The sequence below is a fragment of the Pecten maximus genome, chromosome 13 (genome assembly GCF_902652985.1).
Source record: "Pecten maximus chromosome 13, xPecMax1.1, whole genome shotgun sequence".
Lineage (NCBI taxonomy): Eukaryota > Metazoa > Mollusca > Bivalvia > Pectinida > Pectinidae > Pecten > Pecten maximus.
The window spans coordinates 24,103,932-24,235,826 of NC_047027.1; the positions used below are offsets into that span (position 1 = coordinate 24,103,932).

At 36.2% G+C, this 131,895-nt stretch overlaps 6 protein-coding genes across 10 annotated transcripts; 4 read left to right on the forward strand and 2 right to left on the reverse strand.

Moving 5' to 3' along the window:
• Positions 1-12,560: 12,560 nt before the first annotated feature.
• LOC117341177 (C1q-related factor-like) lies at positions 12,561-16,191 on the forward strand. Its single transcript, XM_033903020.1, has 2 exons — positions 12,561-12,834; positions 15,469-16,191. The coding sequence occupies exons 1-2, from the start codon at positions 12,588-12,590 to the stop codon at positions 15,867-15,869; spliced, it is 648 nt and encodes a 215-aa protein (XP_033758911.1). The 5' UTR covers positions 12,561-12,587; the 3' UTR covers positions 15,870-16,191.
• Positions 16,192-18,300: 2,109 nt separating this feature from the next.
• On the forward strand, positions 18,301-31,527 carry LOC117341178 (complement C1q tumor necrosis factor-related protein 4-like). Of its 2 annotated transcripts, none has more exons than XM_033903021.1 (2): positions 18,301-18,610; positions 30,798-31,527. In XM_033903021.1, the coding sequence occupies exons 1-2, from the start codon at positions 18,364-18,366 to the stop codon at positions 31,196-31,198; spliced, it is 648 nt and encodes a 215-aa protein (XP_033758912.1). In that variant the 5' UTR covers positions 18,301-18,363; the 3' UTR covers positions 31,199-31,527. The 2 variants fall into 2 exon arrangements, with proteins under 2 accessions (XP_033758912.1, XP_033758913.1); XM_033903022.1 differs by lacking the exon at positions 18,301-18,610 and adding an exon at positions 27,860-28,209.
• A 5,244-nt stretch (positions 31,528-36,771) lies between these two features.
• LOC117340560 lies at positions 36,772-38,085 on the forward strand. Its single transcript, XM_033902318.1, has 3 exons — positions 36,772-37,018; positions 37,446-37,718; positions 38,081-38,085. The coding sequence occupies exons 1-3, from the start codon at positions 36,772-36,774 to the stop codon at positions 38,083-38,085; spliced, it is 525 nt and encodes a 174-aa protein (XP_033758209.1).
• Positions 38,086-40,900: 2,815 nt separating this feature from the next.
• LOC117341180 (complement C1q-like protein 3) lies at positions 40,901-53,747 on the forward strand. 3 transcript variants are annotated; one of them, XM_033903025.1, is made up of 2 exons: positions 40,901-41,204; positions 45,863-46,360. In XM_033903025.1, exons 1-2 carry the CDS (start codon positions 40,958-40,960, stop codon positions 45,937-45,939), a joined length of 324 nt encoding a protein of 107 aa, XP_033758916.1. In that variant the 5' UTR covers positions 40,901-40,957; the 3' UTR covers positions 45,940-46,360. The 3 variants fall into 3 exon arrangements, with proteins under 3 accessions (XP_033758916.1, XP_033758915.1, XP_033758914.1); XM_033903024.1 differs by lacking the exon at positions 45,863-46,360 and adding an exon at positions 52,662-53,747 and having other exon boundaries at positions 40,923-41,204; XM_033903023.1 differs by lacking the exons at positions 40,901-41,204; positions 45,863-46,360 and adding exons at positions 49,515-49,798; positions 52,662-53,747.
• A 3,251-nt stretch (positions 53,748-56,998) lies between these two features.
• Positions 56,999-103,834, reverse strand: LOC117341553 (tetraspanin-16-like). Of its 2 annotated transcripts, none has more exons than XM_033903419.1 (7): positions 102,907-103,834; positions 72,506-72,584; positions 70,922-71,263; positions 69,724-69,831; positions 68,460-68,633; positions 67,302-67,385; positions 56,999-65,119 (listed from the first exon to the last, which is right to left on the reverse strand). In XM_033903419.1, the coding sequence occupies exons 2-7, from the start codon at positions 72,563-72,565 to the stop codon at positions 65,006-65,008; spliced, it is 882 nt and encodes a 293-aa protein (XP_033759310.1). In that variant the 5' UTR covers positions 72,566-72,584; positions 102,907-103,834; the 3' UTR covers positions 56,999-65,005. The 2 variants fall into 2 exon arrangements, with proteins under 2 accessions (XP_033759310.1, XP_033759309.1); XM_033903418.1 differs by lacking the exon at positions 102,907-103,834 and adding an exon at positions 85,970-86,412.
• Positions 103,835-105,368: 1,534 nt separating this feature from the next.
• Positions 105,369-117,893, reverse strand: LOC117340561. Its single transcript, XM_033902319.1, has 9 exons — positions 117,709-117,893; positions 114,263-114,346; positions 113,486-113,746; positions 113,062-113,136; positions 112,560-112,667; positions 110,589-110,780; positions 109,156-109,239; positions 108,218-109,015; positions 105,369-107,677 (listed from the first exon to the last, which is right to left on the reverse strand). Exons 2-9 carry the CDS (start codon positions 114,278-114,280, stop codon positions 107,354-107,356), a joined length of 1,860 nt encoding a protein of 619 aa, XP_033758210.1. The 5' UTR covers positions 114,281-114,346; positions 117,709-117,893; the 3' UTR covers positions 105,369-107,353.
• Between the last annotated feature and the right edge of the window lie 14,002 nt (positions 117,894-131,895).

Sequence of the window (131,895 nt, forward strand, 5' to 3'; positions counted from 1 at the left end):
CGTCATTTTGTCTTATCGCCCCGAAAGAACGAAAATTAACAAACCTAAATTTTCGCCTTTTCGACCAGACGAAATTTAACAAAACTTAAATTTCGCCATTTTGTCTTTTCGCCCCGAAAAGACAAAAATTAACAAACCTAAATTTTCATCTTTTCGACCAGACGAAATTTAACGAAACTTACATTTCGTCATTTTGTCTATTCACCCCGAAAAGACGAAATGCCGAAATGGTACAAATCAGCCACCGTGAGCATAAATGATATTTCAAACTTACATTTAGTAATCTATTTATTTTGTCTTTACAGTCGGAAGAGCTGTAATGTTCTACGCCCAGCTGTCCCATAGGTTTGCTTTGGTTTGTTCTTGTTTAACGTCCTATTAACAATCAGGGTCATTTAAGGACGTGCCAGGTTTTGGAGGTGGAGGAAAGCCGGAGTACCCGGAGAAAAACCACCGGCCTACGGTCAGTACCTGGCAACTGCCCCACGTAGGTTTCGAACTCGCAACCCAGAGGTGGGGGGCTAGTGATAAAGTGTCGGGACACCTTAACCACTCGGCCACCGCGGCCCCATATGTTATAGCGTAGCTGTAGAACAGGGTGTTGTGTTTGACACCGTTGTGACAAATGTTGGGAATTGCTACAGCGGCAACACGGGTGTCTTTACCTGCTGCAAGTCTGGCACGTATTTCATCACTTGGGCAATTGACGTCAAAGCAGGGACTTATGTTAATACAGAACTGATGATGAATACGTCATCCATGGCTATCAATCGTGGAGGTGATGCTAACAATCTTTCAACAAGCAAGTATGTCGGTTGTAGTTCATTTGCATATCGGTGATGAGGTGTGGATTAGAGTCATGTCTCGCTCTTCGGATAACTCGGATATCATCGGAAGCAAAACATCTTTAACCGGCTTTCTCAAACAATGACCAAATAAACATTCTGATGTCTCTGAGTATCAGCCAAACTTTTTTCTGATTCTATATATGATTCTAAACGATATGACAGTGTATTGTACATTTATTAAGCGTGATTTATATAAACGTCTGTCCCTGTTATACTGCTTTTATTAAACGAGAAAGAATGCAAGTGTTTTATGTATTTCATAATAACACTTATGAATAAACTGGATTAAAACATTAAAAGAGGAAGAAATATCATGTTTATCTTACCGTTCTACACCAATAGTATTCAGTGAATAAAAGCTGATGTTGGTTGCTTACTATAAACTTTTTTGCTTGTTCGGGTGTAAAAAACAATCAGGAAAAATATTAAATTTCGTATCATCGTATCTTTAATAAAACATTCATTAATTAAAGGTGCTCACAAAATCAATAAAAGTGACAGTTTATCTTCACCTGCAGGTAAATTGGCAAATCCCCGTGAATGTTGCCAATCAGCTTGTGGTTCAATTCTGGTTGTAAGAGATAATCCCCCTGTGGAATTATCCTTTCATATGAAGGCATGTCAAAAACCGGCACAGCGACGTGATGAAGTATGTAAGGGAAGTAACTCCGCTGTATGTGTAATCCTATTCACATCATAATATATAAAAACAAGAACGTTTATTTGATTTCTTCACTCACGAAATTGACCTTTTGTACAAAATTTCCAAATTACGATATTTCTGTGAAATATCAGAAGTCCCTAAAAACTCTTATTGTATATTAAATTTCTCATCAAATGTCTAGACGTAGAGAGAATAGGCATGACAAATGATAGTATTGCTACAACGCCTGCGGTGGTGCAAAGATCTCTCAATTTAATCTTCATTGCAATCGTATAAGATTTTTTCCGTTTTGTTTCCCTACTTGTTGACCATGTCGATCCAATACTCTGTAGACTTTGAATCTTGGAATACTTCAATTAAGGATTGATTGTCAATTTTGTTGCTTGCATGGACTGATGAAGGGAAGTGAACCTCGTGCAAATGAAATGAACTGCGAACCAGTTCATGTGCCATTTGCACGAGGTTCACTTCCCTTCCTTATATTTACGTTAACCAAATTAAAAACTTCGCCACCAGATTACAAAATTCGGTCACAACGGTGTGACGTAAGTGTGTGACTTTGTAACATACAGTAGTTATACTTATCGTACATGTGTGCACAGTAGTGGAACAGCAGACAGTCAGCTATTCTCGTCGCCAAGGCAACATAAAATATAGTCCCATACACGTTTTGATTATTACGATGTTGATACACATAAATACGATATTTTCAAGGTAAAATATTCATTTATAACAACTATTTATGATATTGTATTATAAAAACTTAGCAATACAGATATAAATACGAATTAAAAGTGCAGTGTTGACATTATAGTATGTGTGTGATTTGGTCACTCGAGACACAGGGACTCGGTTAAAAAAATGAGCACAGGGTTAACGTGACGACTGTTCAGTGAAATATCACAACATTGAAAAACAGTGTTTATATACTCTCTAAAGCCTTGAAAAAAATCGATTTTGTAAGGTTTTATAATTTGAATGAATGTTTGATTTTTAGTCTTTCGATTATTTATAGATAGCATATGTTACTCAAAATTTAACGCCGAACCCCTGTGACCGTATGTGATGCAGTCTAATAGCCGGGATATTCAGAGCTCGAGAAAAAGTGTAACTATGTGGATTTTAGTCGCAGGTTAACTGATGATGTACAAGGTGTTCTTGAAATATTGGATTTCATTGTCGCACTGGCGTTTTAGGATGTAAATTCTGATAATAGTAAGTAAAGAAACATTGATTTGAAGATTGGCGGTATTCGACGGCCGGAAACTTGTGTCCTCTATATATTTAGATGGAGTCAAATTAAGACAATAATGTGTCCATGTGCTCGATAAAGAATACTGCTGCTACCAGTCTGTTTTGGTAAATAGTGTTAAAATTGAGGTTTATTTTCTGTGACCACTAAAATGGTATCAAGCATAGCATTCGAGATACAGCTAACGTTAGACCTACGTCTACGGGAGTGTCGGTGTTCTGTCAGATCCTGTTTTCTAAACTGTCTGCATTATACTGGCATTTCTATTAGCACATAAAGCGGCTATTCCATTTGTGCTCATATACGTGTATAACGATGTTACACAATTCACAAAATGAAAGTGCATTCAACTCGATCGCTATTGTAAACTCAGTGAATATATTCACACGCCGGCAAGAAAGTGATATTACGCTTTAACATTATTTTTGATAATGGTTATTAACATGAAATTTCAACACTTTATTAAGGCACTTGACTGAAACGTCGACCTCTTTTGTTAAAAACTGCATGTCCTGAATCTCCAGAAATTGCCTCAAGCTTCGGGTTAAAGTTTGTTTATTATTTAGTTGTTCAGTGATACCTATGCCACTACCATTTTATGGTAAACCATACGTACGCTTTTATACATCTATTTTTGTATGCGTTTACTCATTGTCCATGTACATTCATACAGACACCGTTTCATTTCTCCTTTAACTTATCCAATAGGATAAATAGAAAACAAACACATCCGTTCCATAAAGCTATCAAAAGGCACCAAATTCCTACAAATTAAATATACTCTCATTTGATGAGTTATACGGTCGAACGATCGACAGCAAAAAATATACGTGTGCACCACGCTACATGTGTCGCCTGAAAGACGAACCCAGGTATACGTATTAACCACGTGTAGGCCCGTATTTGCACCACTCGCACGTGAAAATACGCCCACATCGCCACCTATTGGCGAAACATAACAAGGAGAAATTAATTTCATCCTAATTTCGTAAAACGAATGAAATTATATATATATACAAAATTGAGGTATTAAGTTGTTGTTCTACCGCGATAAGGGGGGTAACTCCTGTAGTAGGGCAATGAGCAATGCCACGAGAGGATGTCACCTCGACTCGCGTTGTGTTCTGATTGGAATATCAAATGGTTTCAACCGGTGACACCCAGTCATGTAATGCCGCTACCACACCCAGGTTCAATTTGAATTCAAAAGAACAATAGAATATAAACAACTAAAACTACACTCTGCTGTTTACATTATACTTAGAAATGATAATGCTATAGTATGGCATTAACTGGTGGGCCCTGGATAAACATTACTAACAAATATGGCTACAGATATACTAACATAAAGTCCACCCCCCTGTATAAAGTTGTCTACCTTGCATTGTCTCAGCAAGGGCAGACGTGTATGTATAAAAACCACCCAAACTCCCAAACTACAACAACAACCCTACATATAAATGAAACTATAGCATACTGAAACTGTCAACAGACTACAATCGTTTTTACAAGTGAAGCTACCACATTCCGCTGACGGAACGATAGGTAGTCCTAATAAGATATTGGAACATGCCGCAGCTGACAAACTAACACTGAGGTATAGATAAACAAAGCTGCCGCATTCCGCTGACGGAACGAAAGGTAGCTACGAGGGCATAATGATAAACCACCCCCAACCCAGAAGTAAGCTAACCAATAGAGAAAGAGCCCAACATTCCGCTGACGGAACGGTATACCTACTACATAGCTAACTATCGAATACTTAACTACATCCCGCTGACGGGACGGTAAATTAGGGAGGCTTTCCTCACCTGTATAACTACAGAAGCGGTCTAGAAGTATAGAGAGAACTGACCCCGGGTCGACAAAGCTTTATATACTGACGAGAATAGTCTCCAACCTAGTGATACCATAAACAAATCCTACAAGTCAAACGATTGGTCCCCGGGTAACCGGATGACCAATCAGAAACGGCCTTACAAATAAGACCTCTTCCGCCAGCATGGCGGCGAAGTAGGCATAACAAACAAGCGACAAGCGCACTGCAACAAAATACCGGGATTATATGGCATAATAACACCCGGCACAACAAAAATGGAACCAAAAGGTAACAAACTATTCCCCCTACATGTCTAATACGATGACACGACCAAACAAAGTGGTAAATTTCCTAATTTAATAACTTATTAAAAACCGATTCCGCCACACTCCTCCCCTCAAAGATCAAGGTAATCTTTATCAATGTAATACAATAAAAATGCCCTAAAGATTTCCTTGTCAATTACTATTGAAATTACTTTAAACTGAAACAATCCTATATGCGTTGAGATCTAAAGTACTAAACCAAGTATTGCCACTCAACCTCTCTAGTGTATCATCTATGCGGGGTAATGGGTATGCATCCTTCCGGGTTACTGTGTTAAGTTTTCTAAAATCAATACAAAATCGACAACTTCCGTCCTTCTTAGTAACCAGACAAACTGGGGATGACCAAGGGCTATCACTCTGTCTGCCCAAGAGTTCCACTATCATCTACAAAAATATCCTGGAATTCATGTAAAAGACAAGTCACTGACTCTATCTGTGGCTGGGTCAACTGGCTTGAACTCCTGTCGAGTAATGTCTGTAGATGTGTGGGGCACTCTATGTTCGGATCTGAAGTTCCTTGTGGGATGTTACTGGAATCATCGAACCCAACAACCTCATCTACTGCATTCACTGTCCCTAAGACTGAATCTGAGGCCAACCTTACACCCTTATCCCCGAGATTAACAACTGATACCACAACCTTGCCTTCTGTAGGTTGTACAAGACTCCGAGCTATAAATAGACCTTGGTTTCTCCAACTAAGGGTAGGTTCTATAACCCCTATGGTGTTTGTGAAACACCCAGATGTTTTACTTTCAACAAGTTGTTCGGACTGAGCGGGAACCACAACCTTACTAGATAATCTTATCCTAGCACAGTTGCTAGTCCATTGTTTAAACAGCTTAATCTTGCCTACTGAGGTCCTGAGGGTCTGTTTACCTATCAACAACTCACAACTGTATTTCTCCAGAAAATTCACACCTAAGATTCCGGGTAGGTTATCAAGGGAAGCAACTATAAACCCTTGCTCGAAGGTCAAATTCCCAACTTTGAATGACAAAATTATCTCCCCTTGAACCTCTAAACCTCTACCATCAGCTGCTGTTAGACTGGTGTCAGCCTTGTGTAGTGATGCGACCGACAATCCTAATCTATGGAACTCCTTAAGTGACAGTATGGACACTGGTGATCCTGAATCAACTAATAGGCTACAAAACTGCTCACTAAACCTCACCTCAGCGTACAAACACCCACTACTGGGACTCAAACTGGCCAAAGGAATTTTTGCCGATTCCTGAGTTATCTCCCCTTCCATAGGTTCCCTACTCTCATTCTGAACTGGCCTAATGTTAGTATCCTTAACGGCTGGAGTCTTGGCCACGATTCCAGCCTCAACTAGTTTAACGGACCATTATCTGACTGTTCTTTAGCCTTTCCGTCTTTAGCAGCTAATTTCGGGCAACTGGCTATCCAATGACCGGGTTTCTTACAATAGTGACACGCACCCTTATCACTAACCCTACCAGCTTTGTCATTTCTCTGCGCTAGCTTCTGATCTATCAACTTAGATATAGCCTCTAGAGTTAAGCCACTGGGTTGTTCTCCCTGACTAGAACTCTCAATAGCCACTACGCTATCAGAATTCTCGACGGGCTTGCGTACCCTATCCCTAACGACAGCTTCGAACTCAGCTGCATATGAGATGGCCTGGTCTAATGTCTGCGCATGACTAAAGCTAACCTTCTTCTTCATCTCAAAACTACTCAACCCGTTGATAAATTGATCAACCACCTGTAACTCTAGTGAATTATAGGGTACCTGGGGATACGCCTGTAATGCCAACCGTCTAAGTTGGAAACCAAAGTCGGATGCTGACTCATTCTTCCCCTGTTTCCTGTTGCTAAACTCACTCCTGTACGCTATTACCCTTTCCTTGGGGTTAAACCTCTGTTCAAGTACTGACTTTAGAGTATAATAATCAGCCAACTGTCCTACAGTAAGATTACTTAGGAGTTTCTGAGCTGTTCCACGTAAGTTCATACTTAATTGCTGAGCCCGTTCTAATTCAGACCAACCATTCCAAGAGGATACTTGCTCGAAGTGAACTATGTAATCCTGCCACTCACTAGTTCTACCATCAAATATATCGGGCTGTTTCTCCTTCCTGGGCACCCTAAAACTGTGTGAGGGAGTCATGCGTTTATCGAACCCTGTAATATGGCTTGGAGTCCGATTACCACTGTACACACGCCTGAGGGGTTCTTGAAATATATCACTCACCCTACTAGTGTCCAAGTCTACATTGCCCCTTTGGGATGGTAGGGAAGGTAACCTCCTACGTGGGGTCCTAATTGAGCTAACAAGAGGGCTACCTGGTCTGGGAGTCGAGCTACTGCACCTGACTGAATGAGTGGGGGTACCAGCTACCTGTTTGACATATGTCGGCTGACCTTGACCCACATAGGTCGAACTGTGTAAAGCCCCTTCCATATCTGACAAATCTATATCAGAGAATCTATCTAGGCTCCTACGGGCAGTAGCCATTGTCAAAAGCAAACAAAAATTTGAAAAAATCTATAAAAATGATAAAGTATAACTTTTATCTCAAAAATGTATATAAACAGTAATCATTTCAGAATACTATGCCATCCTGGTCACGGCACCAAAAGGTTTGTAGTAGGGCAGTGAGCAATGCCACGAGAGGATGTCACCTCGACTCGCGTTGTGTTCTGATTGGAATGTCAAATGGTTTCAACCGGTGACACCCAGTCATGTAATGCCCAGGTTCAATTTGCCAATGGCATAGACGTGAAATGATGACTACAAGAGTGTAGTAAATTTAACAGGTTTATTAATATAAAGATGATATATGAAATATGTACAATGAAGTAGCTAGCTGTAGGGCCCTAATCCATATCCAATAGGGCATGTGCCCATTATCACCAGAAATATATACAAACGTAAATGAACAACAGAATATAAACAACTAAAACTACACTCTGCTGTTTACATTATACTTAGAAATGATAATGCTATGGTATGGCATTAACTGGTGGGCCCTGGATAAACATTACTAACAAATATAGCTACAGATATACTAACATAAAGTCCACCCCCCTGTATAAAGTTGTCTACCTTGCATTGTCTCAGCAAGGGCAGACGTGTATGTATAAAAACCACCCAAACTCCCAAACTACAACAACAACCCTACATATAAATGAAACTATAGCATACTGAAACTGTCAACAGACTACAATCGTTTTTACAAGTGAAGCTACCACATTCCGCTGGCGGAACGATAGGTAGTCCTAACTAGATATTTGAACATGCCGCAGCTGACAAACTAACACTGAGGTATAGATAAACAAAGCTGCCGCATTCCGCTGACGGAACGAAAGGTAGCTACGAGAGCATAATGATAAACCACCCCCAACCCAGAAGTAAGCTAACCAATAGAGAAAGAGCCCAACATTCCGCTGACGGAACGGTATACCTACTACATAGCTAACTATCGAATACTTAACTACATCCCGCTGACGGGACGGTAAATTAGGGAGGCTTTCCTCACCTGTATAACTACAGAAGCGGTCTAGAAGTATAGAGAGAACTGACCCCGGGTCGACAAAGCTTTATATATTGACGAGAATAGTCTCCAACCTAGTGATACCATAAACAAATCCTACAAGTCAAACGATTGGTCCCCGGGTAACCGGATGACCAATTAGAAACGGCCTTACAAATAAGACCACTTCCGCCAGCATGGCGGCGAAGTAGGCATAACAAACAAGCGACAAGCGCACTGCAACAAAATACCGGGATTATATGGCATAATAACACCCGGCACAACAAAAATGGAACCAAAAGGTAACAAACTATTCCCCCTACATGTCTAATACGATGACACGACCAAACAAAGTGGTAAATTTCCTAATTTAATAACTTATTAAAAACCGATTCCGCCACACTCCAATGAGAACCCTTGCCTGAAACAGAAATCTCGATTGTAAACACGTGGGTCGACGGTGCATTTTTAAATGTCTCCTTATAATGAGATAGGTTTGAATTGTATTTTCCTGTACAACATTTTTATTTGGTTTTATTTGCAAAACGTGTTTGCGTTTTAATACATGTAATTTTACTTTACAAATAATGCCTGGAGATCTTCTCTTTGAAATATGATATAGTGAGTGTGTCCTATGCGACTTGACGTTCTGGTTGTAACTCGGGTATGACTAAGAATTGTATGGCAGATATCATCGATGAAATTTTCCAGAGACCCTGAATCAACTCTCCCGTTACTTTTTCAAGAGCCCCAAATTAAACCTGAATTTTTGTTGATAATTCGCCCTCGTTAAATTGATGATCAATTTGAATTATGGTCCCGTTATTACATGTATGTCGGTATTCTGTGTTGATATTGCATAAGATGTTTAAAATATGATATATTTTATCTTGTTCGGATATATCCTGCCTTCATTTCAAATTGATTGAAGTTCATACTTGGCAGGATTTGTTATCATGACATTTGTTTTAGAAGTGATGAAATTCTGTGTATTCATTTCCTTGTTTTAAACAGTGAAAATTACGGCACTATACCAACAAGATATACTGTAGCATATTTCACAAGTTGTTTATTGAAAATGGCCGCTGCAATAGTTTCGTATTTTCATTAAGCCATGTTTTGTTGTTATAATGACGCGTCCTAATCTGTTTTATCAGTGAATTAAGAGCGGAATTTTTTTTAATAATTCAAAATATTTTGATGTTTATATCAGATGCTGCTGAAGTAATTGCCTTGTTTTCTGTATAGCACACATCATAGTCGATTAAGTGTCTATGTAACCAATAAAATGTAGTTATTTATTGCATTTTTGCCAGTGAAATATATAAATTTATCATTCTAATAAAGCTTAAATTTTCACTTCAGCGATGAGCAGTGAAAAGATAAGATTTTGCAGTGAAAATATAAGTTTGTCGTTTTTGACCAATCAGAGTGAACCTTTTTAACCGTCATTTTCTTCCTGACAACCCTGTTTCATATGAGTCAGGTGTTCAAATTTTTGGACAGATCCTGAATTTACTGTATTTAATTCTTGACGAATTCTTTGATTCGAGCAATTAGTAATTTTATATCCCCCTCCTTCAGTGTCATTTTTCCAGATAGGTGGCGTTGTGGTCGAGTAGCGCACGTGCTTGTGTTCAGCGATAGTCGCTCCGACATTGCACATTGGTTTTTGTTTTTGATTCAATATATATAAATCTAAATGATATTCATTTAGGTGATTTATTGGAAATTTACGATTTATAGAATTTGTATAGAATGATATTAGATGGGATATTAGAAAATTTAGCTGTGCGAGTGAGTTGATGACATTGTACATATCTGTCGACGATTATGCGCTCCTTATCAATAAATACTATTATTGTTATTCAAGTGTTGAGTCTTTCCTGTCAGAGGGTTGGGTATTGGAGGGAATTCCTGTAAACCCAGAGGGGTATCGGTGGATACTAAGGTGAGTGGATATGGAAGTATTACTGTAAACCCAGAGGGGTATCGGTGGATACTAGGATGACGGGATATGGAAGTATTACTGTAAACCCAGAGGGGTATCGGTGGATACTAAGGTGAGAGGATATGGAAGTATTACTGTAAACCCAGGGGGTATCGATGGATATTAGGGTGAGGGGATATGGAAGTATTACTGTAAACCCAGAGGGGTATCGATGGATACTGGTTTAAGGAGGTAGGTAAATACCCCTGTAAATCTATATAGACCGAGGGGTATCGATATTTCGAGTTCTAGTAACATTTTATTATGTCCGCGCTACATTTCGATAATTTTTGGACGTGACAGGGTGTGCGCTCTGGTGAATTGATTATCCAGCCGCGAACAAGGAAGATTATGAAGATGTATTCGGTCAGGGCTACATTCTATTTATAGACACCTAGAATTGTATTCATATCGACATCATACTTTCGCTAGCATCTTTAACTGTAGCTGGAAGCATTTTATTTCAAATTTCCCGTCTCATCTCTATGCATCCTATCAGTTTACCCACGAACACAACCTCTCTTTTTAAAACCCATCAGTCTTTTAAGTACGTCTCTATGGCTCGGAATGTCTCATTGATTTTGAACGTATACATCGCATTAGGTAAGATTTTACAACTGTAAATAAGTCGTGTCATCACTATTATCAATCGATATATGCAAGAAGTATTTGCATAAGTTGCAGGCGGTACTTTGGTAGAACATTAGTCTGCGGGGTTTGACGACCAGAATTCGATACGCGTCGATGTTATATTTTATTCATTAGAAAAATCCTACACACCATCATAAGAACCTTTCGTTCAGTATCTTACTGAAATTTCAGTATAGGTTGTAATTTTGATCAATGTCTTTTTTATAAAACAGGTTGTATTTTGAAAGTAAAAGATTTCTAAAAGATTGCACTTTGGAGCTAAAAAGCTCTGATAAGTTGTTTTTTAATCATTTGTCCTATTTTGTCTACAATTGTCCTCATATCTGCCTCATTTTTGTCCTCGTTTGTGTTAAATTTGTCATCGCTTTTCATTTTGTCTTAATCTAATCAAATTTTGTCAACATGTCAAGCATAACTATAATATAGTTCAATAATGAATGATTCTGCGTAATGCTTAACGCTGATTTGTCCATTTTTTTCTTTTTTGTCATCAATTCTCCTCCTTTTATTTTCATTTGTCGTTTTAATGATTTCCCAGATAACTTGTAACGGATGTTGTATTATTGATGGAGATGTGTATGTCATATTTCGTTATGACTAGATTTAAATGTACTTTAGATACAAACAGAAAAAATGATTCCGCCGCCGGTGCGTATCGAACGCGCCACGACCGAAGCCAGCGACAATGCTTGTCGAACGAACGCGCCACGAACGAATCCAGCGCCAATTCGTAACGAACGCGTCACTTCGAAGTCTAGCTTCAATGCATATCGAACGCGCCACGAATGAATCCAGCGACAATGCCTATCGAATCCACAGTCCGATATGTATCGAACCTGCACTCTCCGAGTCCAGCACCTTATATACTCTACCTCTGATGCTTACTCTGCCGTTTGAAAAAATAACAAATCATTTAAATGCTAACATTTTCGTAAATCTTACCAAAATAAACGACGTTGAAAATCAACTCAAATATCTTCTCTCCCTTCAAAGTTAATAATAGAATCATTTTCGTCATTGAAAAAAACACACTTAAACATCTCTTCATTCGTCATCTTCGACTTCCTTCGGGCGGACAGCCATTAACACAGCATTGCCTACGACAAAGGTGTACTTTACTCACTACCGTAGTCACGTGGTCTCAGACAAAGAAATCTTTATCCAGCCGTTACACATGTATGTATATATACGTCTTGTGTATTTACAGAGATTATTTTCGAATAAATATGCTGAGATAACCTTTAACAATGGAGTTCTTGTCTTGTTGTGAGAAAACGAGAACTGTTACACTATCACACTTATACCACTCGCCATCGTTTACATTACACATTTACACTACAAACATAACGTATAAAATAAACCAAATGCTTGTCATCAACTGGGGGATAAACAGATCTTGATTATCCTAAGAAGAAGTCAACATGTCTATCGTGTAAATAAAATGCGTATTACTTTCCACGGTGTAGTTGCTATATGAGTATGTAGATAGTCGCCCTGACCATTTGTTGAAGAATCGTCCCCAGACAAACATCATGGCTGGCCTTGTCCCTATCCTTGTTGGTATGCTGATATTATGCTTCCATAATGCGAGAAGCGCATCAACCGTCAGCACGGACCAATCCTCGATGACAATAGAGCAGCGAGTTACAACGCTGGAAAGAACAATTCAGGGACTTCAAACCCAGAATCAGCAATTAGTGGATTGTGTGATGAACATATCGTCAGACAATTTCGAAACTGTCAAGTGCGCCAAGAGCATCGTCACAGCAGGCCTCTCTTGTGAGTGATATTTTATTTAACTTGTTTACTATACTTTAATTTCTAGGTTCAGTTACATACAAGATACTTGTTAGTATACATCGTTTTCGCTAGTGATAGACGGGTATGGGATCTCTCAACGTATCGAAAATGCCGCGCGCAAATCGTAAATCTGCTTCTGTACAACATAACAGTGAGATTTAATACAGCCTTCGATTGATTCTACGATATGAAAAAAAATACGGAATGTGTATAACGACGAATGTATAAATTTCGATCAACATTAAAATGATGTAACCTGAACTCCTGTCTGTATCAAGTGCAAAAATAAGCTCTGCCTATCTGCATATATCTTCACAGATAGATGCTGCATATTTAAATGAAACTACTTTTCGTAGGGTACACATATACTAAGTATCTGAAGCAAGTCTTCTGCATCGTCGGATATGTCTAATAGTGTGTGTAGCCACAAGAACGTGTTTCACCACGTTATCGATAACAAAGAAATGTGAAGACTGGGACAAATCAATTATAGTTAGTTCGTTAAAACTATTAAACATACACGTAGTTCATTTGAAATGTATAATAACCCTTGTAACAAGGATATCACTGGCCCCTATGTATGATAACAGCCAGCTGTGGGTCAGGGAACAATCGCAGAATAAAAGAATTCACTTTCATTGAAGGATTCATTGTATATTTTGTTGCTTGCATGTATTGATGAAGGGAAGTAAACCTCGTTCAAATGGAGTGATGAGGAAATAATTAATGTACCATTTGTATGAGGTTCACTTCCATTAATCAGTCCATGCAAGGAAATAATAAAAAAAAAAAATCAATGCTTATATTTTCGTTGACCAATTTATAACTCCCGCCATCAGATTGCAAAATTCGATCGCAACGGTATGACCATCGCCGGTATTTCACTGTTCTAACGCTTATTGATAGAGGCTATGGGACAATTGGTACACTTTTCGTCGTTTCTCGACGACGATGATGATGATGATGATGATGATGGTAGGGTGTCAGTTTGCTAGATTTAACATTTTGTTTATACCAGTCTCTTTTGTGTTGTCAAAAAGTGTTAAAATTATGTCACAGCTAAAATGATATCCAGTATATCAAATTGGAGATACACCATATGTTTACAAAAATAGATCGGCTGTGTAAACAGTGAATGTATTCACACGCAGGAGAAATGTGATTCGCTTCAGGCGACCTAAAATCAAGTGATCTTAGTTTACTTGTTGAGTTAGGTAGTGAAAACTATCACGGCCTTGCATTTTCCCTATATATTGCATGGTCATATTTCAAGGAGCCCCTTTAAAATATAAAAACGTGCAAGACATCATTTCGGAGCAGTTTCAACTTGGAGTAGATTAGTTATGAATAACGGAACACTCGGACGGGTGTCTGACTTCGGTGCATTTAGTAGAAATGCTGTTAATGTCAAAAAGATGATCAATCTAACGCGTTAACATTGAACGTGTTAAACACATTTAACGCGTTATATATAGGATAAATGCTTTCTTGGCATGTAAAGCGTAAAATGTTGACTCTTTTATAACGCGATACATGCAGTTCGATCAGGTTCATAACTATTTCAACGCGTTAAAAAACACTATCAGATTGACCAATCAGTTACAGCCCCTTATCAACATTCGGATGAAGGATATCTTTATTGAAGCTGAAGTGAAATTCTACCGCATTCAATGTTACTCTCCAAAACAAACCTATAGAAACCAACATTCACCCTTTTAAATATTTAGGTAACAGTGTGCAGTAAAAATGTCCAATTATGGAAAAATATGGCACATGTCTTTAGATATGTAAACACTGCCAGTTAACCCTATATATAACCTCTAATAAAGTATATATATTTGTAATCTGTACAACATTTGCAATTTTAATACAACTCTGAAGGATAAGTAAACTGATATTTTCTGTGATTTTTAGAGGTGTGAATACCATGGTAACAGCTTAAAAAATGCTCAAAACTTGCCAAATATTATGATATTTCACCCAAAATGACACAATTCTCTACACATTTTTTTTCTGAAACCTATCTAAAATTAAATATCCCTATCCCAAAGACAGAATTAATATTGTTTTGACATATGTTGTAAATTAAGTTTTTCCGCTATCTCACCTTTTCTGTGGGCTTCCATTTTTCGCTGTAGGCTAAACTAAATTTCCTATGCAAACACACTTTCGGAAAATCCGGAAATTTAAAATCCGGAACCAAATTATTAATTTTTGTTTTAACAAATGTGAAGCCTGTATGTACTACTTCATACTGAATATACCAATTATAGTGTACATTTATTTTTTTCATTTCTTATGCCTACCATAATACAGGAGTTATTTGCTTAACACAAAAATTGCCCTTGGCCAGGCTGTCCTACTATAAATACAATGGTTTCTTTCTAACAAAGGTATGAGTATGGTATTTAGTGCTATTTCTAGAAAGATTTGAATTGTTGCTTTTTTATTTATTTTTTTTATTTTTTTTTATTTTTTTTTTTCTTGGATGAAAAATATTTTTCTACTTTGGTCATATTTAAAAATGATTTAGTAGTTGGGTTGAACTGTGTTAAAAACTTCCTTTAGGCAAGTTGAGATTTCTTATGAATTCATGTCCATTTGTATTTACAGTCGGGAGAGCTGTGATGTTCTTCGCCCAGCTTTCCCATACGTTATCCAACGTAGCCGTAGAACAGGGGATTGTGTTTGACACCGTTGTGACAAATGTTGGGGATTGCTACAGTGGTCACACGGGTGCCTTTACTTGCTGCAAGTCTGGCACGTATTTATTCTCCTGGACAATTATCACATCAGGAGGACAGCGCGTCAACACGGAACTGATGATGAATAGTTCATCCATAGCTACAAACCGTGCAGGTGACCAAAACTATCATGCCACCGGAAGTATGTCGGCTGTGATTCATTTGCATATCGGTGATGAGGTATGGATCAGAGTCAAGTATCGTGTTCCAGCTAACACATATATCCTCGGGGAAAAAACGTCATCTTTCACCGGAGTTCTTATACATTGATCACGTTCCATGACGCCTGGTTAGTTCCGGATATCTTGACATACCTATTATAAAATGGACATTATGATATCTCTGAGAGTCTTACAAACTTTGTTCTGATTATATATCGGGTTATACAATATGAAAGTGCATTGTGTATAGCTTGATGCTTATAAATGAGCGTACATATTGCATTGTATTTATCATACGAGACAAAGATCGGAGGCTTTGTGCATTTGATATTTAAAACGTATGACTAAACCTGGATTAAAAATGACTTCAAAGAGATGAAAGATGCCACGCATTTATTACCGTATTCAGTGAATAAAGAAACACGCTGATCTTTGACTATAACTATTTTTGCTGTTCATTTCAATTCAGTGTAGAAGTGGGTTTTTTTTCCAAAATACTGTAATTTACTTTAAGTTGAACCCAAAATCAACGAAAATGTTAGCTTATTTGGGCATACAATTCAATTGGCAGCTTGTATCTTTATGTAATATGAAACTCTTAAAATGCATCCTCCTAAAAAAAGTCTTCCAATTGAACGACACTGCTATCCTCATCAGCTACCTACATGTATTAGTGTACGTTACACAAAGGAATACTGAGTAACCATCTTGAGCAGGAATTTCTTCCCCGGCGATTGCGCATCTTTATTGCGCATGTCATGCCATCACGGAGATGGTTACTTCCACTGGAGTGATACTAAATATTCTCTTCGCTTGTTTTTTCAACCAATGTGTAGATTTACTCTTGACGCATCGCATCGTGTGTATTACAGGTTTTCTGCATCTTAAATTAGCAATTATCTGTCCTTCGTGAGTGGAGCTTAGCCCTTGTCGAGAGTAGAGAACAAACGGAACCATTTTACAATCAACCCTCATGCCTTCCTTTGAGTACAACTTGTCAGAGTTATTCCATCTGTGAGCGCTGATCGATATTAGATGAAGTCATGAGGCATGTCCGGAAAACCGGAAAAAGAGACGGGTGTTCTCATTATATGTAATGCGACCAGCATTCTAACCAACATCAAAAAAATGTACGCCAATCACAAACAAAGGCGACACCAACAGATTAGCTCTTACAGGATAAACAGTCACACATATAAATTGTACAGACCGTCTGATATTGAGAGACCATTCAACCATGAAATCAGAAATCACATGAAGCGTAAAGGATATCTATGAATTAACTAAACGCATGACATGTAAGCTCAATTCCGGGATACAAGTAGGTCTGCTAGACTCATCAATGTCTTCAATACAGCAGTAGTAAAGATCTGTTAAGCTGTCTATATCATCCCCACCATGAATAGAGACACCAGTGAAGACATCAGGCACCAACTGGTAAATGAAAGTAAAATAATAGAGAGGCTGATGGTCGTTACAACCAACTCTTCACTGCGGAACGTTTACCATTGTAGATGCCACCCAGGTAACAGTCCCAATATGTGTATGCAATCTACTCTTATCTCCATACAACAATTACGCAAGTTGCTTTTGCAACGTGATTGTAGGATACTATCATCTGCCTGATTTTGAAAGTATTTTTTTGTCATTGAGATAACATGTAAAGTTTGTAGTACTAAGTTCTTCAAATCAATGTAGAAAGGAAAATATAACCAATGGTCGGATTTCGGAACCATTTATAGGTAACAATCTGATAAAAAACCAAACAAAACAAAAACAAAAGCGGAAGCATGCTCGTTTATGCGGAAATGCAAGTTTGTCTGTTTTTTAAATGTAATATAAATATGTACCCCTCATCGTACCCCATTATCAAAGAGGTATAGGGACAGGCCGGATTCAGATCAGTGTCGATGACAGCATTATAAAACGTAAGGGGAAATGATGCAATGAATGCATACGTTTACGATCAGTAATAAATCCATTCAGTAAGATTATTATTTTTTATTTTTTTTATTCTGCATTCGTTGTATTAATTCTCTGTTCCAGGGTATCACACAGCTTCAAAAATACCAAATGGCATCATTTTATTTTTGGTTTTTTTCTTGACTGGTCAAAATGAATTATTTCTCCACACCAAACCCCCTGTAATAAGGTAAAAATAGGTAGGAAGTTCCAATAACAACGGTTATTGCTGTTTTATATCATAGGTTAATTCCAATTTTCTTATAAGATTTGTTTCATATTGCTGCCTCGGTTGGCGCGTGTCCGTGTTTAAAAGCAAAAGAAATTTTATATATGTGTTTTTCATATTTACAAGGTTTCTATGTTTTCGACAAATAGAAACATGCTGTGAGAGCCTTATATCCTGACGTTCTTGTCATATTGTAAGAACATGAGAACCGATACATTATTATGCTGCTAAAATTTAGCCATATGTTTGTCATAAACGAGATAATGTTAATAGTGAAATATGATATTATTTTGTGGAGAATTTCACACACTGCCTGTACATAAAATGCGCATTACCCTCCATATTTTAGTTATGTGTGTAGTTATATACTCGCCAAATCCATTTGTTGAAGGATCTTCCTCAGACAAACATCATGGCTGGCTTTGTCCATATCATTGTTGGTATGTTGATATTATGCTTCCATAATGCGAGAAACGCATCAACCGTCAGCACGGACCAATCCTCGATGACAAAAGAGCAGCGAGTTACAACGCTGGAAAGAACAATTCATGGACTTCAAACCCAGAATCAGCAATTAGTGGATTGTGTGATGAACATATCGTCAGACTATTTCGAAACTGTCAAGTGCGCCAAGAGCATCGTCACAGCAGGCCTCTCTTGTGAGTGATATCTTATTTCAATTATATTTTACGCTTGCAAAGCATTGTCACTATTCAACAATACCAAATGTTTACCATCCTTGCGTGGAAATATTTACCCTTGAATATGTGCATGAAAATGTTGGAGTACAGGAACTACTTTACCAAACACATGTTGTTGTTTTTTGTTTTTTTTTATACAGAAAAAGAGTGAATATCTAAAATAGAAAATGAAAAATATAGCTAAATATTTTGTGTTATTAATGGTTGTTTCAGACGTAAAAACAGTTAACGCGACCATAGTATATATTCTTGGAGGAGTTGCTCAATCAAAGTAAAATCCAATCCCTAGATTTATTACGTTTTAATCTCTGTAGGTTTAACGACATATAAGATACGAGTGTTATTTTTTGTATTATTATCATTATCTTTAAGTGTTTATTTGATGTATCATCTCGCGGACAGCCAGTGCCGATTTGAGTCTCATACCGATAGCTTGTGGTGGCTTTTTCACTGAAAGTGATGTTTGTCCTGTTTCAATCCGCTGTATTGAAAACCATTCTTCTACCGGTATTAAGAAAAGATATATATCGCATTTAGCTTTGTCAAAACGACAAATATTCCTTGTATCCGAGAAAATGTGCTTCTACAGGAATATGGATGTGTAAAAAATAACAAATGATACAAATTGATGGAATACATTGAGTATATATTTTATAAGCTTAATTCAATGATTGAAATATTTTTATTCTAATCAACTGATTTACGACAATGTGTAGACATGCGGCAACTGTTGAAAGAAATTTGTTTTGTAATAAGACACCAATGTCAGTAACGAGAGAATGTTAATAGTGAAATATGATATTATTTTGTGGAGAATTTCACACACTGCCTGTACATAAAATGCGCATTAATCTCCATATTTTAGTTGTTATGTGTGTAGTTATATACTCGCCCAGTCCATTTGTTGAAGGAATTTCCTCAGACAAACATCATGGCTGGCCTTGTCCACATCATTGTTGGTATGTTGATATTATGCTTCCACAATGCGAGAAGCGCATCAACCGTCAGTACGGACAAGTCTACGATGACAATACAGCAGCGAGTTACAGCGCTGGAAAGAACAATTCATGGACTTCAAACCCAGAATCAGCAATTAGTGGATTGTGTTATGAACGTTTCGTCAGACTATTCTGAAACAGTAAAGTGCGCCAAGAACATCGTCACAGCAGTCTTCTCCTGTGAGTAATATCTGCTTTTTTTATTCTGCTTTATCATGTATGCTTATTGACCAATGAAAGGTTGCGGAATTTTCATGCCGGATCTATTTTAATACCTTGTGACTATTCATTATATCCCGTTCGACATCATTGTCGTACATTAACAACCCCTAAACAGATGTGTGCCATGTCTACACCACATAATATCATAACACAAATGTCTGCATAGGATTACCCATGTCTTACCGTCTTGTTGTATCAGTATATAATCGTATAAGAAATGTCACATACTATTTAATTTCTAGACGGATATATCAACATGTTAGAGAAAATTTTGTCTCAAACTCGTAAGAATTATCCTCATGACAAATCTTCAATTTGGTTACATTTATGTATTTTCTAAGCGTCAGGATAGTGACGAGTATAGGAAAAGGCTGTCCCGTAAAACAGCTTAGGCGTAGAGTGCTATCTCTGTAAGTCAGTTTGCATCTTCTAAATAATCTTTAATAATTGAGTCAAGCCTGTACGGTGGCTGATTTGTGTCATTTCATCCTTTCGTCTTTTTCGTCTTTTCGCCCCAAAAAGACGAAAATTAAATATCTTAATTCTCGTCCTTTCGTCTTTTCGCCCCGAAAAGACGAAAATTAGCAAACCTAAATTTTCGTCTTTTCGACCAGACGAAATCTAACAAAACTTAAATATCGTCATTTTGTCTTTTCGCCCCGAAAAGACGAAAATTAACAAACCTTAAATTTCGTCATTTTGTCTATTCGCCCCGAAAAGACGAAATACCGAAATGGTACAAATCGGCCACCGTGAGCATAAATGGTATTTCAAACTTACATTCAGTAATCTATTTATTTTGTCTTTACAGTCGGAAGAGCTGTAATGTTCTACGCCCAGCTGTCCAATAGGTTTGCTTTGGTTTGTTCTTGTTTAACGTCCTATTAACAATCAGAGTCATTTAAGGACGTGCCAGGTTTTGGAGGTGGAGGAAAGCCGGAGTACCCGGAGAAAAACCATCGGCCTACGGTCAGTACCTGGCAACTGCCCCACGTAAGTTTCGAACTCGCAACCCAGAGGTGGAGGGCTAGTGATAAAGTGTCGGGACACCTTAACCACTCGGCCACCGCGGCCCCATATGTTATATAGCGTATCTGTAGAACAGGGGGTTGTGTTTGACACCGTTGTGAGAAATGTTGGGGATTGCTACAGCGGCAACACGGGTGTATTTACCTGCTGCAAGTCTGGTACGTATTTCATCATCTGGACTATTGACGTCAAAGCAGGGACTTACAGAACTGATGATGAATACGTCATCCATGGCTATCAATCGTGGAGGTGATGCTAACAATCTTTCAACTGCAAGTATGTCGGTTGTAGTTCATTTGCATATCGGTGATGAGGTGTGGATTAGAGTCATGTCTCGCTCTTCGGATAACTCGGATATCATCGGAGGCAAAACATCATCTTTTACCGGCTTTCTCAAACAATGACCAAATGGACATTCTGATATCTCTGAGTATCAACCAAACCTTTTCCTGATTCTATATATGATTCTAAACGATATGACAGTGCATTGTACATTTATTAAGCGTGATTTATATAAACGTCTGTCCCTGTTATACTTCTTTTATTAAACGAGAAAGAATGCTGCAAGTGTTTTATGTATTTCATAATAACACTTATGAATAAACTGGATTAAAACATTAAAAGAGGAAGAAATATCATGTTTATCTTACCGTTCTACACCAATATTATTCGGTGAATAAAAGCTGATGTTGGTTGCTTACTATAACTTGTTTTGCTTGTTCGGGTGTAAAAAACAATCAGGAAAAATATTAAATTTCGTATCATCTCATCTTCAATAAAACATTCGTTAATTAAAGGTGCTCACAAAATCAATAAAAATGCCAGTTTATCTTCACCTGCAGGTAAATTGGCAAATCCCCGTGAATGTTGCCAATTTAACATCAGCTTGTGGTTCAATTCTGGTTGTAAGAGATATTCCCCCTGTGGAATTATCCTTTCATATGAAGGCATGTCGAAAAACGGCACAGCGACGTGATGTAGTATGTAAGGGAGGTAACTCCGCTGGATGTGATTGTTATTCCGTAATCCTATTTACATCATAATCTATAAAAACAAGAACGTTTATTTGATTTCTTCAATCACGAAATTTACCTTTTGTACAAAATTTTCAAATTACGATATTTCTGTGAAATATAAGAAGTCCCTAAAAACTCTTATTGTATATTAAATTTCTCATCAAATGTCTAGACGTAGAAAATAGGCATGGCAAATGATTGTATTGTTACAACGCCAGCGGTGGTGCAAAGATATCTCAATTAAATTTTCATTGCAATCGTATAAGATTTTTTTCCGTTTTGTTTCCCTACTTGTTGACCATGTCGATCCAATACTCTGTAGACTTTGAATCTTGAAATACTTCAATAAAGGATTGATTGTCAATTTTGTTGCTTGCATGGACTGATGAAGGGAAGTGAACCTCGTGCAAATGAAATGAACTGCGAACCAGTTCATGTACCATTTGCACGAGGTTCACTTCCCTTCCTTATGTTTATGTTAACCAAATTAAAAACTTCGCCCCCAGATTACAAAATTCGGTCGCAACGGTGTGACGTAAGTGTGTCACTTTGTAACATACAGTATTTATACTTATCGTACATGTGTGCACAGTAGTGGAACAGCAGACAGTCAGCTATTCTCGTCGCCAAGGCAACAAAAAATATAGTCCCATACACGTTTTGATTATTACGATGTTGATACACATAAATACGATATTTTCAAGGTAAAATATTCATTTATAACAACTATTTATGATATTGTATTATAAAAACTTAGCAATACCCATATAAATACGAATTAAAAGTGCAGTGTTGACATTATAGTATGTGTGTGATTTGGTCACTCGAGACACAGGGACTCGGTTAAAAAAAATGAGCACAGGGTTAACGTGACGACAGTTCAGTGAAATATCACAACATTGAAAAACAGTGTTTATATACTCTCTAAAGCCTAGAAAAAAATCGATTTTGTAAGGTTTTATAATTTGAATGAATGTTTGATTTTTAGTCTTTCGGTTATTTATAGATGGCATATGTTACTCAAAATTTAACGCCGAACCCCTGTGACCGTATGTGATGCAGTCTAATAGCCGGGATATTCAGAGCTCGAGAAAAAGTGTAACAATGTGGATTTTAGTCGCAGGTTAACTGATGATGTACAAGGTGTTCTTGAAATATTGGATTTCATTGTCGCACTGGCGTTTTAGGATGTAAATTCTGATAATAGTAAGTAAAGAAACATTGATTTGAAGATTGGCGGTATTCGACGGCCGGAAACTTGTGCCCTCTATATATATTTAGATGGAGTCAAATTAAGACAATAATGTGTCCCTGTGCTCGATATAGCATACTGCTGCTACCAGTCTGTTTTGGTAAATAGTGTTAAAATTGAGGTTTATTTTCTGTGACTACTAAAATGGTATCAAGCATAGCATTCGAGATACAGCTAACGTTAGACCTACTGCGCTACGTACATGTAGGTCATGAGCTCGGTGCTATCGGGAGTGTCAGTGTTCTGTCAGATCCTGTTTTCTTAACTGTCTGCATTATACTGGCATTTTTATTAACACATAAAGCGGCTATTCCACTTGTGTTCATATACGTTTATAACAATGTTACACAATTCACAAAATGAAAGTGCATTCAAGTCCGAGGCGGTACAGAACTCGATCGCCATTGTAAACTCAGTGAATATATTCACACGCCGGCAAGAAAGTGATATTACGCTTTAACATGATTTTTGATAATGGTTATTAACATGAAATGTCAACACATTATTAAGGCACTTGACTGAAACGTCGACCTCTTTTGTTAAAAACTGCATGTCCTGAATCTCCAGAAATTGCCTCAAGCTTCGGGTTAAAGTTTGTTTATTATTTAGTTGTTCAGTGATACCTATGCCACTACCATTTTATGGTAAACCATACGTACGCTTTTATACATCTATTTTTGTATGCGTTTACTCATTGTCCATGTACATTCATACAGACACCGTTTCATTTCTCCTTTAACTTATCCAATAGGATAAATAGAAAACAAACACATCCGTTCCATAAAGCTATCAAAAGGCACCAAATTCCTACAAATTAAATATACGCTCATTTGATGAGTTATACGGTCGAACGATCGACAGCAAAAAATATACGTGTGCACCACGCTACATGTGTCGCCTGAAAGACGAACCCAGGTATACGTATTAACCACGTGTAGGCCCGTATTTGCACCACTCGCACGTGAAAATACGCCCACATCGCCACCTATTGGCGAAACATAACAAGGAGAAATTAATTTCATCCTAATTTCGTAAAACGAATGAAATTATATATATATACAAAATTGAGGTATTAAGTTGTTATTCTACCGCGATAAGGGGGGTAACTCCTGTAGTAGGGCAGTGAGCAATGCCACGAGAGGATGTCACCTCGACTCGCGTTGTGTTCTGATTGGAATATCAAATGGTTTCAACCGGTGACACCCAGTCATGTAATGCCGCTACCACACCCAGGTTCAATTTGAATTCAAATGAACAATAGAATATAAACAACTAAAACTACACTCTGCTGTTTACATTATACTTAGAAATGATAATGCTATAGTATGGCAATAACTGGTGGGCCCTGGATAAACATTACTAACAAATATGGCTACAGATATACTAACATAAAGTCCACCCCCCCCTGTATAAAGTTGTCTACCTTGCATTGTCTCAGCAAGGGCAGACGTGTATGTATAAAAACCACCCAAAATCCCAAACTACAACAACAACCCTACATATAAATGAAACTATAGCATACTGAAACTGTCAACAGACTACAATCGTTTTTACAAGTGAAGCTACCACATTCCGCTGACGGAACGATAGGTAGTCCTAATTAGATATTGGAACATGCCGCAGCTGACAAACTAACACTGAGGTATAGATAAACAAAGCTGCCGCATTCCGCTGACGGAACGAAAGGTAGCTACGAGGGCATAATGATAAACCACCCCCAACCCAGAAGTAAGCTAACCAATAGAGAAAGAGCCCAACATTCCGCTGACGGAACGGTATACCTACTACATAGCTAACTATCGAATACTTAACTACATCCCGCTGACGGGACGGTAAATTAGGGAGGCTTTCCTCACCTGTATAACTACAGAAGCGGTCTAGAAGTATAGAGAGAACTGACCCCGGGTCGACAAAGCTTTATATACTGACGAGAATAGTCTCCAACCTAGTGATACCATAAACAAATCCTACAAGTCAAACGATTGGTCCCCGGGTAACCGGATGACCAATCAGAAACGGCCTTACAAATAAGACCTCTTCCGCCAGCATGGCGGCGAAGTAGGCATAACAAACAAGCGACAAGCGCACTGCAACAAAATACCGGGATTATATGGCATAATAACACCCGGCACAACAAAAATGGAACCAAAAGGTAACAAACTATTCCCCCTACATGTCTAATACGATGACACGACCAAACAAAGTGGTAAATTTCCTAATTTAATAACTTATTAAAAACCGATTCCGCCACACTCCAATGAGAACCCTTGCCTGAAACAGAAATCCCGATTGTAAACACGTGGGTCGACGGTGCATTTTTAAATGTCTCCTTATAATGAGATAGGTTTGAATTGTATTTTCCTGTACAACATTTTTATTTGGTTTTATTTGCAAAACGTGTTTGCGTTTTAATACATGTAATTTTACTTTACAAATAATGCCTGGAGATCTTCTCTTTGAAATATGATATAGTGAGTGTGTCCTATGCGACTTGACGTTCTGGTTGTAACTCGGGTATGACTAAGAATTGTATGGCAGATATCATCGATGAAATTTTCCAGAGACCCTGAATCAACTCTCCCGTTACTTTTTCAAGAGCCCCAAATTAAACCTGAATTTTTGTTGATAAATCGCCCTCGTTAAATTGATGATCAATTTGAATTATGGTCCCGTTATTACATGTATGTCGGTATTCTGTGTTGATATTGCATAAGATGTTTAAAATATGATATATTTTATCTTGTTCGGATATATCCTGCCTTCATTTCAAATTGATTGAAGTTCATACTTGGCAGGATTTGTTATCATGACATTTGTTTTAGAAGTGATGAAATTCTGTGTATTCATTTCCTTGTTTTAAACAGTGAAAATTACGAAACTATACCAACAAGATATACTGTAGCATATTTCACAAGTTGTTTATTGAAAATGGCCGCTGCAATAGTTTCGTATTTTCATTAAGCGATGTTTTGTTGTTATAATGACGCGTCCTAATCTGTTTTATCAGTGAATTAAGAGCGGATTTTTTTTTAATAATTCAAAATATTTTGATGTTTATATCAGATGCTGCTGAAGTAATTGCCTTGTTTTCTGTATAGCACACATCATAGTCGATTAAGTGCCTATGTAACCAATAAAATGTAGTTATTTATTGCATTTTTGCCAGTGAAATATAGAAATTTATCATTCTAATAAAGCTTAAATTTTCACTTCAGCGATGAGCAGTGAAAATATAAGTTTTTGCAGTGAAAATATAAGTTTGTCGTTTTTGACCAATCGGAGTGAACCTTTTTAACCATCATTTTCTTCCTGACAACCCTGTTTCATATGAGTCAGGTGTTAAAATTTTTGGACAGATCCTGAATTTACTGTATTTTCTGGACGAATTCTTTGATTCGAGCAATTAGTAATTATATATCCCCTCCTTCAGTGTCATATTTTCTGATAGGTGGCGTTTTAATCAATTTTAATCATAATTGATTTAATCATTGATTTTAATCAATGTCTACAATTGTCCTCATATCTGCCTCATTTTTGTCCTCGTTTGTCTTAAATTTGTCATCGCTTTTCATTTTGTCTTAATCTAATCAAATTTTGTCAACATTTCAAGCATATCTATAATATAGTTCAATAATGAATGATTCTGCGTAATGCTTAACGCTGATTTGTCCATTTTTTTCTTTTTTGTCATCAATTCTCCTCCTTTTATTTTCATTTGTCGTTTTAATGATTTCCCAGATAACTTGTAACGGATGTTGTATTATTGATGGAGATGTATATGTCATATTTCGTTATGAATAGATTTAAATGTACTGTAGATACAAACAGAAAAAATGATTCCTCCGCCGGTGTGTATCGAACGCGCCACGACCGAAGCCAACGACAATGCTTGTCGAACGAACGCGTAATGAACGAATCCAGCGACAATTCGTAACGAACGCGTCACGAACGAATCCAGCGCCAATTCGTAATGAACGCCTCACGAACGAATCCAGCGACAATTCGTATCGAACGCGTCAATTCGAAGTCTAGCGTCAATGCCTATCGAACGCGCCACGAACGAATCCAGCGACAATGCCTATCGAATCCACATAGTCCGATATGTATCGAACCTGCACCTTATATACTCTACATCTGATGCTTACTCTGCCGTTTGAAAAAATAACAAATCATTCAAATGCTAACATTTTCGTAAGTCTTACCAAAATAAACGACGTTGAAAATCAACTCAAATATCTTCTCTCCCTTCAAAGTTAATAATAGAATCATTTTCGTCATTAAAAAAAACACACTTAAACATCTCCGCCATTCGTCATCTTTGACTTACTTCGGGCGGACAGCCATTAACACAGCATTGCCTACGACAAAGGTGTACTTTACTCACTACCGCAGTCACGTGGTCTTAGACAAAGAAGTCTTTATCCAGCCGTTACACATGTATGTATATATACGTCTTGTGTATTTACAGAGATTATTTTCGAATAAATATGCTGAGATAACCTTTTACAATGGAGTTCTTGTCACGTTGTGAGAAAACGAGAACCGTTACACTATCACGCTTATACCACTCGCTCATCATTTACATTGCAGACTTCCACTACTAACATAACGTATAAACTAAACCCAGTGCTTGTCATCAACTGGGGGTAAAAATATCTTGATTATCCTAGGAAGAAGACAACATGACTACTGTGTATATGAAATGCGCAGTACTTTGCAAGTTGTAGCTGGTATATGAGTATGTAGGTACTCACCCAGATCATTTGTTGAAGAATCGTCCTCAGACAAACATCATGGCTGGCCTTGTCCATATCATTGTTGGTATGTTGATATTATGCTTCCACAATGCGAGAAGTGTACCAGCCGTCAGCACGGACCAATCCTCGATGACAATAGAGCAGCGAGTTACAGCGCTGGAAAGAACAATTCAGGGACTTCAGTGTCAAAATCAACAATTAGTGGATTGCGTGATGAACATATCGTCGGACTATATCGAAACTGTCAAGTGCGCCAAGAGCATCATCATAGCAGGCCTCTCTTGTGAGTGATATTTTATTTTACTTGTTTACTATACTCTAATTTCTAGGTTCAGTAACATACAAGACACTTGTTTGTATATATTGTTTTCGCTAGTGAAATAAGGGCATTTGATCTCTCAACGTATGGAAAATACCACGTAAATTGTAAATCTGCGATTGTTCAACAAAACAGTACGATTTAATACAGCCTTCGATTGATCATGCAACATGAAAAAAAATACGGAATGTGTCTATCAACGACGAATATATAAATTTCGATCAACATTAAAATGATGTAACCTGAACTCCTGTTTGTATAAAGTACAAAAATAAGCTCTGCCTATCTGCATATATCTTCACAGATAGATGATGCATATTTACATGAATCTACTTTTCGTAGGGTATACATATACTAGGCATCTTTAACAAGTCTTCTGCATCGTCGGATATGTCTAACATTGTGTATATAGCCACAAGGGCGTGTTTCACCACGTAATCGATAGTAACGAAATGTGAAGACTGGGACAAACCAATTATAGTCAGTTCCTTAAAACTGTTAAACATACACGTTATCGATAACAACGAAATGTGAAGACTGGGACAAACCAATTATAGTCAGTTCCTTAAAACTGTTAAACAGACACGTGATTCATTTGGAATATATCATAACCCTTATTACAGTATATATAGCTGGCTGTTATCATGTATAATGATACCCTTGGCCCCTATGTATGATAACAGCCAGATGTGGGTCAGGGAACAATCGCAGAATGAAGTGATGCGGAAATAATGCATGTACCATTTGCTTAAGGTTCACTTCCATTAATCAGTCCATGCAAGGAAAAAAATAAAAAAAAACTAATGCTTATTTGTACGTTGACCAATTTATAACTCCCGCCATAAGATTGCAAAATTCGATCGCAACGGTATGACAATCGCCAGTAATTCACTGTCCTAACGCTTATTGACAGAGGCCATGGGACAATTGGTACATTTCTCCTCGTTTCCCGACAAAGATGGCCTCTGGAATTTTGACCAATCAGCTAGACCATTTATGTTTTTTCCTTGAAATATAGGATTTCGTTGTCACGCTAGGTTGTGGGATGCTTATGTTTTTTTCCTTGAAATATAGGATTTTGTTTTCATGCTAAGTTGCGGGATGCAGCTAAGTAGAGAATCATTGATTTCAAAATTAGCGGAAGTCGACAGCCTGATATGTCTGTGGTAGATTATCAGCCAAAGGGACGATGCCTTACGGCAGTTAGTGCCCATGCGCTAGATATAGCATAGCTAAAATGTTACGACGCGACACAAAGACCATTTCTGGTGAGGTCTGCTTAATGCGTTGTACGCGCTATGCATTGTTATTCGTAATATAGTGGCTGTTAATCACTTTGACTGATTTACGCGGGGGATACATTTTAGTTCTCTAATTGTCTTTACCGCACTGACACTTTAATGCATTAATTACTTCTTCTGGAGGAAATAAAGTATGATGATGATGATGATGATGATGATGATGATGGATATAGCATATTGCTTGTACCAGTCTGTTTTGTGTTGTCGAAAAGTGTTAGAATTTGGGATCAGTTTTAAGCCGGCATTTTTTTCACATAAATCATATGTTTCACTTTTGTTGATATACAATGTATGTGTATAATTTTGTTACACAAATCACAAAATGAAAGTGCATTTCATCCCAAGTCGGTATAAAATTAGATCGCCTGTGTAAACAGTGAATGTATTCACATGCGGAGAAATGTAATTTGCTTCACGCGACCTAAAATCAAGTAATGTTAGTTTATTAGTTGATTTAGGTTGTGAAAACTGTCACGGCCTTGGTGCTTCCTTATACATTGCATGGTCATAATTCAATGAGCCTCTTTAGAATATAAAAAAGTGCAAGGTATCATGTCGGAGCAGTTTCAACTTGGAGTAGATTAGTTACCAATAACGAAACACTCCGACAGGTGTCTCACTTAGGTGCAATTAGTATGAAATTCCGTTAATGTCAAAAAGATGATCAATCTAACGCGTTAACATTGAACGTGTTTAACACATTTAACGCGATATATATAGAATAAACTAGTTTAAACGCGTTAATATTTAACGCGATAAATGTTTTTTTGGCATTAAAACGTAAAATGTTGGCTCTTTTATAACGCGATACATGCAGTTCCATTAGGTTCATAACTATTTCAACGCGTTAAAAAACACTATCAGATTGACCAATAAGTTGCAGCCCCTTATCAAGTTTCGGATGAAGGATCTCGTTATGGAAGTTGAAGTAAAATTTTACCAAATTCGATGTTACTCTCCTAAACAAACCTATAGAAACCAACATTGACCATTTTAGATATTTAGTTCAGGCAAAAGACAAATGTAATGGTTCTTTATTTATTTCTATTATTATCATTTTTATTTTATTTTTTGTTGCTTGGTTTTTTTGTTCTTGTTTTTTTTTTTTTTTTTTTTAGTTCGGATGAAAAATATATTTCTGCTTTGGTCATATTAAAAAAATGATTTGGCAGTTTGGTTGAACAGTGGTTAAAATGTATCCTTTGGATCATTTGAGATTACTTATTAAGTCATCTCCCTTTGTATTTACAGTCGGGAGAGCTGTGATGTTCTACGCCCAGCTGTCCCATACGTTATCCAACGTAGCCGTAGAACAGGGTGTTGTGTTTGACACCGTTGTGACAAATGTTGGGGATTGTTACAGCGGTCACACGGGTGCCTTTACCTGCTGCAAGTCTGGCACATATTTCTTCTCCTGGACAATTGACACATCAGCAGCACAGCGCGTCAATACAGAACTGATGATGAATAGTTCATCCATAGCTACAAACCGTGCAGGTGACCAAAACTATCACGCCACCGGAAGTATGTCGGCTGTGATTCATTTGCATATCGGTGATGAAGTATGGATCAGAGTCAAGTATCGTCATCCAGCTACCTCATATATCCGCGGTGAAAAAACGTCATCTTTTACCGGCTTTCTTATACATTGATCACGCTCCATGACGGCTGGTTAGTTTCGGATATCTTGATAATAGAATAGCATACCCATCATAAAAATGAATACTAAAATATCTCTGAGGTACTAACAAACGTTGTTATCCTGTAATACAATATGAAAATGCATTGTATATAGTTTGATTCTTATAAATAAGTGTGCATATTACACTGTGCTTATCATACGAGACAACGATAGGTGGGTTTGTGTATTTGATATTTAAAACGTATGGCTAAACCTGGATTAGAAATAGCATTGAAGAGACAAAAGATGCCACATATTTATTAATGAATTCATTAAATAAAGAAACACACTGAGCTTTGACGATAGCTATTTTTGTTGTTCATTTCAATTCCATGTAGAAGATTTTTGTTAAAATACTTTATCTTTATGTTATATGAAATTCTCTTAAAATTCATTCTGCTAAAAATTCTTCCAATTGAACTAGACTGTTATTCTCCTAAGCTACCTATTAGCGTACGTTACACAGAGGAATAATGAGTAACCATCTGGAGTCGGAATCCTTCCCCGGCGTGTGCGCATCATGAGTGCGCATGTCATGCCATTACGGAGATGGTTTCTTCCGCTGAAGTGATACTAAATATTCTCTTCGCTTTTTTCTTTTTTTCTTTTCATCCCATGTGTAGATTTACTCTTGATGCTGAAATTCATCGCAACGTGTGTATTTGAGGTTTTCTACATCTTAATTTAGCAATAGGTACTTCACCAGATATACTTATTAACCAATGAAAAATTAACATGGTTACCAACTAACTGTATTTCGTCAGCGGAACTAAAGCCCTTGGCGAGGGTAGAGAACAAAGGGAACCATTTTACAATCAACTCTCATGTCTTAGTTTGAGTACAACTTGTCTGAGTTACTCCATCTGTGAGCGCTAATCGATATTAGATGAAGTCATGAGGCATGTCTGGCAAACGACAATCATGTAAAGTGGAGATGTTTCCTCTTTGTGTGATGAAATGAATAAGAATAACAATGATTTCCATTGTTAGTTTCTTATTCTTCCTTAATCTGATATTTGTTAGAATCTATCATTACAAGAAATGTTACATGATATCCTCCATGACAATTTTGTTTTCAATTAATGTTCCAATTCCCATATTTTAGTGGTCTATACAAAAAAAAGTCTTGGGAGTTGTAATTACAGGTACAATGTAGGTATATCAGCTAAAACTGGTATTCTCCTTTTGGCCGATTTGCCATCTTTTCATCCTTATTATCAAAAAGTCTTTTTTTAATATTGCATTTTTTTCTGATGTTTAATGACTTGGTATTACAATTTCCGACGCTGATGTCGACTACCACCGAAAAGTTATCATACAATGAATTCTAAAGATTTGGAACTATGACGTCAGGTGCGTTTAGTGCTGGTAGGTATGCACAGTGTTCAACGTTACAACCATTTTTGAGAATGAAACGTTCTCGTAGATTGGCTACGTTTATGGCGGTTGTCGATGAAGCCAAATGCGCTTTCATCGTCCCCACGCAAATCCATGCTTTTCTTTGTATCTTAACCTTATTTTGTAATTTTGTGTCCAAATTACGTGCGCGTTATAACGCCGTTGTTATGTTTTGATCTAATACGTTACTCTTATTCATCATACTTAAAACATAACTATTTATATTCAAATATGGAATAACTTGAAGACCATTCAGCAATATGAGACAGGTGTTCTCATTATATGTAATGCGGCCAGCATTCCAACCAACATAAACAAATCTACGCCCAGAACAAGCAAGGGGACACCAACAGATCATCTCTTACAGGATAAACAGTCACACATATACATTTTACAGACCGTCTGATATTGCGAGACCATTCAACCACGACATCAGAAATCACACGAAGTGTAAAGGAATCAACAAAACGCATGCCAAGTAAGCTCAATTCTGGGATGCATGAAGGTCTGCTTGACTCATCAATGTCTTCAATACAGCATTAGTAAAGATCTGTGAAGTTGTCTATATCATCCCCACCATATGCTGAAAATTGTTGAAATGAATAGAGACACCTTTGAAGACATCAGGTACCACCTGGTAAATAAAAGTAAAATAATAGAGAGACTGACGGTCGTTACAACCAACTTTTCTCTGGAGAACGTTTACCATTTCAAGATGCCACCCAGGTGACAGTCTCAATATGTTTACGCAATGTACTCTAATCTCCATTTTCACTTGTATAAATGACACCAATTATCCAAGTCGCTTTTGCATCGTGAATATAGGATACTATCATCTGCCTGATTTTGATAGTAACATTTTTGTCATTGAGAGAACATGTAGTACTAAGTTCTTAAAATCAATGTAGAAAGAAAAATATAACCCACTGTCCGATTTCCGAACATATAGCGAACCAATCATAAGTAACGATATGTTAAAAAAACAAACAAAATATTAAAATAAGATCATTCAGTAAGTTTATTTTTTACAAATGATGCATTCGTTGGATTCATTTTCTGTTACAGGGTATCACAAAGCTTCAAAGATAAAAAAAAAAAATGACATCTTAATTTTTATTTTATTTTTTTTATTTTTTTTTTTCCTTACTGATAAAAAAAAGAATTATTTCTCCATACGAAATCCTCTGCATAAAAGAAAAAAATAAGTAGGTAAGTTCCAATAACAACGGTTATTGCTGTTTGATATCGTGAGTTAATACAGATTTTCCTAGGAGATTTGTTTCCTATTGTCGACTCGGGCAGGGCGTGTCCGTGTTTGAAAGCGAAAGAAATTTCATACACGTGTTTTTCATATTTAAAGGGTTTATATGTTTTCGACAAATAGAAACATGCTGTGAGAACCTTGTAGCCTGACGTTTTTGTCATGTTGTAATAAAATGACAATTGCTACATTATTACGCTGTTAAAATTGGGCCGGATGTTTGTCATAAACTAGAGAATGTTAAAGTGTACCCTGAACGAAAAATTATATTTAAATGTGTTATTTGTATTGATTAATAAACAAGAATGCAGAAAACCGCATCAAAATCGGCCGACCCATTACCGAGTAATTGCGATTTTTCTCGAAAACACACCTGAAGCCCAAAGCCGAATACCTCGTTTTGGTGACCACTGACCTGTGACGTCACAGGTTGGACACCATCGGAGCCGCCACATAGGAAATATATAGAAACAAACGTGAACACGTGCCTGTAATTAATGCGAATAAGACAACAAAAATGAAAGTGCTGAATAAACTCTCTCAGTTATATTTGTGAATTAGTTAATAACAAGTGCTACCGAAACCAGGGACATATAATTTTCTTTTTAAACGGGCCATATATAACATGTAGCATCTCACTAATTTTCTCTCATAACGAGCCATATACAATATGTAACATCTTACTAATTTTCTATTATAACGGGCCAAATACAACGTGTGTCATCTTATTTATTTTCTATTATAACAGGTCGTATATAACATGCATATTTTTTTTTTTTTTTTTTTTATTTTAACGGGTCGTTGTAACATGTATGACATTTGAATAACGGGCCGTTTATAACGACTTACATCATATAGCCTTTATTATGAGGGCATGACCGGTTTGTTACATACAAATGTACCAGTATTGATTTCGGTTATAATACTTCTAGTAATACAAGTTTGAAATGCAATTCATACAAGATATGAAAAAATACTAATCATTTTGAATTTTTTATTAGCCAAAAAAGCAATGATACAGTTATTTGTGATTTTGGGGTAATTTTCCGCAATTGATAAAACGTGTCCATGAAAGATCAGTAACTCCCAGACAAGATTCATGAAGTAAATTTTCAACATCATGGGTATATGTATGAATGAGGTAATTTTGGTTAATTATTCTATAGACAAACCTTTGAGATACGAATTTTTTCGTTTGTACGGAAAACGAAACTCACTGAATTCCAAAAATAATGAGTTTGATTTCAACAACTTGAAAATGTATTCCCTATAGTAAAAACGCAATTCTTAATAAAATTCAAGCTCAATTTATGTACAACCTGTAAAATCATGTCTTCGGAACTTTCTTGAATGCACAGAAACCAAACGCGTGAACTCACAAGCAATTATCGGCGTGTGCCGATTAGAACACCAGAAATCACAGACACCTGTGGTGCAGTGACAGGTGTGACGAGCTTGTGGACCGTAATTTCACACTTGGTAATTGTTTAGCGGTATACTAACCCATTCAAACTTGAGTATACATCTGTTAAAAGTCCCTTTTTAAGTGAAGATATGACTTGCGACACGAATGGAAAGCAAAACCACAAGGATCTGGATCACTTCATAATAATGACACAATTAAAAAAATAATAGTAAAAAATACATAAAATTTGAAAAAAATCATACACGAAATCATTGCGAATTTATAAGTTTTAGTATTAATTATGATTAGTCACAACGAAATAAATCGTATGTTTTTTATCATAAAAAATGGAGCTAAAATGATGGTTATAATAAGTACCTATGCTTTATACCTGTACAGAAAGTATCAATCATATTATAATTGTTGCGAATCACTTTTATATAATTTCACTGAAAACGATCGTATATGAATTGTATCTTTCTCAAGCATTTAATCGTCCTGAGACCATGGCATGTAAAATAAGGGATAAAATCTATATATGTAGAAGTTTGTTGTAGACTTCAACACTGGTATTCATACGGGAGAGAGATTTAGTCTATTGTAGATCATGATGATTATAATATATTACCTTCTAAATTAAGTGTCCTTCATGACTAGAAGCGGGTTTTGTATAGAATATAACGCATGGATTTACTGTACGTGTGTTTGTCTTTTCTCACAAACCAGAGTATCCAGAACTGTTGTATTGTTGGTATGTTTATTTGAATATTAATTTGCGAATGAAATGGCACATTATTTTGTTTAAAAATGTTGATGCTGTGTTCTTTCTTTGGTAATGAGTAATAAATGGTAAACACATAACTAATATACATTTATTGGTGATTGGCCGATTATTACACCAGTCTGTGTTAACCAGATTTCAGATTTCAGAGTCAATTTCACTATGTATTTATTTTTTTTTTTTAACTCAAACTTATATTATTGGATTCCGGCTTCTTGTCGGCAATATTCGCAAAATTCAACAACCTCAAATCTCATGTCCAGATTATATTCAGACATGTTTTTGCTGCTACTGTTCACACTGTCCTCTATGCTACTGGCCACCATAACAGTCACTCCGTTCAACCTGTGACGTCATAGATTGAAGAGTTCCAAATCAGCGTGACTGACCGATACGCTGATTAGCAGTCGACCGAAAGGTGCAAATCTCGTACTTCGATGTGCGATATCTCGGCATTCGGCCAACCGATTTTGATGCGGTTTGCGATATTCTTCTTTGGTGGTTACAAAGAATAACATATTTGATTATCTTTTTTCGTTCAGGGTACTATTTAAGAGTGAAACATGATATTATTTTGTGGAAATTTTCACACGCTGCCTGTACATGAAATGTGCATTACTCTCCACATTTTAGTTGTTATAAATGTAGATATATACTCGTCAAATCCATTTGTTGAAGAATTGTCCTTAGACAAACACCATGGCTGGCCTTGTCCACATCGTTGTTGGTATGTTGATATTATGCTTCCACAATGCGAGAAGTGTACCAACCGTCAGCACGGACCAATCCTCGATGAAAAGAGAGCAGCGAGTTACAGCGCTGGAAAGAACAATTCAGGGACTTCAGTCTCAGAATCAGCAATTAGTGGATTGTGTGATGAACATATCGTCAGACTATTTCGAAACTGTCAACTGCGCAAAGAAGATAGTCACAGCAGGCCTCTCTTGTGAGTAATATCTGTTTTTGTTTATTCTGCTTTATCATTTTTGCGTATTGCCCAATGAAGGGCCGCGGAATGTGTATGCCATGTCTCTTTATAATACGTGGTGAATATTGGTTCCATTCCGGGTTCGGATCCTTGCCATTCATTAACAACTCCTAAGCAGATTGACGCCACATTTACGCAAATCTCTCCGTTGGATTATCCATGTCTTGCCGACAAGTCTAGTCGTATTAGTATGTAAACGAATAGGTAATGTTACATAGTATCAAATTTCAAGAAAGAGATATCAAAATGTTAGAGAAAATTTGAAATGCCTGAGTTGTGTTGTGCAATATATGTCAGTTTGCATCTTCTAAACAATTTTCATACATAGAATCAAAATGGAATGGTATTCCAAACTTTCATTCACCAATATATTTTGTCTTTACAGTCGGAAGGACTGTAATGTTCTACGCCCAGCTGTCCCGCAGGTTATACAGTGTAGCCGTAGAACAGGGCATGGTGTTTGACACCGTTGTGACAAATGTTGGGAATTGCTACAGTGGCAACACTGGTGTCTTTACCTGCTGCAGGTCTGGCATGTATTTCATCACCTGGACTATTGACGTCAAAGCAGGGACTTATATCAATACAGAACTGATGATGAATACGTCATCCATTGCTTTCAATCGTGGCGTTGATGCTAACAATCTTTCTACCGCAAGTATGTCGGTTGTAGTTCATTTACATATCGGTGATGGGGTGTGGATTAGAGTCATGTTTCGCTCTTCGGTTACCTCGGATATTATCGGAGGTGAAACATCATCTTTCACCGGCTTTCTTATACAATGACCATGATCATCGCTTTCTGGTTGATTCTGATACCGATATCCTTACTGTCAGACCAAATGGACATCATCATGTCTCTGAGTATATGATGTTATATATTATGACAGTAAATTGTTGTTAGTGTGATTTATATAAACAACTGTTCCTGCTATTTTTTTTATCAAACGAGAGTAATTCAAATGTTTGTATACCAACATTACTCAGTAAATAAAAGCTGATGTTAATTGTTAACTACAGTTTGACCATTATGCTTGATCGAGTGTCAAAAACACACAGGAAAATATCAAATTTCGTATCAAAATTTCCATTTCTTTATCCTTTTTCTCGTCCTGAAAAATGTAGAGTAACTTATTTCACGCAAAAGATTACTCATTGTCCAAGCACATTCATACAAACACCGTTTCATATATAAATATACATGTATATATAAATATATATATAATCTAGGTATAAAAATGTTCTTCTACCGCGATAAGGGCGATAACTGTAGCGAGGATTCCTGAGCTGAAAAAAGAATCCCAATTGTAAACACGTGGGTCCGCGTAGTATCACTAAATGTCTCCTTATATGTATAATTAGATAGGTTTCAAATGTATTTCCTCTGTTTTTTTCTTTTTTAATTGCATAACTTGTCTGCGTTTTAGAAATTCTACTTTACTAAAGATGCATGGAAATATTCTCTTTAAAACACCATATATTGAAGTGCGACCTAAGCGACTTGACATTTTTTTTTTGCAAATGCTATGGTTGTAACTCGGATATGACTGAGAATAGTATGGTTGATATCGTCGATGAAATTTTCCAGAGAACCAGATTCAACTCTCCCTTTTTTTTGCTAGAGACCCAAGTAAATCTATTTTTGTGTCTATAATTCGCACTTATTAAATTGATTATCAATTTGAGTTATGGTTCCGTTATTGTGTCGATACTTTTTGTTGATATTGTAAGATGTTTAAAATGTTATAGCTCTTTATTTCTATATTTTTATCTTGTTTGGAAATTTCCTGTCTTCATTTCAAATTAATTGAAATTGATACATATGTAGTAGGCAGGATTTCTTATCGTGATATTTGTTTTGCAAGTGATGAAATTCTGTGCATTCATTTCCTTGTTTAAAACAATGTACAGTAAAAATCACGAAACTGCACCAAAAGACATACTGTAACAAATCTCCTAAATGGTTTATTGAAAATTACCGCTGCCAAAGTGTCGCATTTTCATTTAACCATGTTGTGTCGTTACAATGATGCGTTCGTATCTGTTTTATCAGTGAATGTAAAGCGGAATTATTAAATAATGCAAACTATTTTGATGTTTATACCAGACGCTGCTTAAGCAATTACCTTATTTTCTGCATAGCGCACATCATGGTCGATTAAGTGATTATGTAACCAATAAAATATAGTCATTTATTGCATATTGTCAGTAAAATATTGAAATTTATCAACCTAATAAAGCTTAAATTTTTACTGCAACGTTGAGCAGTGAAAATATGAAAACAAAGATTTGGTAGTGAAACTATACGATTTTGCGGGGATAATATGTTTGCCGTTTTTGACCAATCAGAGCGAACCTTTGTAACCACCCTTTTCTTCTACAGATCAATAAAGTATGCCATTCCGATGATATTGATATCTTCGGTGTTTTAATAGCACTTCCAGTTAATTTAGTACGCCATTTTAAAAATTTCCCTATATATTCTATATTAAAAATCGTTTTACATTTTAAACTTCTTCTCAAATTCCACCAGTGCGACTCAGCACAAACTTTGACAAAATGACAAGGAGATAGTACTGACCAAGTCTTGTTATCATGTGGTCAGTCCAAAATCCAATATGGCCACCATGACGTCATGTATTGAAAAGTTTAAAATGGCCATAACTAAAAAAAATATTCTTCTACACAGGTCATGTAATTATGGTATTTGTAGATAATTCCTAGAGCTAACTTTTTTCCACTAAAAGTTTTCAGGTCAGAGGTAAAATAAAAAATAGATACAAACAGAAAAAATGATTCCGCCGCCGGTGCGTATCGAACGCGCCACGACCGAAGCCAGCGGCAATGCTTGTCGAACGAACGCGTCACGAACGAATCCAGCGCCAATTCGTAACGAACGCCTCACGAACGAATCCAGCGACAATTCGTATCGAACGCGTCACTTCGAAGTCTAGCTTCAATGCATATCGAACGCGCCACGAATGAATCCAGCGACAATGCCTATCGAATCCACACATATATATATATATATATAGTCCGATATGTATCGAACATGCACTCTCCGAGTCCAGCACCTTATATCCTCTACCTCTGATGCTTACTCTGCCGTTTGAAAAAATAACAAATCATTCAAATGCTAACATTTTCGTAAGTAAAACGAAATAAACGACGTTGAAAATCAACTCAAATATCTTCTCTCCCTTCAAAGTTAATAATAGAATCATTTTGGTCCTTGAAAAAAACACACTTAAACATCTCCGCCCTTCGTCATCTTCGACTTCCTTCGGGCGGACAGCCATTAACACAGCATTGCCTACGACAAAGGTGTACTTTACTCACTACCGTAGTCACGTGGTCTCAGACAAAGAAGTCTTATCCAGCCGTTACACATGTATGTATATATACGTCTTGTGTATTTACAGAGATTATTTTCGAATAAATATGCTGAGATAACCTTTAATAATGGAGTTCTTTTGTTGTTGCGAGAAAACGAGAACTGTTACACTATCACACTTATACCACTCGCCATCGTTTACATTACACATTTACACTACAAGCATAACGTATAAACTAAACCAAATGCTTGTCATCAACTGGGGGATAAACATATCTTGATTATCCTAAGAAGAAGTCAACATGTCTATCGTGTAAATAAAATGCGCTTATACCACTCGCGCATCATTTACATTACAGACTTCCACTACTAACATAACGTATAAACTAAACCAAATGATTGTCATCAACTGGGGGATAAACAGATCTTGATTATCCTAAGAAGAAGTCAACATGTCTATCGTGTAAATAAAATGCGTACTACTTCCCATGGTGTAGTTGCTATATGAGTATGTAGATAGTCGCCCTGACCATTTGTTGAAGAATCGTCCCCAGACAAACATCATGGCTAGCCTTGTTCCTATCCTTGTTGGTATGTTGATATTAAGCTTCCATAAAGCGAGAAGTGCGCCAACCGTCAGCACGGACCAATCCTCGATGACAATAGAGCAGCGAGTTACAACGCTGGAAAGAACAATTCATGGACTTCAAACCCAGAATCAGCAATTAGTGGATTGTGTGATGAACATATCGTCAGACTATTTCGAAACTGTCAAGTGCGCCAAGAGCATCGTCACAGCAGGCCTCTCTTGTGAGTGATATTTAATTTTACTTGTTTATTATACTTTAATTTCTAGGTTCAGTTACATACAAGATACTGGTTAGTATATATTATTTTCGCTTGTGAAATACGGGTATGGGATCTCTCAACGTATCGAAAATGCCGCTCGCAAATCGTAAATCTGCTACTGTACAACATAACAGTGAGATTTAATAAAGCCTTCGATTGATTCTACGATATGAAAAAAGATACGGATTGTGTATTAACGACGAATGTATCAATTCCGATCAACATTAAAATGATGTAACCTGAACTCCTGTTTGTATAAAGTACAAAAATAAGCTCTGCCTATCTGCATATATCTTCACAGATAGATGATGCATATTTACATGAATCTACTTTTCGTAGGGTACACATATACTTAGTATCTGAAGCAAGTCTTCTGCATCGTCGGCTATGTTTAATATAGTATATGTAGCCACAAGAACGTGTTTCACAACGTTATCGATAACAACGAAGACTGGGACAAACCAATTACTGTAAACGTGATACTTAGTTCGTTAAAACTGTTAAACATACACGTAATTCATTTGAAATGTATAATAACCCTTGTAACAACCTATATAGTTGGCTGTTATAATACATAGGGATATCCCTGGCCCCTATGTATGATAACAACCAGCTGTGGGTCAGAGAACAATCGCAGAATAAAAGAATTAACTTCCATTGAAGGATTCATTGTACATTTTGTTGCTTGCATGTATTGATGAAAGGAAGTAAACCTCGTTCAAATGAAGTGATGAGGAAATGATTCATGTACAATTTGCATGAGGTTCACTTTCATTAATCGGTCCATGCAAGGAAATAATAATAAAAAAAATCCATGCTTATATTTACGTTGACCAATTTATAACTCCTAACGCTTATTGACAGAGGCTATGGGACAATTGGTACACTCTTCGTCGTTTCTTGACGACGACGATGATGATGATGATGATGATGATGATGGTAGGGTGTCAGTTCGCTAGATTTAACATTTTGTTTATACCAGAGTCTTTTGTGTTGTCAAAAAGTGTTAAAATTGGGGATACGCTTTATGTCACAGCTAAAATGATATCCAGTATATCAAATTGGAGATACAGCATATGTTTTCTTAACTGCTTTAAGCTGGCATTTTTTTCAAATAAATTATATGTTTCACTTGTGTTGATATACGTGTATAATTTTGTTACACAAATCACAAAATGAAAGTGCATTTAAGCCCAAGTCGGTACAACATTAGATCCCCTGTGTAAACAGTGAACGTTTTCACACGCAGGAGAAATGTGATTCGCTTCAGGCGACCTAAAATCAAGTGATCTTAGTTTACTAGTTGATTTAGGTAGTGAAAACTATCACGGCCTTGCATTTTCCCTATACATTGCATGGTCATATTTCAAGGAGCCCCTTTAAAATATAAAAACGTGCAAGACATCATTTCGGAGCAGTTTCAACTTGGAGTAGATTAGTTATCAATAACGGAACACTCGGACGGGTGTTTCACTTCGGTGCATTTAGTAGAAATGCTGTTAATGTCAAAAAGATGAGCAATCTAACGCGTTAACATTGAACGTGTTAAACACATTTAACGCGTTATATATAGAATAAACTAGTTTAAACGCGTTAATATTTAACGCGATAAATGTTTTCCTGGCATGTAAAGCGTAAAATGTTGACTCTTTTATAACGCGATACATGCAGTTCGATCAGGTTCATAACTATTTCAACGCGTTAAAAAACACTATCAGATTGACCAATCAGTTGCAGCCCCTTATCAACATTCGGATGAAGGACATCTTTATTGAAGCTGAAGTGAAATGTTACCGCATTCAATGTTACTCTCCAAAACAAACCTATAGAAACCAACATTCACCCTTTCAAATATTTAGGTAGCAGTGTACAGTAAAAATGCCCAATTCTGGAAAAATATGGCACATGATTTAGATATGTAAACAATGCCAGTTAACCCTATTTATAACCTCTAATAAAGTATATATATTTGTAATCTGTACAACATTTGCAATTTTAATACAGCTCTGAAGGATAAGTAAACTGATATTTTCTGTGATTTTTAGAGCTGTGAATACCATGGTAACAGCTTAAAAAATGATCAAAAATTGCCAAATATTATGATATTTCACCCAAAATGACACAATTCTCTACACATTTTTTTTTCTGAAACCTATCTAAAATTAAATATCCCTATCCCAAAGACAGAATTAAAGGGGTTTGGACACATAGGGTATTTTTCCATTTTCTGTTAGCCCGACCCCATAAATGTTGGCTGACACAGGTTTTACCTCGCCTTACAAAGCTGTTTATCTATTTTAGGCCAGTAGGGGGATATTGCTGCTGGCTGAAAAATTTTAATGAGCTAGGTGGTCACGTGGTCCGACGCGTCATCTGCTTCACCTCACCAGTATCACTAGGCTAGAATCTGCCTTGTTATATGCATTTATAGAGGGAAACTTCAAAGAGCCCCATATTATTTTGTAAACATTGAAAGCAATGACAGTGAATGTCCTGATTTTATCATCTTACATGTTTAGATTTTCTTTCCACACCTCATGTCTGTAATTGTATAATCAAAATAGTAGACCAGCGGACAATATAATAACCTTGGTAATTTACTAATATCACATGTCATCTTTTTATATTTAAACAATGGCATATACACTATAGGTCTACTCAGAGATGTAAATATCACATATGTGATATATACATCTCTGGTCTACTATACAGTGAGGTGACAAAATGATCTCACTTGTGCAGTCTTTTTACGGTGATTAATTTTCCTAGCCTTGTTAACCATTTTATTTTTGGCATAATTTGATAAGATTTTGTACACTTTTAAGAACATGTTTTATACCCTTTCCTGACGTAATATTACCATAAAAATATCCATTTCTTAATTTTGCAAGATAAAGATTTGATAAAAATGCAGTAGTTTGAAATACAGTTGTCTCATCCTGATGTAATTTAATTAGATAGTACGTAATCACAGAACTGATTTTTTTTTTGTTTATCTGAGACGATACATGGGTTTTTTGTACATTGAACTTTGAGGATTTCCTTTGTACATATTAAATCAAGAATTTTTAAATATTGGTTGAAATTAAAGCGTCCAGATAATTTTTTACTCAAAGCATGTAATGATGACATGTTGGAAACTAAAGATCCTTGGATTCTTTATTTAAATCAGTAACTTTGCACTGTCAGTCTTGGGTAAATGTTTGAAGAAATCAGTTATTGTTCTGACCAATTTTACAGTAATGTATTCAAACAACGTCCTTTTTTGACAATTTCCTTAAAGAATGTTTTATGAAGGTTATGAAGGAAATGTATTTGATGTGGTGAAAATGTTACGCAGATATTCGTATTGATTTGATTAAAACATATCATTTTAAATACCCTAGTATGTTTAAACGTATTCAGTTACTCAAAGTAGAAAATATAAAAGAACTTAACAATTTAGGAAAATATTTATCACTAGCAAATAAACTACAGGAAAGATTGTTTATAAGATTTTAATTAGAATATAATCATTTTTAATGATTATTTCTCTGTTTCCCTGTAACAAATCTGACAAATTAGCTTATTGAATTATAAATCATGTAAGAGTGGATGCCTTTGTCAATTAATGTTATATACTATTTTATCCAATAAGTTGTAAAACAACTTATGGAATAAAGTTGAATTTAATATAGTTGTTTAATGAATAACGGGATCATCACTGGAGTACATGTAACCAATTCACTGTTGTAACCCAATATATTAATGTAAAGTATTCCCACATCACAAAACCTTTGATAGATAGTGTGTAAATAGTGATTTAATGCGACACACATTTGGGTGTTTATAACGTTAGTTATACTATCATCTCGGCAGCAGTGAACCTGTGACGTAGGAGGCTGACCGACCTCGTTATCAGAATGAAATTTTGCATATAGGTCAGTTGTCCAGATGGGCCCATGCTGTGCCCTGTATCTCAGCGTGTATATACACAACCCCAGGAGTGTGAGGGTAATTTGACTGGCTTTTCAGAAAACCAACCTATAGACAACTTTAACCTTTCTGTGTCTAAAACCCTTTAATATTGTTTTGACATATGTTGTAAATAAAGTTTTCCGCTATCTCACCTTTTCTGTGGGCTTCCATTTTTCGCTGTAGGCAAAACTAAATTTCCTGTGCAAACACACTTTCGGAAAATCCGGAAATTTAAAATCCGGAAACCAATTTATTAATTTTTGTTTTAACAAATGTGAAGCCAGTATGTACTACTTCATATACTGAATATACTAATTATAGTGTACATTTATTTTTTTTCATTTTTTATGCATATCATAATACAGGAGTTATTTGCTTCACAAAAAATTGCCCTTGGCCAGACTGTCCTACTATAAATACAATGGTTTCTTTCTAACAAAGGTATGAGTGTGGTATTTAGTGCTATTTCTAGAAAGATTTGAATTGTTGTTGCTTTTTTCTTTTTTTTTTTCTTTTTTTTCTTTTTTTTTTTCTTGGATGAAAAATATTTTTCTACTTTGGTCATATTTAAAAATGATTTAGTAGTTGGGTTGAACAGTGTTGAAAACTTCCTTTAGGCAAGTTGAGATTCTTTATGAATTCGTGTCCATTTGTATTTACAGTCGGGAGAGCTGTGATGTTCTTCGCCCAGCTGTCCCATACGTTATCCAACGTAGCCGTAGAACAGGGGGTTGTTTGACACGTTGTGACAAATGTTGGGGATTACTACAGTGGTCACACGGGTGCCTTTACTTGCTGCAAGTCTGGCACGTATTTCTTCTCCTGGACAATTGACACATCAGCAGGACAGCGCGTCAACACGGAACTGATGATGAACAGTTCATCCATAGCTACAAACCGCGCAGGTGACCAAAACTATCATGCCACCGGAAGTATGTCGGCTGTGATTCATTTGCATATCGGTGATGAGGTATGGATCAGAGTCAAGTATCGTCATCCAGCTACCTCATATATCCGCGGGGAAAAAACGTCATCTTTCACCGGAGTTCTTATACATTGATCACGTTCCATGACGCCTGGTTAGTTCCGGATATTTTGATATTTGAATAACATACCCATCATAAAATTGAACATTAAAATATCTCTGAGATTCTTACAAACGTTGTTCTGACTATATATCGGGTTATACAATATGAAAATACATTGTATATAGTTTGATGCTTATAAATGAGTGTGCATATTACACTGTGCTTATCATCCGAGACAAAGATCGGTGGCTTTGTGTAATTGATATTTAAAACGTATGACTAAACCTGGATTAAAAATAGCATTGAAGAGATAGAAGATGCCACACATTTATTATTGTATTCAGTAAATAAAGAAAAACACTGAGCTTTGACGATAACTATTTTTGATGTTTGTTTCAAGTCCACGTAGAAGATTTGTTTTTAAATACTTTAATTTACTTTACGTTGACACCAAAATCAACGAAAATGTCAGCTTATTTGGGCATACATTCAATTGGCAGCTTGTATCTTTATGTACATGTAATATGAAACTCCTGCTAAAAAGTCTTCCGATTGAACTAGACTGCTACCCTTCTAAGCTACCTATTAGCGTACGCTACACAAAGGAATAATGAGTAACAATCTTGAGTAGGAATTTCTTCTCCGGCGTGTGTGTATCTTTATTGCGCATGTCATGCCATCACGAAAATGGTTACTTCCGCTGAAGTGATACTAAATATTCTCTTCGCTTGTTTTTTCAACCAATGTGTAGATTTACTCTTGACGCTGAAATTCACCGCATCATGTGTATATTACAGGTTTTCCGCATCTTAAATTAGCAATTACCTGTCCTTCGTGAGCGAAGCTTAGCCCTTGTCGAGAGTAGAGAACAAAGGGAACCATTTTACAATCAACCCTCATGCCCCCGTTTGAGTACAACTTGTCGGAGTTATTCCATCAGTGAGCGCTGATCGATATTAGATGAAGTCATGAGTCATGTCTGGAAAACGACATACATGTTAGGTGGAGATGCTTCCTCTTTGTGTGATAAAATGAATAACAACAACTGTATTTTCATTTCCAGTGTTAGTTTCTTATTCTTCCTTAATCTGATATTTGTTATAATCTATCATTACAAGAAATGTTACATGATATCCTCCATAACAAATTTGGGTTTTTTTTCTTTTTCTTTTTTTAAATAAATGTTCAAATTCCCATATTTTAGTGATCTATAGAAAAAAAATGTAGCATCTTTCCACCTTATTATCAAATAATCTTTTTTCTTTAATATTGCTTGTTTTTTCTTACGTTCAACGACTTGGTATTACAATTTTCGACGTTGATATCGACTATCGCCGAAAAGTTATCATGCGATAAATTCGAAAGATACTAGATGATCACAGACATATTCATGGTCGATAATTTGATCTTATTTGGAAATATGACGTCGGGTGTGTTTAGTGCTGGTTGGTATGCACACTGTTCAACGTTACAATCCTCCATTCCATTTTAAGAATGAAACGTTCTCCTAGTTTGGCTACGTCGATGAAGCCAAAAACGCTTACCCTACGGCACACCTGGTCATTGTCCCGACGCGAATCCATCCTTTTGTTCGTATTTTAACCTTATTTTGTAAATTTTGTGTCCGAATTACGTGTGCGTTATAACGCCTGTTTTCTGTTTTTGATCCAATACGTTACTCTTATTGATCATACTTAAAACAAGACGATTTATGTTAAAATATAGATTAACTTGAAGACAATTCAACAAAAGAGACGGGTGTTCTCAGTATATGTAATGCGGCCAGCATTCTAACCAACATCAAAAAAAATGTACGCCCAACACAAGCAAGGGCGACACCAACAGATTAGCAGGATAAACAGTCACACATAAATTGTACAGACCGTCTGATATTGAGAGACCATTCAACCATGAAATCAGAAATCACACGAAGTGTAAAGGATATCTACGAATCAACAAAACGCATGCCAAGTAAGCTCAATTCTGGGATGCAAGTAGGTCTGCTTGACTCATCAATGTCTTCAATACAGCAGTAGATCTGTGAAGTTGTCTATATCATCCCCAACATATGCTGAAGATTAATGAAATGGATAGAGACACCTTTGAAGACATTAGCCACCAACTGGTAAATAAAAGTAAAATAATAGAGAGACTGATGGTCGTTACAACCAACTTTTCTCTGGAGAACGTTTACCATTTCAAGATGCCACCCAGGTGACAGTCCTAATATGTTTACGCAATGTACTCTAATCTCCATTTTCATTTGTATAAATGATATGTAGACACCAATTATCCAAGTCGCTTTTGCAACGTGAATATAGGATACTATCATCTGCCTGATTTTGATAGTTACCTTTTTGTCATTGAGAGAACATGTAGCACTAAGTTCTTCAAATCAACGTAGAAAGAGAAATATAACCCACCGTCGGATTTCCGAGCATATAGCGAACCAATTATAGGTAACAATCTGTCAAAAACAAACCAAAACAAACAAAAAACAAAAGCGGAAGCATGTTCGTTTATGCGGAAATGCAAGTTTGTCTGTTTTTTAAATGTAATATAAATATGTACCCCTCATCGTGCCCCATTATCAAAGAGGTATAGCGACAGGCCGGATTCAGATCAGTGTCGATGACAGCATTATAAAACGTAAGGTGAAATGATGCAATGAATGTATACGTTTACGATCAGTAATAAAATCATTCAATAAGATTTTTTTTTATTTTTTTTTTATTCTGCATTCGTTGTATTAATTCTCTGTTCCAGGGTATCACACAGCTTCAAAAATACCAAATGGCATCATTTTATTTTTGTTTTTTTTCTTGACTGGTCAAAATGAATTATTTCTCCACACCAAACCCCCTGTAAAAAGGTAAAAATAGGTAGGAAGTTCCAATAACAACGGTTATTGCTGTTTTATATCATAGGTTAATTCCAATTTTCTTATAAGATTTGTTTCATATTGCTGACTCGGTTGGCGCGTGTCCGTGTTTAAAAGCAAAAGAAATTTTATATATGTGTTTTTCATATTTACAGGGTTTCTATGTTTTCGACAAATAGAAACATGCTGTGAGAGCCTTATATCCTGACGTTCTTGTCATATTGTAAGAACATGAGAACCGATACATTATTACGCTGTTAAAATTTAGCCAGATGTTTGCCATAAACGAGAGAATGTTAATAGTGAAATATGATATTATTTTGTGGAGAATTTCACACACTGCCTGTACATAAAATGCGCATTACCCTCCATATTTTAGTTATGTGTGTAGTTATAAACTCGCCAAATCCATTTGTTGAAGGATCTTCCTCAGACAAACATCATGGCTGGCCTTGTCCATATCATTGTTGGTATGTTGATATTATGCTTTCACAATGCGAGAAGCGCATCAACCGTCAGCACGGACCAGTCCTCGATGACAATAGAGCAGCGAGTTACAGCGCTGGAAAGAACAATTCATGGACTTCAAACCCAGAATCAGCAATTAGTGGATTGTGTGATGAACATATCGTCAGACTATTTCGAAACTGTCAAGTGCGCAAAGAGCATCGTCACAGCAGGCCTCTCTTGTGAGTGATATTTTATTTCAATTAAATTTTACGCTTGCAAAGCATTGTCACTATTCAACAATACCAAATGTTTACCATTCCTGCATGGAAATATTTACCCTTGAATATGTGCATGAAAATGTTGGAGTACAGGAACTGCTTTACCAAACACACGTTGTTGTTGTTTTTTTTGTTTTTTGGTTTTTTTTTTGTTGTTTTTTTAAATCCAAAAAAGAGTGAATATCTAAAAAAGAAAATGAAAAATATAGCTAAATGTTTTGTGTTATTAATGGTTGTTTCAGACGTAAAAACAGTTAACGCGACCCATAGTATATATTCTTGGAGGAGTTGCTCAATCAAAGTAAAATCCAATCCCTAGATTTATTACGTTTTAATCTCTGTAGGTTTACCGACATATAAGATACGAGTAAGTGTTATTTTTTTGTATTATTATCATTATCTTTTAGTGTTTATTTGATGTATCATCTCGCGGACAGTCAGTGCTGATTTGAGTCTCATACCGGTAGCTTGTGGTGGCTTTTTCTCTGAAAGGGATATTTGTCCTGTTTCAATCCGCTGTATTGAAAACCATTCTTCTACTTAGATACTGGTATTTAGAAAAGATATATATCGCATTTAGCTTTGTCAAAACGACAAATATTCCTTGTATCCGAGAAAATGTGCTTCTACAGGAATATGGATGTGTAAAAAATAACAAATGATACAAATTAATGGAATACATTGAGTACATACTTTACAAGCTTCATTCAATGATTGAAATATTTTTATTCTAATCAACTGATTTACGACAATGTGTAGACATACGGCAACTGTTGAAAGAAATTTGTTTTGTAATAAGACACCAATGTCAGTATAATGTTGAGTGTCGAGATAATAAACAACGGTTGGAAACATTAGCACGAGTGAAAGTTTCAAATGTGATATACATGAAAAAACAGTCATTGGATACTGTATGCTTACTGGGAACCATTGTCATTGTCGCCCCAGTTCCACCATTGTAGCAAGGTTTTAAGATCTGAACATGTAATCTAGGTTTAGGTCTAGTCGTCCAATTTTTTTGTCAGTTACGGCACAGTTGATTTTTGAGATAAATTTCGGTTTCCGAGCATTAAAAAATACTTTCGCTAGTAAAATACAGCTGTAGGATCGCAAAATATATTAAAAAACGCCCTGCGCACATCATGCATACATCGTCCGCACATCCGTATAGGGACCACAGAACCAAATCAAAAATAGATTGTGGGTTTTCCCCGTTTGGGTAGAAGATTTAATAGGAAGGTGAATGCATCGGGGCCTACTGATTGGATATTTAGGGGAGAGAAGTTTCCAAAGTTTTAATATGTGGGTTGGGCAATACATGTAGATCTAAAATATATAGAAAAACAGTTATTTTTTTTGCTAGCCTGTTTTTGTCAGGGGGAGTTAAGTAAGTGTGTATTTTGTTGTAAAGTTAGATGAATTTTTGGTGCTGAATTAAATACAAGATGGTGGCTGCCATATAAAAAAAGTTCAAATTGGTAGAATTTTTTATCATTCCATTTAGAGGTTTCCGAGATGACATACTTCAAAATTATGGCTACTGGACCAGTGTTGAAAACTCCATTTAAGCAGTACAGTGATAAACGTTAACATTACCGTCTATGGGAAAACATTTGGTTCCGTGGTCCCTATAAATATACGATAAGTGAAAAGGCACAAATACGGAATATATCTATCAAGGACGACAAATATATAGAATACAATCACAATATAAATTCCTCTAATACGAATTCGTGTTGTTATGAAATAAAACATAAGCTATGGTTATCTTAATAGACCCATACAGATAGACAATATATATAATTTTGTATCTACATTTCTTAATGTACATATACTAATTAAGCAGCTGCCTTCTTCAACATCGCCTTAGGTACTGTATAATGTTCATCTGTAGCCAAGGGGTGTGTTTCAACACATTATGGAAAACAAAGGAATGCGATGGATTTTTAAGACTAGCGAAATCCAATTTTAGTAAAGTTTTTTTTTAACAACAAGTAAAAATATGTGAATATAGGGTAAATTAATTGGAAATAATCGTTATATCGTCACTCTCCGTATATTTTCATCCTGTCGATGGCCAGTGAATGCTCACAGAATCATCGAATTTAATGTTATATTTCCACTTACATATTTATTTATTAACACAATATTACATGCCTTGTAAAGTGTTGTCGCTTGTTCTTACGTTGATTGTATTGGCATTTGAAGAGTGTATACACAAGAGGGTTCGGTATGACTTCTCGATGGGACACTGTGGCCGCGGTAGCAGAGGTTTCCCGACACTTTATCACTAGCCCGCAACCTCTGGGTCGCGAGTTCAAAACAAACGTGGGGCAGTTGCCTGGTACTGGCCGTAGGTTGGTGGTTTTTATCTGGCTTTCCTTCACCTCCAAAACCTGGCACGTCCGTAAACAACCCTGGCTGTCAATAGGACGTTAAACGAAATAAGCCAAACCAGATCGATGGGACACTCGACATTTCACGCATGAATGACGAGCGATAATAAAAAAGGTCAATGATCGGAGTCTTATTTCATCACTAGACTTTTCCCCCCTAACCGGTTCCGAACGATTTAACATTATTCGGTATATTTGCCCAGTTTGTATCGCCCATCGTGCGCATTTTCGCTTGTGGGATAAGTACATCGCGCGCACATCGTGTAAGGATCACACAACTATTAACTTAATGTGATATATATTTTCATACCGAGGACATGAACATTTTATTATTGTATTTTAAGCCTTAAATGTTGTTGGTGAACAGTATTTAAACTTTACCCTTCATAAAAAGGTTTCTTATTAAGTCATGTCCTTTGTATTTACAGTCGGGAGAGCTGTAATGTTTTTCGCCCAGCTGTCCCATACGTTATCCAGCGTAGCTGTAGAACAGGGTGTTGTGTTTGACACGGTTGTGACAAATGTCGGGGATTGCTACAGTGGTCACACGGGTGCCTTTACCTGCTGCAGGCCTGGTACGTATTTCTTCTCCTGGACAATTGACACATCAGTAGGACACCGAATCAATACTGAAATGATGATGAATACTTCCATAATAGCTATCAACCGTGCGGGTGATGCTGACCATTACTCAACCGCAAGTATGTCGGTTGTGATTCATTTGCATATCGGTGATGAGGTTTGGATCAGAGTCGTGTATCGTCACCCTACTACCGCAGATATCCTTGGGCAAAAGGCATCATCGTTCACCGGCTTTCTCATACAATGACCATGCTCTATGTCGTCTGGTCTGTTCTGGATATCAAACTTGACTACATCACTGTGGCTAAAGGATATCAAAATGCACAATATATAGAATAAATACTCGTTTTCATGCTTTATTCATTTAGCTCACTCACAACATATTTGCATACGTACTTTCCCGGCCACTGCACCGATCTCAGTAAATATAACTTCATTAAAAGGCATATCATAATCAATTTTTGCAATGCCTGTTTGTCTATTATCTCGGTTAAATCAGCTCGTATTTCACATATTTCAATATATATATTTCATCTATATTTTATATGAAAACAATATATCATTTTATCGGTTAGTTATTTTTCTAATTTATGCTTTTATTTTCTGGCTCCATCGCTTCAAAAGTAACATTTATTGTATGTCGGTACCACAGGAGTGACGTTACTTGTCTGTCGGTACCACGGATGTGACGTTACTTGTCTGTTGGTACCACGGAAGTGACGTTACTTGTCTGTCGGTACCAAGGAAATGACGTAACTTGTCTATCGGTACCACGGAAGTGACGTTACTTGTCTGTCAGTACCACGGAAGTGACGTTACTTGCCGAACAATTCCGTCTTTTAATACATTCATGTAAATTCACCTGTTCTTGTCTTTAAAATATCATCTCCATGACTCCTAATACCGTTAAATACACAATACTTAAAATGTCATTGAATTTGGTTTTTTCATGATGGTAAACTGTATATGCCCTCTGATTTACAACAGGCATAGTTTAGTGTATACATTTGTAATACAAAGAAGTAAAATGCATGGCGAATTACCAAGAACGATGACCTTTTCTGGTAACTCAATCCCACACACTATTGATTGTGTGGATTGCGCTAAAACAACTTTCAGTAATTCAAAATGACTGATAACAAGATGGTTATCAAAAGTGTAAACAGCCTCTTCATTCTCATGTTATAAATGACAGCAAGAAAAAAATGTTTATCACATTCAAAGTGAAGCCATACTCCATTTTGCACAGCTCGGTTGAATGTTCAGTATTAGGCTCTCGCTGAGATTAATATCAACATAAAAAAAACGTGAATGCTACAATGGATGCCGTACTTGAGAGCGATGAAGTTACCTAAGCGAAGGTGAAAGTAAGTAGTTCTTCAGCACATCAAGATTATATGAAGTAAAAAGTGAAACACTGAACACAAGCGTGCAGACAAATGAATATAGATGTGAAGGCCTTGTCGTTATTTTGGTTCCTTATTCTAAAAATAACACCCATCAACGACAAAACACCTGTTAAATATTTAGAACTATCTATTAAATATTTTTTAAATACCTACAAAATATCTACAAAAAACATACATAATATCTACAATATATCTACAAAATATTTATAAAATACATAAAAAATTATCTACGAAGTATCTTTAAAATACCTACAAAATACCTACAAAATATCTACAAAATACCTACAAAATATCTACAAAATATCTACAAAATATCTACAAAATACCTACAATATACCTACAAAATACCAAATGAAATAACCGCTGAAAAAAATGTGATTCAGGAGGATAAGCTTTTCAGCTATTCCAGGAAATTATGCAACATAAATAGCTCTCCTCCGGGTTTTTTGGGAAAAGGATTATCCGAAAGAAAACATTGCAATATCCGGATCGGAGTTTCTTCCCCTTAACCATAAGAATTCGGTTGATCTCCATGTCCATAACTGGACCACTTGGTTAGCATAACGGTACTAGCATGTAATATTCTACGTGAACACTACTTATGATACGAAGGATGGTTATTAACATATTTCCAAAGTATGATGATGTTACTTAGCCTGAGATATCAACCATTTAAATGCACTACAATGAAACGTTGACCGGGTTTGTTTGAAACCAGCTGGCTTGTATATCCGGAAATAGCCTGGATGTCTACTTATTAAATATCATGATCTAAGACTATCTATTTCAGTTTACAGATTTAAGTTCATGATATTTGTAATGTCAAACATGTTTTTGCTCGTTAAACAGGCTAAAGCGCTGACAGTGTTTAAAATAACATTAAATAGCACCAATGTTATAGAAATATATCTAATTGACACCAATTAATCAAACCACATCTTAGTTATCAGACGTAGAGACGGACTAAAATAGCATTTTGCTGGGATGCAATTCGTTGATTATTTACTTTAAATATGAAACAAAAAGATAAGCTGACGTATTTTGGAAGATGATTCTACATCTTAACTCTTCGTATTATCCTGAAGTACCTCTTCTTACCTTCAATAATGCTTACTCTTTTAAGGAGAGGTAAAATCTTCAAAAATGATTCACCAAAACTGACTATTTACAATATAACTATTTAAAGATATTTCACCAAAACTGACTATTTGAAATACTACTATTACTGTTTAAGTATTTTTCACCAAAACTGACTATTAACGTAAGTGCTCCCTAAGGATGTAGCCCTGCAGGTAGGGCGTAAGAATTGTACCTGCTGCCCCCATTGCATGATCGTAAGAGGCGACTAAATTTGGGATCTTATCTTTTCTCTTCTTTTTTAACAACTTTCTTCTTCCTAACGTCTCCCTTGACACTGCCTCACTTTTGGCCTTTAGTTGAGCGTTCGCCCCTGTGAGGAAGGCTTTGGGTTCTGTCCTCTGGCCGAGACATACCAGAGTCTTTAAAAATGGTAGTTGCTGCTCCTCCTTAGCGCTCAGCATACAAGGAGTGGGACGACTGGTTCGCCCGTTGTCAGTATGTGACACGAACATACCACAGCCTCCCAAAACACAGATACGCACTCACCACACGCATGCATGTTCCACGCACGGGAGGCCGTCCTTAAATAACCTTAGCTGTTAATAGGACGTTCAACAAAATAAACCAAACCAAACCCTAGGGATGTTTCACCAAAACTGACTATTTATAATATTTCTATTACTTTTTAGGATGTTTCACCAAAATTATTTGCAATATTAATATCTAAGGGATGTTTCACCAAAACTGACTATTTACAACATTACAATTTATAGATGTTTCACAAAAATTGACTATTTACATAATATTATGACTAATTAAGGAAACTTCACCAAAACTGACTATTTACAATATTACTGTTACTATTTAAGTTTTTTTTAACCAAAACTGACACTATTTAATTTTATTGTTTTTTTACCAAAAGTGACTTTCATTTTCAAGCAAAACAAGGCATATGTATATATTCCCTATGTCTGCATCCTCTATTAATTGGATGAAAAATTATATTATTTGTATTTTTGATAACTTGTGGTTTTATAGTCAATACGATTAGGCAACCCTTTCAGGCATTCTTTCTAGGAAGCAAAGAAGGATCTGATTTTGTACGTAAGTATTACGATATGGCGTTGTCTGTCCTGCTGATTTTGTTTAGCCAGAAAACTACAATTTTCAAGCGATCTCTTTGGCACAAGATAGGCTAAAATCAGGATGAACGATTATTCTTCTGATCAGCATTTTGATTTGACTACTTTTTTCAATGCTGTTTTTCCTTTTGTTTATTTCTAATATTTGAATCCCGTTCAGAGATCGCCTGCCACGTTTTTCAACCATTACGTTTGAAAGTTGATAGGCCTGATAACCATCACATGCAGTTGTGTTTTCTTGGCCGGCATTTCTATTTGACATATTGCAAGTGTGATGGTCGTACAACTCGTTTAAAGAACTGTTTATATTTGTATGTATTTCAGTATCTTAACTTTTGGATCGAGATCTTTTTACAAATGAAATTTAATGGATTCTTGGTAGAATTTGTTACCATAACATATAGCTGTCTTTTAAAGAGTATTTTGCCTTCGAACAATTATTCTTTATACACATCCATGATTTATACTTTTCGGTATAAGGTTCGATGTCATTTTTTCATCCTTTGTACCTAGTTGCATGACCACACAGACAAAAAGTACAAAAACAAACAATAACAGAATATAAAGCTTTATTTTTTCACTCAATGATTGTTGCAAATGACAAGCGTAAAGTTTGTTAAAAATACAATATACTTTCATCAAAACACATTTCCAAACAAACCCACTTTGTTCTGGTGCATGCGATCGAAAACGGAATTTGTGAGTAAGTCTCAACTAAAACGTTTTAAAGTACATGTACGTGTATACAATTACATTACCAAATGATTTGTACAGTGTATAAGTATAACCAAATAAAAAGAGTTCATCATCTATTGGAACTGATAAACATAATCTATGGTATATTAGTAATCAACGTCTTGCAAATGCTTCTTCTGTTGATGTGATAGGTTTGTGTTTTACACAAAGTAATAGCCACATTTACATTTTTTTCAAAGCGTCTATATAACCAAGATCGGAAATAAGGAATTACTAATAATGGAACCGGATAATAAAATCTTGATTTGTGCAAGTGGTTATCTTATACTGTATAGCAGAACAGTTTGTTGTTACAGGGGAATTATTTAATATCCATATACATCTGGAACTTTTAACAAAGAAAAAGTTATACTTACAATTGAAATTTCGCACTTTATTTTAAATCTTGTCATTCTGCAGTGGTTTTAATATTGTTTCCGTTTTATATGTATTTTATTAACGTCTTAAACCGCTTTAACATTGAATCAGTATTGAGATATCTTCAATTTTAGAAAGAAGAAAATCAAACATCACACGTCATGGCATGTATGTATTAAGCTTAATCTAAGATATTAAATACAGCTAAGTCAGCGAGAGAACAATACAATCTTACATGGTCTGTTCCGTAGAAAGGCTTATCTCGGCCCAAGTTTAAGAGTTAGGATTGCCAGCAAAAGGTTTGCTGGTTGAAATATCCCTGAAACAGGCCGATGTTTGATTACTTTTCTCAATTACTTGAAAAAGTAATTTGTAAGCTGCTGTGAAACTGGCGCGCCATCACTAATGTCCCATGAAATGGGCGTCGAAATTTTGATGACGTCATCAATTTGCGACGTACGTACGCTACATAAAATGATGACGTTAAGCTATTGTAGGTAGCGTCATAGCACGTGTAAAACAGATTAATGCCATCCCAAGCAACAACGGGATGACACTGTAAAGGATGTGAGAAACAACAATATATATTTCAAATTTTCATGAAAACAAAAACAAAAACAAAGGAATGAAACTAATGTCAACAAATACATATTTAAGATTAAACAACTGATGTCGTTAAAACAACAAAATCCGAATATTAAACGAAAAGCAGGAGACAATTATTGTCAATTATGCAAGCACATCAAATCAAAAGTTATATTAGTCAAACATTTGGAATTCGTATTTCAAATAAGACATTCGTAATGATTAATTTTTTAGTAAATACCAGATACTTCTAGGAATCAAGTTAAAACTTTAAACCTTTGCAGCATTATATTTATATATAGATGTATGATTTAAGCAATAAGCGACTTCTATTGTATGAACAAAATATCTTATTCTATTTCGCTGCAACTTTCTACCCTATGAAATGCATAGGGTCATGGATGCAATTGGCTGAGCATTCTTGACTCCTCGCTTCTTTCACGCCTTATGTAGCATTTAGATGAGGTTAGGTTATATTACGGGAGTTAAGCTAGTATTTACGATATAGAAAGTTTGATCAGAACGATCATTCGTAGATTAATATCACAATTAATTACGTATTTTGTTAAGTAATGAATGTTTTTTTCTATAATTTGATGTAACTTATAAAATACACCTTTATATATACATGTATATTGATCTTATGTCTATCACATTTTATATAAATTTCATATTTTAGAATTTTATTTTACCAGTTTGAACCGATTCACTTTCAAAACGTATTTTGGAAATGTCAAAAATAAAAATACGACAATTCTGTAGCAAATATTTTCAACGACATATGTCTGTAAAATTGTAAAAATCTATGTCCAATATATTTTGTGCTGGCACTTCCGCAAAAATATCCAATTACAAATGTAAACATCATGGAACCAGATAAGTATTTAAACAATATACATGTATAACAAAATGTGGCAAACGGGCCGATTGATCAAACATATCATAGTTAACGTAATCTTCAAATACAGCTCGAAATATGATAACTCGAATACCCTGCTTACTCAAGTAACTCGAAGTTAACATTCAGTCCCGATGATTCGAATTCTGTGTAAATATACCCGGTAACCTCGAATACTTGGCGTCTCTCCAGGTTGTTATAGGGGCTTCATTGACTCCGAGATAACAAAGTTTGATTGTATGGATTTAGTTATAGATACAACATAAGCCGAATAGTGAATTTAAATCTGTATCATAGTCTTTTCGCCTTAATAAGAGGGAAAGGTATAAGGTCACCTGCCCAATCACGTTAGCTTTCTCCCACAGTAAGACCCATCGCGTGCTTCCATCCTGGCTTACCACGTGATTTATATCGGTTGATCATTTAGTTTCGTCATTGGTGTAAAAACATTTTCATTTACAATCCTTAACAAATGTTAAGATAATACAAACATAAACTCTAGAAGTTAATAAAAAAATAATTTTACGATATTGGATGAATTGTAAAATAAATATACGTGTAAAGATATATCGTTTTGAAACAATACCATAGAAGAAGGATGTTTCGGAAGGTCGTATGAGGTCTCTTGACTGTTGTGATGTCATGGCGGCTGCACTGGTAATTCTACTGATGCAAGTGAGTGTCTAGTAACAAAAGAATCACGTTCAAATCATAAACCGGTTGTGATATGCCAAAGTCTAATCAACAAAACCTCACGTTCATATCATATACCGGTTGTGATATGCCAAAGTCTAGTCACAAAAAACATCACGTTCATATCATATACCGGATGTGATATGCCAAAGTCTTGTCACAAAAACATTACGCTCAAATCATAAACCGGTTGTGATGTACCACAGTCTATTTTCATTCAGACTTCCAAACCTAGAAACATGTTCCATAATGTTTGTGTAAATGATATTACTAAGGTCACTTTTACTTTCCCACTAATATTTAAACGTATTGATTAAACTAATTTTCAATTTGTTTCTAGTGGCGTTTGTCACAGTAGTTCAATGTATCTAACTTAACGAATGTATATTAGAATAAAGGTCCGTACAAAATAGTTCAAACTACTCACAAAATTGAAAAAAATGGAACTTCACTTCATTATCAACAAATGTAACATTCCCAACTTGGAAACTAAAATAAATCAACATAATTATGATGATACTTAACTGTTTTCAGCTTTACATATTAAAGTTCGTGATTTTTTATCTTTTTTTTAATTTTTTTTTAAATATTTTATCTATTTACTATTTATTTATCATTAAACAAAAACATGAAAAACATCAGTAATGGTATGATATAATAACATAAATCAACATAACATAATTTGTAACAAAACTATGACAAATATAACATAAATAACTCGGAGGATTGACAGTTCTTCGTCTTACCTACCTACCACGTGTAATACATTTGTTGTGATAATCATGATTTAGATATTGTGTACAAACTGGCTTTTACCTGGTCTTAACATTCAGATAATACACTCATGTCTTTGGCATGAATATTGTAAAACTTCTCTGTGGTAACAATATTTTTACACATTGTTTAAAAGAAAGATATCGTTGGACATATATGTTACTAAACTCGTAATTCATCTATTTTTGATAATAAATCTCGTATTACTTTGACAAGATAGTAAGTTTAGAGTTAGTTTTATTTGAATATAGACTCTACTCTTTTAAGATTAATTCAAGATCGTACAAAAGTTACTTATATCTAGACAAAACAATATAAGACGAAAAAGTCGTACACAATAACATCTTTAAATACAAGCAGCTGTTGAATTCAATTTTTGATTCCCGATAGACGATAAACACAAAATGATATTAAACTTTCAAAGAAAAACACAAAACGGAGGTCTAAGGGTCTTCAACAATGGACGGATTTGAAGTAGAAAAAAAAACATTTCATTTTTAACAAAAATCAATAATAACAAGCATTAAAGAATTATCTACATTTTGTATGTCATGTTTCAGTACAAAAATAACAAAATATCTGTGGACGAGATCAAATTCACAAAACATGTAACCAGCACAATATATAGTTCATGTAGGCTTTACTGATTCAATATATTGTGAATTATTAACAACAACATATAATCGACGACACACGAGAGGATAACAAAAAGGGATTTTAAACTATGTTAGATAGGGCCAAAAATAAACGGTCGACATGTGGCGATGAATATTGATGTAACGTGTTACTCTTAGAGGTCGGATGGTCGGGATGCACAGCCGAAAACCACCACTTGCGTTTCACCTAGGTGTCTGGGGTTCCCCGATCGGACGTGAAAATGTATGGGGGTCACCTTCCCAACCACGTGGATTTTACCCGGGGCTCCGGTTTCCTCCCACAGTAAGATCTCTCGCGCTCCCATCGGGTAAAACAAGCGTGATAAATTAGTTAATATGGCATGTTTCAAAAAATAAATAGAGATTATATTTCACATAACAAAATTTGACAAATAATAATAATAAGATAAATCACAGTAAGATAACGAATACATCTTAGCACACATGTGATTGTATTTCAATGGCCATTAATGGATTGGAAAAGTACACATCGTTTTATACTAGCATGCATTCTCTTCCATCAGTCAAATATAAATTGTAAATTTTACGTCCTCGGTTAACAAATTTTCTCAGTGGGTTCATTAATCCCTTAATAACCTTCGCTGAGGACTTAAAATTGATCATTGACATGATGTGGTGACTTAACAAACGAATATGAGATGAAAAGGCTGACAAACTTCCAACAATGAACATATAATTATAAAGAGACCAGAAAATAAAACTGTAGCTAAAACTAGATTTTATCAAATTGGCAGGGTCTACAATATTCAGGTGAAAAATATAAGTCCAATTTTCAGAGAAAATAATGAATTAAAAAATGAGTAACATTCAAGACGAAAGAAATTTTCAGATTTTCATTTCAATTCAAATTATACAGTTACCACAATCAAATCAATTATAATTGACGATTATTTCTAATATAAATAATGGGAGATATCGTAGATCATAAATGATTAAAGAATTTCTCTATTTTTTAGAATCTACGTTTAGCATTGATTCCAGCATTATCAGGTTAAATAACCGTCGTCGTGTCAGATTGAGAAAAATTAAAGCTTGATAACTATAGCGAGTAAAGTTAGTTGATAATAAAATAAATTAACGTTTATTGTCACGTCGGGACCACGTGACAACTTGGACGCGAGACCAGCTCCCGTCATATTTAATAACAAAGAAACTTTATCACATAAGATCACATTTGATAGGTATATATCCTTTAATAATAGGTATTTATCATTTGATAGTAGGTATATATCATTTGATAGTAGGTATATGTCATAGGTATATATAGATAGGACTAAAGCAATATATAAATTAAAAAGAATTTGATAACAAACAAAACGTAAGGAAGTATAGGAGTTGGACGGCGTGAGGTTGATATCACATCTTAGCATGAGGTTTACTTACGCATGAAAACGTCGCTTTTTCATCTTTTATCATTGTTATCAATTCATTTATATATATTTGTATACTTCTTTCAAATGAAGGTTAACTTTCATTAATTTATACGCTATACTCCTAACGAAGTCCTATAAATACATTCAAATTTCGTAACCTCGAACTCGAAGACTCTGCTTTGCTCGAAGTAAAACAAGTCAGTTCCTATAGTAAAAATTGTATATAGAATATACAATGGTTATCTCGAATACACTGGATATCTCGAACTTTCTACCATCCAATTCACCTCGAGATAACGATGTTCTACTTTATATGCTAACTGTATTTTACTGAAGTAAGACCATCGTTAAATTCAAATTTACTGGAATCAAAATTTCAAATACATTTGATAGAACTTGCATTGATATTGTGTAAAATTTAACACAAAGAAATCGATCACACTCATGACCATACACCAAAAAATATACGCGCAGGGAAAATGCATATCAGAATCCGATTACGCTTTAAACAAGTTATTGTATTCTCGTGAATATTGCCAGTTACAAGTTATGCAATTACAACGTAAAAGCTATAATATTACAATGGACAGTGCATTAAGTTACAATGTACATTATCTTAAATTACATTGTACAATGGCTACAATGTATCAAGTTGCAATGAACAAAGTGTGAAGTTATATTGTAAACAGTATCAAGTCACACTGTACAATGTTACACTGTATAGTCCGATAAAAATGACCTGTCACTTTGAACGTTTCGTGGAATATTCAAAGTAAGTTATATTTGTGCAAAGGTATGTCAACCTGTTAATTGTTGTTTCGGTGCATTGAGTACATAACGCAGGTGTACACATCGTCGAATAACTTGGCTTCAAAATGATCTCTCCAATGCGATATTGCATATTGTATTCAAATAATTCACAAATTTAAATACCAGTGATTTGGGAAGACCAACAGCAAACAGTGTAAGGTCTTACAAGATATGCAATATAATCAGGTTTATTAAGTCTGGTCTCTATGTCGCATGCTTAATATGTCTGTAGTGTCTTTATATACAGGAAAAATTGAAGGAGAAAACATAATAGAAGCGGTCGTTGATTAAAGAACATTTCATAGTTGAAGTTATCAAATTCAAATTTGTAAAAGTAAATGTTCCCGGACGTTGGGGTATCGCGTTGAAGTTTGTCTGATATGTTAAGTCGATTTGTCAAATTGCCAGAAGTATGACATTAATTAATTGTAGAATTAAAAAGTAAAAATACACAGACAATTTCTGTCATTTAAAACTGTAACATATATACACGTATTTAATGCACGTATTTCCCTATATAATTATTGACTCGTCTGTTATAAATATGCTAATCAAAGTTCAGCACGACAGGTCAGTCTGGCCGGACTATACAAAGTACCAAGTAACATTATGCAATACATAAGGTCACAAAGTATATTGTAACAGTGTACAATAAATTCAGTTTCAGTATAAAGGGACTGTATACGTCCAATCATAGTAAAACGGGGAAAAGTCGGCATTTTATGTTGTTTGATGGTAATCGATCAATTAAAATCAGTGTTATGCACTGTATACAGAGAGTATAAATGCGTAGTAGCTTTACAAAACCAATACAAATCTTGATATACATAAAATAAGGTTGTTTGGCTTGTGAGTCAGGTTTCGTTTTTACCTTCAGCTATTTTGAATACTTTGTCCTTGTTTCTAAATGCGATACATCGTTTAATACCCATCGCTAAATTGCAATTAATACGATGCAGTTTTACAAGATATGTAAATGCGTGTAGTGGCGACCTATAGAAGAGGGAGCATCAACAAATGTTTTAAATATATAAGGAACATAGGTTTGTATGTAAAAGAATAATAATAAAAAAAGATAATTTATTTCATAAATATTTTTCCACGTCCTCTTTCTTACTTTTCGAGATTCTTTCGTTCAACATATCTAGGTAAGTAGTTTTTATCCAAACGTGATTCACCTGTTTTCGAACATATCACTTTGTAACTTAATAACATATATGACCAAGATATTACTTAACATAAAACTTATTTTAGACAAACATAAAAAGTAATTATTTTGTAAAACTCAATTATAGTACTCAGGTACTCAATGAAACACGGATAATAAAATTAAGCTCAATTTAAACTGTTGTGGGTAACTAAACAAACGTGCCTTTTTTTCATTTATATGTATCTATATTAAATTTACAAGTATTCAGTCCAAATGTTATCCAACAATATCTTCAAATTCGTTCACCTTTGACCCCTCTGTGTACACAAGGTACATGTACCCTGGTCATTTGATTGATGAAGATGACAATGTACATACCGTACTAGTCATCGAAACGTCACGTATATAAACATTGTGTACCAAAATCCTAATTGACATAAATCTTCATTTAAAAATATTTCTGGATCTCCAATCTCCAATATTTTCCTATTCGTCCCATCTGTTTCTGTTACGAGCGTGCTGACCGTGTGGTGTTGAACTGCTGACTCGATTCTTTCGTCCGTCCTTCAGCACACAGATACCAAACACTATTAGCATTATCTGAAAGAAAGCAGGGTATGTGTATTAAAGCACACTGTTATGTGTGTCCTATATCCAGTAGGAATCATAAGCGCTAGCTATAACCGTGTACAATGTGTCCAATACGTTATCTACATCCGTCTAATAAGTAAAAAAGAATCCACTTATTGGACGATTTCCGGTAACTTATTGGACAGTTACAGGTAACTTATTGGACAGTTACAGGTAATTTATTGGACGGTTACAGGTAACTTATTGGACGATTACATGTAACTTATTGGACAGTTACAGGTAACTTACTGGACGGTTACAGGTAACTTACTGGACGGCTAATGTAACATATTGGACGATTACAGGTAACTTATTGGACGATTACCGGCAACTCATTGGACAGCTACAGGTAACTCATTTAGAGCTACAGGTAACTTATTGGACAGTTACATGTAACTTATTGGACAGTTACAGGTTTACTTATTGGACTGTTACATGTAACTTAGTGGACGGTCACAGGTAACGTATTCGTACAGGTATGTAATTGTAGAGTTGCCTTACTTGCCAGTTACATGTGACTTATTAGATGGTAAATATACAGTTTCGACAGGGCATATAATCATACTATACAACGGGGGGAAGGGCATATAATCATACTATACAACGGGGGGAAGGGCATATAATCATACTATACAACGGGGGAAGGGCATATAATCATACTATACAACGGGGGGGAAGGGCATATAATCATACTATACAACGGGGGGAAGGGCATATAATCATACTATACAACGGGGGGAAGGGCATATAATCATACTATACAACGGGGGGAAGGGCATATAATCTTACTATACAACGGGGGGAAGGGCATATAATCATACTATACAACGGGGGGAAGGGCATATAATCATACTATACAACGGGGGGAAGGGCATATAATCATACTATACAACGGGGGGAAGCCATGTCAGCAACTGTATGGCATGTAAGCAAAGAGTAATTGTGACATAGTATTTTAATATTGTATCAATATTTTTTCAAAGTTTATCCGAAATATTGATCCTATAATCACTATCTGATTTAAAAACAAATTATCCTAATTAATACTTATGTACCTAATGAGTGATAAAATACTGGTAAAGGCATTAATATTCGAAATACTATATATTTGTTAAATTCATGATACTAATATTTCGTGAGTATCAAATTTCGCGCAATCGCGACCAGTAATAATTGTAAACATATATTCGCGTTATACCCCCATATAGGACTCGGGAAATTAAATCGAAAATGTGTTCCGGAGGTTTGTAGCTAATTTGCTGAGTAATTAAATAAAATATTGAATAGGTACTTCCTACATTCAAGAATAAAAAGAAATGTCTAATGATTTTAATAACAGGAATTTACATTCCTACTGAAAATAAGTACGACGTTGGACTGCGGGTGAAAATGGCGTGAAGTCCCCAGATAGGAGTTTCTGTGTCCAAGTAAATGTCAGTTTAAATGTCTTGCTAGTACCCGTGGGCTCTTATTTTTCCATTAAACCTATAAAATAATATCATTTACCAGGAAGCGCAATCTTCACACTTAATTTGATATAAATTTCACACCATTTTAATTCATAAATCCCCAAAGAATATTACCAACAATGACGTATTGTATGCTTGCAATTGAAATATATAGAAGATATTGACTAGTTGTCCGTTGAATATAACATTTATTTGTATGGTAATAAACGGTTATTCTGTCCTTTTTGTCAATTGCATTTTTAATGTTAGAACTGTATGGGCCAATGATCACCGAAAAAGAGAATAGAAATAAAAATAAAACTAACGCTCTCTCATATTTCAACCATTTCATGCTCTGAAATAAAAGTGATAATTTTTTTTATATTTCTTGACATCTAATGTCAACTGTGGCTATGGTGTGATTGTGTATACGATAAAATAAATACACTAAATTTTAAACTTAGGCCATTGGATATGGGATGTTCACGTGAAAACAATCGTCAATTACAACATGCCAAAAACGCATATCTATTGAAATAGTCAATGTAAAAGTGTTTTTTTACGTTTTTCATTTCAAATTTTACAGTTTTATAAATAAAATCGCATGATGATTTTGCGAGGAAATATCGTAGATGAGGTTTTAATAATAACGGGGTCTACCTAACGATTTTCATCTAGAAGGCGGTCCTAGACTTATGACTTACCTGGAAAAGTCCCATCCCTGCAAATATCCCAGCCATCAGACCCACATTTCCAAGTGCTAAATCCCAAATGCTATCAAAACAGCTCTGAAATAGTAAGGAACATTATATAATATTATGCACGGCTTACCAAACAAAGGTAAGGAAGTGCTAAATCCCAAATGCTATCAAAACATCTCTGAAATAGTAAGGTACATTATATAATATTATGCACGGCTTACCAAACAAAGGTAAGGATAAATAGAGGTTACATACAATGTACAATGTAATGCTGTAGGTTTCGTTCTCCTACATCAGTGTAAATACAATGTATCGACCTTACACACGGTAGAACACCTACCGGGTCTGTGATTGGCATCAGGTTCCGATTGTATCATGATAGTAATAACTCATGACTTCCGAGTATTAAATGTCCATTGTATTATGACGTCAGCAGGGAGAGAATATTCATATATAGCGATTTTAAATTTCTTATCAAATTGATAGAATGCAGTATTGTTCATGTATCATAAAGAGTTGAATACAACGGAAGAACGAAAAAAATATTACTAACAAGAAATATCTTTAAAAAAGATAAACGGCATAGTTTTAATGCTGGTGGTTATAATGTAAAACTGCAGGTTAAATAAATCAACGAACTAGGTTTGAATCAGTTTTGGTGATAATTTTATTAATGTGTCATTTGAAAAGACACATCCACTTATTCAGCTTACATTCAATTTTAACTTTGGTTCGTTTTCAACTGCATATCTTCCTTTTACATTTACCGCTACATTGACCAATCACATACTTCACATTGACCAGTAACGCCTCCTGTCGCGTCATATCCGGGTCCAAAAGAATATTAGACGGCTATGCTGATTGGTGTGCTCAAATTTCAGCGCATTTCCAAATTTTAACAAGTTAGCGGAATGATGAATCGGCGCGCCAAAATTATTTTATAATGAAACGGTATATCGAAATTGCAATTGGCGCAGTCAAACTTTGCGTAATGCTTCTAGCGCGAAAAAAAAAGATTACCGCTAAAATATGTAAGTTACAGCATTCAGCATCATACAGCTGTTCCGTCCTCGTACGAATCATCAGTGATGGTAAAGGTCTGAAGTGTTTTTTTACCTAGGACGAACAATGACAAATGAATACACTGTCTGGTATACAAACCGTATCTTTGTAGTTGTTACTAGTGGTTGGGGAAGCTGCACAGCTGAAGTCAGTTGATGAGGGCAGCTCTTTGCAGCAGGACAACGGTGTTTGGATTGTATAGGAGGGGTACTGTGTGATCCACTGTGTCGCCCCGGTAAAATCCTGGTAATTGTCGACTCCACAGCATTTCACCTAGAAAACAACCATTGTATATTTTATTCAATCACATTATCGGGTCATAATGCAGTGAATTATCTTATGTTTATTTTTTGCATATGTTATTAATGTAATTTAACCTAGTGCGTAATCTATTCTGGTGATAATTGGTATAGAGAATAAGGCTCCATCGTTGAATGAAAAAGGCGCAGCAAAATAGCTGCCTCCATGTGATTTATGCCCTGCATGCTTTGACATTAAAACATGTCGAAATGTATTTTTCATGATTCATTTGATAGAAATGTGTTTTTTTTCATTTCAGGTGAGATTTTCAGAAACTCGCTAAGGAATCGCATAGATAAAATCTGTTTAGACTCTTTTCATTAAGGCTCATATAAAATGGAAGTTAAGTTAAAATCCTGTAAAATTATACATGAATGTATATTTTTCGTTACAGAAAGGTAACCATGAATCTTAAACTGGACTCACTAACAGTATTACGGCGTGTCATACTCAGAAACGATCGATGATGGAGAATACCAAATATCATAGAAGAGTTTCGATATCTTGCAATAGTGCAGATCGTCGGATATTCCCGTCGTTGATTTCACTACACTACGCTAATTGTGTATCGTATCGAAGTGCAGTCAACCGTGAATATCCGATGATGATTAGTGAAAATCATTTCCGAATAGGAATTAAGGGACTGCTGTTTACCGTCATAAATGTTACTAAAATAATTAACTTTCCAATCAGTATATTTGCGTTAAAGTACCATTTCATTGTATTAAAACATCTGGAGAAATAGCTTCTGTGTCCTGATATTTTTGAATAATTACTTCACCAATTGATAGAACCAATATTTCTTATTTTCGGCCGATTGGCTTAAAGGTTAGATTAAATGAAGGGAAGTAACATGTTGGGTTTTTTTTAGAAGAAATATTTCTGTGTGAACAAAGCCATGCTTTCTATATAGTTGCCTGTTCCGTCAGGCGACAAACGTCAATCGAAACAATTCGGCAATTTCCGTCATAATTTGAATTTGAACTCACGCCACGATTGGTTCACTGCTATTGCCGAAGCCATACCGCGGATGGAATTATGTTAATAGACTAAGGTGGCTTACCTGAATATGGACAAAGTTCCAAGCCAGCGAGATCGCATTTGTACCGTTAAGTCCCTGATAGTCAGACTGGATGGACGATTTCAAGGACGGTTTGATTTCATCTGTGATCTGAATTATAGAATTAATCATTTATAGTATTGTAACTAGTTAGGACTGTTTATATACATTAGCTTACAAATAAAATAATAAACGCGTTGTTACACATTACTTACTGTAGATAAAATCGTATAAAAACAACATTGGACAGCATACAAATATGTTGAAAAAAAATACATGTAAGCATTTTAATGGCGTGTGTTCAGATATAACTCTAGCTTCTAATACTTACATGTAATTAAACGAGCAATGTACTAGTGAATCAATGTTAATTCAGGATCAACTTGTTTCTTGAACGTTATTGGGCCATAACTCAAAATCTTTGACTATTACTTTAAATAAACCGCGAGAAATAACGCCAAATCTTTTACAGCCAATCAAAAATGAATTTAGAATCAGCGACGCCATTTTTGTTTTCGTTATCATTATCTATTTGTTGTTGTTGCTCATATTTGTCTTTATTTATTTATTTTTGATAATTTCTTTTTATTTGTTGTTATTTTCTTTTTATTATTACTATCATCATTTTTTATTTCATTTTAATCAATTGAAACCCTACAACAGCAGCTCGTTTTAAAATGTATATACATTGTATATAGAGACTACATTGAATACATAAGATATCAATTAGCCAATACGTGAATCAAATAAATATGCAACATTAACATTAACATGTCGTGAAGTATCGAGGACTATCAAAGATATATGAGAACAAAACGACTACAGAAATTTGCTGCTGGTTGGCAAAACTGCTTGCACACAAGGACCATAACTCCAGATTCATAAAATAATGATATACTAATAACTTACTATCTGTTGTCGGCATCGCTGAAGATTAGCTCTTATCTAAATTGCTTGGATGGATATATATAGATATGTAACTCTCTCTCTCTCTCTCTCTCTCTCTCTCTCTCTCTCTCTCTCTCTCTCTCTCTCTCTCTCTCTCTCAATTTAAATATGTAAATATGTAAATATGCCATCTTGTTGTAATGTTTATGTATAACTATATCGGGAAAGGGCTTTATATAAGTTGTATAACTTGTGACCAATCCCTTTGTAAAGTTCATTTACAAATAAAAATATGTTTAAATCAATAACTTACTATTTCCTTGTTTCCGAAAAGGATTCCGAAGAATACTACTTCCGCTATCACAACCAATGTAACGAGTATGCAATAGCCAATGAGCATGCATTTGACCTTACAACATGCTCCGACAAATCCGAATACCGTAATTATCAGCAAAATCGTCCCGGACACAATAAATGCTATACCAAGAGTTCCAATTATTTCGGTGATGTCAAAGGATGATAGGTCGACTGTTCCAAAACCAGAACTAGACAGACTGCCGGAAAGGCTGTCCAAGGCCCCCTCGTAGTACGTCTTCAAGGTGTCATTTCCGAATTTACAGAAAAATCCCGCCACGAAGAGCACTAGACCAATCACCTGGTAAATGGAAAAAGTTTACTTTAATCTGATGATATCTTATTGAATGAAATTAGCTTTGATTAATTGAAAGCAAAATATGCATAAAAGTGGATTGATTGATTGATTGATTGATTGATTAATTGATTAATTGATTGATTGGTTGATTTATTTATTTATTTATTTATTTATTAGTTAATTGATTGATTGATTGATTAATTAGTTAATTAATTTATTGATTGATTGATTGTATTAACCAGGCCGTCCACAGCTATGGTCATATTGAACCAAGAAATATTGAGTTAGGGTATATAAAATCTTAAGTGTATGAGTGTATGAAATTTTAAAATTCATGCATAGTATGTACTCAATAAAAATGATAATTCGATGAATACTTTTGTGATCGGAAGAGCATTTAATTATCGTTAAATTAACATCATTCATATTTAAAATGTTAAAAATCGTGTTGCGGTTAAAATAAATTGCCAGAGGCGAGTGACATGGAAAATGGAAGATACAGATTGAACAAATACATTTTGTATACGATACTATATTGTACATGTATGTATATGTATATCAATATTGATATTGCGGAGAAACAATGAAGGTCATTTTGTCCAAAATAGGCACTTGGTCTGGTTATAACGACGTCTGTACCAGTTTATTAGTAACCCACCACTAAAGGGATCTCAAAACTTGTACAGATACCATGTCGTCTTCTTAAAACTTGTACAGATACCATGTCGTCGTCTCAAAACTTGTACAGATACCATGTCGTCTTCTTAAAACTTGCACAGATACCATGTCGTCTTCTCAAAACTTGTACAGATACGATGTCGTCTTCTTAAAACTTTTACAGATACCATGTCGCCTTCCAAAACTTTTACAGATACCATGTCGTCGTCCAAACCAAAAGTCAGAGTTCAAACCTGTTTCTACTCCTCAATTTAGTAAAGTGCATACATATTATTTTTCATGCCCGTATTCCATCATCAAATTATACAAAGAACTTAAATAATACTGATAATAATGTGGGAATAGTTTTAATTGAATTAAATTGAACTGAACTGAATTGAATTGAATTGAACTGAATTAAATTGAATTGTATTGAACTGAATTAAATTGAATTGTATTGAACTGAATTGAATTGAACTGAAATTGAATTGAATTGAAATGAATTGATTTGAATTGAATTGAACTTGTATTAATTGAAATTACAAAGATGAGTGTATGTAGAAAGGACATTATCCACTGTATACTTACCAAGAAAAATAAGTTCACTACAACTAGCAAGATTTTTCCACACGTCGCAAAACAACCCATGGCGGACAGGATCTAGGATCTGAAATAAGTATTACAAGGTATTATCCTTTTTCTGATTTGGATTTGGGTTAATGTACAATGATCATATTTCCTATGTAAAACTAGACTAGTCAATTGAATGACGTATGAATAGGCCTGGAGACGGATGTAATCAAAGGGAAAGAAATTTAAAAAGTAAAGTTAAGAAATGGATGAAATATTGATTTTTTTTAGATGTTCCGCAGATCATAAGTCAAATTAAAATGAGAAAGGAGAATGGCAGTAATTTCTTTTGCAATTTCCTGGACGAAAGAAATCCTACGCTCATTTATCGACGTTTCAATGGTTCCTTTTATTACCGGAAACTAGCTTCGCCAACATCGAGTTGCGCTCCTGTAAACCCGTCTTTTACCACACAGATTCCAACAACACGACACGGCAAATCAATGGACACCTTGTCAACACAGACAATAATATATCAAATATATATCAAACAAAAGACAACACCAACACAAACAGCAATTAGCAAAAGAAAAAGTGAAATTGTTGATAAATCTGCATGTGATGACACGACAAACAAACAGGGAAACGAGGAGCCAAACCCTATACCAGCTAGCTGTTCTTCATCTGCTCCTATTAAACACTCCCCAGTAAAATCTGTGATCAACAGTACCAAGCCTAGACAGACGAGGAACGGAAACCCATACAAGAAGTGTCCATCATGGTTTTGTAACAAACACGTGAGAAATTCATTGGATTTAAATTTGTGAACATTGACAAGACTCCATTTGCATTGTATCAGTAAGGCAGCCTCGTCAGAGGAATTGATGAAAAAATACCTCGACCGATAAAATGTTACAGCAGCCCTTCTTGGATATTCAAACGAGACTACAAACGAACATTAGACATTCAATAATTTTTTTATCACAACGCGAGTTCGAATCCTACGGAGGCCCCTCCTTTTTTCTTTTTCTTTTTTTCTTTTAGTTTTCAAAATCAATGCCATATGATAGATGCTTTTGATCGTAGTACTGTATTGCCTGTATATTTCATCAACAAATAATGCAATACTCAAGAAATAAATTACAAGGTTTTCTCGGGGTTTCTTTGCTGTTTTTCTATTAGAAAGAGGTCGATCTCAGAACTAAATAGTACATGGTAGAATAGAAATAATCAACTTTGACTCGTGTATTGTTGCAGGATATACAACTCGGACTCGTATATTTTGCAATTTTAATTAATAACGAAGGCCGCAGGCCTTCGTTATTAATTTAATTGCAAGTAGGAAACCGGTCCTTCCGGCCAGACGGCACATATGTATGTGCGTGGTTACCACGCGAAGTGGTCCTTACTGAGAACAGATGCGGCTGAAAAACTGACCATTATGTGTTGGAACATCGAGGGGATATTGGTTTAGTTTGGTTTATTTTGTTTAACCCCACCCGGTCACATTATACTGACAACGAGCGAACCAGTCGAGGGAATAATGGCCAGTACGGCATATCCTGTGGAATGTCTCGATACAGAGACAGATACAGAGAATATAACATGTCATGTTTTGACACTAAGAAGGTGGTGGGTACTTATATTTAGAGAAACCGATATATGAAATTGATCCACTCCATTATATATGTAGAACTAGAGGTGGTGTTGGAAGTTTTTACAAAGACGAAATTGATAAGAAAAATCCCTGTGGATAGCCTAAGATATTGTGAGTTTGATTTACTGTTTTTAGCTTACATGCCCGCCTCCTCGAGACCAATTGAAATGTTCATAAACCATATAAATCTATTAGAAATACTGGTCTCTGTTTAGTCGGAATGAGGACCAAAATACTTAAATATTAAAATACTTAAAGGTGATTTAAATATTAAAATCAACGGTCATCGGTACCAATGTAATATGACAAGAGATCCAGATTTATTCTGATTATTTCTTTGTTCTCTTCATTGTTGATGTTATAAAGAGAACTATTTTTGATAAATTATCATTTTAAGTTTATTATACTTCTATATCACAGCAACGTAGCTCTAAGCGGTTCACAAATTATCATCCGGTTGTTATTATGCCTTTATCAACCAGCCAATGTCCTTCTCCTTCAATCAGTAGGAGCTGCCATTTTGTCGCTAACAGTTTACATACGAGATTTCTTTTTCTGTCCTACCACGTACTCGTGAGCAGCTGGGACGACTGCAGCGCAATCTTTACATAATCTTATAATTACGAATTTCTCAAAAAATATCCTTCATAAATTCAAAATATTAGTATTCAGAAATATATAGGACAGATAGAAATTTCAAACAGAGATATCCCCTAGTCGAATTGGCAATATGAATTCTATTTCTTTTTTGTAAACTGACAAAGCAAAAATACATGTTTGAAATTAAAACCCCGTCCTATAGAAATCGACATAATGGTAGACGAAATATGATGACGTTTAAATGCATAGGTGTATTGGGTACAATTCATTACTATCATGTCCACGTACACGTATATACGAACGTATAAGGTCTACTAGTCATCTGAACATGGAGCAAGGAGTGTATAGCTTTCTTTGTGAAACGAAATGAATAAAAGCTCGTGCCGGTAAATAAAAAAGAAGCTACACCTCATTACACATGTATACTGTTCAATACAATGATCTGTAGTTGACGCACGCTGACTTTAAAAGGAAAGTCACAATGGAAATATTTCTACATAGCTGTGACTATGGATGGGAACAAAGTGAGATGTATGAAGAGGTCAGGGGTCATGATGTGGGTCGTGCATGCCAATAAACCTAAGGAGGTCAAAGTTCAGTTTAGAAAGTTGTTTATCACGTATACTATCGTTATATATGACAAAACATAGAATGTCAACATCGCACATCATTCAGTCAGAACAGAACAGATCATTCAACCAGAACAGTACAGATTATTCAACCTGAACAGTACAGATCATTCAACCAGAACAGTACAGATCATTCAACCAGAACAGTACAGATCATTCAACCAGAACAGTACAGATCATTCAATTAGAACAGTACAGATCATTCAATTAGAACGGTACAGATCATTCAACCAGAACGGTACAGATCATTCAACCAGAACAGTACAGATCATTCAACCAGAACAGTACAGATCATTCAATTAGAACAGTACAAATCATTCAACCAGAACAGTACAGATCATTCAACCAGAACAGTACAGATCATTCAACCAGAACGGTACAGATCATTCAACCAGAACAGTACAGATCATTCAACCAGAACAGTACAGATCATTCAACCAGAACAGTACAGATCATTCAATTAGAACAGTACAGATCACTCAACCAGAACAGTACAGATCATTCAATTAGAACAGTACAGATCATTCAACCAGAACGGTACAGATCATTCAACCAGAACGGTACAGATCATTCAACCAGAACAGTACAGATCATTCAACCAGAACAGTACAGATCATTCAACCAGAACAATACAGATCATTCAATTAGAACAGTACAGATCATTCAACCAGAACAGTACAGATCATTCAACCAGAACAGTACAGATCATTCCACCAGAACAGTACAGATCATTCAATTAGAACAGTACAGATCATTCAACCAGAACAGTACAGATCATTCAACCAGAACAGTACAGATCATTCAACCAGAACAGTACAAATCATTCAACCAGAACAGTACAGATCATTCAATTAGAACAGTACAGATCATTCAATTAGAACAGTACAGATCATTCAACCAGAACAGTACAGATCATTCAACCAGAACAGTACAGATCATTCAATTAGAACAGTACAGATCATTCAACCAGAACAGTACAGATCATTCAACCAGAACAGTACAGATCATTCAACCAGAACAGTACAGATCATTCAACCAGAACAGTACAGATCATTCAACCAAAACAGTACAGATCATTCAACCAGAACAGTACAGATAATTCAATTAGAACAGTACAGATCATTCAACCAGAACAGAACAGATCATTCAACCAGAACAGTACAGATCATTCAACCAGAACAGTACAGGTCATTCAACCAGAACAGTACAGATCATTCAACCAGAACAGTACAGATCATTCAACCAGAACAGTACAGATCATTAAACCAGAACAGTACAGATCATTCAACCAGAACAGTACAGATCATTCAACCAGAACAGTACAGATCATTCAACCAGAACAGTACAGATCATTCAACCAGAACAGTACAGATCATTCAATTAGAACGGTACAGATCATTCAACCAGAACGGTACAGATCATTCAATTAGAACAGTACAGATCATTCAACCAGAACAGTACAGATCATTCAACCAGAACAGTACAGATCATTCAACCAGAACGGTACAGATCATTCAACCAGAACAGTACAGATCATTCAACCAGAACAGTACAGATCATTCAACCAGAACAGTACAGATCATTCAATTAGAACAGTACAGATCACTCAACCAGAACAGTACAGATCATTCAATTAGAACAGTACAGATCATTCAACCAGAACGGTACAGATCATTCAACCAGAACGGTACAGATCATTCAACCAGAACAGTACAGATCATTCAACCAGAACAGTACAGATCATTCAACCAGAACAATACAGATCATTCAATTAGAACAGTACAGATCATTCAACCAGAACAGTACAGATCATTCAACCAGAACAGTACAGATCATTCCACCAGAACAGTACAGATCATTCAATTAGAACAGTACAGATCATTCAACCAGAACAGTACAGATCATTCAACCAGAACAGTACAGATCATTCAACCAGAACAGTACAGATCATTCAACCAGAACAGTACAGATCATTCAATTAGAACAGTACAGATCATTCAATTAGAACAGTACAGATCATTCAACCAGAACAGTACAGATCATTCAACCAGAACAGTACAGATCATTCAATTAGAACAGTACAGATCATTCAACCAGAACAGTACAGATCATTCAACCAGAACAGTACAGATCATTCAACCAGAACAGTACAGATCATTCAACCAGAACAGTACAGATCATTCAACCAAAACAGTACAGATCATTCAACCAGAACAGTACAGATAATTCAATTAGAACAGTACAGATCATTCAACCAGAACAGAACAGATCATTCAACCAGAACAGTACAGATCATTCAACCAGAACAGTACAGGTCATTCAACCAGAACAGTACAGATCATTCAACCAGAACAGTACAGATCATTCAACCAGAACAGTACAGATCATTCAACCAGAACAGTACAGATCATTCAACCAGAACAGTACAGATCATTCAACCAGAACAGTACAGATCATTCAACCAGAACAGTACAGATCATTCAATTAGAACGGTACAGATCATTCAACCAGAACGGTACAGATCATTCAATTAGAACAGTACAGATCATTCAACCAGAACAGTACAGATCATTCAACCAGAACGGTACAGATCATTCAACCAGAACGGTACAGATCATTCAATTAGAACAGTACAGATCATTCAACCAGAACAGTACAGATCATTCAACCAGAACAGTACAGATCATTCAACCAGAACAGTACAGATCATTCAACCAGAACAGTACAGATCATTCAACCAGAACAGTACAGATCATTCAATTAGAACAGTACAGGTCATTCAACCAGAACAGTACAGATCATTCAACCAGAACAGTACAGATCATTCAACCAGAACAGTACAGGTCATTCAACCAGAACAGTACAGATCATTCAACCAGAACGGTACAGATCATTCAACCAGAACAGTACAGATCATTCAACCAGAACGGTACAGATCATTCAACCAGAACAGTACAGATCATTCAATTAGAACAGTACAGATCATTCAATTAGAACAGTACAGATCATTCAATTAGAACAGTACAGATCATTCAACCAGAACAGTACAGATCATTCAATTAGAACAGTACAGATCATTCAACCAGAACAGTACAGATCATTCAACCAGAACAGTACAGATCATTCAGCCAGAACAGTACAGATCATTCAACCAGAACAGTACAGATCATTCAACCAGAACAGTACAGATCATTCAGCCAGAACAGTACAGATCATTCAACCAGAACAGTACAGATCATTCAACCAGAACAGTACAGATCATTCAATTAGAACAGTACAGATCATTCAACCAGAACAGTACAGATCATTCAACCAGAACAGTACATAGCATTCAACCAGAACAGTACAGATCATTCAATTAGAACAGTACAGATCATTCAATTAGAACAGTACAGATCATTCAATTAGAACAGTACAGATCATTCAACCAGAACAGTACAGATCATTCAACCAGAACAGTACAGATCATTCAACCAGAACAGTACAGATCATTCAACCAGAACAGTACAGATCATTCAACCAGAACAGTACAGATCATTCAACCAGAACAGTACAGATCATTCAATTAGAACAGTACAGATCATTCAATTAGAACAGTACAGATCATTCAATTAGAACAGTACAGATCATTCAACCAGAACAGTACAGATCATTCAACCAGAACAGTACAGATCATTCAACCAGAACAGTACAGATCATTCAACCAGAACCGTACAGATCATTCAACCAGAACAGTACAGATCATTCAACCAGAACAGTACAGATCATTCAATTAGAACAGTACAGATCATTCAATTAGAACAGTACAGATCATTCAACCAGAACAGTACAGATCATTCAACCAGAACAGTACAGATCATTCAATTAGAACAGTACAGATCATTCAACCAGAACAGTACAGATCATTCAACCAGAACAGTACAGATCATTCAACCAGAACAGTACAGATCATTCAACCAGAACAGTACAGATCATTCAACCAAAACAGTACAGATCATTCAACCAGAACAGTACAGATAATTCAATTAGAACAGTACAGATCATTCAACCAGAACAGAACAGATCATTCAACCAGAACAGTACAGATCATTCAACCAGAACAGTACAGGTCATTCAACCAGAACAGTACAGATCATTCAACCAGAACAGTACAGATCATTCAACCAGAACAGTACAGATCATTCAACCAGAACAGTACAGATCATTCAACCAGAACAGTACAGATCATTCAACCAGAACAGTACAGATCATTCAACCAGAACAGTACAGATCATTCAACCAGAACAGTACAGATCATTCAATTAGAACGGTACAGATCATTCAACCAGAACGGTACAGATCATTCAATTAGAACAGTACAGATCATTCAACCAGAACAGTACAGATCATTCAACCAGAACAGTACAGATCATTCAACCAGAACGGTACAGATCATTCAACCAGAACAGTACAGATCATTCAACCAGAACAGTACAGATCATTCAACCAGAACAGTACAGATCATTCAATTAGAACAGTACAGATCACTCAACCAGAACAGTACAGATCATTCAATTAGAACAGTACAGATCATTCAACCAGAACGGTACAGATCATTCAACCAGAACGGTACAGATCATTCAACCAGAACAGTACAGATCATTCAACCAGAACAGTACAGATCATTCAACCAGAACAATACAGATCATTCAATTAGAACAGTACAGATCATTCAACCAGAACAGTACAGATCATTCAACCAGAACAGTACAGATCATTCCACCAGAACAGTACAGATCATTCAATTAGAACAGTACAGATCATTCAACCAGAACAGTACAGATCATTCAACCAGAACAGTACAGATCATTCAACCAGAACAGTACAGATCATTCAACCAGAACAGTACAGATCATTCAATTAGAACAGTACAGATCATTCAATTAGAACAGTACAGATCATTCAACCAGAACAGTACAGATCATTCAACCAGAACAGTACAGATCATTCAATTAGAACAGTACAGATCATTCAACCAGAACAGTACAGATCATTCAACCAGAACAGTACAGATCATTCAACCAGAACAGTACAGATCATTCAACCAGAACAGTACAGATCATTCAACCAGAACAGTACAGATCATTCAACCAGAACAGTACAGATCATTCAACCAGAACAGTACAGATAATTCAATTAGAACAGTACAGATCATTCAACCAGAACAGTACAGATCATTCAACCAGAACAGTACAGATCATTCAACCAGAACAGTACAGGTCATTCAACCAGAACAGTACAGATCATTCAACCAGAACAGTACAGATCATTCAACCAGAACAGTACAGATCATTCAACCAGAACAGTACAGATCATTCAACCAGAACAGTACAGATCATTCAACCAGAACAGTACAGATCATTCAACCAGAACAGTACAGATCATTCAATTAGAACGGTACAGATCATTCAACCAGAACGGTACAGATCATTCAATTAGAACAGTACAGATCATTCAACCAGAACAGTACAGATCATTCAACCAGAACGGTACAGATCATTCAACCAGAACGGTACAGATCATTCAATTAGAACAGTACAGATCATTCAACCAGAACAGTACAGATCATTCAACCAGAACAGTACAGATCATTCAACCAGAACAGTACAGATCATTCAACCAGAACAGTACAGATCATTCAACCAGAACAGTACAGATCATTCAATTAGAACAGTACAGGTCATTCAACCAGAACAGTACAGATCATTCAACCAGAACAGTACAGATCATTCAACCAGAACAGTACAGGTCATTCAACCAGAACAGTACAGATCATTCAACCAGAACGGTACAGATCATTCAACCAGAACAGTACAGATCATTCAACCAGAACGGTACAGATCATTCAACCAGAACAGTACAGATCATTCAATTAGAACAGTACAGATCATTCAATTAGAACAGTACAGATCATTCAATTAGAACAGTACAGATCATTCAACCAGAACAGTACAGATCATTCAATTAGAACAGTACAGATCATTCAACCAGAACAGTACAGATCATTCAACCAGAACAGTACAGATCATTCAGCCAGAACAGTACAGATCATTCAACCAGAACAGTACAGATCATTCAACCAGAACAGTACAGATCATTCAGCCAGAACAGTACAGATCATTCAACCAGAACAGTACAGATCATTCAACCAGAACAGTACAGATCATTCAATTAGAACAGTACAGATCATTCAACCAGAACAGTACAGATCATTCAACCAGAACAGTACAGATCATTCAACCAGAACAGTACATAGCATTCAACCAGAACAGTACAGATCATTCAATTAGAACAGTACAGATCATTCAATTAGAACAGTACAGATCATTCAATTAGAACAGTACAGATCATTCAACCAGAACAGTACAGATCATTCAACCAGAACAGTACAGATCATTCAACCAGAACAGTACAGATCATTCAACCAGAACAGTACAGATCATTCAACCAGAACAGTACAGATCATTCAACCAGAACAGTACAGATCATTCAATTAGAACAGTACAGATCATTCAATTAGAACAGTACAGATCATTCAATTAGAACAGTACAGATCATTCAACCAGAACAGTACAGATCATTCAACCAGAACAGTACAGGTCATTCAACCAGAACAGTACAGATCATTCAACCAGAACCGTACAGATCATTCAACCAGAACAGTACAGATCATTCAACCAGAACAGTACAGATCATTCAATTAGAACAGTACAGATCATTCAACCAGAACAGTACAGATCATTCAACCAGAACAGTACAGATCATTCAACCAGAACAGTACAGATCATTCAACCAGAACAGTACAGATCATTCAACCAGAACAGTACAGGTCATTCAACCAGAACAGTACAGATCATTCAACCAGAACAGTACAGATCATTCAATTAGAACAGTACAGATCATTCAACCAGAACAGTACAGATCATTCAACCAGAAAGATATTGGAATTCTTCATTCAAAGCATTTGTTCTCTAGTGGTTGATGACACAGTCATATTGTTTGGACATTTCTTAAAAAGTCACAAAGTGAAGTCAGTTATTTAAAGCTCGTGTATTTTTTGTCTGCCCTGTTTAATAGGGAGTAACAAAGACCATTTATCCGGTTACTTACATATTTACTAATGTCGAATTCCTGATTTCACTTGCTAATTTCTACACGATTTTCTGTGTGTATCTTTCTAAATATATTAAAAAAAACTTCCAAAAATAGCTTACAAAGCAACAGACAACTTTAAATTGCCTTTTAAATCCTGGCCAAGAACCGGGCTTGATTACCTATTCGTGACTATAGATCTAAGCCGGTACAACACAGTATAGTTTTACACCCGTAATATTGCAAAACTCCACAAAATGGCGCCCCGACAATGTTTGAGCTCGCACACAGGTGACGACTGATTTTCCCGAAATAACATTTTAAACGCGATATCTATTGACTCCGAAGTAGAACTTTAAAGGCTTCGCTGATTTGCTTTTTTTTTTGTTTAACGTCCTATTAACAGCCGGGGCCATTTAAGGACGTGCCAGGTTTTGGAGGTGGAAGAAAGCCGGAGTACCCGGAGAAAAAACACCGGCCTCCGTTCAATACCAGGCAACTGACCCACGTGGGTTTCGAACTCTCGACCCAGAGGTCAGTACCAGGCAACTGCCCCACGTGGGTTTCGAACTCTCGACCAAGACGTGGCTAGTGATAAAGTGTCGGGTTGGTGTTTCTCGATAAGCGTAGAAACAGAAACTTCAGAATCTACACAATCCTAATTGCTCTGGAAGGCATGCAACAGTCCTCTCCTATGTTGTACAGTGGTGTACACACTATCTACTACAAGCAGTCCCTGCATCAACATAACCTTAGCTTTTCAGTGAGTGGTAACCCAAACAAACAACCTGTAATTTAGCGACCTTGATCTTTCGCTTTTTAATGAGACCAATTTTCCTCCATAACGGCAAAACAAAATGTTAATCACTAAAAGATGGACCTTGACCTTTGACCAAGTGACCTTGACATTAAGTAAGTTGACTACTGTTTAAATCCAAGCAGCATTGCTACATGTACATAGTGTCAGAACAAAATGTTGTTCATGGAAAATACGCAAAATTTGACCGTGACTTTTGACAATGTGGCCTTGACCATTGGTCAGTAGACTCTTTGTTTATAGAGAACAATTTTGTTTCATAATGTCACAACAAAATGCTTATCAATGAAAATATGCACAATTTGACATTGACCTCTGATCTGACTTTTTAGCAGAGTGAGCATTTTTGTAAATAAACATCTTCACCAGGTTCCATGTGAATCGATCGATGAATACTGCCAAAGTTATAGCCAGGAGTAAACTTTGTGGACAGACAAACAGATAGACAGACAGACAACATGCAGACAGACAACAGACAGACAGACACACAGACAGACAAAGTGATTACTATATGACACCTGAATCTTCGAACGGGGCCCTAATAGATAGAATTGAACATTTGTTTATATGTGTCAGTAATGCATAATTATAATCTCGATACTATTCAGGCGTAGTTATACAACTTGTTACGTAATGAAATCTCATAAAATTACAAATGTAAATAAAAATACACGCATATAAGGACTTAAAGATACTCCGATAGAAGTTGTCTTAAATAAGCGCCGCGTCACGAAGTTCAGTTCACTGCAGAGAGCACAAAATGATATTTGGAAAATTGATTTAGAAACCCGCAATATTCCATTTTTTATATTGCGTTTTTCTTGAGTAAACGGGATGCTTTCATCCTTAAATCTACCTACTAATATGAGTTATATGAATACCAATAAAATTAATCAATTTTTAACTAATATACATAAATTAAGATATTATTACAAGTTTTTTTAGCACCATGTCGTTCAATTGTGCGTTGTTAATAGTATCGATTTATTATTTAAAAAGACATTTCTGTAAGGGAACTTGGTCAATCTTTGATCATTGCTGCCTTGGTGTGACGTCGTACGTAATGACAGACAGAAAATCGATAAAACAAGATTAGACATATTCATTAAGAAGAAATCCAACCGCTTTAGATTTTCTTTCTTGGAAAAGAGCCACAAGGAAGTACGGCATGCATGGATAGTTATACATTGAACGTGTTGTTTCATAACTCTATGGTACAGGATACTTGATTATCTGTTGTTGTTTATTTGTTTGCTTGTTTGTTTGTTTTTTGGAGTTTTTTGGGGGGTAGGGGTGGGGGGGGGGGATTGTTACCTGGTCCACGCAAAGTGTGGCTGAGTGATATAAAATCATTGAAATCAAAAATAAAATCATGTTCGTCCCGTCCCGTCCCGTCCCCGTCCCCGTCCCCCTCTCGTCCCCGTCCCCGTCCCCGTCCCCGTCCCCTCTCGTCCCCGTCCCCGTCCCCGTCCCCGTCCCCGTCCCCGTCCCCTCTCGTCCCCGTCCCCGTCCCCGTCCCGTCCCCGTCCCGTCCCCGTCCCGTCCCCGTCCCGTCCCCGTCCCCGTCCCCCTCTCGTCCCCGTCCCCGTCCCCGTCCCCGTCCCCGTCCCCTCTCGTCCCCGTCCCCGTCCCCGTCCCCGTCCCCTCTCGTCCCCGTCCCCGTCCCCTCTCGTCCCCGTCCCGTCCCCGTCCCCGTCCCCGTCCCCGTCCCGTCCCCGTCCCCGTCCCCGTCCCCGTCCCCGTCCCGTCCCGTCTCAATGCAATGTAACTAGCTAATCTGAGGAACTACTGACGGGGTGTCAAGTGGCAGCGGAGCATTTTACTTCGTGCAGACATTTTCTAGTTTAACATCAAATTCACCAACTCACACATAACTACGTAGCTTTGAATATATCTTTAATATTACCAAACTGTGAACAGTCTCGCAACATAACTAGAAAAAAATATATTTTCCATGTGTTTCACCTCCCCAAGGTAGTGTGTGTAGCACATTTTCACGTTTGGGGGGGGGGGGGGGGGGGGGGGGGGGCTAGATTTAAAATTCGGAAAAAATGTCACCCTCTGTGTAAAATTGCTATCTAATGAACTAATGAACACCACGGGGTGTCATCTGTATCGATTTAACCCCATCCCCTAACCCAACCCCCCCCTACCCACCCCCACCCCCTCACCAAAACAAAACAAAAAAAAAACAAAAAAACCGTCTGAGAATGTGCTATACACGCTAGCGAAGGTCCAAATACACGTAGAATGTGGCAAATTCTAAGGTCCCTGTGGACAGATCGAGATTGCCCGATATTTTCCAAGAAGATAATTTATGCACGTTATTTAAATTCTGAAACAATTCAAACCCATGTTACATGTATGTTTGATTAGGACATTAATTATCCACTACTTTCAAACTCGCATTTGTACGCTGAACAATTATTTGTCGAGTTGTACTGGGTGATTGAAAACATCTCGGAATCTTAGTGCACAAAGTAATGTATAATTTCAATATGATGGTTTCAAACATAAAATTGAATAATACTTCGAACCTATCACACAAACCATGACATGTATACTCCTTCAGAAAACACAATAAGTTGGAATCTATACATAATCACCATAATTATATTGCTATATTTTATGATTCAATAAAAACCTACCTTTCGGTCACACGACTGAGAATTCGTTAAAATCAGTAATATGATTGTTCAGCCCGGAATGTTTTGAAGAAGTCTGTCACTGTCGAACGCAATATACACCAGGTTGACGCCGGGCCAACACGGATGATAGGTATACCGGTGTAGTTTTCTTCAGGGCTGTGGCGAAACACACTTATTCAACTGCTAAATAGCAAGTCGATATTTAAAAATAGATTCCTCACACGAGGTTGTGTTTGTGACAGCGTACAAGACATAAAATATTCTATCTCATACAATCCCCATTCACGATACTTATTGACGTCTTCACTTGAATATACAATGATTTGTTTTCGGTGTGGACACCGCGGTCAATTTAAACCATCGCTGGATCTGACCGACAGTGTAACCGCTGATACCTTTATGCATATCGATGTATATTTGGAGACGCCGTCGGGAGCCGTCATGTCCGCTAGCATAGGACTATCGATTTCCACAAGTCCAGCCAGATTGCAAACATTTGTGTATTTGACTCCATTGTGTAACGGTTCGGTGAATCTTAGATTTTATGTAATTTCAGACAGAAATGTCTCTAATTTAAACAATTACACCTTGAAAAATAATTTTCCGGAACATATTTTCGGTATTAGATAACACTGAGTTGGCTTTGGCCATCAAATCCGGTGATTTAAATTGGCCATGTGTTTACTTGCACAGATATTGGAAAGACGGATATACAAAACAGTTGATAAGATTGTTTTATAATTACAAATCTCTCAATTAATAAATTGTTTATAAAAAAAAGTATGTCAACTCTACACACAGCGCCCAAATATTCATTGATATGGCTTCTAGCGTCCAGTAATATACTATGCTCATACCCAAAATCAATACCAGTTTCCTGTTGGTGAACCTCATCGATTTTCTAATAATCGGTTGATAATAACATGTGGATTTAGGTCAAAGTATTTACAATTATGTTGGAAACATTGACAAACATCTTGTAGTCCCTGCTTCCTGTTGACGTAAAAATAACACATATTGCTATGTTTGTTTACGGCGAAGTGTATTGTGTATTTGTAGTCATTGTTTTAGTACGATAAGGTCAAATTAATACAAATTCTCGTAAAGTTATATCGTTTGATTTTTTTTAGTTTATTCTTTTGTTTTTATTACATGAAATACAATTACGACTTAATGTTCCTGTTTTGAACATCTGAAGACTCAATTCAATTCAATTTATTTACTGGCTTTGAACTTTACAGCTCATCAGTACATAAAGCATACAATAATATAAATTTGCAGTCACTGCAATATAAAAGTGTATACTCGGTGTTGAGAACCGCTATTACTTCTCTTCACCTATAGGCGAGTTTTCGAATCCTTGAGCCTCACATTCCCCTCTATACCTCCTGCGTAACGAAATTGAAAATTCGAATACACCTCTACGACCACTACTAAAACTCGGAACTCCTCGGATAATCCCCGAAGATATCCGATTGGCGATTCTGCTAGGACCAACATCACCCTGCTACAACTTTGATATATGACAGGAGATACACTCTATATTCTGAAATTTGAGCTATACCAATACTAGAACCTTTGGATTGTGAACGTATGACTGCACACGTACATGTAATAATAATTATACTATTTCATCGTCTGTGTCTGTAGGCAAGACATTTTACACTTATTGCTATAGATGGCATGCGACGGGCTTCCCATATGTTTTTTAATGAGGTAGTCACCAACTACTACACGGAGATTCTCCACAAAATGACCCTGGCTTTTGGTAGGACGACAAACCAAGCAAACAAACAAACCCATGAGTCTCGTAGTTTTCCGACGATGGTGCTAATTCAATCTTACCAAATGTAGTTTAGGGCAGTCGGATACAAAGGAAGTTATAAATAAGATACACGTATATATTGACGTGGGAAACGCAGGCCGAGGTATGAGATAGCTCCGTGTGGTTTAAATTCAAAAAATAACTATTGGCTGCAGTATGAATAAATATTTTAAACATATTCGAACATACTCATTATTGTCTCCGTGTTTAAAAGCACCACGTGAGTAAGTATAGAATATCGGAGTTCCGTGTTCAGTTAAACCACACATACAATTGCTTAGTCATGACAGTAATTCTAAATAAAGATGTATATAACAAAGATCAGATTCTTTTTCTTTTTTTTTTCTTTTTTTCTTTTTTTTTTTTTTTTTTTTTTTGCAAGTTATTTTTTTTAATTTTTTATTCTTTTTTTTGAGGTGGTTTATTTTTTTTTAATTTTTAATTTTTAAGACATTTTTAATTTTAAAAATGTCTTAAAAAAAAAAATATTAAAAATGTTTTGCAAGTTATGCCACCGTTTGCTTCTGCATTGGCTGAAATACATGTATAGAATTTCGTATTTTCGCTTTGTTGACAGCGAAAAAAATTTGTAGCAACAGGCAAACATTTTAACTAACCTTTAAATTCAATCGTGGACGATACGTTAGTGATCCAGGTGAAGCGGTTATTTTACTTTATTGAAGTTTTATATTTCGAGGAACTGACATGTTTTAACATGATCTAATTTTCCTTCCTGTTTTGCAATGATGATTCGTATTCCCGATAAACACAGCATAAAGCATTTAAACGCTTTAGAAATCTGTATAATTCGCTCCTCATTAAGATATATATCACAAAATTGCATGTTTTATCACAGACATGCATTTGCGTTAAATAAGCAAACATCTAATTAAACGTCAAATGAGACAATACGCATGCCTCATCCATTGGGTTTGAAGTGAAATCCGATTCCCCGACGTAATGGCCAAGGTTTTTCTCTGCCAAGTCAATATTTGAGTTAGGTGTCGACACATTGGGTCACGAACGTCCAAGGTACGGCCGAGGTTGTACTGTCTATTACTGCATAACACCTTGATTAGTTATCGATCTGAGCCAGATATGGAGAAAATTCTATACGGTAGATTTGTATAACACGCTGAAATACACAAAGCTGGCCATTATTGTAAAGGTATCGTTTCGTTTTTTTTTTTTTTTTTCTTTTTCTTTTTTCTTTTTTAATTTATTTCATTTTAAGCTTGTTTAAGCTTGACTGTCGGAAAAGAAGAGCTATGGGTGTACAGTTTGGTTTGGTTTGTTTTTGTTTAACGTCCTATTAACAGCCAGGGTCATTTAAGGACGTGCCAGGTTTTTGAGGTGGAGGAAAGCCGGAGTACCTGGAGAAAAACCACCGGCCTACAGTCAGTTCCAGGCAACTGCCCCACGTAGGTTTCAAACTCGCAACCCAGAGGTGGAGGGCTAGTGTTAAAGTGTCGGGACACCTTAACCAGTCGGCCACTGCGGCCTGGGTGTACAGAGTACGAGGCGAACACAAAATACGCCTTAACTGTTGATTTTCTAAAATTCCTTCTATTTTGAGATAATTTAAACATTTTAGTACGACGACACCATATTTACATACAGCCACAACATCTACAGCCAAGTAATCAAGCATGTTTATGTAACTTCCATAGGTTGACGAACCTGTCTACGACAATAGCACCACATTGAGTCCGATATGTATTGAAATAAACAATATGCCAAGTACAGCTAGAAATAACAATAGATAAAATACAACCGGTTAAATACAATAGATAAAATACAACCGGTTCAATACAATAGATAAAATACAGCCGGTTAAATACAATAGATAAAATGCAACCGGTTAAATACAATAGATAAAATACAACCGGTTAAATACAATAGATAAAATACAACCGGTTAAATACAATAGATAAAATACAACCGGTTAAATACAATAGATAAAATACAACAGGTTAAATACAATATATAAAATACAACAGGTTAAATACAATAGATAAAATACAACAGGTTAAATACAATTGATAAAATACAACCGGTTAGATACAATAGATAAAATACAACCGGTTCAATACAATAGATAAAATACAACCGGTTAAATACAATAGATAAAATGCAACCGGTTGAATACAATAGATAAAATACAACCGGTTAAATACAATAGATAAAATACAACCGGTTAAATACAATAGATAAAATACAACCGGTTAAATACAATAGATAAAATACAACCGGTTAAATACAATTGATAAAATACAACAGGTTAAATACAATAGATAAAAGACAGCCGGTTAAATACAATAGATAAAATACAACCGGTTAAATACAATAGATAAAATACAACCGGTTAAATACAATAGATAAAATACAACAGGTTAAATACAATTGATAAAATACAACCGGTTAAATACAATAGATAAAATACAACCGGTTAAATACAATATAGTAGTTGGTGACTACCTCATTGAACAATATACGGGAGACCCATCGCATGCCATACTGAGCAATTACGGTAACGTGTCTTGCCCATAGACACAATCACGACAGCACAGACCCGCCCATTTCTCGGCTTCCAGAGAAACACAAACCAACATTGGTAGGGGGCGACGAATCAAGAACTTCACATTAGATTAAGCTGTGTTTTATTTGTCAATTTCCATTTATATATACAACATATTAATTATACAAAAGGGAATTAGAAACAAGTGTCAAGACACTTATATAAATCTGACACCTCTATATGACACCTATATATATACAGATTGACGTTACATAACAGCATAGACATGATAAAACACAACATCGTATCATATTGACAATAGAGTCTAATGTGAAAACATCAGTTGGAATTTGATCAAATAATTTAATACATTGCAGTTTAAAAAAAAAAGAGAAAAACGTGGATTTGGGATTTGCTGCTTTCATCTAGTTTTAGATACATATTTAAATACACCTTTCTGAGCTATAGCGAGCCCCGTGTAGTGTTAATCACGTGGGTATGTACATGTATACGGTGTATTGATGAAAACTTGTCAAAGCTAAAAAACGTTATAATATTTAACAGCCTTTTCGCAATTTAGTTTTTTTTCGTTTTTTTTTTTTTTTTTCTATATTGCTCGGCGTTTTTTCGCATGAAACAGGAGTAAACAATGCGAAATATCACGTTTATTGAAATAATCGATAATATTTTTATTTTTAAACATTTTACACAGTCACATCCTGACACAATATAATGTCTGTTTCAATCCACTTCCCGATATGATCACGCATAGGAAAATGATACTTGACAAATTGTATACATGTACAAGGTATGCGGTATTGATTTCTCTAGCTCATTTCAATTAAAATGTATTTTATCTGGTGAATATTTGTTTTAATTATCTTTTTTTTATATTCTATTATTTCCATCAGTTTACGATAGTGAGTCCTACTGTATGCGAATATCCGTGCATGCTTTCTACTAATTAAATTGTTTGTTCAACAATGAAAAATACTTTCTTTTTACGTTTAAAAATGGACGTTGAAGAGGAATGGTGAATTAGGAGGCAAATTACCTTAACTCTGAGGGGGGAACACTAAAACGACATTTCGATTAATAAAATCATCTAGGAAATACAATCATGTAGCATTCAATTATTTAATTTAGTTAATATACATTACCCAATTTTAATTACAAACAAAATTCAACTTGAAACCTTGTGGATTAACTTGACACGTACAGAAGAATCGTGTAGTTTTCGGTTTTTGTGTATTTTTGAGACTATCGCTACAATCTTTACGCAGTCCGGATTATTAAGCGATATCGATACATGGTTTAATACAGTGATTAATGCTATATATCGATTATTCTACCATGTTTGCTATGCAACGCCAGTTTTGATTGGTTTAAAACCATGTATTATTTTCCAATAATACACGCTCGTGCCAATAACACACGCTCGTGAGTCACGGCTGTTACAATGTTATGTATCTAATATTCACCCAGAAAGATTACGGTTACTGCAGCCGAATGGGCTAATAGGTTAGTCTTTGGTCATTTTTTATCACGACGCGAGTTCGAATCCTACGAAGGCCGCTTTTTTTGTCATTCCTTTTTTTTTAATTTTAAAAAATCAATGCCATATGATTGATGTTCTTGATTGTAGTACTGTAGTGCCTGTAAAGAAATGTATAATTTATCAACAAATAATGCAATACTCAAGAAATAAATTACAAAGTTTTCCCAGGGTTTCTTTGCCGTTATTCTATTAGAAAGAGGTCGATCTCAGAACTAAACAGTACATGGTAGAATAGAAATAGTCAACTTTGACTCGTGTATTGTTGCAGGATATACAACTCGGACTCGGATATTTTGCAATTTCAATTAATAACTCAGGCCTGCGGTCTTCGTTATTAATTTAGTTGCAAACTATCCTCGTCCTCGTTGTATATCCTGCAACAATACACGAATCATCGTTAATTATTACTTAATTAAATATAATTCTAGATCATATAAACACAAGCACACAAAAAAAAACCAAACAAACAAAGAACAGAAAGCTTAAAAGCAAAAACCAGGTTCTGCTTCGAAGATATGCACATCGAAAACGCAACCCTTAGGGACCCTGAACTTTGAATATACATGTAGGTATTTTACTATCTTATGATGCATACTTAATTTGTGATTTTGTTTCATGTTGACTGTGATTCTGATGAAGGTGGGGGGGGGATTTTTTTCAAGTTTACTGTAATTTCGATTAAGAGAATGACTCGTATAATAAATGATGTTGCTTTATACACAAACTGAATAAATGTACAAAATTGTTAGACAAAAAAAAATAAAAATTTTAACGCATTTGACCCCTGTGATCCTAACCTAAGTCAATGACAGTCATTTGAACAAACGCGGTAACCCTTCATCACAGCACTCTACTCTCTTGACCCTGGGGTTCTTTGCTATTGAGAAGAAGTCGAAAATGTGAACGGGCGATGCACGACAGGCGATGTCGGACAAAAAGCCGATCGCAATAGATCATCCAAGACTGATTTTACGAAATGGTATCTAAATTTTGAAATCTCAGGTTGGTTTTAAATTGCGTTCCAGGTTCAAATTTTGTACATTTGTGCATAAGGATACGTATGACACAGAGTATACAACTACAGGACTGGGAATCTGCGCCAAGCTATTGTTTTAATCTCCGGGTTGAAATTATCCTGTCAACACTACAAAGTTAGGATAAGCATTGTGGACATAATGACGTCACAACAAACGCAATAGACTTCATCGAGATCAGTAAATATGCTTAGGCTTGATGGTGTGTATACCATTCCTTACCTGCCATGAATTGTCAACATTGGCATAAGTGTATTGTTTACATCGCTAAAGATTATCTCTTCAATTGCTGATAAAAATCTATTCGCACGTGATCACTGTGAAACTAGCGAGACAATTCTGGGCTTAGAATGAAATTAAGCATAGCTTGTATTTGTATTGGTGTTGAACAGGGCCTCTCATATGTCCATAGATAATTAAATTCTGTATTCCATCTTGAGCATATACATCTCTTTGATTTAAATGAAAATTACATATGTATGTTTACATGTGTGATATCCCGGTGTCATTTGCCTGCCCGTTAAGCTGACATAACTTTTAAGATATATTTTCATTTCACCTACAAGTACCCTTCTTTCTCCCTCCATTCCCCTATCCTTCCCTTTTCACTTGTCTGTTTAAGATACTGTATTGGAATCATTAGATGCTGATTATCACGTATAGTTGTATTACGGAGAGGAAATTAATAAGTTGTGACCACCTGCGTACAATCCCTTTAATTATTGTTTGTGGAATTAAATTGATTTAAATTCAGCACAGTCTGTAAGATTATAAGCAGCTTACATGTTTTTTTTTAAATTTAATTACAAGTGTTTTGTGTAGTACTAGTGTGCAAACCAAACTAGGCATGCGCAGAATATAGAAGAAGGCATTAAAAATCTAGTTAAAAAAAAGCATCTCGTCACATATAAGTTTGCATCATATGGGGATTTGTTATATGTAAGTTATGCGTCAAATTGACACAGATCAGATTTCGTTCACCGCTCTATGAACGAATGTTAACAGTATAATATAGATTTCAAACGGTCTTTTAAGATTGTTTAGCAAGTCCACTAAGACATTAGGTTTGATTTTGTTGCTCTTTGGAATCATTCGTAAAATTGTTAAAAGAAACTGGGTTAATATCAAGTTTGAATGAAAATTCTATCTTAAATATTAAGTTCAAAATGTAGCTATTCACAATGGAAAGAGCACTGATAACACACAACACCTAAATATGAACAGAGTTCAGTTCGCCTGTTCAGGTTCAAGTGTATTGAACAAAGAAAAACAATCCTTTGAATTCCAACAGGAAAATCTATAAATCTGACTTGTATCAGAATAATTGATAACATGATCTGTTCTCCATGATAAAAATGAAAATGTATTGTTGTGAAAACAGTGCTGTGTATCAACTACGAACACTACTATAATTGTATATATTATATTGTAAATATGTTTTCTTTATACATCATGTCACTATATGAAAAGAGAATAAAACGTTTTTTTTTTTTTTTAATTTGACTCTAAACTAAATTGCAAAAGGAAGCTTCCAAATAATAGAGAGAAGAAAAAACAAGAAATATCCCTGATTTTGACTTACCTCCCTTATCTATAGATATTAACCTCTCATAATGATAATGTGGCTTTTTGATATCTATATGCATGCAACAACATCGCTAGTTTCGCAAGCGTAATATAATTAATAAATAATGAAAATGAAGGTCATGATTTCGTCTTCAGCAGAATTTCTATTTCATTTATTTATTTATTTATTTTTGGTTATTTATTTATTTTTATTTATTTATTTATTTATTTATTAAGTACTGTTTAAACAGATTTGTATAACCATGATCACCCTACTTTGTATCTTTACCCATCACTAATAAGGAGATATACTTGTATACTTTTTGTATTGTATTTTTATTTTTTTATTTATTTATTTATTTATTTATTAAGTACTGTTTAAACAGATTTGTATAACCATGATCACCCTACTTTGTATCTTTACCCATCACTAATAAGGAGATATACTTGTATACTTTTTGTATTGTATTTTTATTTATTGTATTGTACAACTAATTATCAAGTAGATACAAAATGTATTGATTAAACTAAGTATTGAAAGTATAGTACAATAAGTTAATTATATAGTTATTATATAGACATAAAATATATTAAACAAAAAAAAATGTGATATAAAATTAAAGGTACATCTTATGTTGACGGTACACATTACGTTAATTCACTGAAACACACATGGTATGGAGACACGTGCTATTTGAATTTTGGATTTTAAATTCAGTGTATGGGGGATATAATACATTGATCAAGTACATGTCTGTTATCAACAAGATATATGACGTCACAATTTTTTATCTATCCGTTTATTTATCTATGGTATAAGTGGCTATTTTCTACTTTCTACCAATCTAGTACACGAATGATTAAACTCTTAACTAGAACTCAAGCACTCTCGGCGCGGCCACGTACTGCCCCGTTATGGTTGCTAAGACTTTGTCACTGAGGAGCAAAACAAGCCAAGTGATATATAGATATGGTTCGACTTTATTTTCAATTTTCATTGGCCAAATCATTTTCACGTTGAGTTCAAAACTTTGAAATATTCATCTGATGTTCTTTTTTATATAGAGACACAAAGTCATTATTGCGTTTGTGACGTCATGATTATTGTGACGTCACAATGCCCTGATGTGAATCCCCTGTTTTCAACAGGTATATGAGTAGATAAAATGCAAGTCCACTCTTTTGCAAACAAGTTTCAAAAAGGAACAACCCGGTAAAATCTAAAAAAAAAAAATAACCAGGGTTGAAATATTTCCTTCTACCGGGTCCTTGAAACACTATATATATTTTACCGACGGTCCATAATTGGTTAAAGAACGCACTACTGCCGAATTCAAATGCGTAAATAATGAGAAAATACCGTTAAAACATAAAACGAAAAACTGATTTTATATCACACTATATCCAAGTTTGTTTGCTGTGGTTTATCGCCAAGTGAATTGTCGGAATCATTTTTAGGCGGGACTCCATGTAGTAGTTGGTGATTACCTCACTGAACAACGTAGGGGAGGCTCTTCACATACCATCCATGGCTCAAGGACACATACACTACAGTACAGATCGGGCCAAACACAAACCGACACGGGTAGGGAGCGTCGAACCACGCACCTCGGAGATTTACCTGAGGTTACGTTTACGTTTCCCGCGCTCTAACCGACTGAGCTGTATGGCCCTCTCTAATACGTTAGGAGACAGTGAAAAAAATGTACGAGATACTAATAAGCTATTTTTATTGGATATATTACTTTTATGTTTGAACTAACAGACAGGAGGACATACAAAACCTATATATATAGAATACATTTTACTTACAATGTTAACATTTTAATGATACGGTTTAGTTATTACTATTTAAAGATGATCTTTAAATAAAAAATAAAAAATTTTGGTCAATTTGAAATAAAAGATATTTTAAACTAAGCGTAAAGCGAATCTCCCTGAGGCGACTTTTACTGCATACTAGATGTCGTTTTTAGAATCTACAATCTGTTGATATAAATATTGTGATTGGTTCATATATTAATAAGAACCCTATAACGTTCAGGAGTGGTCCGATGAAGGATTAAGGAATGTGTTTTTATGGATAATGGATAATTAGTGACGTGTATTCGTTGTGTAGCTAGAACGTGCCATGCATTCATTTTGATTAGTGTTAATTAAGTGTACAGAAAGGCATATATTGTGTACATCGTTTATGAACCCTAAATTGTAGTATATACTGATCTCTATGTACAGTAGAACCATTTATCATACTCTTAGATATCTAGCCCTGGTTTTCTTCCTTTCTTTCTTCTTTGCTTTTCTGTCTTTATAATCATTATATGTATACAGTGTCGCTATCACACTCTTTGTAATATACAAATGTATATTTGCGGAGAGGGCTTTTATAAGTTGGTAAAAACTTTTGCCCAATCTAGTTGTGTTTAAACAATCAAATAAGTTAAATTCAATAAATATACCTTGAGGTCAATAGACCAAATCGAAGAATGGTGCCGGATTGCTATCGAGTAATAACCATATCGGTTTCAATGAACATAATACTTGTTTCATGACTGAAAACATGACACAGGTGTTTTATAAAATTGATTAATCGATGACGGTGTGAAATTTCGTAATTAAATCACCATGTGTCTCGCTTTGATAGAATAAATCTTTTGAAATAATTCATTAACGGTGTAATGGCTATTAGTAGTTAGATTTACACATTTAAATCACATCTGTCTACAAACACACGATTTAATTTAAGTTAAGGATTTTCATTTAGCTTCAATTGTGATTCATGACATTATAATACGGCGAGAAACTTTACCTGAAAACATTCTGGGACGGAAATACTCATGTATTGGCTAAACAAAATAATCTTTCGGAAATTTCCGGCAACTCTCGGAAGATTTCCGAATTTTGCCGGAAATTTTCCCGAAATGTTGCGATTGTGCATGTTCCCTTCTCGTCACTTATAGCGGGAATTGACGGAAAGCTCCGAACTTTTCAGATTGCGTTCCGTGAAATCTGATTAGCATTTGTTGTTTTTTTCTTAAAAAGAAAATGTTGATCATGCCGAGTCTTGTTATCTTGATATGTTAGGGTTTTTATTCACGTATGGAATATTTGTATCGAGGCTTATTGTATGTCCATTGTTCATCACTTTGAGATAATCACCTGGAAACTACAATGTATTTATTCTTTAACTGACGTTTTCACATAAAACTCTAATGTCGTTATGATACGAGCTCGTCTTTTAACATGTCTATGCTGTTATGTAACGTCAATGTATATATATAGGTGTCAGATTTATATAAGTGTCTTGACACTTGTTTCTGATTCCTTTCTGTTTAATGTATATGTTGTATATATAACGTCAAACGGAAATTGTCAAAAATGACACTGTTTTAACTAAACAAAGAAAAATAGCTGCTTAAATTGTAAATTTAAATACAATGCATTGATAACAAGCGCTATTGTCTAAATTGTTTATTTGAATACAATGTATTTATAACAACAAAACGTTATTGTCTTAGATTGTCAATTTAAATACAATGTGCTTTGTATCTATAACAACTAAACTTAACTGTCTTGATTTGTCAATTTAAATTCAATGTATCTATAACAACTAAACTTAACTGTCTTGAATTGTTCATTTAAATACAATGTATTTATAACAATAACACGTTATTGTTTTGAATTTTAATTTACATACATTGTATTTATAACATCAAAACATTATTGTCTTGGTATAGAATGTTATATTCATTTTTCTGTTGTTTGTTTGTTGTGAATAACATTTAAAACAATGTCAAAAATTATATATCTGCTAATGTCTTGGCCCAAAATCGAACATCTTTGTCGATTTCACAACAATTGCACGCCCTGCTACGTCGTTAGAACGTCAACTCGGCCTGACCAAACAATCAACTCGCGGGGTAGGTATAAATGTAGGTGTCTATACGCCTCATTTAATTGTCCTCTCCAGTAGCATACCATTCTTTTAGCGGTCTTAGTTTGAAAGGGCTATTTTCACACAGGACAAGGTAAACAATTTTAAAAAGCCCTGAAGTTGGCCTGTTATTGACGCAAGTTATAATAGTCGCTATAGCTAGATAAATCGATAAAGGTAGAATGGAAGAACCTTGGTATACACCACGAACCCTGAGCAAACAACCATTAAGAAACTGTCATTTAACATATAAGATTGGAGAGATATGGTGTCTGATTACGACCCTCTCGAGTTGTTGCCTCATCGTTTGTCGCGAGAAGACAATTTTTTTTATTAATCAAATCTCGCGTTGTTTTGGGATTTGAGACCGCGACAAAACGACAAAGCGACAACACGATATAGCCGTTATTAGTCTCTATAGAAATACTTTGATGTAGAGAGGATATTCAATGGTTTCCCGTTGAAATAGCATTTCAGTTTCGTATCACATGGGAGTTGTGAACATTATTGCTATATTCTGCCATACGAGTGAAATGAACATGTACGTGTATGATTTATCTGACAGAAAACCATTCAATTTGCATTATTTATCTAAGATTAAAGACGAAAACATCGAGATTTAAACAACATAAAGGCCTACTCTTTGGCGCCGTATTCTGATGACGTCACGCTGGACAACTAGGTTGCAATTTCGGCGTTTTCCGATCTTACCTAATAGCCTGTTGTTAAAAGAATTTTGGATTCCACACTTCATTTCATACTGCAGCTTTGAAGCCAAATAACAACAGGCGGAAGGGTCTAAGGATACTCGGGTAACCAAGAGAGGCAATTCATGAATATAACACTCAGTTATGATGGTGTTGAGATTTTAATTTCTGAAACGATTCTCGTATTCAAGACAGCGATAAGTGTGTTTAGTTTGATTTTATCGATCGTATATTGTACGTAAACACTTTTAATTTAACACGTACAATAGTTAAGATAGGACAATGTGTGAACAAGAAAATTTAATAGGCTATAGTTGTCAAATGGTTGAATAGTACTATGAAAGAAATTTATTTAAAAGGCCGTCCCTCTCACAGGGGCTTGCGAACCAGATACCAAATCAATATACAATGTACATGTATATTTGCCACATGGACATTTAAAAGAAAACACAATTTTCTATTCTCTAATATGAGGCATAATAACCTCTAAACAGGCTTCCTTTGTCACATAGGTCCCCGAAAGCTTCTTACATTCTGTGTGCTTGTCTACAATAAAAATAACAGAAAAACCGCAGCAACAACAACAACAACAACAACAACAACATAACGTAAAACACGGCGAAGAATTACGGTAAAATCCTCCCCACCTCCAAAATAACATGAAAACAATTCAACAAAAACAAAAGTAAAATCTGGTTCGCATTGTCCTGTGTCGCGGTATACAAATAACGGCCGATTTGAGTTGCTTGACGGGGGATATGATATAGGTAAGGGTATCAAATCTCTTTAACTGAGAGTACAGATGAGTGAAAATATTTTCATAGCGGCTACATAGGTATAACCATCAGACCTATTTAAAGAACTTCCCTAAATCCCTTACAATAAAGTCAGACGATCTCTTACACAAACACATACAGATTTTAAAATGTAATTCAATAAGTGATATTTATCTAGGGGATAAATACCTCCTTTATTAACTCCTACATACCGCCACTACTAGGGTATTACCTATATACAACGTACATGTACAGACTGCATATGTAATACCAGCACTGATTTTAATTGGCTTTCGTCTTTTGGGAGAAATTCTTTTTAATTTTATCCCATGTTGCTCCCCCCTCCTTCCTATCCCTTTCTTTCTTTCTTTCTTTCTTTCTTTCTTTAAACGATATCTTGGTAAAAGAAACACATACTTTTTGAGAAATAAAACTAATTACACTAATTCAAACTATAGTTTTACAAGTATTAGATTATCTTTGATACCATCAACCACGAGACTCTGGAATAGCCTTTCAATTGAATAGATCAAAGGATATTTTCCTCTAAACTGTACATACAATTATTTAGCTTTAAACTGTGTATTATTTGTCAATTTTCATTTAACGATATATATACAGCTTATTTATTTTGCAAAAAGGAAATAGAAACGAGTGTTAAGACACTTATATAAATCTGATAGCTATATGTATATATAGATGGACGCTACACAAATTATTTGCGAAAGAAGCACAACTACAATTTTGCTTATCCTGAAATTGATACAAAATTATATAACTCCAATATAGTCTTTACTTCCTGTTATTTTAGAGCCAACTTAAAAAAAAAATTGACATTTTAAATGAAACAGGATGATTGATACATTTAAAGAATTATGTATTTATTTATAATTATACCTATGTTTACCGACAATATTGGATTACCCCCACATTGGTTTACGTTTACGTAAATATACTGTATAATGCGTCATCGCCTTATAAATTATTCAGACTGAATACAAATAATTAAATCACCTATCCCTGTGTAAACCTGGCGCCAGGCACATGTACAAAGAAACCGGACCATACCACATATAAATTAACTAGACTGAATGGCAAAAATTAAATGCCAGATTTGTATATTTTACGTAATACTGTACATTAAAACAGGTTCTGACAAATCTTGTCTACCGAAGGGTTTTAGGTATCTTTCTCGGAAAACATTACGTGTTTGTGCAAGAAAATCTGGGGTGGTGGCTCTGGTGAAAAAAAACTGAGTATTAAGCAATGTCGATTTCATCATCTAGGCCAGTGCTGTCAAATCCCTCAGCTGTTATTTATTTATTTATTTATCTATTTATTTACTTATTTATTCTTGGGGGTTTTCATGTTACAATGTCTATTCGCGACAAAATCTGAATGCGAACATTGAAATCGCAATATTTATCAGGCAGTGGCCTCGTGGTTGAAGTGTCCCGAAATGTTGTCATGCACTAGCCCTTCATGTCTTTCTGCTGAAACATATTTATTTGCCGAAAACTGACAAGACAATGATTTACCAAAAAACACCATAAATTAAGAATTTAGTATCAAATCAAGAATATGCCGTGTTGCACCTTAAACTCTTTTGTCCTCATATACTGTAGAACTCGTCAGCGATCCGAACAACATTATCAACACTCTCACCTCCAAAATATACATCAAACTTACAAACAGGGGATTAACTGGGTAGCAGGGATTATCATTAAAAGATTACAACAAAAAGGATGAAGAGTCACTTGTTCATAAACTAAGTAAACTAAGAATGAGAAGTTGACGGTCAATGTATTGCAGTTACAAGGACGAAAATCATTTTGATTTGCTAATCAAATTCCATTTTCCATCGCCGATGTTTTAAACATAATAAACAACTGGAACATGATCAAGTTATAGGAGTACAAACTGCCGGAACAAAGATAAATAGATTGAAGTTCCGGGACAAAAATGAATAGGTAGTAGTCCCAACTTCCGGGACAAATATAAATAGGTAGTAGTTCCAACTTCCGGGACAAATATAAATAGGTAGTAGTCCCAACTTCCGGGACAAATATAAATAGGTAGTAGTCCCAACTTCCGGGACAAATATAAATAGGTAGTAGTCCCAACTTCCGGGACAAATATAAATAGGTAGTAGTCCCAACTTCCGGGACAAATATAAATAGGTAGTAGTCCCAATTTCCGGGACAAATATAAATAGGTAGTAGTCCCAACTTCCGGGACAAATATAAATAGGTAGTAGTCCCAACTTCCGGGACAAATATAAATAGGTAGTAGTCCCAATTTCCGGGACAAATATAAATAGGTAGTAGTCCCAACTTCCGGTGAAAAGATAAATAGGTAGGAGTCCCAACTTCCGGTGAAAAGATAAATAGGTAGGAGTCCCAACTTCCGGGACAAATATAAATAGGTAGGAGTCCCAATTTCCTGGGACAAAGTGAATGTAATTCATACCCAGTACACTGTCTGGTCACAATAGACAGGCGACTTTTTGGTAAAATATATATACAGGTAGGCATGAGGATAACAAGAAAGGCAGTATACGGTCGCAGTTGACAGGTAAGCATGTCTGTGATCGTTATATACAGGTAAAGTGTTTGTGATCGCTATTGACAGGTTATTATGATAATGGTCTCTCTAGTCAAGCAGAAATTTTCCTGGTCGCTATAGACAGGTTTATATGATTATAGTCGCTGTAGACAGGTAGAAATGTTCGTGTTTCCCTGTATGCAAGAAAACAGACGTATCGACACACAATTGTATTTTAGGAAATTTAAATAACGTTGACCTGAAACCACTTGAACTCTCTATAAATAGACTAGTACAGCTAAAAGTCATCTCGGATATAGGACTAACATATATGTGTCAGTATTATATAGGAGTAATGGGGGGGGGGGGAGTCTGATGTGTAAAAAGACTACATACAATGTGTTCAAAAATACAACTGAAAATATTCCGCTTACCCTGTTTACAAGACGAAAGGTATGTAGATGAAATGACTTACCTTAATTACAACAACCTTCCTTTGTAGATATATACAGTATGAAGATAGGTAAGCCTTTCTCCCTAAGTAAAATCTTCCTTTAGTAAGTAGTTCTTCCAGACAGGTAAAATCCTAAATTATATCGTTCACTTTGTAGATGATCTCACGAAAATCGTTTAATTTTGCTTGTGTATAGGTGCTTTTTCTATGTCCGAGATAAAAAAGTTTGCAAGCGAGACTGTAGGTATTTAAACTGTTTGACGTTGACAATGTAGACTACAGAGCTTTTGTCATATGATATCCGTCCCGTGCGAACGTTTTTCTCTATTGTAACAACCAATGAAATCTAAGGTCGGTCTGGACGAAATTGATTGATCACGCTAAGCACACTGTATATATAGTTGTATATTTAACTCAGTTTAACTTGGTGTATTCTGAAAGCAGGCAATAACTGCCTCTATATTCAGATCATAATTCATGTATATTTGAACATAAAATATAAGTTTGTTGTTGTTGTTGTTATCGTTATCAGGTAAGGAATCCGAATTGCTAACAGTTCGTTGAGTAATAAATGAATTGATTTGTCCAGTCTGAGAGAATGTCTCGTGGTCCTTTTATCTTTTGTTATCGACAGAAGCCCTCGTGATACTGTTACATCATTGTCCCGGCTTTATGAAATTTTGTACCAACGGCATACAGGGCATTCGAATCTATGGCATGGGATGTTATTAATGTGCAGAACAAACAGCGACGGTCCAAGTACAACGCCCTGTGGTATTCCGCTGGTGACAAGATTCCATTTCGAAGTATCGCCATTAACAACAACTTGCTGGCCTTTGTTAGACAAAAAGTCTTCTATCAATCTTACTAAATCTACTGTGTGGCGGGACAGTACAAGGAATGTAATTTGTAAGTCGTTTGCGTCGAAATGGCAGCTCCGGTTGTACATGTATACTGCATTCCCCGGTTTGGTTTGGTTTGGTTTGGTTTGTTTAACGTCCTATTAACAGCCAGGGTCATTTAAGGACGTGCCAGGTTTTGGAGGTTGAGGAAAGCCAGAGTACCTGGAGAAAAACAACCGGTCTACGGTCACTACCTGGCAACTGCCCCACGTAGGTTTCGAACTCGCAACCCAGAGGTGGAGAGCTAGTGATAAAGTGTCGGGACACCTTAACCACTCGGCCACCGCGGCCCATATACATGTATATTCCCCGGAGAGTTGACAAAAACTGGTTATGAACGTCCCAATAACCACGGATACTAGTTTGAGAACCGTTTGGAGACGACATATTGCTGTGATTAAGCGGTGTATAAAACATCAAATTATTAATATTCAATCATTTAATTATAATTACAGGTGACACTGATTTTCACATATGGAAATAGCCTTACATCCAAAATCATAGTCATAAACTGCCCCCAAGATTTTTGGCTAAGAATTGTTCCGCTAAATCCTTATACTAGAGGCAACCATAACTAGAAATAAACTTTAAACACAAGTTGTAGAATAATAACTGAATCCAGTGCAGAGGAATGTATTCTGTTCATGTACGGGGAAATAGCTATAACTAAACGAGACCAACATCATAAAGCTAAATTATTAATAAAATTCTATAATGTAATATCCTAGAGACAGGGGACCAGTGTAAACATATTCAGTAAATCTTTTTGATGTAAAGGTACGATCTGATATATACCACGTACCTTTAAATGTGCGAGTCCATGCTGGTATGAATAATAGCCATTGTCCTTCAAACCTTACCTGGACAGCTTTACCGCGATATCCCAGGTAAATACAGTTTCTCAATAGAAATTGAAGCTTATGGCGTATAATTATGTAACGGGTTTGTGTAAATATGTCGTAATATTAAAAACACTTAACATTAATCCAATATCTGGAATTCATTTAAGGAGGTATGCTAGGTATTTTCGGAGATCTATACATCATTAATTTGAAACTTAAGGGTACATGCTACACTTTTTCCGAGAAACATCCTCCAATATTTATATTCTGAACTTGTCAGTTGCTGTCTTTCATCATGTAATGTACGTACACCATATCTTGTTAGTAACAAACCGATTTGCTATAAAGGCTTATGCTATATGTTGAGTTAAGGCTATATGCTACCTTACTTAACGATACTTAATGCCATTTTCCGGGACAGGTTCCTTCTAGGGGCCGAGTGGTTAAGGTGTCCCGACACTTTGTCACTAGCCATCCACCTCTGGGTCGCGAGTTCGAAACCACGTGGGGCAATTGCCTGGTACTGACCGTAGACCGGTGTTTTTTCTCCGGGTATCCCGGCTTTCCTCCACCTCAAAAACCTGGGACGTCCTTAAATGACCACGGCTGTTCATAGGACGTTGAACATAATATACCAAACATTCTACGGATCATCTTCCCTCGACTCAAATGTGTTATTTGATATTATGATTTTGAAAGAATTCTCGTTTTCCAATCATACATAGCAAGAACTCCAAAATGAAGGCTCTCTCGACCTGTTTATTTCTTGTATCTGTCAGAAATATATAGAATGAAATCCTCTATAGAAAACATACACATTAATATAAACTTATCACTTTCAATCACGGACACACACCGAGGACACTTAAGGGAAGGGAAACAACTCTTATAAGAAAATGAGTAATAGACTTCCGACATTAAATATCCTAACTTGTATGCGTATCGCCTGAGTACAACAACATACAATGTATTCTAATTCAACTTTACTTTAAATTACAGGATACTTTAATCTTTGTTGAAAAAACTTAAACTATTCAACGCAATTAAAGTTATAAATATATGATACTAAATAAATTCAAAAGAAGAATAATTGACCCGACATGTAAAATACTGGACGTACCCTACAGCTATGGTATAGTGCTTTGGTTAAATCTATATTCAGCCAAAATGAGAATAAGACCTGTCCTGCAAACGTCCGAAGTTGGTCTGTCCGAGCGTGTGTAGAGGTACAGATGTCCCGAGTCAATATTCGTTTCAGGCCAGTGAGTGGTCAGTCTCAATGTGTAGAGGTACAGATGTCCCGAGTCAATAGCCGTTTCAGGCCAGTGAGTGGTCAGTCTCGGTGTGTAGAGGTACAGGTGTCCCTAGTCAATAGCCGTTTCAGGCCAGTGAGTGGTCGGTCTCGGTGTGTAGAGGTACAGGTGTCCAGAGTCAACAGTCGTTTCAGGCCAGTGATTGGTCAGTCTCAGGTCACGTGCCATAACATGCATAGACAAACAGGTATACATGTAAAATGCATTACATGTAAAGAATATTATACACGAAGACATTAAGGTGGCTTCACACAGTAGACAATGGCAAATACTTTGTTTGCTTGTTTTATATTGTTTAACGTCCTATTAACAGCCAGGGCCATTTAAGAACGTGTCTGGTTTTGAAGGTGAAGGAAAGCCGAAGTATCCGGAGAAAAACCACCGGCCTGCAGAAATCCATTAAATGTTTTTAGTGAAGTGGGCTCTACTACCCATGCTACATCTATGATTGAGGTTTTGTTGGTCTAGCTTTGTCAGAAACAGCCAAACGCAACACCTTAACATTGTTTGACGCCGATGCCGGCAAACGCTATGTACCGCCTTTCCGAAATCATTAACTTTAACACATCACTCCGTCACCTTTTAATCCAATCATAATCATTATACACAAGTTCAAATTATTTTATCTTTCGTAAACACTTGAAGATCTACGATGCATCGACGGTGGAACGGAAGTAGACTTAATCGAAAATTATAGTTAGTATTGTTTATAGAGTTGTCCATCAATTTGAACTTAAATTCAAAGTGAATCGAAGCTCACCCCAACTTCCGGTTTTTCGAGTGTTACACCTTGTTGGAATACTAACCTTAATGAGACGCCCGTGCTATAAAGGACCCCATCGCGGTGTGGTAGAAACAAATAATTACAAACATAGTAAGATAGTTATTGATATTAGCTACATATAAATGTATTTTAACAGAAAACCCTTCCATGCGCGTAGTGATATGAATTAGTGATTTAAATATAAATCCCGCATAACGTGACCGTAGTACACACGTGATTACAGGTGACGTAAACATTAGTGTATACTCTTATGTTTATACATGTATCTACGTAATTCTTGTCACTATTTAAATTGATCACATATCTAAACTGACGAACACGTCAGACGGTTGTTATGGTGACCGCTTCGCGTAATCTCACAAACTCGTAGTCCTCGCCCCCTCGTCTTAGCTCGACAGAATGACGGACCGACAACACGACTGTGATCGATGGAACGAGTCAAACATCAATATATTATTGCTCTATCCCCATTGTAATCTCGCTCCCTAACCACGTGTTGTGGCTTCAAGCGAGACGATGGGGGCGTGATCGCGACGAAAATATATTGTTTGTCGACCTGAGTTCGAAGGAGCGATATTACTAGATTTGCTAATAGGCCAGAATAGGATGCGTTTTATACGTGCATATTTACGAGTAATATTCTTCCTCAAAACTCTGGGTGCGCATGAACAAACTCCTTGGCGTATCTTCTTTTAACTTCGTACAGGGTCCGGATAATGACCGTCGGTTGAATAAAGATCGCTTCCGCTGCATCCCGCGCGGTAAACATGTTACTGCATCCCCGTCGTTATCCACTCCGCATGTCTGTGACGATATGAGCGCCTCCTGGTGTGAACTATTGTCCTCAGTGCGGGTTGACTTTGTGTCAGTTGCCGTACTCTGGTTCGTCCTCGTTGGTTGTTCTTCACCGGAAGTGGCATTGGATGCGACACCATTGTTCCTATAATCATTCTAAAGAGTAAAACAAAGAAAAAACCCATAAATTACAACTATAGATAGAAGCAAAAACAAACAAACAAACAAAACAAAACAAAACAAAACAAACAAAAAATAACAAATAAAATAAAACAAATCTTTAGTAGGTCAAATACCAGACATTCCATCTTGTTTGAAAAAAAAATTAAACAACAAAAAGTTCGACATATTGTAGCACATTTTTGTGTGTTTTTATTCAATTGATTTTATTTCAGCGAGTTTCTTAATCTATATTGATAATGAAAACTTTATCAGGAACGAAAACGAATATAAGATTCTATTTATCACATAATAAGAAAGTCATCAGCTAGCATTAAAGTTTGATTCCACGACAGCTGAAACATCCCAACCAACAGTCAATGGTTGTATGTTGTACGTTTGTATTAATATATGTTTATTGGCTGACATAGAAATTAAGACTAATGTTTTTGAAATTTAATAATCGTCAAAAAACATACATCATACAAGTTGTAGTAAAATATATTGTCTTTAAGACAGATGTCTTTGGGTACTTACTGCAAGCTCGGGTGGTAGTTTCTGCAGATCGTTGCTATCTGTCCTGCTGCTAACGCATGGTTCATTTCCGGTTTTGGCTTTATCTGTTATAGAATCGGATCCGGAACCGGAAGAGGAACCCGGATTATAAGATGAACAAACAACATTGTAATTTCCGATGTACGGTGGTAGGAGATTATCGTTGGAACAAAGTGACTTCTCATGTGTTTGTCTTTGTTCTAGACAACTTAGCTCATTGTGCTCGCATGGACACGCGGAGGAGTTGTGCCGCTGGTCGTTATGGTGACAACACGCAAACCTTATTTGGTCATGGTTGCAGCAACCACTGCTCCGGCGTCGCTGACAGATGCATTCCAAATGGCCTTGAAACATGCAAGAGCATCTATTATGTCCCTGGCTCTGAACACCACATGTTCCGAAAGGAAATGACGTATATGGAGCAATGACTGGCTGCATCATGGGAAAGTTCATACACGTGGGCGCGAGATGAGGAAGACGAGACGTAGAAGTGTACGGTGGTGGTTCTATGAGAGAATGGATGCTGTCACTTATTCTATTCACCGCTTCCGGAAATACATGCACGCTTCCGTCGGAGTCTCGTCTCACGGACAGGTTACTTCCGGTTATGGATGCGCGGCTCGTCGATATCACAGACACCGACCTGTCCCTGACCTCCTCCCCAGCGATGTTGACGTCATCTATTACATCCTCGGGGTTTTGAATTTGTCGTCTCAGTTTCTTTTTGCGAATGATTATTGTCTTGTGTGCTACCCAACAGGCGAAAAAGATTAGGAGAAGCTGCAACGAAAAGTAAACAGTACGAGTTCAAATTTGAAGAAAATCTATACTACAGTTATATTTAAATCTACATTTTGAAACATTCCGAGACAATGTCACCGGAATTAGAATGTGTACACACATTATTGCGCGTGACATACCTCGAATAGGACTACACCTGTGGCGCAAGAGATGATGAGCGGGTTGTGTTTGTAAACTTCCTCCCAGAATGAATTGTAACATCCCTGTAATACAGAGTTATAAATACAATAATTTACATACAGAAATGTCATAACGAGATTTTATTAATCGCAATACAATTTATTGAACAGTAACTTATAGGAAGTTCCTTCAAATCCATTTTCAGTATGAAGATGGTATTGCTAAGGCATAGTTAACGGTGTGTTTTCTGCGGATGCTCCGACTTTCCTCCACCTCCAAAAGTTGTCATGTCATTAAAATTAATGACATTGGTTGTTAATAGCACGTTAAACTATATAAACCTAAACCAAAGGTTACTCTAAACCGTTTACATGTACGTTATGTCCTGTTCCTGTACACAGGATCACCAACTTAGCATTTCTCAAGAAAAAGTCAAAGCGACAGATTGGTAGAGACGGAGAACGATAGAATTTCTTCGGAATGAAAATAATTGTTTTGCCACTTAAAAAAATTAACAGAAACAATTATAAGCTCAAACTTTTTGAAGGTGGCAATAGCATAAATAGAGGATATCTTACAGTGTCTTCAGTAATACCAAATATATTTCACGAGTGGGGCTAATATTTTGATATTTTTCACGAGTGCGCAATATCAAAATATTAGCCACACGAGTGAAATATATTTGGTATTACTGAAGACACTGTTAGATATTCTGTTTATAACATTTTTTATCAACGTAAAACCTACCCCGTATGCTAACTAGGCCTACAGCGAAAGTTTGCATACATTTGTAAACAAAAAAAGTAGTTCCCCCTGTCCAGGTGCTGACATATACGTCGGGCTTTCTGATTGGTCAATCATTTTGGTATTTTCTAATCATTAATTTGATCGGTCAAATAAGCAAAAGTGATATTTTTCACAAGTAAAAAATATCGCTTTTATAGAATGAATATGTTTTGATATTTCACTGGTAAAAATGTAATAAAGTATTTAACGTTGGGTATTGTATGAAATATACTACATTCAAGGCGTTCTTTAAATTTATCGTTTATGATTACTCTTCATCGGCGCTGTAGCATCTTTGAATATTCGATTATTATAACCTCAATTTTCTAATTGTTTGTTTGGTTGCTTGTTTTCTCAATCATTAATATTTCATTTTGCGTGATCGTATACATCAGATTTAATCTCTACTTATATCAGAAATTAAATTATCTAAACTCTTTTGGGATAGATTGCCACCAGAAATAGCTACGATCGGGAATTCTCGAACAAGCAGTGTAGCAATCACAGTGTCTCGGCCAATCCCGACGAGTTGTGAAGTCTCGGCTAATTCCGCCAAGACATGGATTCAACAACTTTTTGTCTAAATGATGCATAATTGACCAGAAAGGCAGTGATACATGCATGTCAAAGTAACAATAAAACGCACCTGACGATAATTAGAATTAAGATTTGTTGGATTAGCTGCGCATGCGTAGTTGTTCCTTTTCATGACTTCCGACTTACAGCAAGCCACTGGCGTCAATAGAGGAATGGAAATGTTACCGTCTAATCGAATAGCTTTGGGCCATTTTTTGGCTCTGGTGAAATCACTAAACCCGTCTACACCGCAACAGGAAAGCTGGAAATAGATCGAACAGAAAGAGAACTGATCAAACAATTATAAATCAAAAAAAGTTCCAGTTGGCAGATTTTTTTTTTTTTTTTTTTTTATTCATTTTTCTTTCATTTTCATTTATTTATTTGTTTACTTTATTCATTCACTTACTTATTTTTTCATATTTTTTACTTTCAATTTTGCCTGACCCTGGTTTTTGCAAGGATGTTAATTTCAGGATTTACTTACACAAAAATAAACAAAGAGAGAATCAAGTACACATTCGTCTCACAAGATACGCCTCCATATTCTCACAAGCATACAGTCTTAGATTGGTCTCCATCCCTTATGATAGGGACATTAATTGTTTTAAATAAGCCAATCTTTCAGTTTCGAGGAGGTACGTTAATTTTGTTTTCTATGTAAGATATATGTAAATGCTCAGAAAAACCAATTCATGTTTTGTCAAGAACAAGGTAAATTACCTCAGAAGTATTTTCTATTATGTAGGCAATGTTTTGTGGTAATACAGTTTGTTTTATTCCCAGGGCGTCTATTGGTTTTCATGTACATTGTTTGATCAAAAGTGTTTCCGCGCAATCTAATTCTGCTATATAATCCTACCATTCAACCGTTCTAAAAGCCGTTTCAAAAAAGAAAAAGGTGTTTATTCTGATAGATATTAGATTCATTTTCATAATAATTCCATTTTTTCTTTCACATTAAATTTCAAAACATTATTTTTTTTGCAACATAATTGTTGATGATATTTTGTTAAGTGTATGAACGATGACTGTGCCACGGGTAATCCCCCCCCCCCCCCCCCCCCCCCCCCCCCCCCCCCCCCCCTTTTTTTTTGGCGGGACGAGGGGGGTATTGTGCATCGATATTATTATACATGAGGAAATTCTGCATATTTCTTTATCAACACACCAATTAAATACAACTATGAATGGATAAATTAAAAAAAAATTAAAATTAAAATTAATAATAGATTATAAAGAAATTGTAATAAAATTCAATTTTGCGGAGGAAAGACTTTTGACCAATACACTTGCATGTATATTCGATGGAAATCAAATTGTCTTCCATCAACCTCATTTGGTATTTTACATATCTGGACATAGACAAATGTCAATACGAACTCGCCTCGTCTGATAATACACCAAATATACACAGGGGCCTGATTAGTATTACCAGAGACACATGTCTCTGGTATTACAGCCTACGTCTATTTGGACCTTCCCTAGTTCACACAGAATGTAACAAATTCTCAGGTCCCTGTGCCAACATACATGTATAATCAGCCAACTTTCCTACCCTACGTTCCATCAAAGCTGAAATGCTTAGATGCCGTATTTTCTAAGCTACTGCTAGCTATATAGAAACTTGGCGTGTTTTGCCTGACGTCACCAGTTTCTGTCTTACTGAAATCTAACAATTTTTCTAATGCTTTATGAAGCCAAGTGACAGTTCTTCAGCACGATATATATTGAATCATATGCCAGATTAATGAAAAAATTATATGTCTGTCGTCGATTGAGATATTTCCCATCAACTTATCTTGAACGGGTTGTCGACATTTTTTCTGAATAGGCTGTTTCACTAGGTCGATGGAGTTTGCCTGAATTATTTTAACAAGTGAGAGTTACTTCCCTTAGACTGTTGTAACTAGCAATCTGTACAGCCTTCAAAGAAAGGAAAATAGAGAAAACATATTTCCTCTAATCATTCTTGAGAGATGTTTTGCCAACAGGATTGAGTATGTTTACAAAATGACAGAAAACATAAATACCTAGGTACCTTTATCATAATGTAGTTATACGTAACAGAAACTACGTCACTTCCGTTGAAGCCTGCGTACTTTTTATGGATCAGATCTCGCAGTGGAGTTTTCAAGGACTCGTCCACCTGTGAAAGGTAAGAACTTGCATAATTCACAAACCCAAAACCTTCATCATAGGTCATGCGAACTCAGAGAGAAATGCTCGAGTCTTGCTCTCCATTTTCAATTCAGATCGTGACCCCACATGTATATTGGAGAAGCATTTTCCCGTCCCACAACTTAAACAATTTCTACAAAATTATTTCCCATGTTAAAATAGACCCATACATATACTGATATAGGTCTCCGATGATTATTATTTATTTATTCATTGATTGAAAAATAAATCAATTCTTTCTTGTTTTATCTGGAAGTCATGTACGTAAGAACGAGGAAGTCGTTTATAATTCTGTGAAGTTAATTGACACTCTTTAATGTATAGGTATATCAGTTTCTTATCAAAACTCAGAGTTATATTACCTTCATTCTCAGTTTATAGACGACAATTAGAAACACCATCTCCGTAACAACCAAAATCCCAATTACCGATGCGTACTGAAAAAAAATCAATAGCGTGACAAATAAATAAATAAATCACATGATACATATAAATAAATCACATGATACATATAAATAAATCACATAACACGAATAGAGAAATTAATTAAAAAAAATAAATAAATATATCACAAAATACAAATGAATCAATCCAAATAGGAAAATAAAATACTTACTACATGTAATTTAAATCAACCAATTCATGTAATACGTAAAATAGAAATTTAATTCAAACAAAGTTTCATAAATATATCTTGCATAATGTCTCGTACTAGACATCGGGGAAGTTATTTCCCTTGTACGGCGTGCGTGAACGCTATTCTTGTCCTACAAATTTATCACTTACCGCAATGAGTATGGTTTCATTTTTGGATTTTATCCCGTGCACTCCAAACATTGCTATGACACAGACTGCGACACCAATAGAGATACACCCTATCGCAGCGCTATCTATTATACCACCCATGTCAAAGGTTGAAAGGTCAGTTCCTGTTAAACCGGAAGAGGTAGCTGCGGCCTTGACCTCTTTGAGCAGTGCGTCGTGGAGTAAAGCTGTTTCGTGTGTTTTCAGAAGAATGCCAGATGTTGTCACAAAGACACCGACCAACTGGTTGTAAAAAAAACAGCTTTGAAATTGATACTCCTACACACGATTAGAGAAATATCATTTCATATCTCCAGGTAGTTTAGTACATGCGCATACATCTGCGCGTGCTTTCGTTACTAACTAAACAGTTCGATATCAAGACTGTTTGTTTATATGAATCAATATTATTACATAAACAGTGCACAAAAGGATTGGACACAAGTTTTCAATTTCCTCTCCATAATACAATTAAAGAAATAAATAAAGATCCCTACACATAATCGCTAATGTTATTCTCGATTAAGTAAAAAAAGATCACAGAAAAAAAAAGAAGAAATTTCGAATTTTAATTAAATACAAATACTGAAAACTTAAATTGCTCAGGGTCTTGACACAAAGTCTCAAGTAACATCTACACCATGGATACGGATTTCAAGTCCCTGTGTTAGATAGTAGGTACACAGGTAGAATCAGAAAACACGAGCTTAACAATTAAGAGTGCTGTCATTGTATGACGTATGTTAGACGAATACTTACGATGAAGATGATGTTCATCACCAGCAGAAATCTCCGCCCTGTAGTTCCAATACATCCCAGACGCGGGACTAGTTTCCTAGTGTTCTGAAATTGAAATTAAATCGTGTTAAAGCTGTCAATATTTCCACTTTTTTGGAAATTTTTGTTATCAACATATCACTTATAGCAAACGTGTGCTATGTCCTATGGTAGCTATAATTGACAAGATATATGATATATGACCAAACACAGACGGTTTTTCCTCCATATTAGTTGTTATTACATTTTTACCAGTGAAATATCGAAATATATTCGTTATATCAAAGTTATAATTTTCTCTAGAAAATATCACTTTTTCTGATTTGACCAATCAGAACACTTCTTACAAACGACAATGGGGAAAATATAGATTTGCATATACCTCTCTGTCAAGTTATATGACGTCATGATGCAAGATAGAATACATAACGTCACGATTTGGCGTACATTTGTGAGTCGTTGACAGTAGCCGCAATGAATTATGGGAGAGATTGAGCTGCCTCGGTATATTTTGCTATAGGGAACAACCAACCAATTGAAAAAAATATATTTTTGAAACAGCCCCTGTGTATAGAACGTTGAGCCAAGGATAAAATGTCTGGCAGTCACTGACTGGCCAGTATGTTATGAAGTGAGAAAATAGATATGTAGCCTGATAGGTAACTATCAATAAGAAATGTTGATATAAATTTCTTAAGTCCGATTGTTTTTTTTCCCAAAAGTTCACGTCATAATAGTAAACAGGTAAACATTTAAGATTTATGAGAATTTTTACTGCGAAATTCATCTATTTTCAAAATGGCTACCCTGGAGAAAATTTGAGCTGAAGGACCCAACTTTTTTTTTTGATTAGGTGTTATATCAGACCCTAAACTTTTGTTATAAACCATAATCGTCATATTCAATTCAAGAATTTGAATGAAATAATCCAAAACGTTAACACTAAGGTCTATGGGAAAACAATTGGTTGGTTGGTCTCTACAAAATGTAATAAACAGAATATCTAGTTAACAGTTTCTTCAAAATCAAAATATTAGCCCCACTCGTGAAATATATTTGGTATCACTGAAGACAATGTTAGATATCCTCTATGTATTTTGTTGTGAGAACCATAACTAAGCATGTCCAACAAGACTGTGACGTCATAGTCAAGATGCTATTAGCACACTCGGAACACCTCGGCCAATTCTCTACGTACGGAATCGGCCGTGTAGTTAATTACAGTCTGTAATACGGATCACTATGGCAAGCCGTTTTAATAATTAGTTTTAGTTTAAACATATTTTATTGACATAAAATGACAAAGGGATTGGTCGGTAAGTTTTGCCAACTTATTGATGACCTTTCCCGCATAAATGACATATGATAATATACAGTGGTCACATGATGATATGTACAAATATTCAACAATATGATAAACAAAAGATGATTTATGAATTGTCTTTCTTAAAAAATAAAAAAAAAGGTTATATTTTATTAGGGATGGAAAAAGAGAGAGAGAATGAGAGACAGGCAGGAGGAGAGAGAGAGGGGGGGTGACAATAGTTTTGTATAGCTTGCAACAAGTAAAATTAATAATTATTTCCCGTTTAGCTTAAAGCGACATTCCTTTACCGAACGGCAGATATGAATTGTACAGCAATTTATCAGATTTATTTATGAAAGAAGCTTACACTCATATATATGACTTTGATGGGATACATATCATATTTGTACAGAAATCCGTGATAGCCTCCGCTCGCTTCATTTTAGATACCACGTGACCCCACAGACAACGTATCACAGCCTAGCGAGTGATGTGTAGGCAAATTCTTTTTGTTATGATGAAATATGCATGTAGCCTGTTTTTTCCCGCAATTACTTTTGTGATGGTAACATGCATAGCTTGTAAATGAGTTAAGAATATCAATAACATTTAATATATTACACACAAACATGAACTTACCTGCGCGCAAAGTTACATAAATATTAATCAAAAATTAAAACGTGAGGCACGAATGGAAATGAAGGAAATATAGCTATATATTTAGAAGATAAAACAAATACACACATACTGTAAATCTGTCATTGTGGCTAGATGAGGTAATATTGAGTTTCAATGTCTGTGATTTGTCAGCACGGCAACATGTGTAACGTTCAGCATGACTTAATTACGAACCTGTCATACTGTCGAGTCGAGTATCCCGCAGAACTTTCCAGAAACAATGACTTCACCTGATCGACGCGGTCTCTTCACTCTCTCCCTTCTTTCCATCTGGTTGCCGTTGATTATATAGAGGTTACACAACGACTGTTTGTTGGATATGGGATTTATTTAACACGAGTAAGTTATTTTTTAAACGTTACAGAACTTTTTAGAAATAACGTACTCGTGTGAAATAAATTCCGTATCGAACAACCACGAGTCGTGTGACCTATTTCTACCACAATATATTATAAGCTTGAATCAAATGAAAACGTGGCCAAGTCTAATTTCGCGTATGCAAATAAGGTGTAAAGGTGACTGCCGGGAGTTGAATATAACATACATACAATATGTATATCTAACAACCGTTTCTACCACAATACCCTGTGCTATTCAATCCATTGTATAAATGTGCCGACTGTTGGATAAATATATATTATATACCACTATAGTGATATATGACCTTCCGGTCTTTTGATTGGTCAAGAATTCGAACTTTGACCCAAGCTGCAATTGTTATTGACGTCATCAATAATCGAATGCCGTCACATCACGGGTCCCGGACGTCACCGGTACACTTTATTTGCATACGCAGAATTATACTTGGCCACGTTTCCCTTTGATTCAAGCCGATATTATTGTGGTAGAAAAGGTCACACGACTCGTGATTGTTGGATATGGAATTTATTTCACACTCGTAAGTTACTTTTTAAAAGTTGCAAAAGACACTCGCTAAAGCTTGTGTCTTTTGTAGCTTTTATAAAATAACTTACTCGTGTGAAATAAATTCCATATCCAACAATAACTCGTTGTGTAACCTCTATTTATACAATGGCTTGAGAGTGGAGTAACACAGCGTTTTGTGGTAGACACGACTTTTTATGACTTTGTTATCTCGTCCCGTCCACATTTCGCTGATTCCGGTTTCAGTGACCTATTAGCTAATCGCTACATTTTGTACCTCGGGAGCCTCGTCCGTCATTTTCCTTTTTGGTAAAAAGTATTTTTGACTGAAGTTGAAAATATTTTGATTTCAGCTAAAAAGATTTTAGCTTAAGTTTAGATAATTTACTCTTTTGTTCACTTGTACATTCAAAATGCGTCATCATTTCTTGTGAAATTGATCAAACTTGTGTTCATGTTTTTTTTTTTATATTTGATAAAACTGAAATCTTTTGGAAAAAGAGGTATTTTAACAATAATATGACATATATCCTTAAGTCGTAGACATTTTCATATTTACCTGTTATAAGGATCGATGACATCCATGTTCGACATGATTTTGCCCTCGCTGACCTTCGGATAAATTCGACAGACACAAACATCTGATCAAAACATCATGAACTGACTCCTTTGACAGATATGGAAGTTTTACAAATAGATGTAGCATTTCCTATTGTACGGCATACAAACAACGTTCTGGAAAGTTGCGACATTGTCCAGTAAATGTAACTGATCTGTACTGGTCAAGGTAGAACATATGTACTATCAATAATTGATAAAGGTAGGTCACCAGGCAAGATAAACAACACCGGTTTTTTTTCATGAAAACATAAGCGGGTGTCGTTCATAATTTATTCAACCTATAATAGGATGCCAACCACGATAGCCAAGTTGGTTAGCACGCCGGCCAGGTAGACTCAGGTGGAGATCTGAGGTGCGTAGTTCGACGGACCCTACCCGTGTCGGTTTGTTTCACAGGAAGCTGAACACAAGCCGGTCTGTGCTGTCGTGATTGTGTCCTTGGACCAGACACTTTACTATAATTGCTCTGAATGGTGTGCGACGGGCCTCCCTATGTTGTTCTGTGAGTTAGTCACTAACTACTACAAGGAGAACCTGCCTCAAAATGACACTGGCTGGACGCGGCGATAAACCCAGCAAACCAACAAAATATTCTATGCCAGATAATATCAAATTTAATTAGATATCACATGTAATACACATATGTTCTACTGTACAAAAAGGTAAAAATAATTACAATAATTACGAAACAAGTGTTATCAACTTATCTTAATTACTCCTGTTGGCCGGGATGGATGCGCATAGGGGGTCTTACCGTGGGAGGAAACCGGAATACCCGGCGAAAACCACGTAGTAAGGCAGGTGACCCCATCATACCTTTTCACGTTCGATCGGGGAATCAAACCCCGGCTTCCTAGGCGAAGGACAAGTGTGTTTCCACTGTGTCACCGGACTATCCAATGGTATTCCTCTTAAAAATATTATAGCACTCTGTTGTCTGTCATATAAAAATCATTTTCATGACCAATTCTGCTTTGAAAAGATTTTTCTCACTTTCATATCAGTAGGCTTTTCTTGATGCCTACCCGACAATGATGCCAAAAGTTTGGGAAACAAGAAGGAAAGTAAAAAAAAAAAAAATCGAATAGGGATTGCTTAGTGGAGTGTCCGGATTAATCGTTTAGATAATGCATCACCAAAGTAAGACTTTCCATTACTTATAAAAAAGTCTCCGCAACCATTTTTTTTAAAATCTAAATCAGCGCAAAACAATAACATAGCACCTACAAATGTACAAGAATGCAGATGTTTTAATACGGGGCTACACGAACTCGTCACTTACTCGCACCCAGGTGACTCCATTTCACCGTGTGGCATTGTTTATAAACATCAATCGGGGTAGATAGTATTTCAAAATCCGAAAAAAATATGTATTTAAAAAACATTTTTTGTAAGGTATAATCTCGTGTATCGATATATTTATTATTGAGTATTACAGTTATAGTTGCTTTATTGAGTATGAAATCTACAGTTATAGTCGCTTTAATGAGTATGAAATCTACAGTCATAGTCGCTTTAATGAGTATGAAATCTACAGTCATAGTCGCTTTAATGAGTATGAAATTTAGTTATGTATTGGAAAAAGTATCAATGAGGTGAATACAAAGGTTCTCTCTGATTGGTCAAAACCGAAAAACATATTTTTTTTCACTGCAAACTTATATTTTCACTGCTCATTGCTGCAGTGAAAATATAAGTTTTTATTAGGTTGATAATTTTCTATATTTCACTGGCAAAAATGCAATAAACAGTTATAGTCGCTTTAATGAGTATGGAATCTACAGTTGCAGTTGTTTTAATGAGTATGAAATCTACAGTTATAGTCGCTTTAATGAGTATAAAATCTTCAGATATTGTCTCTTAAATCTGTAAGAAATCTAGTAATACACAGTGTAGTAACTTTACTGAGTATGAAATCTAGTTATTGTCACTTTAATGGATAATAAATCCAGTTATAGTCGCTTTATTGAGTATGAAATCTGCAGTTATAGTCGCTTTAATGAGTATGCAATCTACAGTTATAGTCGCCTTAATGAGTATGAAATCTTCAGATATTGTCTACTATCAGTATGAAATCTAGTTATAGTAACTTTACTGAGTATGAAATATAGTTATAGTCGCTTTAATGAGTATGAAATCTACAGTTTTAGTCATATCAAATGATTTTACAAGAACATATAATACGTTTGTATACTCCAAAATGGCGCGGAAGTCACAACTAAGCTGGGTTTTGCGATGCTTGGTTTCAGAGATAAGCCGTTGTATATACAGTCTTAAGGATCAATAGTGTTATTACACACACGTCTTACAAAAATTAAGACATTGCGGTATTACATTGTAGGGCAGGTCATTTGTGTGATAAATGTATATTCTAAAATGGTGCGGCAATCATAAACAAGCTGGACTTATGTGGTGATTGGTTTTAGAGATAAGCCGTTTTCTATACACGTACAGCCTTATATATGGTAAGTTAGTTATAAAACGTATTGGTTGCCATGGCGACAAGTATTGATATGTTCCAGTCTGGCCAGGGAGAGAAGATGAGGTATGATATATTGCACTTATATCGTTCATGTTAATATAAATCAGGAGATAGTGAAGTTGACCTAACACTGAAGTTTAGATAATAAGAAACACAAAATCTCTAATCTGAAAAAAAAAAAAAAAAAATGAAAAAAATCAGTATTCATCAAACACTTGTGGTCCAACATAATACATAACGACGCTCTTTCATTACATTTTATTATAACCTACAAGGATGGATAGTATTGCAACAGCAATACAAAGTCCCCTGCCTGAGCTAGAAGTGCACCTATTCATTTCCCCCTTTTTTTTAGCTCACCTGGACCGAAGGTCCGGTGAGCTTATGTCATGGCGCAGCGTCCGTCGTCCGTCCGTCCGTCCGTCCGTCCGTCCGTCGTCCGTCAACATTTGCTTCAAATCGCTACTAGTCAAAAAGTTCTTATTGGATTTTGACCAAATTTGGCCAGAAACATCCTTGGCAGAAGGGGAACAGATTTTGCATAAATGGTGACTCTGACCCCCGAGGAGCCAAAGGGGCGGGGCCCAATAGGGGAAATAGAGGTAATTCCTTTAAATCGCTACTAGTCATAAAGTTATGAATGGATTTCAACCCAATTTGGTCTGAAACATCCTTGGGGAAAGGGGAACAGATTTTGCATAAATGGTGACTCTGACCCCCGAGGGGCCAAAGGGGCTGGGGCCAATAGGGGAAATAGAGGTAATTCCTTTAAATCACTACTTGTCATTAAGTTATGAATGGATTTGAACCCAATTTGGTCTGAAACATCCTTGGGGGAAGGGGAACAGATTTTGCATAAATGGTGACTCTGACCCCCGAGGGGCCAAAGGGGCGGGGCCCAATAGGGGAAATAGAGGTAATTCCTTTGAATCGCTACTAGTCATAAAGTTATGAATGGATTTGAACCAAATTTAGTCAGAAACATCCTTGGGGGAAGGGGAACAGATTTTGCATTAATGGTGACTCTGACCCCCGAGGGGCCAAAGGAGCGGGGCCCAATAGGGGAAATAGAGGTAATTCCTTTAAATCGCTACTAGTCATAAAGTTATGAATGGATTTGAACCCAATTTGGTCAGAAACATCCTTGGGGGAAGTGGAACAGATTTTGCATAAATGGTGGCTCTGACCCCCGAGGGGCCAAAGGGGCGGGCCCAATATGGGAAATGGAGGTAATTCATTTAAATCGCTACTAGTTATTAAGTTATGAATGGATTTGAACCCAATTTGGTCTGACACATCCTTGGGGGAAGGGGAACAGATTTTGCATAAATGGTGACTCTGACCCTCGAGGGGCCAAAGGGGCGGGGCCCAATAGGGGAAATAGAGGTAATTCCTTTAAATCGCTACTAGTCATAAAGTTATGAATGGATTTGAACCCAATTTGGTCAGAAACATCCTTGGGGGAAGGGGAACAGATTTTGCATTAATGGTGGCTCTGACCCCCGAGGGGCCAAAGGGATGGGGCCTAATAAGGGAAATGGAGGTAATTCCTTTAAATCGCTACTAGTTATTAAGTTATGAATGGATTTGAACCCAATTTGGTCAGAAACTTCCTTTGGGGAAGGGGAACAGATTTTGCATAAATGGTGACTCTGACCCCCGAGGGGCCAAAGGGGCTGGGCCCAATATGGGAAATAGGGGTAATTCCTTTGAATCGCTACTAGTCATAAAGTTATGAATGGATTTGAACCCAATTTGGTCTGAAACATCCTTTGGGGGAGGGGAACAGATTTTGCATAAATGGTGACTCTGACCCCCGAGGGGCCAAAGGGGCGGGGCCCAATAGGGGAAATAGAGGTAATTCCTTTAAATCGCTACTAGTCATAAAGTTATGAATGGATTTATCCCAATTTGGTCAGAAACATCCTGGCAGAAGGGGAACAGATTTTGCATAAATTATGGCTCTGACCCCAAAGGGGCCAAAGGGGCGGGGCACAATACAGGAAATAGAGGTAATTCCTTTGAATCGCTACTAGTCATAAAGTTATGAATGGATTTAAACCCAATTTGGTCAGAAACATCCTTGGGGGGAGGGGAACAGATTTTGCATAAATGGTGACTCTGACCCCCGAGGGGCCCAATATGGGAAATAGAGGTAATTCCTTTAAATCGCTACTAGTTATTAAGTTATGAATGGATTTGAACCCAATTTGGTCTGAAACATCCTTGGGGGAAGGGGAACAGATTTTGCATAAATGGTGACTCTGACCCCAAAGGGGCCAAAGGGGCGGGGCCCAATAGGGGAAATAGAGGTAATTCCTTTAAATTGCTACTAGTAATAAAGTGATGAATGCATGTTCTAAAAATAATTCTTGAGGACTTTCAGACCTTAGATAGTCTGGACTTCATTAATCTTTATAGCAGTTCCGATTCCCACACTATAACCATATATAGCATTGTTTGAGATTTACAAATAAAACAAATTGAATATGAACATTATTTTGACATTTGGTCTAATTCAACCAGGTGAGCGATACAGGCCCCATGGGCCTCTTGTTTGAAAAATGGTTTTTCGAAAAAAAAACAAATGTGGGATGCACAACTACATGTTATACTGATCATGTATACCAAGTTTCGTTAAGATCCGAGTAGTACTTTAGGAAAAGTTGTCCGGACAACTATTGCGTGACAGACAGACAGAGGACAGACGGACGGACGGAGGGTAAACCTAAAGTCCCCCCGTTTTTCAAACGGCAGGGGACTAATAAACCGCATTCTTAACGTAGCGATTTTAATTTCCCTGCTCTAAACATTTTATTCCATATTTTTTAGTTAAAGTAATATTGGTAACATCTGGACGAAATCATTTAAGGATATTTGCGACACAATTTCAGAAATCGAGGCATGCATGGTGACTACAATTTGGCAGCTATTAAAATGAACAATCAAAATGCACAGGAAAGAGCTCCACAACTCATCTACAATAAAAGAACGCTGTTAAAATGAATATTCAAAATGCACAGGAAAGAGTTCAAGTGTACAATAAAAGGACGCTGCATAAAAGAAGAGACTGAAAGCTGACATACATGTATGCATCATTTGTTTGTCTTCAGCATGAATCGAATTATGTTTTTTGAAAAGATCAATTGATATCGTATTTTCAGGTACTGCTATAGTATAACCAGCTCCATGATAAAAATCAATCGTCGCAAATTGACGGTGTCTTTACCCGTAGAAATAACCAACAACACCCCAAGCTGTCATGACATTAATTCAGGAATATCTACATATGAAATCGATGCGATTTCCGTTGTCTTTATCTGTACCTACATACTTACAAAATTGTATACCCAAGCTTACAAACATCACCAAAAGCGCGTCTGTTACAGTAACAAGAGAAACAAGTAAGATATCGCTATCGATACGGAATACTTATCAAACACAATTATGTTAATGTTTTTCAACCTATTTGCATCTTCGCTAGCCAAGGCTTCTGGTTACGTTACACTCCACGAACCCATGGCAGATATAGTCGTATTTAAACCGTCGCGCCCTAGTATCACAGGGCATCCAATCAAATCGCCTTCTACATTCAGGCTTGGTTTTGCAGTAAACAAGAGGCCCATGGGGCCTGTATCGCTCACCTGGTTGGATTTGACCAAATGTCAAAATAATGTTCATGTTCAATTTGTTAATACATTATACAAAAATGTACTCTCTGAAAGACCATATGGATTATTTTTTACAACATAATGGTGTTTAAAGAAACTAAGTCCCTTAGGGTGGGGAAAACCCTTTGGCCTATGTTTACATAAGAATTGTGTTTATCCCTTAATGCCCAGCGTTACTATACATAGTTATGGGATTGAGGGTCACAGTAACCATTTATGCAAAATCTGTTCCCCCATCACCACGGATGTTTCTGACCAAATTGGGTTCAAATCCATTTAAAACTCAAATTTCTATTTCCCCTATTTGGCCCCTCCCTTCAGGCCCCTTGGTGGTCAGAGTCAATATTTATATAAACTCTCTTTCCCCCTTCCCCTAAGAATATTCCAGACCAAATTTGGTTCAAATCCATTAATAACTTTATGAATAATAGCGATTTAAAGGATAAACCCCTATTTCCCTATTTGGCCCCGCCCCTCAGGTCCCTAGGGGTTAAGAGTAAAAATTTACACAAACTATGTTTCCCTTCTACCAAGGATGTTCCTGACCAAATTTGGTTCAAATTCATTCATAACTTTATGACTAGTAGCGATTTAAAGGAGTAACCCTATTTCCCCTATTTGGCCCCGCCCCTCAGGTCCCTAGGGGTTCAGAGTAAAAATTTATGCAAACTCTGTTCCCCTTCTGCCAAGGATGTTCCTGACCAAATTTGGTTCAAATTCATTCATAACTTTATGACTAGTAGCGATTTAAAGGAGTAACCCTATTTCCCCTATTTGGCCCCGCCCCTCAGGCCCCTGGGGGTTCAGTGTAAAAATTTATACAAACTCTGTTCCCCTTCTGCCAAGGATGTTACTGACCGAATTTGGTTCAAATTCATTCATAACTTTATGACTAGTAGCGATTTAAAGGAGTAACCCTATTTCCCCTATTTGGCCCCGCCCCTCAGGCCCCTGGGGGTTCAGAGTAAAAATTTATACAAACTCTGTTCACCTTCTGCCAAGAATGTTCCTGACCAAATTTGGTTCAAATTCATTAATAACTTTATGACTAGTAGCGATTTAAAGGAGTTACCCTATTTCCCCTATTTGGCCCCGCCTCTCAGGTCCCTAGGGGTTCAGAGTAAAAATTTATACAAACTCTGTTCCCCTTCTGCCAAGGATGTTCCTGACCAAATTTGGTTCAAATTCATTCATAACTTTATGACTAGTAGCGATTTAAAGGAGTAACCCTATTTCCCCTATTTGGCCCCGCCCCTCAGGCCCCTGGGGGTTCAGTGTAAAAATTTATACAAACTCTGTTCCCTTTCTGCCAAGGATGTCACTGACCAAATTTGGTTCAAATTCATTCATAACTTTATGACTAGTAGCGATTTAAAGGAGTAACCCTATTTCCCCTATTTGGCCCCGCCCCTCAGGTCCCTAGGGGTTCAGAGTAAAAATTTATACAAACTATGTTTCCCTTCTACCAAGGATGTTCCTGACCAAATTTGGTTCAAATTCATTCATAACTTTATGACAAGTAGCGATTTAAAGGAGTAACCCTATTTCCCCTATTTGGCCCCGCCCCTCAGGCCCCTGGGGGTTCAGAGTAAAAATTTATACAAACTCTGTTCCCTTTCTGCCAAGGATGTTACTGACCAAATTTGGTTCAAATTCATTCATAACTTTATGACTAGTAGCGATTTAAAGGAGTAACCCTATTTCCCCTATTTGGCCCCGCCCCTCAGGCCCCTGGGGGTTCAGAGTAAAAATTTATACAAACTCTGTTCACCTTCTGCCAAGGATGTTCCTGACCAAATTTGGTTCAAATTCATTCATAACTTTATGACTAGTAGCGATTTAAAGGATTAACCCTATTTCCCCTATTTGGCCCCGCCCCTCAGGCCCCTGGGGGTTCAGAGTAAAACTGTATACAAACTCTGTTCCTCTTCCCCCAAGGATGTTCCTGACCAAATTTGGTGAAAATCCATTCAATACTTTATGACTAGTAGCGATTTAAAGGAGTTACCCTATTTCCCCTATTTGGCCCCGCCCCTCAGGTCCCTAGGGGTTCAGAGTAAAAATTTATACAAACTATGTTTCCCTTCTACCAAGGATGTTCCTGACCAAATTTGGTTCAAATTCATTCATAACTTTATGACAAGTAGCGATTTAAAGGAGTAACCCTATTTCCCCTATTTGGCCCCGCCCCTCAGGCCCCTGGGGGTTCAGAGTAAAAATATATACAAACTCTGTTCCCTTTCTGCCAAGGATGTTACTGACCAAATTTGGTTCAAATTCATTCATAACTTTATGACTAGTAGCGATTTAAAGGAGTAACCCTATTTCCCCTATTTGGCCCAGCCCCTCAGGCCCCTGGGGGTTCAGAGTAAAAATTTATACAAACTCTGTTCACCTTCTGCCAAGGATGTTCCTGACCAAATTTGGTTCAAATTCATTCATAACTTTATGACAAGTAGCGATTTAAAGGATTAACCCTATTTCCCCTATTTGGCCCCGCCCCTCAGGCCCCTGGGGGTTCAGAGTAAAACTGTATACAAACTCTGTTCCCCTTCCCCCAAGGATGTTCCTGACCAAATTTGGTGAAAATCCATTCAATACTTTATGACTAGTAGCGATTTAAAGAAAAAGTTGACGGACGACGGACGACGGACGACGGACGCCGGACGCCGGACGACGGACGACGGACGCCGGACGACGGACGCTGCACCATGGCATAAGCTCACCGGCCCTTCGGGCCAGGTGAGCTAACAAAATGCGACGCCCAGAACAGAGTAACCTTGTCGACTATGGCATAGCATTTTACCTAAATACAAAGACGTACAATCTTTGGGGAAACATTCACAATGTTTGATCAACTAATAGGTATTATCTATGTGTGATTGTAAACATCATCGATTTAGTACATCGGTAACTCTCGTTTTGATTGGTCGAAAATTTGTATTGGTTTACTTTCATTCACACCTGTGATAAAATGACAAATGTTATATAGAATACAAATACATACACTTTGGTATAGGTCATATTTAGCGTTAACCGGCTTCGATTACATATTGAAAACATGTTACTTAATTTTCAGAATTGGGCAATTTTACTGTACACTGCTACCATACTTTCTTTCCATCAACCAGGTAGACTTTATTTCCATTACTGAGGAACATTTTCATTCCATCAATGAAAAATACTTTCTTTTCATGCTGTCCTTCATCAACGAGGATTATTTTCATTCAATCAACGAAGAATACATCCTTTCCACCAACGAGGAATACTTATTTCTGGAATAAATGGGTCTGTAGAAGGAACGCCACTACAGTCTCAGTCAGTAATGTATGAAAATCAAAACTTTGTGTAATATATCTAAAGAAATCAATAATTTTAGTTTTTATATGTATGGACTTTTTCTAAAATCTGAAATTTCTGTAAATTCTGAAATCATTGCGATGTTTAAATGTCGAAAATGTGCAAAAAATCACACTCCGCGAACGAAGACAACATAGAAATGATAGAGTTCCACTCAGGTGATTTTTTTGGAGATTTCACGCAGATGGTTCCGAAAAATTCTCAAAGGCTTCTTGTATATGTGTAGGTTGATTACGCCTTTTTGTATTGGTGTAGGAACCTGGAGACAGGATTTTAGGAAATAATTGCATTGCCTTTATAAATGTTTGGCATTACCCAGTCGGTTAATGGTTGATAGAATAACAAGTGCAATCAATGATTGCGAAAGCTCACTGGCGGCAGCAATCACACTATGCATTCATTTTTTATGTATGTATAAGCATGTCATTTTGAAATTGTATGTCACATAATATCGCTCCTATACCTCTAATGGATGTATAAACCAAATAAGAAGGGTGTGGACTGACAAGCTTTCCAAAACGTATCCCAAAAATCTTTAAAGAGGGTTTTTGTGCCAAAACAATTAAGTCCACTAAATGGGAAAATCCCAAAAGAAAACCACATTTTTTTTTTTTGCATGATTTTGCCATAAGATCACTCCTGGACATCTAATGAATGCATAAACGAAATTAGAAGGGTGTGAGAGCATAATTTTGGACTTACAAACTTTCCAAAAACTGATCCCAAAAACTTTTAAAGTGGATTTTGGTGCTACAATGTAAAAAGGATAAGTTCACAAAATGGTAAAATGCGAAAAAATCAAAACAAAATCTGCATGATTTTACCATAATATTACACCTAGACCTCTAATGAATGTATACACCAAATTAGAAGGGTGTGAGGTGTATACTTTTGGACTTAGCTTTCCAAAAACTGATCCCAAAAACTTTAAAGTTTTGGGGTGTGACGCCGACGCCGAGGTGACAGCATTAGCTCACGCTTACTCGTAACCGGTGACCCAATAAAATCACTAAAATGATGCTGAACCCAGAAATTTGGAATGCATGCAGATAATGAAATAATGTATCTCCTCGACTGGTATCATCATCGATACAATTGTAATTGATACCAGTTGAAAAGATATCTATTATTTCATTATCTGCATGTAGTTTACCCAAGCATTTATAAAGACAATGCAACTCTTTCTGACCCCGGGTATATCTGGGTTTTCTAGATGGTGTCGTCGATGAAGCACTATATGCTCACCTTTCCGGACCACCAAGTCCTGTATTTGTCTTCAAGCCCTTGTTTGTCGCCGTTCGGCCGATCGTGTTGACATACATGTATCCTCGGTGTCATCATGGCAATAAAAAACAAACTCAATTATTGTTCAGGAGTTATTAAGATGTTTTGTAGAGATGCTTCATCCATGTAAATTTCAAAATTGATAAATGATTTATGTGCATGTCAATATAAAGTTGTTTTTTTCTTATTGTTTCTGGTTATCTAGAAGAAATTATTTCAAAATTTCAAGATTATACCATTGAACCTTTGAAAGTAAGTCAAAGTCATTCATTTGAACAAACTTGGTAGTCCTTCATCATAGCATGCCCAAAACTAGAGTCCCGGCCTTATTGATTATTGAAAAGAATTAATTTTAAAAACCTTCACATATTTTATCTCCGTGGCATTGAACGTAATTCAAAATCACTACTTTTGATAATTTTCGTAGCCCTTCATATAAACATTCTTAAGTCGAATATCATGACCTTACGACTTTTCGTAATTGGCAGTAAGTTAGTTTTCCCAGCAAGCCACGTACATGTACTGACCCAATAGGACGACTCTGGGCGTCATGGTTATCAATAAGTAGTTGAAAGCAAAATTCTGACGTTACACAACGGCGTAAGATCATTTGCTCTTCTGAAAGTTGAATTAAAAATCACAAATACATTTCAAACATTCATATATCTTTATTGAACATCGCCAACAGTTTCGTGTAACTACAAAGACGAATGTCACAAATAACGATGACCTATGTATGCGCTGTACCGGATACGATATCACGTTTAAAATCACATGACAGCAGTGTCGTAAGGGACTGATGAACAATTAAAAGGCAACACACTGTTGTCATAACCCAAAGGTCACCAACAATATACGTACTTGTTGCTTTTCTCAGGTATTCAAACGTAATACATGAGCATACACTCAATTCTGGTTACCATCCGCTCAGCCGAATCCCTCAATCCACCAGGGACTTATATTTGGGATTACGCCGTTGTAAAGGTCACTGCTCAAGCTCTTTTTAAGGATGGGTTACACGGTCAAAAGTACTTGACATATATTTACAATGTTAAAGTCCACAATAATATTATTACAAACATGATGAGAATACCATTTGAGCAATTTTGAGTACGGAATGCTTTCCGAGAAACACAGAAACCAATGTTCTCGAATATGGCGTGTCGACTACTGCAATGTCCAATATGTTGGCATTAAGAAACATACCATTTGTAATACAAGAGGCCCATGGGGCCTGCATCGCTCACCTGGTTGGATTAGGCCAAATGTCAAAATAATGTTCATATTCAATTTGTTTTATTTGTTAATCTCTAACAATGCTATATATGGTTATAGTGTGGGAATCCAAACTGCTTTAAAGATTAATGAAGTCCTGACTCTCTAAGGTCTGAAAGACCTCAAGAATTGCTTTTAGAACATGCATTCCTCACTTTATGACTAGTAGTGATTCAAAGGAATTACCTCTATTTCACCTATTGGGCCCCGCCCCTTTGGCCCCTCGGGGGTCAGAGTCACCATTTATGCAAAATCTGTTCTTCTTCCCCCAAGGATGTTTCTAATTAAATTGGGTTCAAATCCATTCATAACTTTATGATAAGTAGCGATTTAAAATAATTACCCCTATTTCCCCTATTGGGCCCCGCCCCTTTCGGGTCAGAGTCACCATTTATGCAATATCTCTTCCCCTTCCTCCAAGGATGTTTCTGACCAAATTGGGTTCAAATCCATTCATAACTTAATAACTAGTAGCGATTTAAAGGAATTACCTCTATTTCCCCTATTGGGCCCCGCCCTTTTGGCCCCTTTGGGGTCAGAGTCACCATTTATGCAAAATCTGTTCTTCTTCCCCCAAGGATGTTTCTGACCAAATTGGGTTCAAATCCATTCATAACTTTATGACTAGTAGCGATTCAAAGGAATTACCTCTATTTCACCTATTGGGCCCCGCCCTTGTGGCCCCTCGGGGGTCAGAGTCACCATTTATGCACAATCTGTTCCCCTTCCACCAAGGATGTTTCTGACCAAATTGGGTTCAAATCCATTCATAATTTTATGACAAGTAGCGATTTAAAGGAATTACCTCTATTTCCCCTATTGGGCCCCGCCCCTTTGGCCCCTCTGGGGTCAGAGCTACCATTTATGCAAAATCTGTTCCCCTTCCCCAAAGGAGGCTTCTGACCAACTTGGGTTCAAATCCATTCAAATATTTATGACTAGTAGCGATTTAAAGGAATTACCTCTATTTCCCCTATTGGGCCCCGCCCCTTTGGCCCCTTTGCGGTCAGAGTCACCATTTATGCAAAATCTGTTCTTCTTCCCCGAAGGATGTTTCTGACCAAATTGGGTTCAAATCCATTCATAACTTTATGACTAGTAGTGATTCAAAGGAATTACCTCTATTTCCCCTATTGGGCCCCGCATCTTTGGCCCCTCGGGGGTCAGAGTCACCATTTATGCAAAATCTGTTTCCCTTCCCCCAAGGATGTTTCTGACCAAATTGGGTTCAAATCCATTCATAACTTTATGACAAGTAGCGATTTAAAGGAATTACCTCTATTTCCCCTATTGGGCCCCGTCCCTTTGGCCCCTCGGGGGTCAGAGTCACCATTTATGCAAAATCTGTTCCCCTTCTCCCAAGGATGTTTCTGACCAAATTGGGTTCAAATCCCTTCATAACTTAACAACTAGTAGTGATTTAAAGGAATTACCTCTATTTCCCCTAATGGGCCCCGCCCTTTTGGCCCCTCTGGGGTCAGAGTCACCATTTATGCAAAATCTGTTCCCCTTCTGCCAAGGATGTTTCTGACCAAATTGGGTTCAAATCCATTCATAACTTTATGACTAGTAGCGATTTAAAGGAATTACCTCTATTTCCCCTATTGGGCCCCGTCCCTTTGGCCCCTCTGGGGTCAGAGTCACCATTTATGCAAAATCTGTTCCCCTTCCCCCAAGGATGTTTCTGACCAAATTGGGTTCAAATCCATTCAAATCTGTATGACTAGTAGTGATTTAAAGGAATTACCTCTATTTCCCCTTTTGGGCCCCGCCCCTTTGGCCCCTTTGGGGTCAGAGTCACCATTTACGCAAAATCTGTTCTTCTTCCCCCAAGGATGTTTCTAATTAAATTGGGTTCAAATCCATTCATAACTTTATGATTAGTAGCGATTTAAAATAATTACCCCTATTTCCCCTATTGGGCCCCGCCCCTTTGGGGTCAGAGTCACCATTTATGCAATATCTCTTCCCCTTCCCCCAAGGATGTTTCTGACCAAATTGGGTTCAAATCCATTCATAACTTAATAACTAGTAGTGATTTAAAGGAATTACC

What these genes read in the sequence shown, in the direction of transcription:
- LOC117341180 (XM_033903024.1), top strand. Translation starts at nt 40,958, where the DNA reads ATGGCTAGCCTTGTTCCTATCCTTGTTGGTATGTTGATATTAAGCTTC. An exon ending in CGTCACAGCAGGCCTCTCTT is followed by an intron (nt 41,205 to 52,661) that starts GTGAGTGATATT and finishes TTGTATTTACAG; the next exon opens with TCGGGAGAGCTGTAATGTTT.
- LOC117341553 (XM_033903419.1), bottom strand. Translation starts at nt 72,565, where the DNA reads ATGGGTTGTTTTGCGACGTGTGGAAAAATCTTGCTAGTTGTAGTGAAC. An exon ending in TTTTCGGAAACAAGGAAATA is followed by an intron (nt 69,832 to 70,921) that starts GTAAGTTATTGA and finishes TCTATAATTCAG; the next exon opens with ATCACAGATGAAATCAAACC. An exon ending in CAGGGATGGGACTTTTCCAG is followed by an intron (nt 65,120 to 67,301) that starts GTAAGTCATAAG and finishes GCTTTCTTTCAG; the next exon opens with ATAATGCTAATAGTGTTTGG.
- LOC117341177 (XM_033903020.1), top strand. Translation starts at nt 12,588, where the DNA reads ATGGCTGGCCTTGTCCCTATCCTTGTTGGTATGCTGATATTATGCTTC. An exon ending in CGTCACAGCAGGCCTCTCTT is followed by an intron (nt 12,835 to 15,468) that starts GTGAGTGATATT and finishes TTGTATTTACAG; the next exon opens with TCGGGAGAGCTGTGATGTTC.
- LOC117341178 (XM_033903021.1), top strand. Translation starts at nt 18,364, where the DNA reads ATGGCTGGCTTTGTCCATATCATTGTTGGTATGTTGATATTATGCTTC. An exon ending in CGTCACAGCAGGCCTCTCTT is followed by an intron (nt 18,611 to 30,797) that starts GTGAGTGATATC and finishes TTGTATTTACAG; the next exon opens with TCGGGAGAGCTGTGATGTTC.
- LOC117340560 (XM_033902318.1), top strand. Translation starts at nt 36,772, where the DNA reads ATGGCTGGCCTTGTCCACATCGTTGTTGGTATGTTGATATTATGCTTC. An exon ending in AGTCACAGCAGGCCTCTCTT is followed by an intron (nt 37,019 to 37,445) that starts GTGAGTAATATC and finishes TTGTCTTTACAG; the next exon opens with TCGGAAGGACTGTAATGTTC.
- LOC117340561 (XM_033902319.1), bottom strand. An exon ending in ATAACTACATTATGATAAAG is followed by an intron (nt 110,781 to 112,559) that starts GTACCTAGGTAT and finishes ATCTATTTCCAG; the next exon opens with CTTTCCTGTTGCGGTGTAGA. An exon ending in CAGGTGTAGTCCTATTCGAG is followed by an intron (nt 109,016 to 109,155) that starts GTATGTCACGCG and finishes TTTTCGTTGCAG; the next exon opens with CTTCTCCTAATCTTTTTCGC.